The sequence below is a fragment of the Bos javanicus genome, chromosome X (assembly GCF_032452875.1).
Source record: "Bos javanicus breed banteng chromosome X, ARS-OSU_banteng_1.0, whole genome shotgun sequence".
NCBI classification, from domain to species: domain Eukaryota; kingdom Metazoa; phylum Chordata; class Mammalia; order Artiodactyla; family Bovidae; genus Bos; species Bos javanicus.
In genome coordinates this window covers 92,800,152-92,929,627 of record NC_083897.1, presented here as the reverse complement: position 1 = coordinate 92,929,627, position 129,476 = coordinate 92,800,152, and the positions used below count along the sequence as shown (strand labels likewise).

General features: G+C 42.2%; 3 protein-coding genes across 9 annotated transcripts; all 3 read right to left on the bottom strand.

Moving 5' to 3' along the window:
• Positions 1-9,467: 9,467 nt before the first annotated feature.
• Positions 9,468-70,440, bottom strand: LOC133243374 (palmitoyltransferase ZDHHC3-like). 4 transcript variants are annotated; one of them, XR_009735060.1, is made up of 4 exons: positions 70,182-70,440; positions 69,995-70,068; positions 39,251-39,346; positions 26,089-36,112 (listed from the first exon to the last, which is right to left on the bottom strand). XR_009735060.1 is itself a non-coding variant. In XM_061410203.1 (3 exons), the coding sequence occupies exon 3, from the start codon at positions 12,374-12,376 to the stop codon at positions 11,594-11,596; it is 783 nt and encodes a 260-aa protein (XP_061266187.1). In that variant the 5' UTR covers positions 12,377-39,346; positions 69,995-70,068; positions 70,182-70,440; the 3' UTR covers positions 9,468-11,593. The 4 variants fall into 4 exon arrangements, 1 of the variants encoding a protein (XP_061266187.1); XM_061410203.1 differs by having other exon boundaries at positions 9,468-39,346; XR_009735061.1 differs by lacking the exons at positions 26,089-36,112; positions 39,251-39,346 and adding an exon at positions 44,691-49,081 and having other exon boundaries at positions 70,182-70,438.
• A 4,995-nt stretch (positions 70,441-75,435) lies between these two features.
• TSPYL2 (TSPY like 2) lies at positions 75,436-82,470 on the bottom strand. Its single transcript, XM_061410172.1, has 7 exons — positions 81,506-82,470; positions 80,175-80,252; positions 79,938-80,049; positions 79,712-79,857; positions 79,492-79,589; positions 78,420-79,159; positions 75,436-76,123 (listed from the first exon to the last, which is right to left on the bottom strand). The coding sequence occupies exons 1-7, from the start codon at positions 82,313-82,315 to the stop codon at positions 75,984-75,986; spliced, it is 2,124 nt and encodes a 707-aa protein (XP_061266156.1). The 5' UTR covers positions 82,316-82,470; the 3' UTR covers positions 75,436-75,983.
• A 1,122-nt stretch (positions 82,471-83,592) lies between these two features.
• On the bottom strand, positions 83,593-107,844 carry GPR173 (G protein-coupled receptor 173). 4 transcript variants are annotated; one of them, XM_061410175.1, is made up of 3 exons: positions 107,086-107,844; positions 106,436-106,523; positions 83,593-88,103 (listed from the first exon to the last, which is right to left on the bottom strand). In XM_061410175.1, the coding sequence occupies exon 3, from the start codon at positions 87,469-87,471 to the stop codon at positions 86,350-86,352; it is 1,122 nt and encodes a 373-aa protein (XP_061266159.1). In that variant the 5' UTR covers positions 87,472-88,103; positions 106,436-106,523; positions 107,086-107,844; the 3' UTR covers positions 83,593-86,349. The 4 variants fall into 4 exon arrangements, with proteins under 4 accessions (XP_061266159.1, XP_061266161.1, XP_061266158.1 ...); XM_061410177.1 differs by having other exon boundaries at positions 83,593-87,568; XM_061410174.1 differs by lacking the exon at positions 106,436-106,523 and having other exon boundaries at positions 83,593-87,568; positions 107,086-107,242; positions 107,458-107,844.
• Positions 107,845-129,476: the final 21,632 nt, after the last annotated feature.

Sequence of the window (129,476 nt, the reverse complement as noted above, 5' to 3'; positions counted from 1 at the left end):
AAGGGGCTCACCAGTTTCTAGACAGCCTTTCCCATCTTGGCACTGCCCTGCCTCATCCCTCAGTGATATGCATCCCGTGAGCTCTGCGGGAGAGGTGCTAGCCCCCATCCTGTGAGACCCAGCTCAAATATGACCTCTTCCAGAGAGCTTGCTCTGGGTGCAGATGTGTCTCCTTTTTCAGACTCACCTATAAAGGAGTGACTGCCCTGGGGAATTCCAGATGAGTGGCAGATGGGGAGAAAGAGCACTGGGGAAGCACAATATCTTCACCTCGAAGTCATTTTCTTCTGAAGAGACATCATTTTGGAGACAGATGCAGGTTCCTAGGGGCTGCCAAATCCCTCAGAATGGCTCCTGAGTCCGCAGTAACAGGGATGGGAAGAGACATCACTTCTACTAAGGACTTTCCAACCCCTTCCCCCTCCCTAGTGCCCCCACTGTGCTTTAGGTGGTGCTTGAAACACTCTTCCCACCCCCAAGTCCCCTGTACTGGGAGTTCCTAGAGGGAAGGCAAGGCCCAAGCCTAAGGCCTCTGCTCCCACTTTCAGTCAGGGATCAGAAGAAGAGGGAGACAGGAACAGCGGTTGGAGTCTCATTCTGTTCTCTGCAGTGCATAAAGCTCCTTGGTAAGGGTGTTACTCGACAGGAGTGGGGCCTGGGGTCTGAGGTCCATGATCACTGAGAGTCTGAAGGGATAGACACTGACCATGCGTCCCAGAAGCCCTGAAATTGTGATGATGGGAAAAGAGGGATTTGGAGACAGAAATGCATTCCCTGCCTCTGGGGCACCCACCTTCCAGGAAAGGGAAGGGAAGAGCCTCTTGTGAACTCCTTTCTGGGTGCCAAGCTACATGTGAGATATTTCACGAAGTCTTTGTCATATACACAGGAAACAGACCCCACAAAGAGTGTATCTAGCTCAGGTAGTATCAGCTGGGATTCCCACTAAATCTCTGAACCTACAGCTTGTGTTACATGAGAGCAGGGATCCAAAGTAATCAGCCTGCCCCTGGGAAACAGTTCATAGCTGGGGTTCAGTGTTGCTGTCTACTGTTGGCAGGTGGGACTTCAGCAGTGCTATAGCCAGATTGTCTTTGGTAGGTAGAAGTCCACATGCTGAACTTGTACATAACCTGCATGCCTTCCCGTATTGGTTACGTATTACTGCATATGTGTGCTAAGTCACTTCAGTTGTGTCTCTTTGTGACCCCATGGTCTGTAGCCCTCCAGGCTCCTCTGTCCATGGGATTCTTCAGGCAAGAATACTGGCATGGGTTGCCATGCCCTTCTCCAGGGTATCTTCCCAACCCAGGGATCAAACCCGTGTCTTTTATGTCTCCTGCATTGGCAGGCGGGTTCTTTACCACTGAGCCACCAGGGAAACCCCTATGCAGCAGCATTACTGCAAATTACTTCAAAAACAGTGGCTTAAAACAACATGTTAGGATCAACATACATACACTACCATGTGTAATTTAGATAGCTGGTGAGAAGTTGCTATATAACATGGGGAACCCAGCCTGGAGCTCTGTGATGACCTAGAGGTGTGGGACAGGGGCAGGGGAGGGGAGGGAGGCTCAAGAGGCAGGGGATATATGTATAATTATGGCTGATTCACATTGCTGCATGGTAGAAACCAACACAACATTGTAAAAAATAAATTTTAAAAAAATGCTGAAGAGAAAACCTAAATAAAACAATGACATTTATCTCAGTTCCTGTAGATCAGAAATCTGGGCACAACTTAGCTGGGTTTTTATTTCAGAATCTCTCACAGGCTACAATCAAGGTGTCAGATGGGGCTGCAGTCATCCCAAGGCTTGACTGGGGAAGGATCTGCTTCCAAGCTCAATGTGTGGCTGTTGGCAGGACTTAGTTCCTTGTGGGCTATTAGACTAAGTGCTTCAGTTTCTTGCCGACTGTTGGTGGAAGCCATCCTCAAATTCCTTGCTGTATGGACTTTCCCACAGACCAACTCACAACATGGCTGCTTATTTCAACAGGGTGATCAAGTGAGATGAGACAGGAGCGTGAGGGGACATGGGGAGAAAATTGCACACGCAAGATAGAAGTCACAGTCTTTACAACCTAGTCTCAGAAGTGACATCCTACCACTTTTACAATATTCCACTCACTAGAAGTAAGTCATTAGGTCCAGGCCACACTCTCAGGGAGGGGGTTATACAAGGATATAAATACCAGGAGGTGGGGATCATTGGCAGCCACCTTGGAGACTACTACTGTTTGTCCTCAGGCCCCTATGATATATGTCCCTTCCACATGCAAAATACATTTACCCCCTCCCAAGGTCTGTAAAAGTCTCATTTCATTAGAACATTGTCTGAAAGTCCAGAATCTCATCTAAATCAGGTCCAAGTGTGAAGGGTTCCTTTGGTGTATTCCTTAAGTATGGCTCCTTAAGTACTATTCCCCCCACCCCCACTACCGGTAGATCTGTGAAATTTAGAGACAAGTTATATCTGTCTCCAACACACCCCAACATACAATGGTGGAACAGACACAGGATATTGGCTACAGACATTCCATTTCAAAAAGGGGAAATGGGAGACACAAAGGAGTCACTGGTCTATAGCAACTGTGAAATCCCACTGGGCACATGGAAGTTCCTGGATTAGGTTTCAAGGCCTGGAGATAATTATCTAGGGTTTCTGGGCTCTGCTTGGCTCTGCTTTCTGGGCTCTTGGTCCCACCCTCTGTGCCTTCCTTCCTTTTTCACGAAAGGTAGCACATATTCGCAGGTGAGTAGTTTCCCCAGTCTGCTTCCTGCCAGTAAAATGTTGGGGGTCCAAATGGTTTCTTTTCATTTTGTATTGTGCCTGTAATCAGTTGCCACTGAGAAATGATTCCAATAGTGGGGCTTGGTGTACCCTTGCTGTCAGTAGGTTGGGTGCTCAACAGTTGCTATAGCCAGACTGGCCTTGGTGAAAGTCTATATTGTAGAGCTTGTGTCTAAATTCCATGCATGCCACCATGGCCATTTTGTTCAGGAGTTCATTGGATAAGAAACTGAGGTTGGCTGGCATCCACAGGACAGGACATCTTAGCCATCTGATTGAGATCTTCCTCAACAGTTGATTCTCTCTGCTGCTCATTTATGTGGGAATATGAATACCTTCACACCCATTCCAAAAGGGACATCCATATGCCTCTTCCCCAGACCTCCCCCTTGAACAATATTTCAATCTTGTTCTAAGTCCTGGACCACCTAGCCAAGTCATTACTAACTACTCACGAATCAGTGGATATCTAAACCTCTGACCATTTGTGTGACCAGTCACTGAAAAGTTCCCTTCCCATTGTCCCCAGGATCAACGCTAAGTGGAGCTATAACACTGCAGCTAGCCATGTCCAGCTGGTGCCAAAATACTATGCAAAACAATCTGTGAACCAAGCTTAACTATTGTGCCCCTGAGTCACCTGGTCACAGGGAACACCCCATGAGACTCAGGTGTGAGAAAGGGATGGCAGTGCAGCCAGTGGGAGTATGAGCCACCTGCTCAGACAGCTTACTTTTTTTTCCCTTTTAATTGGAAGCTAATTACTTTATACATTCACATGAATCATCCATGGGTGTACATGTGCTCCCCATCCTGAATCCGCTTCCCACCTCCCTCCCTATCCCATCCCTCAGGGTCATCCCAGTGCACCCTGTCCCATGCATCAAACCTGGACTGGTGATCTATTTCACTTATGATAATATACATGTTTCAATGCTATTCTCTCAAATCATCTCACCCTTGCCCTCTCCCACAGAGTCCAAAAGTCTGTTCTTTACATCTGTGTCTCTTACGCTGTCTCGCATATAACGTCATTGTTACCATCTTTCTAAATCCCATATATATGCGTTAATATACTGTATTGGTGTATTTCTTTCTGGCTTACTTTGCTGTGTATAATAGGCTCCAGTTTCATCCACCTCGTTAGAACTGATTAAAATGCATCTTTTTTAATAGCTGAGTAATACTCCATTGTGTATATGTACCACAGCTTTCTTATCCATTCATCTGCAGATGGACATCTAGGTTGCTTCCATGTCCTGGCTATTATAAACAGTGCTGCGATGAACATTGGGGTGCACGTGTCTCTTTCAATTCTGGTTTCCTTGGTGTATATGCCCAGCAGTGGGATTGCTGAGTCATATGGCAGTTCTATTTCCAGTTTTTTATGGAATCTCCACACTGTTCTCCATAGTGGCCGTTCTAGTTTGCATTCCCACCAACAGTGTAAGAGGGTTCCCTTTTCTTTTCACCCTCTCCAGAATTTATTGTTTGTAGACTTTTTGATAGCAGCCATTCTGACTGGCGTGAGATGGTACCTCATTGTGGTTTTGATTTGCATTTCTCTGATAATGAGTGATGTTGAGCATCTTTTCATGTGTTTGTTAGCCATCTGTATGTCTTCTTTGGAGAAATGTCTGTTTAGTTCTTTGGCCCATTTTTTGATTGGGTCGCTTATTTTTCTGGAATTGAGCTGCAGGAGTTGCTTGTATATTTTTGAGATTAATTGTATCTTGCTTGTATATATATTTTTTAAATGTTTTTATTTATTTATTTTTTATTTTTTGATCGTATATTTTTGAGATTAATGACTGGTGGACCGTCATGATAGTCTAGGTCATGGGGATTAATTCAGAACCAGTATCTATTATATTTCAAAAGGTCTGGGTATTTCCCTGTCCCCAAGGCACAATTATGTTGGCTACAGGTTCCTGTGGGAAAAGCAAGGAGGGAGAGTTCACAATACACCCTTGTGAAAAGTGTAGCAAGTATTACTTCAAGTAGACCCTCCCCTTCATTCAAAGGGCTCCAGTCTATGAACTATGGGGAGAGGCTGGGACTCTACATTTTGGGGACTAGATCAAGCCTCCATTTGCTAGACTAGATTTTTTTTTGTTGCGTGAATCAAGTAGGACCTTATTAGGCTGTCCATCTATTTGGCCCCAGGGTAACCACGTTTAATTAGCCACCATTACACATCCCCACAGGTCAAATCACCATTCTGATTTCTGCTATGGTTCCGCTGTCCATTATAGGGATCAGAACAGACTTGTTTCTAAAGGTGATCCTATCAACCCCATTGAAATCAGGGGGCCCATCTCTTATCATGAACCCAAATTACAGGGGAAAAAACACTACAATGTTTTTAAGGAGGCTGGTGCTTACTTGTTTTAGTTAAAGTAAAGTTAGCTTCTGAGACAGAAAAAAAATCTGTGAAATTTAAGACAATAACATTCACTTCTTGCTTCTGCAATCTTCCAAAACAACCATTAATAGCTGGACTGACTTTTTCTAAGTGGTGATTCAGGGTCCTAGGCATCTTCTGTGAAGATGATCTGCCACCTTCAAATGTGGTCACCATTGTACTATTGTCATCTCCATCGCAGCCAAATAAAAGAAGGTGAGACCATGTGGGAGGTTTTAATGAGCTAGGCCTAGACTGTAGTGTACAGCACTTCTGCTCACATTCCATTAGCTAGAACTCAGACAGCGGTCACATTCAACTGCAAGGGATGCTGGAAGATATAATCTGAATTTGTCCCAAAAAGGAAGAATAAAAACACGCCTAGTGACCACCTAGCTAGTCTCTGCCATCTAATAATGCATGTCTTGAAGCCTTTGTGAAAGGAGTGTCCACATAATTAGGGGGTGAGTTAAGTGGGTTATACAGAATGAATTGATTCCAGCACTCTGATTTCTTTTTATTTTGAAAATTTTTACTGCATTTGGTTTCCATGTGGAAGCACTGGCAGAACTGAAAAGAGGCAGCATGTTCCACTTACTTTTCTGAAAGATCACATAGCTAGATGAAATCTCTCCCCACCCAGGGCTGATTTAATAAACCTCACCCCAAACCCACCCCAAGCAAAAGATTAAAACAAAGGTTTGTGGTGATCATTTAAAAAACAATACCACGTGTGAGATGGTCAGCATCTGGATTTCTGTGACCTACATTTGATGTGTGCTCCTCTTCCTCTCACCTGCGTCCAACCCCCCGCACTCCCCCCTCCCCGTCTTCAGGCCCTTCCTCCTTCAACTAAGACTCAACACACAAGTGTGCAAGTGGAAACACTACTCAGTCTCAGTACTACAGGCTTAGATGTCTGCCAATTCCAGGGGATGGACGGTCATCTCTCAACTTTGTAATGTTGCCCTTGCATCACGGTCAGCTAACGCAGGTCCACTGTCTCTCAGGTTGAAATACAGACAAGATATGGGTACGTACACATTTATGGGTCTAAAATACCAGAAAGTAAACCCACTGCGAAAATTTACAAAATGAGGAAGAGGGGCGTCGACGGGTTGGGGGCAGCTGTGGCTGTTTCACTTAGGCAGTAACACTGCTGAATGGACACTGTGCTAGGAGAGGGAGGGAGGTTGGGTGCTCAGTCAGTAAGCAGAAGAAACAAAGGAAACAGAGCTTGCCTGAAGCTACGTCATTTTCTTCTTGTGATTGTGTAAGGCATTTTAAATGGGAAAAACTTCTTTCCTTCGCATTCTTCCAAATAATTATTTGGAATATAACTTGTGATTCAGAATACAAATAAGACCCCTTTCATCTCCACCCCCCACCTCCAAAATCATTCTACACACCCAGGGCCCATAGAGTACAAGGCAGGCGATTGATTTCACGAATCAGGAGGCATTATGCTCACATGGGGCATGAGGCCACTGTGTCAAGGACACTTTTTAGGGCTTCAGCCCTGATCCCGGCCCTCTCAGAGTACAAGGGTAAGAATCCATCTTCAGTGAGGATTTAAGTCCCAGATCCTCAGAAAAGTTCAATCTTCCAAGACTGAACCAGGAAGAAATAGAAATTATGAACAACCCAATTACAAGCACTGAAATAGGAACTGTGATTAAAAAAAATCTCCTCCCAAAAAACAAAAGCCCAGGTCCAGATGGCTTCACAGGTGAATTCTATCTAACATTTAGATAAGAGCTAATGTCTATCCATCTAAAACTCTTTCAAAAAATTGCAGAGGAAGGAACCCTTCCTAACTCATTCTATGAGGCCACCATCACCCTGATACCAAAGCCAGACAAAGACAACACACAAAAAAGAAAACTACAGGCCAATATCACTGATGAACATAGATGCAAAAATCCTGAACAGAATTCTAGCAAACAGAATTCAATAAAGCATTAAAAAGCTCATACACCATGATCAAGTTGGGTTTATTCCTGGGATGCAAGGACTCTTCAATATACAGAAATCAATTAATGTGATACACCACATTTACAAATTGAAAGATAAAAACCATACGATGCTCTCAATAGATGCAGAAAAAGCCTTTGACAAAATTCAGCACCCATTTATGATTAAAACTCTTCAAAAAATGGGCACAGAAGGAACCTACCTCAACATAGTAAAGGCCATATATGATGAGCCTAGAGCAAACATTATGCTCAATGATGAAAAACTGCAAGCATTCCCCCTAAGATCAGGAACAAGACAAGGGTGTCCACTCTCACGACTATCATTCAACATAGTTTTGGAAGTCCTAGCTACAGCAATCAGAGAAGAAAAATAAAAGGAATCCAGATAGGAAAAGAAGAAGTCAAGCTCTCACTGTTTGCAGATGACATGATACTATACATAGAAAACCCTAAAGGTACTATCAGAAAATTATTAGAGCTTATTTAGCAAAGTTGCAAGATACAAAATCAATACACAGAAATCACTTGCATTCCTATATACTAATAATGAAAAATCAGAAAAATAAATTAAGGAATAAATCCTGAATTCACCATTGCAACAAAAAGAATAAAATATCTAGGAATAAACCTACCTAAGGAGATAAAAGACCTGTATACAGAAAATCATAAGACACTGATGAAAGATATCAAAGATGACATAACAGATGGAGAGATATTCCATGTTCCTGGGTAGGAAGAATCAATATTGTGAAAATGACTATACTACCAAATGCGATCTACAGATTCAATGAGATTCCTATCAAATTACCAATGGCATTTTTCACAGAACTAGAACAAAAAAAATCACAATTCATATGGAAACACAAAAGACCTAGAATACCCAAACCAGTCCTGAGAAAGAAAAATGGAGCTGAAGGAATCAAACTTCCTGACTTCAGATTATACTACAAAGCTACAGTCATCAAGACACTAAGCTACTGGCACAAAAACAGAAATATAGACCAATGGAACAAGATAGAAGGCCCAGAAATAAACTCATGCACCTATGGGTACCTTATTTTTGACAAAGGAGGCAAGAATATACAATGGGGCAAAGACAGCCTCTTCAATGGTGCTGGGAAAACTGAACAGCTACATGTAAAAGAATGAAATTAGAACACTTACTAACACCGTACACAAAAATAAACTCAAAATGGATTAAAGACCTAAATGTAAGATCAAAAACTATAAAACTCTTAGAGGAAAACATAGGCAGAACACTTGATGACATGAATCAAAGCAAGATCCTGTATGACCCACCTTCTAAAGTAATGGAAATAAAAACAAAAGTAAATAAGTGGGACCTAATTAAACTTAAAAGCTTTTGCAAAGGAAACTATAAACAAGGTGAAAAGACAACCCTCAGAATGGGAGAAAATAATAGCAAATGAAACAACTGACAAAGGATTAATTTCCAAAATATACAAGCAACTCATACAAAATTCGAGAAAAACAAACAACCCAATCAAAAAGTGGGCAGAAGATCTAAACAGACGTTTCTCCAAAGAAGACATACAGATGGCTAACAAACACATGAAAAGATGCTCAACATCGTTCATTATTAGAGAAATGCAAATCAAAACTACAATGAGATATCACCTCACACTGGTCAGAATGGCCATCATCAAAAAGTCTACAAAAAATAAATGCTGGAGAGGGTGTGGAAAAAAGGGAATGCTCTTACACTGTTGGTGGGAATGTAAATTCATACAGCCACTATGTATGATGGTACTTAGATTTCTTAAAAAAGCAGGAATAAAACCACCATATGACCCAGCACTATGTGACTCCTAGACATATACCCTGAAGAAACCAAAATTGAAAAAGACACTTGTACCCCAATGTTCACTACAGCACTATTTATAATAGCTAGAACATGGAAGCAACCTAGATGTTCATCAACAGATGAATGGATAAAGAAGTTGTGGTACTTCTGAGTAATATTACTCAGCCATAAAAAGGAACACATTTCAGTCAGTTCTAATGAGGCAGATGAACCTAGAGCCTATTATACAGAGTGAAGTAAGTCAGAAACAGAAAGATAAATATCATATACTAACGCATATATATGGAATCTAGAAAGATGGTATGGGAGAATTTATTTTCAGGGCAGCAGTGGAGAAACAGACATAGAGAACAGACTTATGGACACGGGGAGAGGGGAGGAGAGAGTGACATGTATGGAGAGGGTAAGATGGAAACTTAAATTACCAAATGTAAAATAGATAGCCAATGTGAATTTGCTGTATGTCTCTGGGAACTCAAACAGGGGCTCTGTATCAACCTAGAGGGGTGGGATGGGGAGAGAGATGGGAGGGAGGTTCAAGAGGGAGGGGACATATGCATACCTATGGCTGATTCATGTTGAGGTTTGACAGAAAACAACAAAATTCTGTAAAACAATTATCCTTCACTTAATAAATAAATTTTAAAAATCTCCTATTAAAAACTATTTATTTAAATTAGAGGATAACTACTTTACAATATTGTGATGCTTTTTGCCATACATCAATATGAATCAGCCATAGGCATACATGTGTCCGCTCCCTCTGAAGCCCCCTCCCATCTCCTTCTCCAGTCTATCTCTCCAGGTTGTCACAGAGCACCGGCTTTGGGTGCCCTGCATCATACATCAAACTCTCACTGGCTATCTATTCTAGATATGGTAATGTATATATTTCAATGCTATTCTCTCAAATCATCCCACCCTCTCCTTCTCTGACTGATCCCAAAAGTCTGTTCTTTGTGTCTGTGTCTCCTTTGCTGCCCTGCATGTAAGATTGTCAGTACCATCTTTCTAGATTCCACATATATGTGTTAATATACAGTACCTGTCTTTTTCTTTGCCTTACTCTCTACAATATTACACTGTATAATAGGCTATAATAGGTTCATCTACCTCATTAGAACTGACTCAAATGGCTTCCTTTTTATAGCTGAGTAATATTCCATTGTGTGTATGTAAGGAAACTATAAGCAAGGTGAAGAAACAACCTTCACAATGGGGGAAACTAATAGCAAATGAAACAACTGACAAAGAATTAATTTCCAAAATACATAAGCAGCTCAAGTAGTTCAATACCAGAAAAACAAACAACCCAATCAAAAAGTGGGCAGAAGATCTAAACAAACATTTCTCCAAAGAAGACATAGAGATGGCTAATAAACAAATGAAAAGATGCTCAATATAGCTCATTACTGCTGCTGCTAAGTTGCTTCAGTCGTGTCCAACTCTGTGCGACCCCATAGACGGAAGCCCACCAGGCTCTTTCAACCCTGGGATTCTCCAGGCAAGAACACTGGAGTGGATTGCCATTTCCTTCCCCAATGCAGGAAAGTGAAAAGTGAAAGTGAAGTCACTCAGTCGCCACCAGGCTCCTCCGTCCATGGGATTTTCCAGGCAAGAGTACTGGAATGAATTGCCATTGCCGTCTCCGAGCCCATTACTACAGAAATGCAAATCAAAATCACAATGAGGTATCATCATCTCACACCAGTCAGAATGGCCATCATCAAAAAGTATACAAACAATAAATGCTGGAAAGGGTGTGGAAAATAGGGAACCCTCTTACTTTGTTGGTGGGAATGCAAATGGATACAACCACTATGGAGAAGAGTATGGAGATTCCTTTAAAACTAGGAATAAAACTACCATATGACCCAGCAATCCCACTACTGGGCATATACCCCGAGGAAACCAGAATTGAAAAAGACACCTGTACCCCAATGTTCATTGCAGCAATATTTACAATAGCTAGGACACAGAAGCAACCTGGATGTCCACCAGCAGATGAATGGGTAACAAATGATTTTAAAAAGTAAAAAAGAGGGCTCCCCTGGTGACTCAGTGGTAAAGACTCCACCTGCCAATGCAGGAGACAAGGGTCCGATCCCTAGTACGGGAAGATCCCACATGCCATGAAGCAACTAAGCCCATGTGCCACAACTGTTGAGTCTCTGCTCTGGAGCCAGTTAGCCGAAACTAGGCCGGCATGCCCTAGAGCCCGTGGTCTGCAACAACAGAAGCCACTGCAACGAGAAGCTGCAGTACAACTACAGAGTAGCCCCGCTCACAGCAACTAGAGAAAAGCCTGCATGCAGCAATGAAGACCCAGCCCAGCCCAGCCAAAAATAAATAAAACTATTATATTTTTTAAAAGGAAAAAGAAAAGCAGAAAGGATGATCTTTTAAAAACAAAACACGGAGGCTTTTTTTTTTTCTGCAATGTTCTGCCATTTTACTTGAGACATTAAACAAAAAATGTCTTATTTAGAGTTGTTGTGTTGGTTTTTCGGTTTGGACATTCTTAAGACCCAATCCAAGGGTAGTGCTGGGATGTGGTTTGTGTCTGAGTGGCAATGCTGGTCAGGGTCTTTCAGATCACATGCTGGTACCCGTCTGCCTTCCCTTGGTTTGGCATGACAAAGGGGCTGGCCCAGCCTAGAGAGAAGCGGTGGCCAAAAACGGCTTTCAGGTTCACCCATATTGTTTTCTTGGCCCATCTTCTGTCTTCCTTTTTCAGTTGTTCTATTCCCGTCTCATCTGTGCAGATGGAGAGCATCTGGATCCGGAACATGGCCGATGTGAAAATGAGGAAGAGCAGCGCCTCCAAGCCGAGGAAGATGAGGAGGGTCATCGTGGTGGGCGAGAAGGAGCTGCAGTCTTCTTCAAAGCAATGCAGGAAGTGGAATCCCACCAAGATGAGGGCGTGCAAAGAAATGAGAGCTACGTACATTGTAAACAGGACGAAGTATTTCTGGTTCTTCTCGCCGACACAGTTGTTGATCCAGGGACAATGGTGGTCCATCTTCCGAATGCACCGCTTACAAATCCTGCAGTGGTGGGCTCGGTCGGGCTTGATGCTGCAGCATTTGGGACAGCTGTACAGCACCTGCCCAGACGTCAGCTGTAAACTCTCGATGAATTCTTTAGTGGCATTTCCCTTGGGCACAGCCCCAGGGTCGGTCAACATGGCCCGGCAGTGGGAAGCCAGGGCCAAGAAGACCAGCACGCTGAACACGATTCCGTTGATGGCGCTGTACATGTAGTCCCCAGATGGAATCAGCATGACGAAGAGGACCACGAACTCCGCATATAAGACCAGAAACCAGGTGACAATGGCAAAGACAATGCCACAGCCATCGCGGATGAACCACATGGCGCCCGTCGGATAGGGGTGAGAAGGTGGGACGCACTTTTCTGACTGGAAGCACTCTGGTTTCCGCTCAAAGTCTCAGAAGCGGAGGGCGGGGATAAACATCCTAAGCTATTCTGTCCATACTGGCCTTGTGAAGCCCCAGTCAGTTCCTCAGTCCCAGACTCCTGGTGGGGCTCCCGTTGCCGCCACCGTCGTCGCTCCTCAGGCAGCCTCCACCGGTGACCCGACCTCAGGCTGCGGCGATGGCTCCCCGGCAGGAGGCGCCGCAGCTTCCGGGATTCGGCCGGACGCGAGGCGGCGCGCCCATCAAGCGCCCCTCAGTGGGGTGGCGGCGGCTGCAGGAGCCGGCGCCGCCCACCATTCTTACTGACCTAAACCTTTGGAAGTCAGTTATGTTCACCAGTTACCATCGATGTCACTAACATTTGGATTCCTCCCTCTACACTGTACAGTTGTACAATTAACATAGGCTACTGTTGGGCTTCCCTGGTGGCTCAGACGGTAAAGTGTCTGCCTGCAGTGCGGGAGACCCGAGTTCGATCCCTGGGTTGGGAAGATCCCCTGGCGAAGGAAATAGCAACCCACTCCAGTACTCTTGCCTGGAAAATTCCATGGGCTGAGGAGCCTGGTGGGTTACAGTCCATGGGGTCGCAAAGAGTCAGACATGACTGAGCGACTTCACTTCACTGTTGAGTCCAGGCTTTCCCTGGTGTGGTGGCTCAGATGGTAAAGAAGCTGCCCGCAATGCAGGAGACCCAGGTTCAATCCCTGGGTCAGGAAGATTCTCTGGAGAAGGGAATGGCGACCCACTCCAGTATTCTTGCCTGGAGAATTCCATAGGCAGAGAAGCCTGGTGGGCCCCAGTCCACAGGGTCAAAAAGAGTCAGACACGACTGAGCGACTAACACATTTGAGTCCAGGTTTCAGTCAGTAGGACTAATCTTAGAAATACTGCTAGCTGCTTTAGCTAACACAGTACATACATCCAGGAATGCTAAGTGCACCCATACTGAAAAGTCTGGCCCTACCAAAACCAAAGATATCACAAGAAAATTACAGACCAATATCCCTATAAATACAGATGCAAAAATCCTCAACAAAATACTAGCAAACAGAATCCAACAGCATATTGAAAGGATTATACAGAATGATCTAGTGGGATTTGTTCCAGGAATGCAAGAGTGGTTCAACATCAGAAAATCAATCAGGGTTATAGATACATCACATTAATACAACAAGGAAAAAATAACCTACATGATCATCTCAACTGATACAGAAAGGGCATTTCAGATGCAGAAAAGGCCTAGATCTAATAAATTCAGCAAAGCTTTAAGGAACAAGATCAACACATAAAAATCAGTTGTGTTTTGAAATTAAGAGCAATTTCATTTACAATACCATCTAAAAGATATCTGTAGGGGACTTTCTTGGTGGTCCAGTGGCTAAGACTGCACTCTCAATGCTGGAGGCCTGGGTTCGATGTCTGGTCAGGGAACTAGATCCCACATGCCACAACTAGAGATGCCACATGCCACAATGAAGGTTGATTTTTTTTTTTTTTTTGCTGGGTAGAATGCGGGATCTTAGTTCCCTGACCAGGAATTGAACTCAAACCCCCTGCATTAGAAGCTTGGAGTCTTAACCACTTGACTGTCAGGGAAGTCCCCAGATCGGAAGATTTTATATTAACATGTTACTAATACACAAAGCAACCTACAGATTCAACAAAATCCCTATCAAAATTCCAACAGCCTTTTTGCAGAAATGTGGAGATGCCAATCCTCAAATTCATATGGAATTTCAAGGGGCCTTGAATAGTCAAAACAATCTTGAAAAAGACAAATCAAATGGCCAAGTGGTTTTTGACGAGAGTGCCAAGTCCATTCAGTGGAGTAAGGATAGTCTCTTCAACAAAGGGTGCTGATGCAACTGGATTTTTATATGCAAAAGAACGATGTTGGGCCCCTACCTCATACCTATACTATTAATTCAAAATGGATCAACAACCTAAATACAAGAGCTAAAACCACAAAACTCTTAGAAGAAAACACAGGGGTAAATCTTCATGACCTTGGATTTGGCAACAGGTTCTTTTTTAAAATTTATTTTTAGTTGGAGGCTAATTGCTTTACAATGTTGTGTCGGTTTCTGCTGTACAACGTGAATCAGTCGTAAGTATACATATATCCCCTCCCTCTTGAACCTCCCCCTCCCCCCAGTCCCACCTCTCTAGGTCATCACAGAGCATGAGCCCTGAAAATATTATTCTAAGGGAAATAATCCAAACATAAAAGGACAAATATTGTTAAGATTCCACTTATATGAAATATCTAGAACTGGCAAATGTATAGGGACAGAAAGTAGGTTAAAGGTTACCAGGAACTAGGGGCAGAGTGGAATGGGCGTTATTGCTTAATGGGTGCAGAACTTCTGTTTGGGATGGTTAAAAAAAAAAAGTTTGGGAATTCAATAATGGTGATGGTCACACAACATTTTGAATGTAATTAACACCACCTAACTGTATACTAGAAAGTGGTTAAAATGGCAAATTAAAAAAAGTTTTTATTTTAATTGGAGGCTAATTACTTTACAATATTGTGGTGGTTTTTGCCATACATTCACATGAATCAGCCATGGGTGTACAGGTGTTCCCCATCCAGACCCTCCCTCCCACCTCCCTCCCCATCCCATCTCTCAGGGTCATCCCAGTGCACCAGCCCTGAGCACCCTGCCTCATGCATCAAACCTGGACTGGCGATCTGTTTCACATATGATAATACACATGTTTCAATGCTATTCTCTCAAATCATCTCACCCTCGCCTTCTCCCACAGAGTCCAAAAGTCTGTTCTTTACATCTGTGTCTCTTTTGCTGTCTCGCATATAGGATCATCATTACCATCTTTCTAAATTCCATATATATGCATTAATATACTATATTGGTCTTTTTCTTTCTGTCTTACTTCACTCTGTATAATAGGCTCCAGTTTCATCCACCTCATTAGAACTGATTCAAATGCATTTTTTTTAATAGCTGAGTAATATTCCATTGTGTATATGTACCACAGCTTTCTTATCCATTCGTCTGCCAATGGACATCTAGGTTGCTTCCATGTCCTGGCTATTGTAAACAGTGCTGCGATGAACATTGGGGTACACATGTCTCTTTCAATTCTGGTTTCCTCGGTGTGTCTGCCTAGCAGTGGGATTACTGGGTCGTATGGCAGTTCTATTTCCAGTTTTTTAAGGAATCTCCACACTGTTCTCCAGAGAAGGCAATGGCACCCCATTCCAGTACTCTTGCCTGGAAAATCCCATGGATGGAGGAGCCTGGTAGGCTGCAGTCCATGGGGTCACGAAGAGTTGGACACAACTAAGCAACTTCCCTTTCACTTTTCACTTCCATGCATTGGAGAAGGAAATGGCAACCCACTCCAGTGTTCTTGCCTGGAGAATCCCAGGGACGTGGGAGCCTGGTGGGCTGCCGTCTATGGGGTCGCACAGAGTCGGACACGACTGAAGTGATTTGGCGGCAGCAGCAGCAGCACACTGTTTTCCATAGTGGCTGTACTAGTTTGCATTCCCACCAACAGTGTAAGAGGGTTCCCTTTTCTCCACACCCTCTCCAGCATTTATTGTTTGTAGACTTGTTGACAGCAGCCATTCCGACTGGCGTGAGATGATACCTCATTGTGGTTTTGATTTGCATTTCTCTGATAATGAGTGATGTTGAGCATCTTTTCATGTGTTTGTTAGCCATTTGTATATTTCTTTGGAGAAAGGTCTGTTTAGTTCTTTGGCCCATAAAATGGCAAATTTTATGTTATATGTATTTTACCACAACTAAAAATGTTTGGCCCAATCTAAAATTGTATTTATTTCCCTATGATCTATCATGCATAGAATCAATTCTCACATATATTACTGGGGTTTCTGCAAACATAAATTAGGCTTTCTTCTCACAGGTCTGACATACAGGAGTCTGAATCCAGTAATGGGGCTGGAGGCGCCAAAAGGTGATATGAATGGATCTTGAGAAAGATGAGCCAAATCGTTGGGGGATCCCCAAGTCACTCAGGTCCAGTCCCATTAGACTGTGGAGGAAGGGCTGCTTCTGCCACCAAGGGAGACTCAGTGCAAGCTGGTGTTTAGGTATCGCTCAGGTTAATACAAATCAACTTTGATGCACCAATTTCAATTCCCAAGGTCCCATTCTTCTGGCAACCAGAAGTCTTTAGGTTTCACATAAGAGACCTGGAGATCTGGTGAATTCAGCCTGCGGTGTAATTCAACAACCTGCGGTATTTGGCTTTATGACTGATTTCAGGCTACATCAGTCTGGTGACTAGAAGAGATACAGAGGTTTCTTGTTTGTTTTCTAATATAGGCTCTATTTTTCAGAGAAACTTTTAGGTTCAGGCCCTGTTGTCTGTCCCATGTCAGTACCACCCGTACTGTCACTTTTCAATTTTTGCCAATCTGAGAAGCATAGTATCTCATATGGTTTAAATTGGCATTTCCCTGAAAACTAATGAAATTGAGCACCTTTTCGTGGCCACTTACTGGCTATTGGATATTCTCCTGTGAAGTGTTCATTCAAATCTTTCAAATATTTTTTAATTAAAAAAATTTATTGGCCATGGCTTGTGGGATGTTAAGTTTCCCAACCAGGGATCGGATCTGGGCCCTTGGCAGTGAAAGTATGGAGTCCTGTCAACTGGACTGCCAGGGAATTCCCTGTCGAATATTTTTCTATTGATTATAGATCTTTTGTTGAACTGTAAGATTTCATTTTGTAATCTGGATATGAAATCTTTGATGGTTTTAAATGATGAAAATATATCTTTTCCCATTCTGTAATTTACCTTTGCACAGTTTATGGTATTTCTAGGTGAAAATAAGTGAAAGTCGTTCAATTGTATCCGACTCTTTGCAACCCCATGGGCTATACAGTCCATGGACTTCTCCAGGTCAGAATATTGGAGTGGGTAGCCTTTCCCTTCTCCAGGGGATCTTCCCAACCCAGGCATCGAACCCAGGTCTCCAGCATTGCAGGCAGATTCTTTACCAGCTGAGCCACAAGGGAAGCCTAGGTGAAAATAAGTTATTATTTTTAATGTAGTCCATTTTATCAATCCCTTCATCATTAGTAATTTTGGTGTCTTGTTTTAAGAAATGTTTTACTATCCCAAAGTCAAAAATATATTCTCCTATGTTATCTTCTTTGCTTTTCACATTTAGGTTTATAACTATCTGTGAATTATTGATGTTTTAGATATGTGAGGTAAACATTCCAATTTAGGTGTTTTTGTTTGTTTGCTTGTTTTCCTATTTGGACACCCAATTGGTTCAACATAAAATTGCCCTGGTACTTCTGTTCTCCAGTGCTACATTTTGTTAAATCACATACATGGGTCTTTTTCTGAGCGGTTTGTTCCACTAGGCTAGTGGAACTATGGGGCTTCCCCAGTGGTCAGTGGTAAAGAATCCACCTGCCAATGCGGGAGATGCAGGAAATGCAGTTTCGATCCCTGGATCAAGAAAATCTCCTGGAGGAGGAAATGGCAGCCCACTTCAGTATTCTTGTCTGGGAAATAGCATGGACAGAGGAGTTTGCTGGGTTACCATCCATGGGGTCACAAGAGTTGGACATGACTGAAGCTACTTAGCATACATGCACGGCAATACTATGGTCGGAATTACTGTAACTTTATTTTAAAAATCTGGTCATCTGATAGAATAAAACTTCTCTATTGTTCTTCAGGAGTAATGTATATTTTTGGCCTTTTTCATTTCTATATACATTTTGGAAGTAGTCAAATTCCACAAAACAATGACTACCCATTAAGGCTTTATTTGGATTTATATTGCATCTGTAAATCAATTTGAAGAGAACCAACATCCTTGTAATATTGAGTCCATCAGCCTGTGAATACGGTATATCACTTCATTTGTTTACATCTTCTTTAATCTCTCTTTAAAAAGTTACAGTTTTCTCCACAAAGCACTTGCTGCTGCTGCTGCTGCTAAGTTGCTTCAGTCGTGTCCGACTCTGTGCAACCCCAGAGATGGCAGCCCACCAGGCTCTGCCGTCCCCGGGATTCTCCAGGCAGTAACACTGGAGTGGGTTGCAACCCACAAAGCATTTACATGTCCTTTTAAGACATATTTCTAAATATTTGATTTTTAAATGGCATTTAAGTGTTAATTAAAACATTTTATTTTCTAACTGCATCTGCTTATATGCAGAAGTACAATTGATGTTTGTAAAGTGATTTGATATTCAGTAAACTTTAATCCTGGGATATTTACCTCCATTCTTTAAGTATTTTCTCCTCTCATTTTTTTATTTTTACTCTTTTTCTGAGACCACTATCAAGGCTTTTCTATTTTCCATTTCTCTTAGTTTTTTAACTTAATATTTTCTACATTTTTATTCTTCTGCTTTCTGAAAGAATTCTTCAATGTAATCTCCCAATTCCCTTATTCATTCTTCATCTGTATTCAACCTATTTTACTCCTCTATTGTGTTCTCTATTTCAACTTTATATATTCTTCATAGCTTAATATTTCCACTTTTCTGTAGCCTGAGGGAAAAGGTAAGGGAAGATCCCAGAGAAGGTGGTGATTAGCTGTCTGGAGTGATGAGTTAGGAGGTGCCTGATTATAAAGAGAGAGAGGAGAATCAACCTGAGGGTGCAGCAGTAGCTAAGCCTAGAGACCAGACAGCAGGGCCCTGCTGTCCTGCTGGGAATGGCTGGAACAATGAGTTTGGAGTAGGGTGGGAGGGAGATGACGTGGGAAACTGCAGGGCTTTAACTTCACAGGGCCTTGGTCACTGAGAGCCTTCACTTGTGAGCCCTGCAGCCTATGGCGACTTCCAGAAAGATGGCAGCTTCAAGACAGGGTTGGAGGACACCCAAACTTTTGAGGTGAAGAGAGTCCTCTCCACTTCATGCTCTGGTTCCAGCACCTGCCAGCTCTGGTTCCCTTGACCAGAGAATGGACCCGGAAAAGGCACCCTAGAGAACCTATGATTATATCTGGATTTTGTGGGATGTTGGGGTTGAAGGTAGAGAGAGGGAAGTGGTCCAAATAAGGATAGGAGTAGAGGGAGGCAGCCACAATAAAGGCGGGAGTCTGTGGGTGAGAAAAAGATGGTGGGGGAGGTGCCAAGAGTCTACTTTGGAACAGGGCATAATCTGGAAGGATTTACGAGCTAAGGCTAGTGAGGGAGGGGCCTGGGCTTGGAGGTGCCCAAAGGCCATGGCCATCATTTCTCCAAAGTCACTGAAGGTCATACATATCTCTCTCCCTGGCCTGGCTGCCCCAGTGCCTCCTTCCTAGTGGTTCCTGGCACTCAGGTCTCAGGCTCTTCTAAAGTTCTTCCATGCTTCTTTGAGGAGAGGGTACCCCATGTTTTATCCTCATGATCTGCTCCAGATAGGTAGTGCAGGGCCTTGACAAGAGTGAAACCTCCTGGATGATAGCTTCTATGGTGCCTCCTTCCCCTGAGAGGGCCCCACATAGAATCCTTTCAGGAGATTTTGGACAGTGGAGTGTCCCTGGAGTTTTCTGATAAAAGGTTATATAGCTTTGGGGAGGGAAAGATAGCTTGTGGACATATAACAGGGATGAGTGTAAGTGTGTGGAAAGCACAGGAGTTGCATCCTAAGGGTCAGTAGGGAGACATGAATGTGACTCCACCACCATGGCCTTGATCCACAGGGAGATTTTGAAAAGAAGAGGGTGCTGAGGACCAGAGTTAGGGAAGTCTGTTCAGACAGGTCAAGAAATCAGAGAGAGAGGCATCTGTGAGTGCCCCATGGTACAGAGTATAGAATCCCTGGTTGACATCCAGGTTTCCTGCAGGATTGGGATCACTTGTATAGACCACACAGAAGGGAAACCTTTGGAGAGGACTTCAGATGCAAACAGGTCTACAAAGAATATGAAAAGGAAAGCAAGCCATAAGGCTAACAGGCTCATGAACAAATGCTCAAACTAAGCAGCCATCAGATAAATAGAAATTAAAACAAAACTAAAGGGGCTTCCCTGGAGGTCCAGTGGAGCTCTGTGCTTCCACTGCAGGGGGCTCAGGTTCGATCCCTGGTTGGGGAACTAAGATCCTACATGCTGCATGGCCCAAAACAACAACAAAGACTAACAAAGATATATTGTTACACCTATTAGACTGATGAAAAAAATTTTAAAGCTGAATAAGACCAAGTGTTGGTGTGTGTGTGTGAAGCTATAAGTTCAGTTCAGTTCAGTCGCTCAGTCGTGTCTGACTCTTTGCAACCCCATGAACTGCAGCACGCCAGGCCTCCCTGTTCATCACCAAACCAAACCCATGTCCATTGAGTTGGTGATGCCATCCAACCATCTTATCCTCTGTCGTCCCCTTCTCCTCCTGCCCTCAATCTTTCCCAGCATCAGGGTCTTTTGAAATGAGTCAGCTCTTTGCATCAGGTGGCCAAAGTATTTCAGCTTCAACATCAAACCTTCCAATGAACACCCAGGACTGATCTCCTTTAGGATGGACTGGTTGGATCTCCTTGCAGTCCAAGGGACTCTCAAGAGTCTTCTCCAACACCACAGTTCAAAAGCATCAATTCTTCAGCGCTCAGCTTTCTTTATAGTCCAACTCTCCCATCCATACATGACCACTAGAAAAACCATAGCCTTGACCAGACGGACCTTTGTTGACAAAGTAATGTCTCTGCTTTTTAATATGCTGTTTTAGGTTGGTCATAACTTTCCTTCCAAGCAGTAAGCGTCTTTTAATTTCATGGCTGAAATCACCATCTGCAGTGATTTTGGAACCCAGAAAAACAAAGTCAGCCACCGTTTCTCCATCTATTTGCCATGAAGTGATGGCACCGGATGCCATGATCTTAGTTTTCTGAATGTTGAGCTTTAAGCCAACTTTTTCACTCTCCTCTTTCACTTTCATCAAGAGGCTCTTTAATTCTTCTTCACTTTCTGCCATAAGGGTGGTGTCATCTGCATATCTGAGCTTATTGATATTTCTCCTGGCAATCTTGATGCCAGCTTGTGCTTCCTCCAGCTCAGCGTTTCTCATGATGTACTCTGCATAGAAGTTAAATAAGCAGGGTGACAATATCCAGTCTTGACATACTCCTTTTCCTATTTGGAACCAGTCTGTTGTTCCATGTCCAGTTCTAACTGTTGCTTCCTGACCTGCATATAGGTTTCTCAAGAGGCAGGTCAGGTGGTCTGGTATTCCCATCTCTTTGAGAATTTTCCACAGTTTATTGTGATCCACACAGTCAAAGGCTTTGGCATAGTCAATAAAGCAGAAATAGATGTTTTTCTGGAACTCTCTTGCTTTTTCGATGATCCTTGTAAATGGCTGATAGGAGTGAAGATGGAGCAGCCCTTTTGGAGGACTCCAGTCAAGAACAAACACTATGCAATCCCATGCCTTGACATACATCTCAAAGAAATTCTCTCAAATGTGCATGAGGAAACATATTGAAGGGTGCTCATCACCTCAAAATCTGTGATGGCAAAGAATCAGAAGCAATCTGGGTGTCCACTCTTGCTGAGTAGATAGGAAAAATAAGGATTTTGTACACCACAGTGCTGTAAAGCAGCTGAGGTTGCTTTATGTCTTACATGTAAGAATATGTCTTACAATACATTGCTGCCATTACTTATTATAGACCAGAGTGGAACAAACCCAAATGTCTACAACAGATGAATGGATAAATAAAATGTGGTATATCCATACAATGGAATATTGTTTGCAATAGAAATAGGTGATGTACAGACCCATGCTAAAACACGGACAAACCTTGAAAACATTATGCTAAATGAGAGGAACCAGAAACAAAAGATACATGTTGTACGATTCCATTTATGTGAAATGTCCAGACTAGGAAGTCTATAGAAACAGAAAGTAGATTAGCCGTTGCCTACATGCTAAGTTGCTTCAATCGTGTCTGACTTTTTATGACCCTATGAATTGTAGCCCTCCAGGCTCCTCTGTCCATGGGATTCTCCAGGCAAGAATACTGAAGTGGGTTGCCATTTCCTCCTCCAGGGGATCTTCCCGACCCAGGGATCGAACCCACCTCTCTTATGTCTCCTGAATTGGCAGGTGGATTCTTTACCACTAGGGCCACTGGGAAAGCCCTAGCTATTGCCTAGGGAGGTGGCAGATGGAGGTTGAAGGGAAATGGGAAATGACAGCTAACAGGTACAGATTTTCCTTTTGCGGGTGATGAAAATATCAAAAGCTTAAATGGTGATGATGGTCTAACAACTCTGAATATGCTAAAAGACACTGAATTGTACAGTTAAATGGGTGAGTTGTGTGATATGTGAATTGTATTTCAGTAATGGTGTTATACTTAGTATGTATATTTTAGACAATTATATCTCAATAAAGCTGATATATAGATATATTGCTGATATATAAAGCATCTATCTATTTATTTGGACTTCCCCGGTGGCTCAGTGGTAAAGAATCGGCCTGCAGTGCAGGAGACGTGGGTTCAATCTTGGGTCGGGAAGATCCCCTGGAGAAGGAAATGGCAACCCACTCTAGTAACCTGCCAGGAAAATCCCATGGACAGAGGAACCTGGGGGCTACAGTCCATAGGGTCGCAAAGAACTGGACATGACTGAGCAACTGAACATGCACACATCTATATATTTATCTATCTATAATCTATCTAAACATATTAGAGACATGGATGATTTCAGGGCTGGGACCAGAGAGTTAAGATGGGCTTAAAATGAAAGGAACATGTCAAAAGCACACAAAAGCCAACTTAAAGGATCTCCCAATGTCCAAATCTGGGACAATTTGATCAACAAAATAAATAAAGAGTGTAATGAATCATAATCCACAAAATAAAATAAGAACTCATGAGTCCCTACAGATGTAAACAAATGAATGAATGAATGAACTAGCCTCTGTCCATGGGTTTCTCTAGGCAAGAATACTAGAGTGGGTTGCCATTTCCTCCTCCAGGGGATCTTCCCCACACAGGGATCAAGCCTGAGTCTCCTGTCTCCCTGCATTGCAGGTGAATTCTTTACCACTAGAGCCACCTGGGAAGCCCAATAAATAGGGGAGAAAGCAAAATCTTTAATACAAGAGAAGTCTAATAACGTTTAAAAAGTGTGGAAGGAACAGTTGAAATAGAAAAAATCACTATCTGGAAACACTACAGTAACAACTGTTTCAGGCATGAATAATTAGTGGATGCTAAAATTAGTGAGTGAAACCTTGGTGAAACACAGAATATTTGTGAAGATATTTTGAGTGTCTCGTCACAAGTTAGTTATTAATTACAAAGGTGAAAATAGCAATCTTACAGTGGAAGACACCACCTTAATCAAGTGATAAAAGTTAATATCACCAATAATATGATATACGAACATCCCATACCCCCTGTCATGATGGACTGGGAAGGCTGCATCACTTCTGAGGTCCTTACCAAAAATGCATACATTTAATCTAATCTAATCTAATCCTAAATCTAATCATGCAAGAACATCAGGAAAACCCAACTGAGGGACATTCTATAAACTGACCAGTACTCTTCAAAAGTGTCAATGTCATGAAAGATTGGGACAGATCGAGGAACTATGGTAATTTAGAGGAGACCAGAGAGACATAATAATGATAACTAATTGTATTGAGGGATCCGAGAACAGAAAAAGGATATTAGGTGAAAAACTGGTAAAATCTGAATAAAGTTCAAGGTGAAATTTGAATAGATTAATAGTATTGTATCAGTGTTGATTTCCAGGTTTTGATAGTTGTACTGTGATCATGTAAAATGATAACATTGGGGAAGGTGGGTGAAGAGTATATGAGAATTATTTGTATTGGGTCTGTAACATTTATAAGTCTGAAATTATAAAACAAAAAGTTTAAAAAATTAAAAGCACATATTGCTGTGTGAACAGGAAACAGAATGAAATATACAACATAACACCCTTAGATATATTACAAACACATGCACACACAACAATATATTTTACCAGGACAAACAAAAGGCTGCTGCTGCTGCTGCTGCTAAGTCGCTTCAGTGGTGTCCGACTCTGTGCGACCCCATAGATGGCAGCCAACCAGGCTCCCCGTCCCTGGGATTCTCCAGGCAAGAACACTGGAATGGGTTGCCATTTCCTTCTCCAATGCATAAAAGGCTGCCGCTGCTGCTGCTGCTGCTGCTAAGTCGCTTCAGTCGTGTCCGACTCTCCGAAACCCCATGGACTGCAGCCCACCAGGCTCCTCTGCCCATGGGATCCTCCAGGCAAGAGCACTGGAGTGGTTGCCATTGCCCTCTCCGAACAAAAGGCTATATAACATTAAATATTAGCTTGATTCCCTGAGAATGGTGACTACAAAAAGAAAAAGAAATCAACCAATTCATCAGGAAAGGGAACTTAACTTGGACCCTAGAAGTTTTTCTGGAGGGGGCGGGATTGGATTTAGACCTTGCAGGATGGATGGAGAGACTTGGGAGAGGTAAGGGGTGGTCTGAAACCGTGATAGTGGCAAAATGTGGAAGACAGAGCTAGATGGGATTTGGAGGCCTGCTTTGAGCGAAAGGGCATAGTCCAAAGGGGCTGGGAGTTGCAGCTGGCTAGAGGGACTCAAGCTCTGGAGATGCCTTGAGGGCCAGCCTCCTCTCTGGCCATTTCATCCCCTCAACTACTGCCGGGACGTGCCACAGGGATTGAGCCCTTTCCTGCCCTTTACCTGGTATTCAGGCCTCATTCTCTTCTAAAGATCTCCCTGCTAGCATATCTCTGTCCTCAGGATGTTGGCATACACTGTGTTGCCTCATGATCAGGTCCAGACTGGAGTGTAGGTGAAAGTCCAGGCCTTTTCCCCAGACTGGGGCTTAGCGACAGGCTTGATCAGGGGCTGGTGCCTCCATTACTTCCTGATTCCCCCTAACTGTAGACCTCAGTGGTCCCAGCTGGGCCTGTCCTACTGTATGGTCACCTGTTCAGCCTGTAGCTTGACCTGGGATAGCCCTGACATCGACCCCTCTATACAACCAACCACTGCAGATGAATAGCTGAGGCCGAGTAGTGAAGGAGAATTACACAGCTCAAAATAGCCTGGAGTTAAATCTCCCCTCCGGGTCCTCCCCACCATTCTATGCAAAAAAAAAAAAAACTCTTCCACCTGAAGAAAAAAATGGAGGTTAAGGTTGATTATGCCCAGCTCCCAGAGAGTCCCAGCCTCTGGCCGATCTCTAGAATTCCTTGCCCCAGCTGTTTGCTGCTGCTGCAGTCGTGTCCGACTCTGTGCAACCCCATTGACGGCAGCCCATCAGGCTCCCCCATCCCTGGGATTCTCCAAGCAAGAACACTGGAGTGGGTTGCCATTTCCTTCTCCAATGCATGAAAGTGAAAAGTGAAAGTGAAGTCGCTCAGTCATGTCCGACTCTTAGTGACCCTATGGACTGCAGCCCACCAGGTTCCTCCGTCCATGGGATTTTCCAGGCAAGAGTATTGGAGTGGGGTGCCATTGCCTTCCCTGGCCCCAGCCGTTTAAGAGATAACTAATCTGAACAACCTTGGAGAAGAACAGGCCCCCTTAAGACAGTAGATTTCCACATATATGCCTATATATACTTACTCTTTTCTTGGGTTAGGGCAGCAGCTCACTAATCTGACTGCTGCCCTGTCTTGCCTCATTAAAGGTGATCTGTTCTGTAAAGTGCCGGTCTCATTCTTTTTCCAAACCTGGCGTTCTCTAACTCCCTTACCCTACACGCAGGGAGCAGAAAGGGGCCCAGAAGGAGCAGGTACATTGGGTACTCAGAGGGGAGGAACCACCCACCCAGAGGCCACTGAACTGCTTGGGTGCAAATCCTGCCTCCATGGATTACTGGCTGTGTAAATTGTGGCAAATAACTTAATCTCTTATAGTCTAGATCCCATATCTTTCTAATGAAGGAGAACAGTAGAATAATAATACCTACCACAGAGGGTTATTGTGAGAACTAAAAAGATTATATGTATTTAGTAGTTAAATAAGATAATTAAAATAAGATTATGTATTTAGTATGGCTTCCCTGGTGGCTCAGTAAAGAATCTGCCTGCAATGCAGGAGACTGGTGTTCCATCTCTGGGTTGGGAAGATCCCCTGGAGAAGGGAATGGCTACCCACTCCAGCATTCTTGCCTGGAGAATTCCATGGGCAGAGGAAGCTGGCGGGCCACAAAGAGTAAGACATGACTGAATGACTTTCACTTCTTTTCCTGTATTTAGTGTTCGGCATAAATCAAGTCCTCAGTAACTGTTAGCTGCCATTATTATCATTAGATGTTCTCAGTCCTGGTGCTTGGGCTCCCAGAGCTGGAGCAAGACTATAGCTCAGAGGAAACATCACCTTGGCTGTGGCTCCGATTCGGAGGAGGTATGGGGGTGTGGAGAAAGGGGTGGGAAGAGGGCTTGGTGAAAACATGTGCTACTTTGGTTTTTTGTTTTGTTTTTTTTCGGTTGTGCTGCACGTCATGTGTGGTCTTAGTTCCCCGACCAGAGATAGAAGGGATCAAATTGGTTCCTCCCCCGACCTCTGTGCAGCGGAAATGCTGGGTCTTAACCTCTGGACCGCCAGGGAGGTCCCTCTATTTATTTTATATAGTTGTGACAAAAATAAACTATACAGTATTAGAGGAGATAGTAAATCTTTCATTTGTATAAATAAACTATTTTCACATTTTAATGACACATTCGATCATCTTTTTTGGAATATACATTTTACATAAGGTTTTATGCTGGAAATGGCTACACACAATTCCTGATCAGGACTTCTCATAATCTCTTCAAAATCTGATTGTGGCTATTAATGAGAACTTTTTTTTTCTCAAGTAGGCGGTGGTAAATGGAAAGGAAAAATTTATGAGTTTTTCTCACCATTAGCCAGAATTTCTATTTCATTCTTGAAATCATTTAAATCCAGTTGAACATTTTAATGGTTTTTAAATGATGATTCTTTCCTGAAGTTATTCACATTATTCTACTCCATTAAAATTTTTGTCTTTATGATTCAAATTACATTACCAAGGGAATAACTTTTAACCTCACTTTTCCAAAGCTCCAAAAACTTTCCAGAGTTTTTGCTTGAACCCCCCAAACTCTGCCAGTTCACATTAACCTCTTTTCACATGATCCTTACAAATTTCTATAAACTATATTCAGGGACCAAAAAATTCAGCTAATCTCTCCACAAATCTGTCAGGTACCAATTGACCATGGAAAAAAACTTTCAATTTTTATTGTGGCTCACAAACTTTTGAAAATATTCTTCTTCTGACTCAGCTCACACACACTTATGAAACAACAGAGAAGAATGTTCTGAGCCCTTGTCTTTATACAAAGTTGAAAACAGGAAAGAGGTTAGTACCTTGTATTTCATTTCACCATACTGATAGTACCATTTCCCATGGAAATCAGATCAAAAGGCAAACTCTTACAGATGAAGGCTCCTCTGTACAAAACAATATATTACTTAAATCTCAGCTTTTCAGGGCATCTTCCTGTCACCATGGCCTCACTCACTACACAGACTTGTTTCAAAATGTTCATAAAAATGCAATGCATGATCCTGGATTGAGTCCTTTTGCTATAAATTTTAGGCTATTATTAAGATAACTGGTGAAATCTGGATGGGATCTGAGAATTAGGTGATAGTGATGGATCAACATTAATTTCATGACATTGATGGGTGAATTGTGGTTATGTAGGAAAATATCCTTGTTTGTAGAAAAGCACATTGAAATATTCAGAAGTGATGGGTCACTAGGTCTGCAATTTGCTCTCAAATGGTTCGGGAAAAAAATTCTCTGTACTGTTCTTGCAACTTGTCTTTGTGATTGCTCCAAAATAAAAAGTAATTCATGAAATATTTGTTGGAATAGTTTAACACAGAATCATCTGTTTTGTATTGTTGCTTCTCTCAAACATTTTGTATACAAATCAGACATTTAAGCTGAGGAATGAGGGCTTCTTGGGCATTCAAATCCAAATGTGAGATGATCCTCATGAAGTAAGGCTTCCCTGCTGGCTCAGTGGTTAAGAATCCGCCTACAATGCAGGAGACCTGGGTTCGATCCCTGGGTCAGGAAGATCCCTTGGAGAAGGAAATGGCAAACCACTCCAGTATTCTTGCCTGGAAAATTCCGAGGAGAGAGGAGCCTGGTGGGCTACAATCCAACAGGTCACAAAGACTTGGACATGACTGAACGACTAACACTCATGATGTAAACACCATTCATGGACGTGGAGCTGGTTTTGGAGATATGATGACATTGCATCTTTACCCCAAAAGTCCATTATGATATTGTGATGGTTAATTTTTTTTTCTATTTATTTATTTTTGGCTGTGCTGCATGGCTTGCAGGATCTTAATTCCCCTCATCAGTGAAAGTGCCCAGTTCTAATCACTGGACCTCCAGAGTATTACCTTGTGATGGTTAATTTTATGTGTAAATCTTACTGGGCCATAGGGTGCCTAGATATTTGTACATTGTTCCAGGTGTGTATGTGAGAGTGTTTCTGGATGAGATTAACATTTAAATTAGCAGACTGAAAAAAGCAGATTGCACTCTCTGAGTGGGCTGCACTCTCTGATTGAGTGGGCCTCATCCAATCTGTAGAAGGCCTGAATAGAACAAAAAGGCTGACCCTCCCCCCCCCCCCGCAAGATAAAAAAGAATCCTTCCTCCCTAACTGTCTTCTAACTGGGACAGCAGCTGTTCCCTGCCTTTAGACTCAAAGAAAACAATGGCTCTTCCTGGGTCAGTTGGCATTTGGGCTGGAACTACACCATTGATTCTCCTGAGTCTCCTACTTGCCAACTCATCCTGCAGATCTTGGGGCTTGTTAGCCTCCATAGTTTTATGAGCCAATTCTTTCTAAAAAAATCTCTTTATCTATATATACACATCCTACTGCTTCTGTTTCTCTGCAGAGCCCTAATCCTGATTTTGATAATGAAAGCAGTCTAAAGGAACAGAATTTTAAGAATGAATTTCTGAATTGGTTCTGGGGTTTCTTGAATTGGCTTTGTAATCTGATTAGCGTTTTGAGACTGGTGGCTACTTCCCTGGTGTCTCAGATGGTAAAGAATCTGCCTGCAATGCGGGAGACTGGGGTTCAATCCTTTGATCAGGAAGATCCCCTGGAGAAGGAAATGGCAACACACTCCAGTATTCTTGCCTGGAGAATCCCATGGACAGAGGAGCTTGGTGGGCTACAGTCCATGGGGCTGCAAAGACTTGGACACGACTGAGTGACTAACACACACAATGACCATCCCAGTAGTAAAGAAAGCACTGATAGTCCATGAACTGCTCATAGAGACACACAAACTATTACCAGTGGATACTCCTAATCAACTACTCATAAGAAGCAAGGATCTATATATTTTTGAACATTTTTCTTAAATTAATGAATATAATGAGATTGTCTGGTTGCTTCTAAGGCTGATCTACAAAGTGGGGAAAGTAAAGAAGGAGCTCAAGAATTTGAAATTCCAGCACAAGAGGCACATAAATGACCTGGCAGGCTCTAGGTGTACCCTGGAGGTCCTCATCTCCTGTAGTTCCAGGACTGAGATGGCTGAAAATCAAACCCAGATTCTCACCCTGCAGCTGGTTGAATTTCAACACAAGTTGAACTCCTGGTCTTACAAGGTGTCCCCTATTAAAGTGAGAGAGAACTGATTGGTAAGGAATAAGATCCTGAAAGTTGGAATGGTGAGGCCAGGTCTCCTACAGGAACACTGCCAAGAGTTCATACTGTTAATCTTTCTCTCAGCCTCCACAAAAGGACCTAGAGCTTTTACTAGGGTAACTGTGCATTGAGTAACAGGGAATAATCAGATCTCTGGGGGGACTACCGGACACTGACTCTGAACGGACATTATTTCTAGAAGAGCACTGTGGCCCACCAGTCAGAGTATGGGCTTATGGAGGTCAGGGGATCAATGTAGTTTTAGCTCAGATCTGTCTCACAGTGGGCTGCATGGGTTCCCAAACCCATCTTATGGTTCTTTCCCCAGTCACAGAATGCATACTTGCAGTAGATCTACTCAGCAGCTGCCAGACTCTTTCCATTGTTTCCCTGATCTGTGAAGTGAGGGCGATGCTGGTGGGAAATGCCAAGAGGAAGCCACTAGAACTGCCTCTACCTGGGAAAATAATAAACTAAATGCAGTACTGCATTCCTGAGGGATTGCAGAGATTAGTGTCACCATCAAGGCTTTAAAAGATGAAGGGGTAGTGATTCCCATCCCATCCACATTCAGCTTTCCTATTTGGCCTGTGCAGAAGACAGATGGATCTTGGAGAATGACAGCAGATTGTTGCAAGCTTGAGTGAGTGGTAGTCGCTCAGCTGTGTCTGACTCTTTGTGACGCTATGGACTGTAGCCTGCCAGGCTCCTCTGTCCATGGAATTCTCCAGGCAAGAAAACTGGAGTGGGCTGCCATTTCCTTGCAAGCTTAACCAGGTGGTAACTTGGGTTGTAGCTGCTGTACCAATGTGGTTTCATTGTTTGAGCAAATTAACATATCCCCTGGTTCCTGATATGCAGTTATTCACATAGCAAATCATAATATTTAAGTCATGGGATGTCAAAGAGAAGAGGAGACATCATACAAGGACTTTACCTCCTCTTCTGGGGAAGGGGTTAATTCATTTTTGCTGTACACAGGACGGCTGTATCATGTTAAGTAGAAGGATAACCTTTGTATTATCTTCATTTGGAATATGCTAAGTCATTTCAGTCGTGTCCGACTCTGTGCGACCCCACAGACGACAGCCCAACAGGCTCCCCCGTCCCTGGGATTCTCCAGGCAAGAACACTGGAGTGGGTTGCCATTTCCTTCTCCAATGCATGAAAGTGAAAAGTGAAAGGGAAGTCGCTCAGTCGTGTCTGACCCTCAGCGACCCCATGGACTGCAGCCCTCCAGGCTCCTCCATCCATGGGATTTTCCAGGCAAGAGTACTGGAGTGGGGTGCCATTAAGGAGATGACTATGAGTGTCAAGTTGACAGGGGGTAAACTTGTGATGGTTAATTCTATATGTCAACTTGACTGGGTTACAGACTGCCAGCTATTTGGCCAAACATTATCTTGGGTGTTCCTGTGAGGGTCCTTTGGGATGAGAGTAACATGTGAATTGGTAAACTGAGTAAAGCAGATTGCCCTCCCCAATGCGTGTGGGCCCCATCCAATCTGCTGAAGGCCTGAATAGAACAAAAAGTCAGACTTTCCCCAGAATAAGGGAGAATTCTTTATGCCTGATTGTCTTTGAACTGGAACATCAAGCTTTTTTCTGCTTTTCAATTTAAAATGAAACACTGGCTCTTCCTGCTTGCCCACTCACCCTACAGATCTTGGGGCTTGTCAGCCTCCATAACTGTGTGACCTAATTCCTTAGGTCTATTGCTTTTGTTTCTCTAGAGAACCCTAACACAGATTTGGAAACAAATATTTTTTTATAAATTAAATCTATTTATATGTAAGGTTCTCAAATTTGATATTTAATATTAGGATGCATTAAGAATACTTAAAATGAACTTCACGAACACTTAAAAATCTACATATGGTAAATGAAATATTAATTTCTGGTTAATTTGATAACGAAAATTCTAAAAATTCTAAATATTCAAAATAAATAGTATACTCACATAATGAATATATTCTGAATAACAGTGTTTTTAAAGTGGTGTGCGTGCTAAGTTGCTTCAGTCATGTCCGACTATTGGCGACCCCATGGACTGTAGCCCGTCAGGCTCCTCTGCCCATGGGATTCTCCAGGCAAGAATACTGGAGTGGGTTGCCATTTCCTCCTCGAGGGGATCTTCCCAAACCAGGGATCGAACCCGCATCTCTTCTGTCTCTTGGCAGGTGGGTTCTTTACCATTAGCACCACCTGGGAAGCCCTTTAAAGTGGCAAAGGCCTATAATCAGCCCATTCTGACTTAATTATATGATACCATTATTACGTTTTCATATTTTTCTAAAAGTAGAAGATAACTCAGCATAAAATTCCATAAAAAATCAGCATATGGTTCACTGTTAAATGCATATTTCATTTGGCAAAGTACTGCCAGACAGCCCTTCAGCATGGCTACCGAAATCTACACTCCCAGGAGCCATGCAGGTGGGTTTGTAGGTCCTTACAGCTTCATCAGCACTGGGCATTATCCTGTTTTCTAATTTTGTCAGTCTCATAAATGTAAAGTCAGATCTCACTGTTATGTTAACTTCTCAGATTTCCAATATCTTGAATACCTTGTCATATACGCTCTTGGCTTTTCAAATTTCTTCTTCGGTAAACTGTCTATACTGTGCTTTGCTCAACTAGTGGTGGTGTTTTTTTTTGTTGATTCACAGAAAGTCCTTGGATGTTCTAGATATTAAATCCTTTGTTGATTTAAACATTGCAAATATCTTCTCCCAATCTGTAGATTATCTTTTACCTTTTTCCCGTGTCTTTCATCAAGCACAAATCCTTTAATTTGATGTAATCAAATCAATCAACTCTTTACCATATGAATTATAGTCTTGCACTTTTATCTAATAAGTCATTCCAAGCCCCTAGGTCACAAAGATATCCTCCTATAATTCCTCTTATTAACATTAGAGTTTTATCTTTCACATTTAGGTCCTCTATCTAGAGTCCATTTTTTGTATGTGGTATGAGGTAGGGGTCTGTTTTTATTTTTCTCCAAGTCATGAGTCAGGTTTTTAAACACCTTCAAAAAAGAAACTGTCCTTTCTCCATTGACCTGTTATACGCTAGGTTCCTTTATATCCACAGGTCTGCATTTATACTGTTCTATTGGTCTACTTTTCCATTTTTGTGCTAATGCCACAGTTTATATTACTGAATTCAAAGAAACAAGAAAGAAACAATGGTAAGGCAGAAATAAATGCCATAGAGAACAACAGACAATGTCTTTGAAAAGATTCATAAGGGAGACAAATCTCTGACAAAGAGTAATAAAAAAAAAGGGAGTGGGGGAAGAAAATTACAAAAACAAGATGTAGAATGAAATTCTTTTAAAAGAAGAATGATGAATGATATGGCAATGAATTTGAAAACCTGGATGAATAGGATACATTCCAAGAAAAATGTAACATGTTAAAATAGACACAAAAGTGAGGTCTTGAATAGGCCAGTGAGTATAAAGGAAACCAAAGTGGTAGTCAATGAACTCTCCTTCACCACTACTTGATTTCGTGGGTAAATTATAGCAAACTTTCAAATTTCTGATCTTATGCACAATAACAAAAGAGTGAAACTTATCCATTTAATTTTTTGAGCTTAGTGCAACCTAGATTGAAAAACTAGGTAAGAATCCATGAAAAGAAAATTCTAGGGCTGTTTCATTTATGAAATGAAAATCCCCAACAAAATGTTAGCTAACAGACATTAACAGTGTATTCAAAAATATAGATTATTACCAGATAGAGTTTATCCCAGGAACATCAAACATTACCATATAAATGGTCTAAAGGACAAAAGCCTTTAGATTTTTCTGCATCAATTGAATTAACCATAAGATTAGTTCAATTGATGCAGAAAATCATTTGATATATTCCTTTTATGTTGTAGTTAGTGCATTATCTTGATTTTTAAGAACTGTGTAGATGGGTTCCATTAGTAGCAAATTTCATTTCAGGAAAGTAGAAGGTACATTGGGTCTGATGAGTTGAGACTTCCTGCTCTCAGATGACATTGAGGCATATTGAGGACTAACGGAACAGTCTAGTTTCCTTACAGATGCTGGGGCCTGGGAAGGGACAGTCTACGTTATTAGTTGTTGATGGTGGGTGAAGGCAGTTTTGGGGAACTGGAGTGTTCTGAAACAAGAGAAACAAAGAGATGCTCAATCTCAAATGAGTCTGAGATAGATTCATGGAGAAAATGAGGTGGGTTCAGAACTCTGAGATGAAAGGGGTGACATATTCATTAAAGTGGTGTGGGTTCAGAACGTGGTGGCAGACCTGTTGGCTCTTAGGAATAAACTGCCTTTCTTACCGGGAGGACAAAGCTATTGCATACATTCTGAGTTGGTATTAAGATGCCATGTTTGAGTGGAGAGTAAAATGGTGGCTCAGACGGTAAAGCATCTGCCTGCAGTGCAGGAGACCCGGGTTCGATCCCTGGGTTGGGAAGATCCCCTGGAGAAGGAAATGGTAACCCACTCCAGTACTCTTGCCTGGAAAATTCTGTGGACTGAGGAGCCTGGTAGGCTACAGTCCATGGGGTCACAAAGAGTCGGACACAACTGAGCGACTTCACTCACTCACTCACTGTACAGCACAGGCAACTACACTCATTATCCTATGATAAACCATAATGGAAAAGAATATTTTTAAAAGAATATATATATATAGATGAGATGGTTGGATAGCATCACTGATTCAATGAACATGAACTTGGGCAAACTCCAGGAGATGGTGAGGGTGAGGGACAGGGAAGCCTGGTGTGCTGCAGTCCATGGGGTCTTGAGGAGTTGGACACACCTGGTGGCTGAACAACATACATATATGTATCTGAATCACTTTGTTGTACAGCAGAAATAACACAACACTGAAAGTCAACTATAATTTTTAAAGATGCCATGAGCCTGGATTGGTGAGGGTGGGCTTGGGGAGAATGGATACATGTATATCTATGGCTGAGTCCCTTCGCTGTTCACCTGGAACTACCACAACATTGTTAACTGGCTATACCCCAATACAAAATAAAAAGTTCAAAAAAAAAAAATAAGATGCCATGTTTGAGGAGAACATTGATGACAGGCTCTTTGGGACAGAAAGGTAACTATATGCTGTGTAATTTTTACAAAAAAAATATTTGACCGCATTGAGTCTTACTTGCAGCATGCAAGGCCTTCTGTGGGGTGCACGCACTCTCTAGTTGCGGTTGGCAGGCCCAGTAGCTGCAGCTCGCGGGCTTACTTGGTCCCCGGCATGTGGAATTTTCCCAGACCAGGGATTCCACTCGTGTCCCCTGCACTGGCAGGTGGATTCTTATCCACTGTACCACTAGAGAAGTCTGCAAGGAATATTTCCAGTTGATATGTTAGTAGACACACAGGTTAAGGCAGGAAGGCACATAACACAGTAATAGGGAGCCATTTCATAAGATTCGGGATAATTGGCTTTATCTCAATTTCAGTTCCAGTAAACAAGTTTAACGAGCAAACTGAGCATGGGGAGATTAGGTGGAACAGGTGGCCTTAATATTGAGGGGGAAATGCGTATTTGCCCATCAGTGGAGATGGGGATGCTAGGATTGGGAGCCAAAATGAGATATTGTGGCCAGAAGTGAGCTGAGTAGACTCGGTGTTACCCTCATGATTCTTCTCCAGGCTGAGGATGGCTGAGGTTTACACAAGCATTCATTTTCCCAACTGCCGGGTTTTGTTTCTTGTTTTTAAAACTATAGAGGCAATTTCTTTTCTCTCTTTTGCTCTTATAAGAACATGACTATAATCTCTTGCTTTCTCCACTGGTTTTTTTTGTTTTATTGTGAAATGGGCTGATGCACCAAGTGTTGCATTGGAATCCTTCAGGAACACTGGGCAGGAGTCCACAAATCAAACCTTGGAGAGATGACCACTCAGAGGGGCCTTCAAAATCTTCCGCCTTGGGAAACCTTCTGTAGCAACCCTTTATTATAATAATCTTCATGTGATTTGACTTTGCACCTGTTGATTTTGAAAAGATATGTAAGGCCCAGCTGCTTTATCATATTCAATATTAAGGGGCAGAAGGTAAAGGAAACTGTCATTATCTTTGACCACTAGACTGGATGTCTTTTTATTTACTTATTCATGCATCCCATTTTCTCTTCATTCTCCATTTACGTTTCTAACCCTCTGCCTCCATAGGCAGATATTCTAATTTGTTTATTGTGATTCTCTTTGATTCTATGTGTTCTGTCAGGTGTAAATGTTATTGGGGTTGAAAACTGTGCTTCTTCAAAAATTTTAACTGCATTCAACATATAGAAAAGTTTCTAAAACTTATTTATACTGTTTGTTGTGTTGTTTAGTTGCTAAGTCATGTCCGACTCTTTGCAACCCCATGGACTGTAGTCCGCCAGGCTCCTCTGTCCATAAGGTTTTCCAGGCAAGTGTTCTGGAGTGGGTTGCCATTTCCCCTTCCAGGTGATATTCCTGACTCAGGGATCAAACCTGTGTCTCCTGCACTGGCAGGTGTATCCTTTACCACTGAGCCACCAGGGAAGCCATTGTACAGTTTAAGGAAGAGTAATAAAATATCCAAGATTCAGAACTGGAACTTTACAGTATTTTAGAAGCTGCTTTGTATCTTCCTTCCCCCAAGGAAACCATTATTTTGACCTTTATGTTCTCATTCTCTTGCTTTCCTTGAAAGTTTTGCCCTAGACAATAATATTGTTTTGTTTTGAAAATGGGTGTGGCCAGCACACACCTAGCTGGTTACTAAAGCTGCTGTTGGGTGAAGATGCCCGAAAGCGGGTAAGCTGAACAGAGTCTCTTGGTCATAGTCTGGCTTCAGCTTCCCTAAGAGTTTATGAGAGCTAAGTCTGGGAAGGTCAGAGGGTAAGGTCACATGTGAGTTCAGGGAAACACACATGGCTCACCACAGTCAGGGTACCAGCAGGCTGCTGTGCAGACCAGAAAAATTAGTTTGGTAACAATTTGGTAAAACATATTGTCTGGTAACAATATGTTTGACAGGAAGTGGGCCCCTCTAACTTTTCTACTTCTCATCTCCCTGTGACCTGCCCCAACTTCCCAGCATGGGCAAGAGTAGGAGACAGCAGATAATTTCTGTTCGGTGGCATGTATGTCCACATCTGATTGAGGCTGTGCAGTGCTTGGAGGGAGGATGTGCAGGAGCTTCAGCAACATGTGGTCAAATTAGCACAGAAAAACTACAGATACTCTGAGGCAGGTTCCCCTAGGCATTCTGTCCCCAGGTTAACAGAGGACAGGTGGGGCTGTTTCCTCCTTAGTGAAGAGCAGATGCTAAAGGATGAACACCACAGAGAGTAGGTAAACTAAGACAAAGGAATACGTGCTTTCTGTTTATTTCTTCCTTTTCCCCTTGCTTGTTTTATTTATTCCCTATTATCCACACCCCCGTTCCATGCCAAATCCTGCCTCACAGGCATCTCTTTGAATGTGTTTAACTTATATCCTTTTAAGGGGCTTCCCTGGTGGCTGAGATGATAAGAATCTGCTTGCAATGCAGGAGACCGAGGTTCGATCCTGGGATTGGGAAGATCCCCTGGAGAAGGGAATGGCAACTCACTCCAGTATTCTTGCCTGGAGAATTCTAAGGATAGAGGAGCCTATCGGGGCACAGTCCATGGGGTCGCAAAGAATTGGACATGACTGAGCAATTAACACATACCACATACATATATATACCCTTTTGAGTTCTTTTAAGATGTATATTTGGTATATATGTGCATGTATTTGTAACTTATGAGAATAGTGTTTTGTTTTACAGCTTATTATTTTTCATCCAGTGCTACTGTAGATCACCCGTATTGCTCTGTGTATGTCTAACTCACCGATCTAACTGCTGAAAGGCCAACTATGGAGTGTATCCCCTGGTGACAGCCAGAACGACCCCAACTCCCCACTGTTGCAAATCACACTATAACAAATATTCTCCTGCCTGACCTGTTATGGATCTGTGTGAGAATTTCTTCAGGTGGCACATGAAGATATTGACTGGATTATGTATTGCCACATTCATCTCTGGGATGGCTGCCCAAGTCCCTTCTATCATTAGAAGTGCATGAGGGTCCTTAACCTCACATCCCTATTACAGGACATGGCATGATTGTTGTTCAGTTGCCAAGTTGTGTCTGACTATGCGACCCCATGGACTGCAATGTGCCAGGCTTCCCTGTCCTTCACTATCTCCCTGAGTTTGCTCAAGCTCGTGTCCATCGAGTCAGTGATGCCATCCAACCACCTTACCCTCTGTTGCCCCCTTCTCCTCTTGCCCTCAATCTTTCCCAGCATTAGGGTCTTTTCCAGTGAATCAGCTCTTCACATCAGGTGGCCAAAATACTGGAGCTTCAGCTTCAGCATCAGTCCTTCCAATGAATATCTAGGGTTGATTTCCTTTAGGATTGACTGGTTTGATCTTCTTGCTGTCCAAGGGACTCTCAAGAGTCTTCTCTAGCACCACAGTTGGCATGACTGAGCTTTCTAAAATTTGGCCATCTATGAGATCTAACGGAGAAGGCAATGGCACCCCACTCCAGTACTCTTGCCTGGAAAATCCCATGGATGGAGGAGCCTGGAAGGCTGCAGTCCATGGGGTCGCTGAGGGTCGGACACGACTGAGCGACTGCACTTTCACTTTTCACTTTCATGCACTGGAGAAGGAAATGGCAACCCACTCCAGTGTTCTTGCCTGGAGAACCCCAGGGATGGGGAAGCCTGTTGGGCTGCCATCTATGGGGTCGCACAGAGTCAGACACGACTGAAGTGACTTAGTAGTAGTAGTAGCATGAGATCTAAAGTGAAATCTCCTAATTTCATTTTGTAGTTTTTTTATAACCAATGCATTTGCATATCTTTTCTTATGCCTGTTAGTTTTTTCAGTTTTCTACTTCAGCAAGTCGCTTGTTTGTATCCTGTGGAGGCCCCTCTACTGTTTTTCCTATGGTGGCTCTATCGACAGGACTGATCCTGTAGAAAGGCTGGACCCTAACCAAAGCTTCTGTACTCTGTTTCAGGTTCTGCAGTGCCTTTATATTTCTATATGAATTTAACTAAAAAAATTTTTTTTTAATTTTATTGGCTGCATGGTATGCAAGATCTTAGTTCCCTTACCAGGGATCAAATCTGTGCCCCCTGCAGTGGGAAGTCTTAATCATGGGCCACCAGGGAAGTCCCTCCATACGAATTTTAAGATCACCTTGTCCAATTCTGCAAAAAAAAAAAAAGCCTGCTAAGACTTTTATAGGGATTATGTTGAATGTACAAATTGGTTTGGGAAGAATAGACATCTTAACAATTCTTAGTTTTCTGACCCATGAACAAGGTGTATCTTTCCATTTAATTTGGTCTTCTTTCAGCAATATAGGTATACAGGTCTTTCTGTCAGATACATTCCTAATTCATACTTCTAGATGTTACTATGCTGAAATTTTAAAAATTTCTATGTCCAATTGTTCATTGCTATATACAGTTGCTATATATAATTGTTTTGTGTATATTGATCTTGTATCTTGCAACTTGGGGAATTATTAGTTCTAGTAGTTTGTTGTTTGGTAGATTCAATTGGATTTTCTACAAAGAGTTACATCTTCTATAAAAAATAAAGTTTTATATAACTATAAAAATATAGTTTAACTCCTTTCCCATCTGAATGTCTTGCCTTTTTTTCCTCTCTCTTTTCTTTTCTTATCTGATTGCACTGGCAAGAACCTCCAGTACAATGCTGAACAGAAGCGATGAAACCAGACATCCTTGTGTTGTCTCTGATGTTGGAGGGTAAAACTTTCAGTCCTTCACCACTAAACGTAGTGTCAGCTGTGGATTTTTTGTAAATGCTCCATGTCAGGTTGAGGGGTTCCCTTACATTCCTAGTTTTTTCTTTTTAAATCAGGAATGGATATTGGATTTTGTCAAATGTTTTTCTGCATTTATTGCAATAATCATACGGGATTTGGAGGGGGATTGTTAACATGATGAATTGCAATGACTGATTTTCTAATGTTAAGTCAGTCCTGCATTCCTGAGACAAACTCCACTTGGTTATCTTTCAAAATATATTGTTGGATTTGATTGGATAAAATCTTGTTTACAATTTTTGCATTTCTTGAACTTTCACTTTTGACACTTTCCTAAAATATGCCTCCCCACTAAGCACTTACTTTCAGTATGACTCACTCCTCCTGTTCATATCCTCTAGATTCTGTCTGAGATAGTTACTAAGGCTGGGAATTTCCCTAAACTCAGAGGGGGCCCAGAAGAATTTAGAACAAAGACTGAAAGCATTTCTGATGTGGTCAGTCCTACCTCTGAGAGTGTGATTCAACTCCTGACAGTAAACTTGCTTTCCAACAGACTCATGTCCTCAACCTGAAGAGCCATCACACCCTTTAAAAAGCCTCTCAGTACCTGACAGCTTAGTTCCAAAAGAGAATTATTAAGTGCTTAGGAAATCCCTTACCCTAGATTGCCTCCCCTGGTGGCTCAAACAGTAAGGAAGCTGCCTGCAATGCAGGAGACCCGGGCTAGATACCTAGGTCAGGAAGATCCCCTGGAGAACAGGATGGCAACGTACTCCAATATTCTTGCCTGGAGAATTCCATGGACAGAGGAATCTGGCGGGCTATAGACCATGGGGTCGCAAAGAGTCAGACACAACTGAGCGACTAACACTTACTTACTTATCCTAGATTAAGCCTCACTATCAGTGATCCCCCATTTGGTATTGTTCTGGTCCAATGAGGAAATAGCCAATGTGGGTCATCTCTCAAGAGGGGTTTACCCTTCCTGTTTTCCCATTGAAGAATCCTAAACCATTCTGACTGCCTAATGAACTTGATATCCCACAGCCTAAAGTACCCAAATAACCCCTCTAAATTCCCAAATTTGTGTTTTTTGAGAATGGTTTTCATTTCTAAGAACGCTTACTACCTGCCAGTCTCTAAACACATTAGATACATTTACTCATTTAATACCCTCAATAACTATGTGAAGTAAGTACTATTAGTATCCACATTTTTATAGAAGATAAAACTAAAGAATATAGAGGTTAAATGACTTGTCCAGCTATGAAATGGCAGATCTAGGATTTGAAGCCAGGCAGTCTGGAATACTGCACCACCATGCTATCAAGTGACAAATGTGGCACTGACGCATGCTTCACAGTAATGGAGCCCCTCCCTCAATATCATATAAACTCCAAGTCTTCAGAATATGTTATGTTTTTGGTATCTGTGATGCCTCTGGCCACATCTGGTAGCCAGTAAGTTTCTCCCTGATACCCAAATACACATACTTAGAAACAAAAACTATGCAAGGAAAAGAACACTTTTTTTGAAAGACACTATTATTTAATGTCCTCAGAGTGACAAGAAAAAAATACTGCATTCATGAAGCAAGATCAAGAAGCTATACAAAGAAACATTCAAAGAACAACAACGATGAAAAGCCCTTAGAGTTAAGCAACAATCAAAGAAAGATCTTCAAAACAGCCAGAGAAAAAGAACACCTGAAAAAAAAAGGCAAACTGACAGCAGACTTCTCAACAGCAACAGTGGAAACCAGAAGACAGTGCCACAGTATTTTATAAGTGTTAAGAGAAAAAGAGGTAATTCAGAATTGGGGACCCAGCAAAACCTATCTTTCAAGAAGAATAAAATATAATAAAGGCATTTACAGATAAATACGGATTCAGACAGCTTCCTGTTAAGAGATCTGCACTCAAGGATCTAAAGTATTTATTTCAAGAAGGAAACTTATCCCCAAAAAGGAGGTCTGAGGTTTAAGAAGGAGGGTGAGCAAATAAAATAGTAAATAATTATTTAAACACTGACTGCACAAAATAATATTGTTAATGTCCATCTAGTATACATGTTAATATCTTCCTTAGAAAAGAAAGAACTAAAATAGTAGACAAACATAACATGTAAATTGGGAGACATTAGTATTTGATAAAATCCTCGTATTGTTTGGGGTGGGGGATTATGATACTATTTAGACTTTACACTGAATATTTATGGTAAATTTTCTAGACTAACCACTAGAAAATCTCTGGAGGGACTAATCAAGAAAGAGAGAAAAGGCACAAAATAAATAATATGAACAACATAAAAGATAAAGCAGAAATTATACAACAAGAGGATACAATTAATTTGAGAACTTAGATGAACTGGACCAACTAATTTATTTACTGGATGAGCCCTCTAATAACTTTGACCAGACAAATATGGTAGATGACCAAAGGTGCAAAAATCCTAAAGAATTTATTAGCAAAACAAATCTAGGATGAGTAAAAAAAGATTTAACATAAGATGAAAATGTTGGGTTCATTCCAGAAATGCAAGAGCCAATTAACATTAGAAAGCTCCTGTAACAAGGCAGCCCTGTGGCTCTGAGGGTCCAGCTCAGTCCTCTTTGTTAGCCTCAGAGAGAGGGGGAAGCTAAAGGTAGGTCCCCTGGGGAGGGGGGAGTCTCTTGAGAGGGCAGGCTGGGGAGGGGTCCGAGGCTTGTGAAGGCTCCCACCTCGCATATATACCCTGTTACAAGAACATACTCTGAGGTAGGTGCAGTAACTTCATTTTACTAAGGCTTTTAAAAAGGTTAGGAAACTTGACCAAGGTCCCAGTGTTTGTAAGTAGTTGAGCTATAATCCAAATCCAGGTTGGTCTGGATCTTCAGCTCATGTTCTTAACCACTAGGCCATTCTCCCTTTAATACCGGTGTTCAGTAAATGGTGGTCAGGTGCCAAGTACCTCACATATGCTTTAATACCCACAACTATTCAAGGTGGGTATTCAACTCATTTTACTGATGAGTAAACTGACACTTAAAGAGAGGACAGGTGACATGGCTAAGGTCACACAACCAAGATATCGGGGCTCCATACTTTGAAACTGGGCTTGCCAGACTCTACAACTAACTTGTTCTAGATTATTAGAGGTATGAATTAATCCTAGAGGAGGTTAACCCTAACGTCCGAGAACAAGATAGGCAGGCCCTGTCCATTCCCTAAAAGATGAACAGTCTTTATGTCATGGTTGATATCAGGAGTCATAAAAACTCCTCTCCACGAGATCTCTATACAAGTTGTTGAGGGAGACTCCATAACCTCCAGGACAGTGGGAATGACCCCAACCCCAGGGGAGGTACAAAGGAAGCAGGTAATATAAACACTATCATCTATTTAAGGAATACAGGAACGTTGGAAGCTGGTATGGACAAGTTTGAGGACAGTCGTGTCCAACCAACTTTTCATTACTTTGCTGGAGTTTACAGATTAGCATGTCAGAGGAGGTCACAAACTCCTCATGTCAGAATTTTGGTCTCCTAGAATGATCTCACAGAAAAAAAGGTGAACACTGAATGCAATTAGACTGGTGTACAGCACATTGTTTCCCATCTTTGGGCCTTTGCATGCTGTACCTTTTGCCTGGACTGCCTTCCTCTCCTCTTGCTAGTCATCTAGAAGATTCCTACTCATCTTTTTTAGAGTCAGTTCACGTACCACCTCTTCCAAGAAGCCTTCCTTGGTACCCTGAGCTGGGTTGTGTGTTTGATAGGGGCTCTCACAGTCTCTTGTATCGTCACAATTACTGCACTGACCACTGCTCTGAGTTGACGGTTCTGTGTCTGAGAACACGCCTGTTCATCTCTGTGTCCTCAGTGTGGGACAGGAGGCCTGATACATACTAGGTGTCCAGTCAACTTTGCTGCAGTGAACTTATAACTAGTTGGCTGGTTAAAACCAGTGTGACAATGATTAATGAACTGATGTTGGCCCAGAGAGGGTGTCTCTAGGGGCATGCCACAGGGACCTGTGTGTATTGACAGCATTCTGATGAAATCAGTGGGTTACAAAAAGCCAGGGGAGTAGGCCACACATTAAACAGAATTAGTATCTAAACAGTCATGGGTAGACAGAAACACTGGAGCCATGCTGGCCCACAAGGGGGTTAGGGGAAAAGCCAGGATTAAAACCTCACAACCTGTTGTAGCCTTTACAATGGAAAAAAATTTTCTGAACTGAAACTTACCTCCCTGAAGTGTCCACCATTATGACAGCACTTACTATGTTCCAGGCTTTATACCAGCTGCTGTACCACCACCCCCAACCTAAATACTACAGAAAAAGTCTAATGGGGGTGATCTGCTTGGCCTGGGGACCAAGAAACAGTTTCTCACAGGCTGGAGAAAGGAGGATCCTAGCTGGGACCAAAAGGCCTAATGAGAGCAGCGGCTTTGGTTTTCACCAAGTAAACAGGTAGGCATGACAACACAGCAGTCTGAGGGCTGTTTGAGAAAGAGGCTGGTTCACCTTCAAGAGCCCAGGGTACAGAGCCAGTCATAAAGATGGGGTCTTGTTACTACCCTATCAACTCTGAACCTGCTTCTCAAAAGAATCCAGAAGCTATCCTCACTGCTTTTTTACAGCCCCTATCCTTCTGAACAATGACACTCGAGCTCCTCTGCATGGCACGAAAGGCCTTCATGCCTAGTTGAGTTCTCAATGCGTTTCTCCCTCTATCCTCCACATTAACTCATTCATTAATTCACTCAGTTTATTCCAAAAATATTTATTGAGTGTCTATTAAATATGACTATACACTGTTCTTAGCACTAGAGAGACAACTATGGACAAAACAAGAGTCCTTGCTTTGTGAAGTTTACAGTCTATTGTGGAGAGACAAACACTGATCACAGTAAATAAATACAATATATCAGGTGGTCATCAGTGATTTGTAGAAAAATATAACATAGAGAAGGATAAGGGTATAGAAAGTGCTGGTGAATGGGGCTATTTTAGATATGTCAGTCAGGGAATGCTTCTCTAGGGAGGTGACATTTGAGCATACTGGAAGTGACTGGGTAAGTCATCAGATTATCTGGGAAGAAGCATATTCTAGATGTGAGACTAGCAAGTATAAAGGGTCTGAAGTTGGGAGGGCGGGGGTATCTGACATGCTTAAGGAACACAATGTGGTTGGAGAACAGTGAGTAACGGGGAGAGTGGAAGATCAGAGAGGTGATGGGAACCAGGTTGTGTAAAGACTTTTGGGCCATGGTGAGGGCTTTGGCTTTTACTCTAAGGGAGCTGGGAGCTATGGGAGAAATTTGAGCAAAGGAGGGACATGATCTGATATGAAATTTAAAAGAATATCAGAGAAGAACTAGTAATGGTATTAGAACACTGGGCAAAAGAAAAAAAAATCCAGTTACTAAGAAAACAAAAAGGCATACAACAGAGGATATGTAATCCAACTGTACTATGTAGTTGGATGTGAACAATATTTATAACACCATACTTAGAGAGACAATGATTACTGGTTGAATAATAATTGTATAAAATGTTTAAAGAAATAATAAATGCAATCACAAACATGAGCAAGCAACAAGAGATTAGGGATGACTGGGAAGATTAGAAAGTGAAATACATGAAGTTTGTATAAGTGAAAAAACATAATTCTTGAAATAAAAAACTCAGTGGACAGATTAAACAGCAGATCAGACACAGTTGAAGAGAGAATCAATAAGCTGAAAGACATAGCTGAAGAAATTGCCTAGAATGAAGTTCAGGAAGACAAGATAATAGAAAACATCAATGAGACATTATGAGATATGGAAGATAGAATGAGGAGGTCCAAAATATGACCAACTGAATTCTGAGAAAGAAAATATAGAAAGAATGGAAGACAGGCAATATTTGAAGAGACAATGGCTGAGAATTTCCCAGAAATTATGAAAAACATAAACCCAGAGGCATGAAGAACATCTCCAAAGTATAATACTAAAAAAGAAATACATATGTAAACACTGATAGAATGAAACTGCAGAATCCCCTGAATAACCACCCCCCAAGAAAAGAGAAAAAATAGCAATTAGACAGATAGTGGACTTCTAATATTACCTATAACAAACTATGTTTTAAGAATGAGAATAAACAAATTCACATATAATAAAGACTAGGAGAATTTAACACCAACAGACATGTACTGTAAGAGCAGTTAAACACTGTAATCATAATGAAGGAAAATGATCCCAGAATGATGTCTGAGATGCAAGAATGTACGCATGTAAATCCAAACACATACTATCTAGGTAAAATATACTAATGATGTTATATTAGTGAGGTTAGGGGAGAAAAAGGAACAAACAAACATACTCAAAAAAATAACATGTAGTTACGACAGGAATAACTAGAGTTGAAGGCTTCAAAGGTTCCTGAATTCTTCAAGAGGGAGGTTAAAATACTGTTCAACTTTAAACCTTGTAAGTTAAACATGTATGGTAAAATTTCAAGGATAACCACAGAAAGAATGGGAAAAAAATTGGCAAATTCCAAAGAGTAGGAAGGAAAAAATTAATCAAAAAAGCAAACAAACAAATTTCAAAACTATAAAAGCAGGCAAAAAAAAAGAGAAAAATGAAGCATCAAAAGGCTGGTAGTAGGAAATAGAGGTTAAAAAGTATGGTGGTAGAAACAAGTCAAAATATATCACAATAAATGTAAACAGACTAAAGTCATCATTAAAAAAGAGATCATTAGATTAGACTTTTTAAAAGGTCCAACTATATGCTATTCCCAAGAGATATAATTACAGTATAAAGGCATGAAAATGTTGAAGAGTAAAAGGATGGAAAATTATATAACACACAAATCCTAACAAGAAGAAAAATTTGTGTTGCTATATTAATGCAAGATAAAACAGACAGGAAGAATGCATCATCAGGAATAGAGAGGGTCATTACATGCTTACCAGGAATATATAACAATTCTTAATTTGAATATTCCTAATAAAATACTCTCAAAAATAAAGGGAAAAGAACTACAAGGAGAAATAAACAAATCACCATCATAACTGCATATTAATATACCTTACAATTATTGGTATATTATTATCCAAAATTCAGTTTATATATAGAAAATGTGAACAATACAATGAACAAATTTGATAACAGACTTATATAGAACTCTGTATTCAACAATTAGAGAACATACAGTCTTATAAAGCACATAGGAGACATTCAAAAATATTGATCACTAATAAGCCATAAAACAAGTCTCAATAAATATCAGTTTTTAATCACACAGATCACATCCTCTGACTATAATGCAATTAAGACAGACTTCAGTAACACAGAGATAAATTTTAAAATCTCCAAATATTTAGAAACACACTTCTATATAACTCGCAAGTCAAAGAAGTAACCATGATGGAAATGCTGAAGTACTTGGAACCAAACAGTAACAAAATATGACATGTTTGAACCTGTAGAAAAGCAGTAGTTAGAAGGAAAGTTATGTCCTTAAATGTGCAAATAAGAAAACAAGAAAGGCTGAAAATTAATGAGCTCAGTGTCAAATTTAAGAAATTAGAAAAATAACAACAAAATAAATCCAAAAAATGTGGAAGGAAGGAGATCAAAAAAGATAAGAGCAGAAATTAAAGAAATAGAAAACAAAGACAAAATAGAGAGAAGCAACAAAGCCAAAAGCTGGTTCTTTGAAAAGACTAATAAAATAGACAAACCTCTGGTGAGATTGATCAAGAAAAAAAGTGAGAAGGCACAAATTACCAATATTAGCAATGAAAAAGGAGACATAACTACAGATTGTATACAGCAGAAAATAAAAAAATAAGGAAACTTTATGCCAGTAAACTTGAGAAGGCAGACAAAATGGACCAATTCCCAGAAAACTATAACTTAGCAGAATTGATTCAAGACGAAAAAGAAATCCTGACTAGTCCTGTATTAAATGAAGCAATAGATACAACTCTTTCTACTAAAAAACAAACACAAGAACAAAAAATAACAGGAGACAATTTCCCAGTTGATAAGTGGATGACAGGTAGGTGAAAAAATACTAATCCCCTTAGACCTGGAGTGTCCACACAGGACCTAAGGCAGTGGAGACCCTAGGCAGGCCACTTCTCTCTATGGGCAGCCTCCTGTTGAGATCCTTAGAGGGTGGCCCTTAGTGAAATGGGGTCTGACAAATCCCTTTGCAGTCCCTAAAGGTGGTGAGCATGAATGACTAACATCCAGCACTCAGTTATAGCACTGTGCTAAGCGGGGCCAATGAGGAGCTCTAAGACTTGGACAGCCTCTTCAGTAGCCAGCTTCTGTAGTCTTCTGCTCACTGAGGACAAGGGGCCCGTGGAGCTGCTGGAGAAGTCTGTGTTCCAGTTGCCAAGAAATACCACACACGACCCAAGTTGTGACTGGATGGGGTGGGGCTGGGTGCAGGGAGGCCAAGCAGAGGCTTCTGGAGAATGTAGCTCCAAGGAGAAGCCCTGAAACTGTCTTCACGATATCAGATACTTCTATCCGTTTGCAGCTGATGAGCCCTTTTAATGGTGTCCAAGCTAGCTGCAGGGTGATGGTTCTAACAATGATGCATGTTCTGCAAATAAGAGCTTCATCATTATTTTGAAACAGTTAATACAAAAGAGTTCAATTGGATCTGAAATCTAATCACATTATCACAAGAAATTTTTAAAAATATATTTGTCAGTGAAACAAAAGCTGTTAGATATCATTTCACTTGTTAAACATTTTTAAACAACTTAGAAGTTGGTTTTAAATACTTTATCACCTAATTGTACAAAAAAAGATTTTTACTGATGGTGACTGTTAAGAATTTGAAGAATACTTTATTAAAAAGTCTTGATCAGGATTTGTGTGTAGCCATTTCAAGCATAAAACTTGATATAAAATAAACATGTTAAGGAAGCAAATTTCAAGTTTTAAATTAAAAATTTTGAAAATATTTAAAGTTTAATATTCACTCAATATTAAAAATGAAAACATCAGACCAAGGTGGTTTCACAGGAGAATTCTACCAAACAGATCATTCCAATAGCATCTTCCAGAATATTGTAAACGAGGGAACACTGACTCATTCTATGATGCAAGCAGGACTTGATGCCAAAAGCAAATAAAAACAGCCTGAGAAAGGAAAATCAAAGACTGGTTTAACTCATGAACACAGATACAGAAATCCTAAACAAAATATTAACAAACTGAATCTAGTATCATATAAAAAGGAAAAGATCATAACCAAGTTGTATTTGCACCAGAAATGCAAATGTAGTCTAACATGTGGAAAATCTATAAATGTCATTTATCACATCATCAGATTATTGGAGGGGAAAAATATAATCATCCTAAGAAACAGAAAATGTATTAGATAAAGAATACAATACCCTTTCATGATTTAAAAACAATAAGAAAAACTTCTTATCATAGATGAATAGTATGCTGCTGCTGCTGCTGCTAAGTCGCTTCAGTCGTGTTCAACTCTGTGCGACCCCATAGACGGCAGACCACCAGGCTCCCCCGTCCCTGGGATTTTCCAAGCAAGAGTACTGGAGTGGGGTGCCATTTCCTTCTCCAATGCATGAAAGTGAAAAGTGGAAGTGAAGTCGCACAGTCATGTACGACTCTTCGCGACCCCATGGACTGCAGCCTACCAGGCTCCTCCGTCCATGGGATTTTCCAAGCAAGAGTACTGGAGTGGGGTGCCATTGCCTTCTCCAAGATGAACAGTATAGAAGTTGTTTAATCTGATAAAACCTGTAGGAATCTACAGCAAATATCATTCTTACTATGGAAAAGTCAGTGTTGTTTCCTCTAAAATATCCAACAAGTTAAGAAAGCCCACGACCATCTTTTCTATTTGCCATTGTACTGGCGGTCCTGGGCATCTCAGTAACACACAAAAAATAAAAGCATGAAGATTGGAAAGGAAAAAACAAAACTGTCATTATTAATAGCTGATATGGCAGTCAACATAGAAAACACAAAAGAATTATATAGACATCTCAAAAGGAAGCAGGGCTCTTTGAGAAATGGTCAATTCTGGGGTTGGGGTTGGGGCAGGAAGATAAAAGACAAGTAGAGAGTATTTTGTAGAGCTGGCAAATAAGGAAGTACTTAAAAACAAAAGGATGGGGGCCATGTCAAAGGAACACAGAAGCCAAACTAAGAGCCTCCAGTAGCTAAAGCTGGAACAATATGAGCCACAGGACAAATAACAGTATTGGATTTATAACTCAAATTATTAAACAAATATATATCAGTTCATACTGACATAAGCAAGCAACTGAATAAATAAGTAAGCAAACAAATAAAGGAGAAGAAATAAATCTTTTTTATAGAAGAATTCCAGATACTATATGTAATTACACCCCCTTCCAGAGGTGGAGCTTTATTCCCTTCTCCTTGATGGTGAGCTAAATTCTTTCAAAGAAAAGACAGTGAAAAGGGAAAAAAATAGCAGCTTTATAGTGGAGAAATCTGGCAAACACTACCTTAACTAAGTGGTGAAAGTCAACCTCATCAGGGATGTCATAGGGATATCACATACTCCTGATATGATGCGATGGAAATGGCACTTGAACTCCGTGGTATTCTTTCCAAGACCAACCCCAGTCTAATTATGAGGAAAACTTCAGACAAATCCAAATTGAGGGACATTCTATAGTACATCTCAAAACTGTTAAGGTTATAAAAAACAAGGAGACTAAGAAACTATCATAGACCAGAAGACACAAAAGAGACATGACAACTTAAATGCATTGTGGTATTTGGAATTGGATCCTAGAACAGAAAAAGGACAATAGTGAGAAGACTATATAAAGTCTGAAGTTTAGTTAATAGTCATATACCAATGTTGTTTTCTTAGTTTTGATAAGCATATCACGGTGAAGAGTATACAGGAACTCTCCATACTGTTTCTTTATTTACTTTTCTATAAATAAAATTCTTCCAAAATTAAAAGTTTGCTAAAGGTAATGAAAGTTTAGCAAGATGAATGGCTATAACAACAATATAAAAAATCAACTTCATTTCTATACACCTGCAAAAGAGATAAAACATATTAAATAACACAATCTCATTTATAGCAGCAGATTAGAAATGAGATTTATAAACAGATCTCATCTATAAAAGTCATAAATAACAAGGAAAAAAACTAATACAAAATATGCAAAAACCTATGTAGAAAATTATAAAGCTCTACTAAGACATTCAACAATTTATTTAAAATGAAAGGATATATCATGTGTAGAGCCAGGAAGAGTCACCATGATAAACACAGCAATTTTCTTCAAACTGATCTATAGATTTACTCCAATTCCAATGTTTTTGTAGAACATGACAAGCTCATTCTGAAATGTGTTTGAAATAACAAAGGGCCAAGAATATATACTACTACTAAAGAAAAATAGGATGGGAAAATTTTGTTCCATTAAATACCAAGACTCTTTATGAAGCTAAATAATTAAAGGTAGTGTAGTACTGATTCAGGGGCAAAAAGTCGGCCAATATCAGGGATCCCAGAAAAAGACCTACACAAATATGAAACTTGGATGCATGACAGAAGTGGCACTTCAGATCATATCCATGGGGGCAATAACACAACTGGCTTTCTGCCCTATGACTCGTATCACACAAAAATCGATTCCAGTTAGATTGAGGACTTAAAAGTGAAAGGTAAACCTTTAACTTTTTATTAGAAGAAAATAAAGAATATCTTTATGACCACAGGTTAGGGAAGACAATACACAAAAAGAACTGGCTACAGAGAAAAAGTTGAATTGTTTAACTCACTTAAAATTAGGAATTTCTACTCATGCAAAGACACCATAAAGAAAAAAAACAAGGCCACAAACTGAGAGAAGATATTCAAAACATGTAACTGACAAATGATGAGTAGTATCCATGGAATTCTCCAGGCCAGAATACTGGAGTGGGTAGCCTTTCCCTTCTCCAGGGGATCTTCCCAACCCAGGGATTGAACCCAGGTCTCCTGCATTGCAGGTGGATTCTTTACCAGCTGAGCCACAAGGGAAGCCCAAGAATACTGGAGTGGGTAGCCTATCCCTTCTCCAGCGGATCTTCCCAACCCACGGATCTAACCGGGATCTCCTGCATTGCAGGTGGATTCTTTACCAGCTGAGCTATGAGGGAAGCTAAATAGCTAAGACTTTTCTGTTATTCAATAAAAATGATAAAAATATCCATTTTTAAAATGGGCAAAAGATATTAACAGTCGTTGCACAGATGAAACATGTATGACCAATAAACATGAAAAAGTGCTCTACCACATTAGTAATTTGAAAAATGCTAATTATGTCCACAAAGACTCACTATAATGACAAAAATTTAAAAGTGGGACAATATCAAGTATTGATAGGGTGTGTGTGAATGAATGGGACCTCTTATAAATTGCTGAAAGGTGTGTAAATTGGTAATAACAGTTTAAAATACATTTTGGCATAATCTTGTCAAGATGAATGTTTATAGGTCTTATTAACCAGAAATTCCATACATAGGTATATGTCTTGGAAAAGTGAGTGTGCAAGTGTACCAGGAGACATGTACAACAATGTTCATACTAGCACTTTCTATAAGAGCAAAAGCTAGAAATGATCCAAATGCCCCTCAACATGTAAATGGATGAATAGTTTGTTTTGGGGTTACCCAGTGAAATATTATACAGCACTGAGAATGAACAAGTTACAGCTACATGCAAAACAGGTGAATCTTGGAAATGCAATAGTGAGGGAAAAAAGTAAGTCACAGAAGACCACACATAGTATGATACTAGTTTTTTATGGATCTCACAGCCAAGCCAAATAAACAACATATTGGTTACACATCTCCAAAAATATGAATAAAAAATAAAAAAGAGGGAGATGGTAGGGAGGTTCAAAAGGAAGGGGATATATGTATACCTATGGCTGATTCATGTTGAGGTTTGACAGAAAACAATAAAATTCTGTAAAACAATTATCCTTCAATAAAAAATAAATTAAAAAAAATAAAGAGCAAGGGAATGTTAAATATAAGACTTAGGAGAATGGTAATTTCTGGCAGAGGGTGGGAAATGGGACAGAAAATGACACAGGGATAAATGCTATCATTAATGTTGTTCTTGGGTGGAGGTAGAGTTCCTGGGTTTTCATTATTATTGTTATCTTTATAATTCATGTACATAATGTATATATTCTTTTATTATATGTCTAAGATATTTTATAAGAACAAACACAGAATGGGAAAAGAGTAGGAAGAAATGAGTAGGAAGAATGATTTCTCTTTTGAAGAGTTTTGTTGTTAGAGAAATAGAAAAATAAATTCATATTTACAAGGGGATGTGGGACAAAGAGAGTTTTACATTTTTTAAAGATGGGAGCAACAGGAGATCGATGTAATGGCAGTGAGGACACTGATAAGCCAGCTATTCCTCTTAAACAATGAAAATATGGGCAAACCAATCAGTTCAAAACTCTGGCAATTAACAAGGGCATAAAATGAAGTGAAAATAATTGATCCAAAAGAAACAACTAAATGATGGCAAGATAGCAGGTTCTGTGTAACATTTTTGTGTGTGTGACACTTTAATTTGTGACTATTTCTATGCCCCCTTCCTCTCCAGCTAAGTGGTTCAGTACGCAAAGGTGAATAAATTTCAGAAAACATAGATGCCTTGGGCGGGAATTTAAAAGGAAATCATGGAGAATGAGACAACTATAGAGAACTTTGAAAAGCTCTGACATATTCCAGGGAATCTAAAGAACTGTCCACAAGAAAGCCAGGAAAGGAGAGGGCCGAAGTCATGACTTCTGGCTGACTGTGAGGCTCTGTGTAAACAGAAAGTGAGAACTCAGGTTACCTTGCAATCTGGCTGAAATTTGAAGGCATGCCTTCTCACACAGATCTCCTTGGCAGAGGGTGGAAGATATACAGACAAGACATTTAAGGAAATCTGACCAATCACTGGCTGACCACCAAATTATACTTACCAGGTGTGACCCCTAGGAATCCAGGTTTAAAAATAAAAACAATAATAATTTAAAAAAAGCCAGCAGAGAACTCAGAGGCCACATAATGCAGGGAATATACAATCCACAGAATTAGTCAAGAAAAGTTGCCAAATGAATGACAACAAGAAAAATAACAACAACCACACAACACATGTGCACACACGCGCACACACACACCGGAACAATAAACCTTGAGGGTGGAAGAGTTTGATACTAGAATTTTTAGAGTAGAATATCTAAAATGTCCAATTGTTGACAAGAAATTAGGAGACATACAAAGAAACAGCACAGTATGTTATATATACAGGGAAAAATGCAGCCAAAAGAACATGTCCCTGAGGGGGCCAATGTTTGGGACTAAATAGACAAAGACTTTAAATAAACTATTATAAATATTTTTTGAAGAACTAAAGGAAACCATATCTAAAGAAGGAAAGTGTGAGAAGACTGTCTCACCAAATAGAGAATATCAATAAAGAGATAGAAATCATTTAAAAAATCAAATAGAAAATCTGGACTTGAGGAGCTTCCCTGGTGACTTCAGTGTAAAGAATCTTCCTGCCAATTCATGAGACACAGTTAGATCCCTAGTCCGGGAAGATCCGACATGCCACGTGGCAACTAGGCCCATTTGCTACAACTGCTGAGCCTGTGCTCTAGAGCCAGTTCCCTGAAACAAGAAAAACCACTGCAACGAGAAGCCCGTGTACTGCAACTAGAGAAAGCAAAGAGTAGCCCCCACTTGCTGCTAGAGAACACCCACACACAGCAACGAAGATCCAGCACAGCCAAAAAAAAAAAAATATACATAAATAATTTTTTTTAAAAGAAAAAAAGTCTGGAGTTGAAAGGTATAGTAACTGAAATAAAAATTTCACTTAGAGGGGCTCAACAATACATTGAGCTGGCAGAAGAGGGAAAGGATAACTGATAGGTCAAATAGAGATTATCCATTTTTGAAAAGCAGAAAGAAAAAAGAATGGAAAAAAAAGAAACAACGTCACACACCTGTGGGACACCATCAAGTGTACCAGCATACACATAGTGGGAGTCTTGGAAGGAAAAGAGGATGAGAAAGGGGCCAAAACATCACAAATTTGAAAGATACCAATCTATATGTTCAAGAAGCTCAAGTAGAATAAACTTGAAGAGATCCACACTTAGACACATACAGAAACTGATGAAAGTCAAAGACAAGAGAATCTTGAATGTAGCAAGAGAAAAATGACTTAATGTATATAAGGGATACTCAATAAGATTAATAGCTGATTTATCATTAGCAACCATGGATGCCAGAAGACAGTATAATGACATCTTCAAAATGTTGAAAGAAACAGATGGAGAATTCTTTATCTAGCTAAACTGTCCATCAAACATGAAAAAAAGTTATAAACAAAAACTGAAAGAATTTGTTACTAGTAGACTTATCCTACAAGAAATACTAATTTAAAGCTGAAATGAAAGCACACTAAATGTTAATTTGAAGGTAACTACACAGGTATTATGACAGAAAGTATTTTTGTTTGTAACACTTTTATTTTCCTATCTGTTTTAAAAGACAACTACAAAAGACAAAGACAACTACATAGACCAATAATAATAAAACTGTGTTGGCAGGCTTATAGTGTATAAAGAGGTAATTTGTTCGATAATGATACTATGAAGGAGGGAAGAGGAAACAGAGGTATACTGCTGCTGCTGCTAAGTCACTTCAGTCGTGTCCGACTCTGTGTGACCCCATAGACAGCAGCCCACCAGGCTCCCCCGTCCCTGGGATTCTCCAGGCAGGAACACTGGAGTGGGTTGCCATTTCCTTCTCCAATGCATGAAAGTGAAAAGTGAAAGTGAAGTCACTCAGTCATGTCCGACTCTACCAGGCTCTCTGTCCATGGGATTTTCCAGGCAAGAGTACTGGAGTGGGATGCCATTGCCTTCTCCGAGAGGTAAACTAGAGCAAAGCTTTTACATACGAATGAAATTAAGTTAGAATTAACCCAAAGTAGATTGTTTCAAGTTAAGACGTAATCCTCAGGGCAACAACTAAGAACTTAACTCAAAAATAAATAGTTAACAAGGAAATTAAAAATTTATAATAGAAAATATCTACTAGATACATAAGAAGAGAGGCACTGAAGAACAAGGGAACAGAAAAGACATAAGACATACACAAAGCAAGTATCAATCCTTCACACTCTTCTAAAAAACAGGAGGAAACACTTCCCAATTCATTTTATACAACCTGTATTATCCTGACACCAAAATCAAACAAAAACAAGAAAATTACAGACCAATATCCCTTATGAATACAGATGTAAAAATCCTCAACCAAACACTAGCAAACCAAGTTCAGTTACATATAAAAAGTGTTAAATAAAATGACCAATTAGGATTTATTTCAGGAATGCAAAGTTAAGTTTACTACCTGAAAATTAATCAATGTAATGTAACATATTAGTAGGACAAACATAAACTCCACAGGAACATCTCAGTAGATGCAGAAAAAGCATTTGACAAAATCCAACATCCATTTGGATCATTTACAGAATGATCTCTGTTCATTTCCTAGGCAAACCATTCAATATCACGGCAATCCAAGTCTATGCTCCGACCAATAATGCTGAAGAAGCTGAAGTTGAACGGTTCTATGAAGACATACAAGACCTTTTAGAACTAACACCCAAAAAAAGATGTCCTTTTCATTATAGGGGACTGGAATGCAAAAGGAGGAAGTCAGGAAACACCTGGAGTAACAGGCAAATTTGGCCTTGGAGTACGGAATGAAGCAGGGCAAAGACTAATAGAGTTCTGCCAAGAGAACACACTGGTCATAGCAAACACCCTGTTCCAACAACACAAGAGAAGACTCTACACATGGACATCACCAGATGGGCACACTGAAATCAGACTGATTATATTCTTTGCAGCCAAAGACGGAGAAAATCTATACAGTCAGCAAAAACAAGACCAGGAGCTGACTGTGGCTCAGATCATGAACTCCTTATTGCCAAATTCAGACTTGAAGAAAGTGGGGAAAACCACTAGACCATTCAGGTATGATCTAAATCAAATCCCTTATGATTATACAGTGAATGTGACAAATAGATTTAAGGGCCTAGATCTGATAGATAGAGTGCCTGATGAACTATGGATGACGGTTTGTGACACTGTACAGGAGACAGGGATCAAGACCATCCCCAGGGAAAAGGAATGCAAAAAAGCAAAATGGCTGTCTGAGGAGGCCTTACAAATAGCTGTGAAAAGAAGAGAAGCAAAAAGCAAAGGAGAAAAGGAAAGATATACCCATTTTAATGCAGAGTTCCAAAGTATAGCAAGGAGAGATAAGAAAGCCTTTCTCAGCTATCAATGCAAAGAAATAGAGGAAAACAATAGAATGGGAAAGACTAGAGATCTCTTCAAGAAAATTAGAGATACCAAGGGAACATTTCATGCAAAGATGGGCTCAATAAAGGACAGAAATGGTATGGACCTAACAGAAGCAGAAGATATTAAGAAGAGTAGGCAAGAATACAGAAGAACTGTACAAAAAAGATCTTCATGACCCAGTTAATTGCGATGGTGTGATCACTCACCTAGAGCCAGACATCCTGGAATGTGAAGTCAAGTGGGCCTTAGGAAGCATCACTACGAACAAAGCTAGTGGAGGTGATGGAATTCCAGTTGAGCTATTTCAAATCCTAAAAGATGATGCTGTGAAAGTGCTGCACTCAATGTGCCAGCAAATTTGGAAGACTCAGCAGTGGCCACAGGACTGGAAAAGGTCAGTTTCATTCCAATCCCAAAGAAAGGCAATGCCAAAGAATGCTCAAACTGCCGCACAATTGCACTCATCTCACACGCTAGTAAAGTAATGCTCAAAGTTCTCCAAGCCAGGCTTCAGCAATACGTGAACCGTGAACTTCCAGATGTTCAAGCTGGTTTTAGAAAAGGCAGAGGAACCAGAGATCAAATTGTCAACATCTGATGGATATTCGAAAAAGCAAGAGAATTCCAGAAAAACATCTATTTCTGCTTTATTGACTATGCCAAAGCCTTTGACTGTGTGGATCACAATAAAATGTGGAAAATTCTGGAAGAGATGGGAATACCAGACCACCTGACCTGCCTCTTGAGAAACTTGTATTCAGGTCAGGAAGCAACAGTTAGAAGTGGACATGGAACAACAGACTGGTTCCAAATAGGAAAAGGAGTACGTCAAGGCTGTATATCGTCACCCTGCTTATTTAACTTCTATGCAGAATACATCATGAGAAACGCTGGGCTGGAGGAAGCACAAGCTGGAATCAAGACTGCCAGGAGAAATATCAATAAGCTCAGATATGCAGATGACACCACCCTTATGGCAGAAAGTGAAGAAGAATTAAAGAGCCTCTTGATGAAAAGTGAAAGAGGACAGTGAAAAAGTTGGCTTAAAGCTCAACATTCAGAAAACTAAGATCATGGCATCCAGTGCCATCACTTCATGGGAAATAGATGGGGAAACAGTGGAAACAGTGTCAGACTTTATTTTTGGGGGCTCCAAAATCACTGCAGATGGTGATTTCAGCCATGAAATTAAAAGACACTTACTCCTTGGAAGGAAAGTTATGACCAACCTAGACAGCATATTAAAAAGCAGAGACATTACTTCGCCAACAAAGGTCCATCTAGTCAAGGCTATGGTTCTTCTAGTGGTCATGTATGGATGTGAGAGTTGGACTATAAAGAAAGCTGAGCACCGAAGAATTGATGCTTTTGAACTGTGGTGTTGGAGAAGACTCTTGAGAGTCCCTTGGACTGCAAGGAGATCCAACCAGTCCATTCTAAAGGAGATCAGTCCTGGGTGTTCATTGGAAGGTTTGATGTTGAAGCTGAAACTCCAATACTTTGGCCACCTGATGCAAAGAGCTGACTCATTTGAAAAGACCCTGTTGCTGGGAAAGATTGAGGGCAGGAGGAGAAAGGGATGACAGAGGATGAGACGGTTGGATGGCATCACCAACTCAATGGACATGAGTTCAGGTAGGCTCTGGGAGTTGGTGTTGGACAGGGAGGCCTGGTGTGTTGTGGTTCATGGGGTCACAAAGAGTCAGACACAACTGAGCGACTGAACTGAACTGAACATCCATTTCTGGCAAAAAAAAAAAAAAAAAACTTAGGGAACTAGGAGTAGAAGAGAATTTCCTCAACTGCTAACAACACGCTTATTGGAGAAATACTCAGTACTTTCCCCCTAAGATCAGGAATAAGATAAGGATGTCTGCTCTTGTTGTTTCTAGTCAATACTATAACTCTAGCCAGGGTAATTGGTCAAGAAAAAATAAATACAAGGCAACCAGATGGGAAAATAAAAGTAAAACTACCTCTATTTGTAGATGACATGATCTTATACACAGAAACTCCTAAGGAATCCAGTAAAAAAAAAAAAAAAAAAACTATTTGAACTAATAAACAAGTTCAGAAATGTGACTAGATAGAAATCAATAAACAAATCAATTGTATTTTACACACTAGCACTAAACAATCAGCAAGTCAAAGTAAGAAAACAACCCCATTTATAATAGTAGCAAAAAGAATAAAATATCTAGGATAAGTTTAACAAAATAAGTGCAAGACTTGCACACTGAAAATACAAAACACTTTTGAAAGAAAGAAGGCATGGACTGGATGACTTAATATTGTTAAATGGCAATACTTCCCCAATTAATATACAGATTCAACACAATCTCTATAAAAATTTTGGCTGATTCTCTGCAGGAATTGACAAGATGATTCTAAAATTCATATGGAAATGCAAAGGACTTCACCAAAACAATCCTGAAAAAGAAGAACAAAGTTGGAGGACTCCCATTTCCTGATTTCAAAATTGACTACATAGCTAATTTAATCAAAGCAGTGTGGTCTGGCATAGTGACAAACATGTAATTCAATGGAATAGAATTGAGAGTTCAAAAATGAACCTTTACATTTATGATTTATGGGCAACTGATTTTTCCCAAGGTCGTCAAGACAATCCAATGAGGGAAAGAATACTCTTTTCAACAACAGGTGCTGGGACAACTAGATGTCCACAAGTAGAAGAACGACATTTGGACTCCTACCTCACAGCAAGCACAAAACTTAATTCAAAATGGATCACTGGCTTAAATTTAAGAGCTAAAACCATGCAATTCCTAGAAGAAAACAAAGGAATAAATCTTTGTGACCTTGGTTTAAGGAATGATTTCTTGTATACAACACAAAAAGCTCAAGTAAGAAAAGAAAAAACCAGATAAACTGAACTTCATCAAAATTAAAAGCTTTTGTCAATCAAAGGACACCACCAAGAAAGTGAAAAAATAGCCCACAGAATGGGAGGAAAGATTTGCAATTCATGTATCTGACAAGAGACATATTTAAAATATGTAAAGAAGTCTTACAATCCAACAATAAAAAGATAAATCATCTAATTTTAAAAGGGCTAATGATTTAAGTAGACATTTCTCCAAAAACGATGTACAAATAGTCAATTTACAAATAGTCAATAAACACACGAAAAGATGTTCAACAGCATTAATTATTAGGGAAATGTAAATAAAAACCACAATGAGACACCACTTCATACTCATTGCTGCTAAGCTACTAAGTCGCTTCAGTCGTGTCCGACTCTGTGCAACCCCATAGACGGCAGCCCACCAGGCTCCCCCGTCCCTGGGATTCTCCAGGCAAGAACACTGGAGTGGGTTGCCATTTCCTTCTCCAATGCATGAAAGTGAAAAGTGAAAGTAAAGTCGCTCAGTCGTGTCCGACTCTTAGCGACACCATGGACTGCAGCCTACCAGGCTCCTCCATCCATGGGATTTTCCAGGCAAGAGTACTGGAGTGGGGTGCCATTGCCTTCTCCATCATACTCATTAGGATGGCTATAATAAAAAAGACAGACAATAAAATAAAAAGTGTTGAGGATATGAAGAAATTGAACCCTTAAACCCTTAAACATTGCCTCAAGGCATGTAGGATCTTAGTTTCCTGACCAGGGACAGAACTCATGCCCCTTTCAGTGGAATAACAGCGTTTTGACCACTGGACTACCAGGGAAGTCTAGTGCAGCCACTTTTGTGAACAGTTTTGACAGTCTCTCAAAAAGTTAAACACAGAGCTGCCATATGACCAAGCAGTCCCACTCCTGGGTATCTACCCGAGAAAAGAAAACATATTCTAAGTGAAAGAAGCCACTCACAAGGGCCAATATACTGTATGATCCCATTTATATGAGATGTCTAGACGAGACAAATCAATAGAAACAGAAAGTAGATTAGTGGCTGCCTAGGGTTGGGGGGAGGGGGAGTCGTGGGGAGTAACTGCTAATGAGTATGAAGCTTCTTTTTGGAGGGAATAAAAATGTTCTAAAATTGATTGTGGTGATGGCTAAACAATGCTGTGAATATACTAAAGACCACCGAATAGTACCCTTTAAAAGGGTGAGTTTTATGGTATGTGAAATATATCTCAATAAAGCTGTAACAAAGAGATGGAAGCAATAACAGGATGTCTGTGTGCTAGTGGGAATAATCTTGTAGAGAGGGGGAAATTGAGGCAGGAGAGAGGGAGAAATTGCTGAAGCAATATCCTCATGTAGGTAAGAGGATAGGATCTAGTGCCAAACTGGAAGAACAGGATTTTGATGACAGTATGGACAATTTTTCCATAATAACAAAAACAAGGCAGAGTATGTGAGTACAGATGCTGTTTGGTATTTGGCTGTAGTAATGGGAATCTGTGGAGGTTTTCTTCTGATGGTTTAAAATTTTCAATCAAGTGGGCAGCCTGAGCCTAGGATGGGAGAGGAGGTGTTGGAGATTTGAGGAGAGAGAAGGCATGAAATAGTCATCTAGAAGGGTAGGACAGTGAATGGTCTAGGGAAGTACAGTGGAGCTGGCAGAGTTGGATTTAAGCAGGCCTGGTGTTTTGCCTGATAAGTATGCTATAGTGACAGGCAGCAAGGAAAGTGACAGTGTATGCAAGGGGATGATTATTTTGATGGACCACGGAATCTAAGCTGATTAAAGGAAGGACATGGGAACCTGGAGAAAGTAAAGGGCAGAGAAAACGTTCAATCCCAGTGGCATTGAAGGGCTGTTGGAACTGGGGTGCCGGAAGGAGTGAGCTAGAACGATAATTACTGGTTGGAGAGCAGGATACCTGAAACAGATTATGGAGGTGATGCAGTCACAGGTAACTGATAAGACGGGGAAGACTATCAGGGTGCATGCCTGAGGTGTGGCTGAAGGCAAGAATACCATAGAAAAACAGACTACAGAACTGAGACAAGAACATTGGAAGGGTCATCTGTGAGGATATTAAAGTCACCAAGAAGTAGGACTGGAGTAGTGTTACAGACAGTAACAGTGTAGCTAAATTTTTCTAGGAATGGGGCATGAGGCATGAGGCAGATACGTGTGTATGTCTGTACCTGACTATAACAGACAGACAGGTGATGGTATAGTTTGATGACCTGAGATTTAAAACAAAGTGGTTGATACTCATATAATCTTAATGTAACTCTCCATAAATTACTCATTAATTACAAAGGAAAGAGTACAATGGAGAAACCTGGAGACATCAACTTTAACAAAGTCAATGTGAACAAAACCAGTATTGATAAACTGACATCATGTGCCTCCTGATACAAAGCACTGAAGGCACATCTCTTCTGTGGCATCCTTGCCAAAATTATATATAATCACAAGGAAATATCAGACAAACCCAAATTTTATAAAATCACTGCCTAGGACTCTCCAAAAGTATCAAAGGCATGAAAGACCAAGAAAGACTAAAGAACTGTACCAGATTAAAAGTGTCTAAGGAGAGAGTACCATTCAAGATGGAGAAGTAGAAGGATGTGCGCTCATTTTCTCCTGAGAGCACCAAAATCACAACTAGTTGTGATTTTGTTGAACAAACATCGATAGGAGGATGCTTGCTGTTGTTTAGTCAGTCACTAAGTCATATCCTACTTTTTGCGACCCCATGGACTATAGTCCACTAGGCTCGTCTGTCCATAGGATTTCCCAGGCAAGAATACTAGAGTGGGTTTCTATTTACTTCTCCAGGGGATCTTCTTGACCCAGGGATTGAACTTGGGTCTCCTGCATTGCAGGCAGTTTCTTTACCACTGAGCCACCAGGGAAACCCAAGAAGGATTCTGGAACACACCAAAAAAGTTACCCCATTTCCAAAGACAAAGGAGAAGCTGCAACAAGACAGTAGGAGGGTTGCAATCATGATAAAATCAAAGCCCACATCTATTTCTCCCACAAACTAGAGAAAAATAATACCAAAGATGTTCTCCCACTGTTGTGGAGGTTTTGAGCCACAGGTCAGACTTCCCAGCCTGGGAAGCCAGCATAGGAACTAGGAATCTCCAGGGAATCTGACTTTTAAGGCCAGCAGGATTTGATTATAAGACTTCCACAGGACTGGGAGAAACAGAGACTCCACTCTTGGAGGGCAAAAACAAAATCTTGCGTGTACCAGGACCCACAAGAAGAAAAGCAGTGACCCCACAGGAAACTGAACCAGACCTACCTGCTCGTATGGGAGGGTCTCCTGCAGAGGCATGGGTCAGCAGTGGCTCATCACAGAGATGCGGGCCCTGGCAGCAGTAGTCCTGCACCTTGGCCTAGACCCATGGAGCTTGTAGACTCCAGGGCTGGGTTACCTCAAGCCAAACAACTAACAGGGAGGAAGCGTAGCCCCACCCATCAGTAGACAACTGGATTAAAGTTTTACTGAGCATGGCCCTGCCCACCAGAGCAAGATTCAGGTTTTCCCACTGCCAGTCCCTCCCATCAGGAAGCTTATACAAGCCTCTTAGTCTTATCCACCAGAAGGCAGACAGAAGAATCAAGAACTATAATCCCACAGCTGCTGGAACAAAAACCAACCACATCACAGAAAGTTAATCAGGATGAAAAAGCAGAAATTTATGTCAAAGGGATGAGATAAAACCCCAGAAAAACTAAATGAATTGGAGATAGGCACCTTCCAGATAAAGAATTCAGAATAATGATGGAAAAGATGCAAGAAATGTTTACCAAAGATCTACGGGAACTAAAGAACAAACACAGATGAATAATACACTAGAAGGAATCAATAGCAGAATAACTGAGGCAGAAGAATGGATAAATGACCTGGAGGACAAAATACTGGAAGTCATGGCCACAGAACACAATCTAGAAAAAAGAAGGAAAAGAAATGAAGACAGCCTAAGAGACCTCCAGGACAACATTAAATACACCAACATTCTCATTATAGGGGTCCAGAAGGAAAAGAAAGAAAGGATCTGGGAAAATATTTGAAGAGATAATAGCTGAAAATGTCCCTAACACGGGAAAGGAAATAGTCAACCAAGTCCAGGAAGCACAGAGTCCCAAGCAGGATAAACCCAAGGAGGAAAACACCGAGACACACAATAAACGGACAAAAATTAAAGACAAAGATAAAATTTTAAAAGCAACAAGGGAAAAAGAATAAATAACATAAAAGGGAACTCTCAAGGTTATCAGCTGATTTCTCAACAGAAACTCTACCAGCCAGAATGGAATGGCATGATATATTTAAAGTGATAAAAGGGAAGAAACTACAACCAAGAACACTCTACCCGCAAGACTCTTTGTTCAGATTTAATGGAGAAATTAAATGCTTTCCAGTTAAGTAAAAGTTAAGAGAATCCAGCACCACCAAACCAGCTTTATAACACACGCTAAAGGAACTTCTCTAGGCAGGAAACACAAGAGAAGGAAAAGACCCACAAAAAACAAACTCAAAACAATTATGAAAATGGTAATAGGATCATACATATCAACAATTTCCTTAAATGTAAATGGATTAAATGCACCAAACAAAAAAAAAAAGAAGAAAAGAATAAATGCACCAAACAAAAGACACAGGCTGGCTGGGTGGATGAAAACACATGTGCACATATGCACTTCCACTTACCACATCCTTCTACTTAATCCCCCAAATTGTATGTGATATTTTATATTGTTAGGTTTATCATGTTCCCATTATGGCTAGCAATTGTAATTATCTTTTACTTTTTGTCCATTGATTGTGAAAACTGATAAACATCTTTTACTATTGTGATTATATAACTATTATTCATTTAAAACCATTGTATCATGAAAGTGAAGTCACTCAGTTGTGTCCGACTGTTTGCGACCCCATGGACTGTAGCCTATCAGGCTCCTCCGTCCATGGGATTTTCCAGGCAAAAGTGCTGGAGTGGATTGCCATTTCCTTCTCCAGGGGATCTTCCCGACCCAGGAATCGAACCCAGGTCTCCCGCATTGCAGGCAGACGCTTTACCGTCTGAGCCACCAGGGAAGCTGTAACTATTATTCATTCAAAACCATTGTATCATGATTGGTCAACAGAAATAATAGAATCCTATATCATAAAACTACCATTTAATAGAAAAACCTGCAATCAATTTTTAAAATCCAAATGCATATCAGAATTATCCTGGAATTGTATGAAAAACACAAATGCTGAGGTTTTGCTTTTTTCTCCAAAGCTTAACTCCAGATGTGTTTCTAATAAGCAAACATGTTTACAAACAATTGGACTATATGATGATCTTTTACTTTTATCTAGCTTGTTTCACTTTTTCTATTTCATATCCAGTGCTCGCATTTCATTTAGTTTGTTTTTCCAGTTTCTCAGTCTCGTTTTTTGTTGTTCTTTCTCAAGCCTTTGTAAGTGTAGAAAAGCTTTTGTATACATATATAGTATGTATAATACAATGTAGTATGTGTAATATATATATTTTAGAAAACTTACAACTTTTTGCATAGCCAAAGAAATCATGACATTTTGATTCCACTTGTTTGACTAAGTATGAATAGAATGCTAGATTTTTAATTTATATTCACTCAAAACTTTGATATTGTTCCATTTATTCTGGCATCTAGTATTACTGCTAAAAGTCTAGAAAGCTTATTACCTTAGTGATTTTTTTTTAAAAAAAAGTTGAATGAGGCCTGAAATTTCTAATCCAATTCTGAGAATATAAAAAAATACTATGTTGTAAAAAAAAATCCAGTAAATTAACATATGATACAGTATTATAGATTTTATTCAAATTTCACAAAATTTTATGTTAGTGTCCATTATTTGTTTTCATACCTTAGTCAAGATTCTATATAGTATTTAGTTGCATTGAGCAGCTTCAGCTGCATACAACAAATTCTGATAAATTCTCTTTTCATTTTTATTTTTATATTTTCTAATTTTTCTTGTTATGGCTTATTAGATACACTCATAATTTAAAAGTAGACATTTAATTTCCAAATATATGTTTTTTTAAAGAATCTTTGATATTAGCTTCTCATTTAAATACTTTCTTCTCTGCAATCACCCTCTGTTTTTTCAGTGTTTTAACTTCACTGAGGTTTCCAACAGCTAAGTTAAAGGTCTCTCTTGGTAAATGTCACATTGCACTTGAAAATATGTGGGTTGAAAATATGTGGGTTATTTTTGAATATCTTTTGATATTGATTTCTAACATAATTCCACAGTGATAAGAGAACAGACTTTACATGATTTCAATACTTTCAGACCATGAAGTTTTTGCACCTTGTTTTCTGTCCCTGGATATGTTCCAGTGTCACTCAGTTGGTAAAGAATCTGCCTGCAATGCAGGAGACCCAGGTTCAATCCCCAGGTTGTATATGTTCCAGTGTCTCCTGGTTTAGTCTATGGGAACTTGAGTAGAATTTGTATCCTGCTGTTGTGTGAAAATTGTATAAATCTTAATTATGTTGAATTGGTTCATAGTACTTTTCAGGTCTACTATATCCTTATACTTTTCTGTTTATTCATTCCATTAATTTTTGAGAGTTTGATATTGAAACTCCAACTAAAAATATTAATTTATCTACTTAAAGTAATTGTACTTACTATATAGTGGAACTATATGTAAATTTGCTCTGTATTTTTCAAGTCTCCTGTAAATGTGTTATCATACTTTCATAATTTAAAAAAGAAAAAAGTACATAATGATGTATTATTGGAGATAACCTAAATAAGTACATGTTTGATTGAAGAAATAATTGCATTGACACATGCTATATAATAAAAATTTTCATGTATTCTCATGGACAAACTATATTTATAGAAATGTGCAATATATATGTTGGGCTTTCCTTCTCTACAGGTTTGTAAACTGAAATTTTAAAAAAATGTATAGTTGATTTACAATATTGTGTTAGTTTAAGGTGTATAGCATAGGGATTCGATTTTCTGTTTTTGTTTTATGTATTTTTTTTTTTGCAAATTATATTCCGCTATAGGTTATGAGAAGATATTGGGTATAATCCCATGTTATACAATAAATTTTTGTTGCTTATCTAAAAAAAAGTGCCTAAGGTGATATGACAGCTAAACACAATGTGGAATCCTGAATCTGACCCTAGAATAGAAAAATTATAGTAGTGGAAAAAATGATGAAATTCAAATAGGTTCTATACTTTCATTAAGAGTATTGTACCATTGTTCATTTCCTAATTTTGATAATTGAAATGTAGTTATATAATTTCTTAACATTTGGGGAATCTAAGTGAAGGATATATGGGGATTCTTTGTATTGTTTTTATAACTTTTAAAAAGTCTGAAATTATTTAAAAATAAGAAGGTTTTAATTCTAAAAAAAATAGAATGCTTAAGGAGGAGGGAGAAAAAATGTCTGGAAAGGACATATAGAGTGAGGACACCTACTCTCATGTCCTAATCTCCTGGCAAGAGGGGTATGAGGGTGCTGCTGGGGGAACAGAGTGCTCAGGGAAAAGCCAAATTTCTGTTCAAGTAGTTGTTCTCAGTGAGGGACTGAACAGACAGGCAAGGGGTGTTTTGGGAGCATTTTTGACTGTCACAATAATTGGAGATTACTTGTGACATTCAGTGGGCACTGACCAGGGATGCTCAGCATTCTGCAATGCACAAAACAGCTCCACATGGCTAACAATCATAACGCATCCCATACAACTTTAGAATGTTCCATCAGACAATCACATAGGTGAAAAACCTGTTCGTTCATTCATTCATTCAATAAACATTTATTGAGAGACTACTATGTCCAAGCATTGTTTCAGGTAATAGGGATACATCAGGACACAAAACAAACCAACCATGTCTGCCCTTCTGGAGTTTACAATTGAGTGGGAGAGTCAGACAATAAACAACAAACATAATAAAGATGTAAATTATGTTATGTAAGAGGGTGAGAAGCACTATGGAAAAAACAGAGCAGGGTACGTGCTAGGGGAGTGCTACAATTTTAAATATGAAGGTCAGGGTAGGCCTCATTGAGAAAGTGACATCTGAGTAGAGGCCTGAAGGAGGTGAGGGCATGAGCTTTGTGGATATTGGAGGGGGGCGCATTCTAAGTACAAGGGATGGCCCAGTTCAACCTCCTGAGGTGGATGTGTGCCTAATATGTTCAAGTAGCCTAGAGGAGGTCAGGATGGGTGAAAGAGAGGGAGTAAGTGGGGAGAGTCATAGGAGATAAGATCAGAGAGCTTGTGGGAGCCAGATCATGGATTTTAATATATAATGACTTTTCCAGTAATTCAACAACCATATAAATTGAGGGAAGATTGCACTTTGTTTTGTTTAGAACCTTATGAAGAACTACTCATCATCTAGGAAAATCACATCACCCTATCCATGGTTTCTGAGTCACAGTGTAGCTGTCACACTCCCAGGTACAAGGATTATATGTTCAAGACCACTCCATTATGTTCAAGACCACTCCATTATGTCTTCTGGTGGAATTATATCCCAGCCTTTACATATTGAAATATATATTTTAAAAGAAAAAAAGATAACGAAATATATATTGCTTTATTATAAATTATTTTTCCTTTACTTCTCCCTTATATCCAATTAGGACACTATATTGGTTTTGAGGGGAATTATGTGTGTAGACAGATTCTATTATCTATGCACTTCAGTTCAGAACAGTGAAGGAAATATTTCAAAATGTACATTATAAAAATGGAGTGCTATGTCCAAAAGGTATGCGAACCACTAAGGCAAGGCAAAAAAACCAACAGGACTATTCAGACACTAGGGTGAGAGTGAAGGGGATTTTGCTGATGACGGAAGGTGAGTTCCAGACACCTGGTCAACTCTGGGGCTGTAATGAGAAGACCCCTGGTCTCTGGTTTTCTTGTAGTAACTAACATGATACAGGATAGGAACCTGACTCACTTTTTCATCTAAGCTGCTCCCCACCCTACGGGGGTAGGTCTCACGTGTTTAACACAGTAGCTGGGGAACAAAGAGGGTTGTCTCCTCAATGAGGCCAGAAGCAGCCTAAGGCCAGGCTCCGTTTTTTTTACCCACAGAACAGACAAGTGCCCCAGACTAAGCTGATAGGCACTCTTAGGCCAAGCTCATTGCTATAAACAATGTACCTCTAACCTGCTTCGGGATGGGAAAGAGGCAGAAAGAGGAAAAGCAATAACAGAGAAAGAAACATTCACAAAGAAGAACCAATTGGGGTGGGGGGAGGGTCAGAGACAGGAAAAAATAAAGGCAAAGGCCAAGAGAGACTATATTCTTTTCAATCATAACAGTTATTATTTATTGACACTTTTCTAGGGGCCAGTAGCAGGGCAAAGTGAGGCACATGTATTGTCTCAGGAGAATATTAGACTCCCATTTGACAGATGAGAAAACTGAGGCCCAGCTGGATGGGGCTCGAGGTTTTACAGCTAGTTTTTACTGGCTGGATCAGGATTCAGCCTTGTAGGTCTGAGTGGTCTCCTATGTCTCAGAGAGGGAGCCAGACAGAAAGGTAAAGGCAGACAGAAAGGTGGGGATAGACACAGAGGAAGGGGGAGTGGAGTGGGCAGAGAGAGACGGAGACTTTCAGACAAGCAAGCAGACAATCACGTGAGCTGCAGACCTGCAAAGTACACCGTTTACCAAGAGACAGAAATGAGGGGAGCGCGGAGGGCGGGCATGGGGGTGGGCTCCGCAGGGTACTCACCTGGTTGCTGTCTGGGGCCGCAGGAGCACTCGCCTTCCTTTTGCTACCCGCACGATCCTCCGCAACCTGGTGACCTAGGGTTGAGAGGCCGCCGGGATAAAAGCTCGCCCAGGTCCAACCTCTCACGCGCTCCGGCTGGGCATCTTTCCCCCCGCGTCCCCTACCCCCAGTCTTTACAGAGTCTCACCGGGAACCTCGGGCCGTCGGTGCCGCCACTGCCTCGCGCAAGCAGATTCCAGGTGCCGGCAACTGGATCTCGCGAATGCACCGGATGCGTCCCTCCCGCCTGCCAGAGCGCTAGGGGTGGTCTCAGGCCGCCACTGCTACCGACGGCTCCAGGATCCTATTGGAGGAGTGCCGTCCTGTCTTCCCTGGGATTGGCTGGAGGTGGAAACACTTTATTTTTACCGCCCCCCACCCCCAGCTAGGATCCAAGCCCAAGAAAACCCGCCCCTCTGGGGGTCTTTGATTGGTTTATGAGACAAGCCCATTCTTTAATAGGATTGGCCAGGAGTACGATCGTCATCGCTCTTTGCCAGTCGGTTCGACACATCTTTGGGCGGTTGGTTGGGAGCACGCAGGCGCGAAGCCCAAAGTGAGGCCTGGCGCGAGTCACTGGAAATCTGAGATACGCAGCTTTTTGACGTTTTATTCTCCGTAAACCACCGCTCCGCTAACCTGCAGGCATTTCTGAGCCAGGTTTTTCTCGCTCAAAGTGAAAGTAGTTCCCAGTTTTATCCCTGGAGGATAAGGTGGTTATAGGCGTCTGGCCAGTCATCCACCAGCCCCCGCTACTTGCTGATTAAGACATTGGTCAAGAGACAACCTCATTCAGAGCCTCAGCTTAACCATCTGTGAAATGGGAAGATAATTTTTAAAATCTTACCTGAAAATGCCATCCATTCAATAGGCGATTCAATGAGAGAACATAAATTAGTTGCCTGGAGCATAAATAATTAAGGTCTCCCGTCCCAATTCTTGCCTTTGCCGTTGTTTCAGATTTAGGGAACTTTGGCTCACAGAGGCAAACTGATTGACTTAAGGTCACACAGCAGTACGACCCAGAGTAAAACCCCCGGCTTCTGTCCTCCAGACGAAAAGGGTTTAAGAAGGAAGGAGATACAGGAAGGCCCTTCCTATTATTAGGGTTTCTTAATTTGGGTTCACAAACCTCACTCCAGTCCAGCTGGGACAGGGTTTAGAGTGGTTCCTAAATTTGGATGGGGGAAAATTTTTTTTTCCCACTCTCCTGTGATTGAAATTTAGCATCTTTTCAGCAAAGAATGTAACTCACCATAGTAGTAATAGTACCTGTGACTCCATCACTAATAGAAATCACAGAGATTTTCATGTCATATTATAGATGTTGCACATTTCTTGAAGTATATAATCTCATCTCTATCTCAAAAGCATATTTGTCATTAGACTGTCCATTAGATCTTGTGATTGAATGGGTTAATGAGCAAAAACACATATTTGTTTTTCCATATTTTAATAACAATATTTAAATATACTCAATATTTTATGGCTCTAATTATTTTATTTTATGCATTCAAAAGATATTGTTTTCTGAGAAAAGATGCATAGGCTTCACCAGATCACCAAGCAGATCCATAGCACCCAAAAATGGTTATGAACACTTGTTTCAACTTTGTGCTCCAGGGGGACAAAAACTTGGTCTATTCATGTTCCCTTGCTGTATTCTTATCACTGAGTTTCTATCAGGCACACAGCATGTGCTCAATAAATGTTTATGGAATGAAAAATAGGATGCTTCCCTAACCATCCTCCACATTCCCAACCACGGGAGCCACTGATGGCCTTTTTGGTCACCAAAGAAGGAGGGATCTAGTTTCCTGAATTTAGTTTTGTCCCTGCCAATCTACTTTTAGTCACAGAAGTGGGTGGCACTTTAAAGGTCTGGTCCTAGGAAGTCCTGGGAACCTCACCCTCAGGAAGTTGCTCCAGGCTTCAGGGGAGTAGGGTGAGTTGTGATGGATATAAAGACAAGTAGCTTCAGCATGGGAACAAGCCCTGGGGCACATTGGATCTACAGTTCCTCACTCTCCTCCTGGTTTCTGTTTGGGGTCCCAGCAGATGGACCTGTCTTCATTGGTCTTCAGCAAAGACTATATTCTGGAGTTGGATGTGACCTTAAGGGCTTCTAGAACAGTCCTCCCTTTTGGAGGACCAGACTGGGCAGAACTGAAGCCACACCACACACTGAGGAGTGAGGGCATAGGGAAAAGATGTCACCCTAGACAAAGAACATTTTCTTCTCCCATGCCTCAGTCCAGGACATGAGCATCCTGGCCAAGTATATTAGAATTAATATACTAATATATTAATAATTAATAGTATATTAATAGAATTAATATATTATAGTAATACTAATATACTACAGTATATTAATATACTATTAGAATTAATATACTAATTAACATAATTAGGACCAATAATTGGGTCCTAACAGTGTCTCTGAAGTCAGAGGCCGTTTCTGACAGGGTGAGTAAAGAGGAGCCAGGATGAGAGGCTAGGAATTTAATTTAGCAAACTTCAGAGGTTTGCTTTAAGACTAGACTCCATTTGGGATCTTAGGCTGGTTGCTTCTCCTGGGCTGATCCCCCAGCACAATTAGTCTGTCTGTAGATGGGAAAACTGAGACCCTCTAGAGAGGGTGAGGGAGTCACATTGTGTGCCAGAGTAGACTCAGGCAAGGATACCCAGGCTATCTTTCTCCAGGTCCTTTGCCCCTGCTGCTTTCCCCTCCCCTCCACTTCATCACATGCTCATTAGGACTGACTCCAGATACTGCACATAGGTGTTTCTTTCCTTTGCCCAAGATGCCTTGACTCAGCATCCTGTACTCTCAGCTTTGGCCCTGGGGCAAGATGTTCCCCTTTCTGGGCCAGAGTCTCCTCTACCCACTTCTGATAGTGTGGTCCCAGGTTAGAACCAGAGGCATCCAAGCTTCCATGCTTTCCCCAAAACATTTATCACAATCTGGAGTATATCCAAGATCTAGTATTCTAACCATTTCACAGGAGGTCCCACAGCAACCTGGCAGTCATCTCTGACTTCTCTCAATCCCTCTTTTTCTATACTTAGAGCCTGTTGATTCTAGCATCTTAAAAGCACTCATAGAATACACACATTTTTTGTGCAGGAGAATTCCAATTAATTTATGTAGATACTTCCCCATCAAGAAGTTGGAGGATAACTCCCCACTCCCTAAGCACGGGCTATGCTTAGTGGCTTCCTTCCAGAGAATACAGTATGGAAGGTGGGGGAATGGAATGACTTTACAGTGGAAAAACCTGACATACACTACCTCAGCCAGGTGGTCAAGTTAACATCAACAGTGATAACACATATTGATAGCATGTACCTTTGATATGATACAAAGAGACTGGTACTTTATTTCTATGATCCTCCTTTCCCAAACCCATAACTCCTGTCTAATCATGAGGAAAATACTAGACAAATCCCAATTGAGGGACATCCTGCAAAATACCTGACTAGTATTCCTCAAATGTTGATGACTCCAAGTCATCAAAAATGAGAAAAATCTGAGAAACTGTCACAGCCAAGAGGAGCCTATGGAGACATGATGACTAAATGTAATGTGTCCTAGATGGCATCCTGGAACAGAAAAAGAAAATTTAGTGAAAACTAAGGAAATATGGACTTTTGTTAATAATGTTTTGATATTTGTTCATTAATTGTGACAGACATATCGTACAAATGTAAGATGTTAACAATAGGGGGAACTGGTAAGGTATACTGGTAGGGTATAGGGACACTCTCTGTATTATCTTTGCAATGATTTTGTAAATCTAAAACTTCCAAAAGATAATATTTTAAAAATCTCCCGTATCCTTCCCCATCACGCCATTCTCACCTTAGGTATAGCATCAACTTCCTCACTGCTCTCCCTCCCTCAAATCAATGCTCCTGCTAGCCAGCAGAGGGCATGATGTAAAACACAAATCAAACCTTCTGAAGCCTTCCCCAAAATAAGAGCTGCTGTTGCTGCTAAGTCACTTCAGTAGTGTCCAACTCTGTGTGACCCCATAGACGGCAGCCACCAGGCTCCCCGTCCCTGGGATTCTCCAGGCAAGAATACTGGAGTGGATTTCCATTTCCTTCTCCAACGCATGAAAGTGAAAAGTTAAAGTGAAGTCTCTCAGTCGTGTCCGACTCTTAGCGACCCCATGGACTGCAGCCTACTAGGCTCCTCCCATCCATGGGATTTTCCAGACAAAGTACTGGAGTGGGGTGCCATAAGTTCGGGAGGTATATGGCAGAAGACATACCCAGATGTCTGGGATCTCTGCGTAAGTTATTATGATTCATAAAGAATCTGGGAGGTTTCTGTGGTGTTCGTGGGAATAAATTTTCTGTATCCAAAACGTAAAGCCATTGGGCCTTTCCTTAGATATCTCCCAGATAAAGCCTGTCTTTCAGACGTCCGACTCCTGACCGTTCCCGCCCTGCCCCCACTGCTGCTGCTGTTAAGTCGCATCAGTTGTGTCCGACTCTGCGCGACCCCAGAGACGGCAGCCCACAAGGCTCCCCCGTCTCTGGGATTCTCCAGGCAAGAACATAGCTACATAGTAATTTTCCTTTTCTCTTCCTTTGAAAAGTAGTTAAAGTGTTAGTCGCTCAGTCGTGTCCGACCTTTTCCGACTCCATGGACTGTAGCCCGCCAGGCTCCTCTGTCCATGGAATTCTCCAAGTAAGAATATTGGAGTGGGTAGCCATTCCCTTCTCCAGGGGATCTTTCCCACCCAGGGATCCAACCTGGTCTCCCGCATAGCAGGCAGATTTTTTACCGACTGAGCCACCAGAAAGCCCTGCTTTTCTCTGTATGCAAACTCCCCAGCCAGGGCTCTCTTTTCTTGCCTTCTCTCCCAGGTACAGCCCCAGAGATCATGCACCTTCTTCCTGAGAGAGCACTTATGCATTACTGGATTAAATCCTAACTGATATCATTTTTATTTCACTACATGCGAATGAAAAAAATGGATTCCTCTAGCTCCCCCTCTCCCAGCTCATACTAGGCCCGAGGAAAGGTTTGACGCACGATAAATAAAAAGATCACTGAATAAAATGTTCCAGAGCGCAGGGCGTTTCTGTGCGCATGCGCGGAGGGGAAGGCGTGGGAAGCTGTTAGCTACCTGCCTGGGTCTACTGCGGCCTCCGGGAGAGGGAGGGGCTCCCTCAGCCTCGCCCTGCCATTGGTCAGGATGGTCCGCATTGACCTGACGCAACATCTCTGCGGTTGGGAGGAGCTCGCCCCTAGCCAGGCACCCCCACCCCCAGCAACTACCATCTTCCTGGCCCCTGCATAGACGAGGCGCCTACTTGCGGGCCTGTGGGAACGGAGACTGGCTGCTGGGGACCGCGCACCGAGTGGGACAAAAGACTCGAAACAGCACTTTGAATTTGCTCACACTTTTATTAGGATTACCAGGGTCCAGAGGGAACGAGGCGGGACTTCTGGGGGAGGGGGACAGGAATACCGCAATGGCGAAGCGGCCTTGCATAGACACCGAGGCGGGCTAGCGGGCGCAGCTGGGAAAGGCGAGGGGTGGAGGAAAAGAGAGAGACTTGGGAGAACAGGGTGGCAGCAGAGCCCCCCAAGGCCACAGCAGCCCTCCCCGCTTCGGGATTAAGGGTGTCCACTCCACACAGCACGAGGAGGGGGATAGAGGGGCCCTGACCAAAGCATCACAATAATACATTTAGCAGCACACAGAAGCCTGCGGGGGAGGAGGGCTAAAAGGAAGGGGGAAGCCCCCATTCCCTCCCCCCAAAATAAGAATTTCTCAATTACTAAACCATAAAAATAAACTTTAAACCCGTGTACGAAGTCAATCACCCCCCAGAAGTGCAATGCGGGGCCGCTCGGCCCTAGCTGATAGGGAGGGCAAATGGGGCAGGGGGAGAAGGAAATAGAGAAGCAGCCCCTGAAGGGGTAAGACGTTTATCCCATTTGGCCCCTCTTTCCAGGGATGGCCCAAGGGTTTTGGACCTGAAGCACCTTCTCCATGTCGGAGTCTTCTGAGTCTTCTCCTGAGTCGTCTTCGATTCCTTCCTCGTTGCTGTTCTCACCTTGCTCACTGCCTGCACAGGACAGAGAATCAAGGAAGGGAAAATGGAAGAGGGTGGTTAGATGGACGGGTAGATATCACTCTTCACAGGGAACAGAGCCCACAGTCAGGTTTTGGGGGGCCTGGGATCACTCATCAAGCACCTCTGCTTGGAACAAGCAGCCAAGTATGTGTGTGAGAGTAAGGGGCAGTGGGAGGAAAGCAGGAAGGCAGGGTGGGCTGCCCCTGTCCTAATTGACACATCTCTGAAAGTAGCTTTTTCTCCCAGTGTATGCAATGTGTGTGTCTCTTCCTGAGCTCTGACTTCAGCTGAATAAACCTTCTATTCATCCAGAGGCTGCTCCCTCTTTTTCCCTGGTGTGATTCAAATAGGCCTGTCTTCTTTGGCCCAATTCCCCACCCCTGCTCCCACACTAGGGTTGTGCAGATAACTCTGCCTCCCCTTTTCTGAAAGGAGATGCCACTGAGTAGGAGGGGATGAGGCCGGCAATTCCCTCAGTTTCCCTACCTAAAAATATGTCTAGATTAAATCTACTCACTTATTCAACTCCTCCTTTCTTGGTGCCCTCAATGGAAGTTTGCCAGGGATACCATGGCCAAAACTCCCAGGAGTGGCTGGTCCTCCTGCTCCTTCTACCTCCCCCACGGGGCTGCCTCTCCTCTATTTGCCTGCCTACAGCCAAGCTCAAACATACCCCTTGCCTGCCTTCTGCCATCTACTTCTTAGCCAAGGTTTGATTTTATTACCTTAACCCCTGCTCATCCCTTCCCCTTCCTATTGTGGTCTGGTTCTACCCCTACCTAGCCACTGAAACTACTCTTCCCAAGGTCACAGATGATCTATTCAGCTGCTAATACAACGAACACATCCCGGCCCTCATTTTACTTGTCCTTTCAGGACCACTGGACACTGCTGACAATTCCTTCCTTCTCAGAATGTTCCATGACCTACTTCTCCTCCTAACTCTACCCTCTCAGAGTCTCAGTTTCCCCATCTATAAAAGGAGGATAATAGTACCTACTTCTTAAGAGTTGCTGTGAGAATTAAATTACTTAAAGCAAGAAAAGCCTTAGTACAGTGTCTGGCACATAGTAAACACTTCATTAATGTTAATTGGACCCAATTAACATTAACTGGCCCCAGAATCCAGATATAGGATTCTGCCCTGGCTTGTTACCTACCTCCTTTCTTTACAATTTCTGACTTCCCAGACATACCACTAACCACCTGCCTCTCAGACACCTGTACCTGTGTCCAACAAGCCCTTCCAACTCCATGTTCTTCTCTGCATCCCACCAATCATACTGCCATGCCATTCCCCATCTCATGAAATGGTGCTTCCTTTGGCCAGTCATCCAGGCCAGAACCAAACATGGCAGTTACCTTAAATACTGCTTTCTCCCTCAACCCTCCATGTGCAACCCTTCCTCAGCATTTCCCAAAATGCTTTTTTTGGTGGACAGTGAACAATGGCTTCTGTGATCAATGTTTGGGAAATGCTGACTTCCACAATGTTTAAATAGGTTTCTTAGAGTAGGATTTATCAGAGCCTTTCAGGTGCCAATGTACATGTGACTCTACATAAGGACATTATTGTATGCAGTATTTCCCCAATATATTTGACCACTGAACCTTTTGGTGAAGGGTCTTTAGAAGACAACTTGGTAAACCCTGACAAACAGACTATGCATTTTCAGCCTTCTAGGTTCTTTTTCATGTGATCCCTTCCACCAAGAATGCCCCATAATGCTCCTTAATGTGAAGGCAGCCTCCAATTCAAATGTTACTTTCTTTCTCTAGTTCTCCCCTTCCTAATTCTTGGAGATACGATTAGCTCCTCCCTCCTCTGGGATCACTGAGCACACTGTTCACTTCACCCCCAGCTCCCCAAGCAAGCCTGGGAGTTCCCAGAAGGCCAGGGCTGGGTACAGAGTGTGCTGAATTACAATGTGTTTGCCACTTGTTTCCCTCTGTGTGTGAACCTGTCTTAATTTACCACCCACTACCTCCTATCTTTTCTCTCTGCTTCATTTGTCTTGTGCTCTGTTACAACCTATCTGCCTATCACCAAGAACTGAAATTTGTTTCTTTGGTTTTGTTATGTTTGTAAATTAAATATTTCCTGGCCTTGCTTAATTTAAAAACTTACTGAGAATGTTTTTTTCTTTTCTCCACAAGAGCAGATTGTGCTCATGCCTTGATACTCTGACCCTGGCTGGATTTTCTCTGACAGAAGAGAAAGGAGGTAAGACAAAAGATGAGGGTTCAAAGAAAAAAACAAAACATAAAAGGTAAGGGTCCCGCTCACCTTCCTCACTGCCCTCCTCCTCTTCCTCCACTGACGATTCTTCTTCAGAGATGTTCTCTACTTCATCCTCATAGTCATCCTGGTCGGTATTGTTATGGTGATCCTTGTCAGGGTCTTCAAGGTAATTCTCGTAGTCTTCAATGTCTCGGTCGTCATCATCACTGCCTTCATTGTCACCTTCGTTGCCATCATCATCACTACCTTCGTTGTCACCTTCATTGCCATCATTATCTTCAATATCACTGCCATCATTGTCTCCTTCATTGTCACTGTCACTGCTGTCCTGGTTGTTGCCATTGCTCCTTTGGTTGCCATCTTTGGGGTTCTCATCACCATTGGGGTTCTCATCAGCATTCTCATCGTTGTCATCAGGGTTCTCTTCGTTCTCATCAGTGTTGTCATCTTCAGGGTTCTCACTATTGTCATTGGTACTCTCCTTGTCATCAGCACTCTCATTGTTATCAGTGGTTTCGTTGTCATTGGGGCTTTCATTGTTGTCGGTGGTCTCATTGTGGCCAGGGCACTCGCTGTCACAGAGGCTCTCACTGATGTCAGTTATCTCGTTGTCAGTGGTCTCGAAGCAGTCAGTAGTCTCCATGAAGTCAGAGATCTTGACGTCATGAATGGTCTCATTGTCGGTGATACCATCACTGTCTGAGGTCTCTCCAATAATGTCTTCCATGATGTGATAGTCATCAGAGTCATCCATGATCACCACTTCATATTCATCCTTGTTTTTACTGTGGGGAAGTCTGGGGTTGAGTATAGGGTTGGTGGGAGGTGATGTACCCAGAGCAGACAAACACTGAAAGGTGGTAACAGGGGAGGCAATAGGCTACAAGGGTTCCCAGGGATGAGGCTAGGTGGGGAGAGTCCCATTTCTGCCCCTGAGAGCATAACCTCAGCCAATCACACCCCATTTCTAGGCAATATGTTTTACCCACTTGTAAAACATATTGGATTGGATCATCTCAAAGGTCCCTGTTGGCTCTATGAATACTGTGTGACACTAGCTTAGTCTTTGCCCCACCCTTAACAAACCACCTCTCAGCCATCAACCCTCTGCCATCACCTTTCTTCTTTTTCTTGCTTCTTTCTGCTTGTTCTGTAGCCCCCTTCTCCCATCATGTAGTAACGCACAGGGTTAACCCACAGGTCATTCTTGATAATCTGTTGAAAGAGACAGGGGAAGAGAGCTATGAGCACAAGTCCCAGAGGCTACTCCCAATCCCCCAGGCACCTAAGGGTAAGCCTAGCAAGGTTTTCCCTGGTAATGCCAGGAGGGGCCCCACCTCAGCAATCCTGTCAGCCTCTGGGAGGCTATGGTTTGAGAACCAGCTGAAGAAGCTGTGATTGGCGTCCTGGTTCCCGTGCCTGTGGGCCCGAGGTTCCTGGCCCCGGTGCCAGCGAATTGGGGTGGAGTGAGACACCAGTCGGCCTGGGGAAAAAGGAGGCTATAGAGAGGGCACTGGACAAGGTTAGATGGAGGGATGAATTTGCTCTGGGGCTACCTCTTACCTGAGCGGTTGCGCTGGAACTCCTTGACAATCACCATATTTGTGAAGTAGGGGTTTGTCTGGAAGTATAGCTTCATTTTGTAGCCCATGGAGATATGTCTGAGATCCTGTACCTGCTCAGGGTGGGGGTAATGGTGGAATTCCCACCACACTGTGGCCCCTCCCACCCAATCCCCCCTCACCTCCAAGGACCAGATTCCTTGCCCAGTCCTAGTAGAAAAGATCTCTTTGGCCTGACCTGCAGGTTGGTCAAGTAGCGGAAAATGTCTTCATCGCGTTGGTTGATCAAGATTGAAATTTTGGGGTGGTTGAGGAACTGATGGAGGGAGCAGTTTAGGTCAAGGAGTGACTGTTCAATGAGAAGGAGGGAAGGAAGGCCAGGCAGGGCTATGCAGGGCAGAACAAAAGAGAGGCTGGAGCAGAATTCCTTTTGTGCTCATGTGATGTATGTGGAGCAAGTAGGTCATGCAACAAGACCCATACTTTTATTCCCATGATACCATGTGGTGAGAGCCTGTGTTTAAAAATATCAAACCTCTATATTAGGTGGCCCTGCCATGGTTCATATCTGCTGTGTGTTTGGGTGCTGGGAGTCTATACCCAAGTGATGTTGTGTCTCTGAGTGTTCACAAAAGACATTGTGTGTCTGGGGGTTAAAGGCCCACATCCAAATGATACTATATCTGGTTGCTGATGGCCTGTTGTCACATGATGTTATATATTTGGGTGTTATGGGTATGTGTCCACATAATGTTGTGTGTCTGTCTGAGAGCTCGTGTCCAGGTGATGGTGTGGTCTGGGTACTGAGGACCTGTGGCCACATAATACTGTGCCTGGGTACTGGGGGCCTGTGATCATGTGATGTGTATGTATGACAGTGTCAAGTGTCTGTGTCCATGTAATTCTATTAGGATGTTAAACCCATGTGTTTCTAACATGTTACATGGTTCCCCAGAGATCAGCTTATCACCAACAGTGAATTATTATTATTTCCTTCATTTAACTTCTTAATCTCTATTCCTAGATACCCCTTTTCCTGATTCTTCAGGGCTCTGGCCCCCTCCTCTCCAGCCAGGATTGGGGTCTCACTAGAATCTAAGTAGAAACCTAGGCATGCACAGCCATGTGTGACTTGGGTACCCTTTCTGGGCCAATTCTCTGCTGTATGCCCTTCCCCTCCCTCTTCACTGTCTCTGAGTCAGTTTATCTTCCATGTCCCCCTCTCCCCACTCCTCCTTTTACCATCTCTGATCCAATTTTTCTGCTGTGTGTCTCTGTCCTCCCCCTTTCACTGTCTGTGATCCATTTTCTTTTAATGCTATGCTCCTTCTCTTTCCCTTTCCCATATGTGGTCCAGTTTTAATGGCCCCCCCTCCCCCTTCACCATCCCCAGTTCAGCTTCTCTGATGTTTTGCCACACTCCTTCCATCCCTTCTCCACCAGACTTCCTCATTCTTCCAACAGGGGCCCGCCCCCACACCCTTTCACCCAGTCTGTCCCTCCTCCCACCGCCCCCCACCCAATTCTGGTCATGGGCTCCTGGCCCATGAGTATAGATGACAAGGATACTGCTTTGACCCAGAAGCCTGGGATATTCTGGATGATAAGATCTCTGCGCTCCAGGAAGGGTCTCCGCATCTGGATGAACTTGCGCTTGAGACGGAGGAAGGCCTTGCCAGCCTTGATATTCACCGCCTCCAGGTCTAGCTGAATGTTTTCCAGAGCCTGCAGGATGCACTCTATCTTCTCAGCATTCTTCTCTGGGCTTTCCCTCTTCACCTTCCTGGGCTTCCTCTTCCTCCTCCTCCTCCTCTTCCTCACGCTTTCCTTTTCATCCTCGTCGTCATCTTCCACGATGATGACGGTCTCTTCTCTCCCTCTTGGACCGGCTAACCTCTGGTACCCCCGCCCCCCTGCGCTACAGGTTTCTAGGGCCTTCTCTCCTGCAAAGCTGCTGGGCTCCGTCACCTGGAAGTCAATCTCCAGGCTTTCCCCAGAAACCTCTGAGGGAGAGAGCGTTTCTAGGCTCTCCGCGAGAGGGGGCGACTCCCCGTACCCTGACTCGACTGCGGGCTCCCAGCCGGGACCCCCAGCCCCCAGGGTGAAGTACGCGCGGATACCCCCCTCCTCGAGAATGACATAAGGCGGAGGCGGGGGCAGAGCGGGGCCCAGTCCCACCCCCCTCATGTCAGCCAGCACCTGTGCCGCCTCGGTTTCCTCCTGGAGCCTCGGGCGCTGCTGAGGTGGAGGCAGGGGCAGGCGCAGGAGAGGAGGAGGAGGAGGAGGTGGCGGCGGCGGCAGCAGCAGCTCGCTCTGAGGGGGCTCAGAGCCACTAAGGCGGCGGGCCTTGGCCGGAGGCCCTTCATCTGCGCGGTCCATGGTGACCGCGTTCGCACAGCTCGGCCCTTCGCGCTCGGCCGGGCCGCCGCTGCTCGTCACACCTGAAGCGAAAATGCCGAGCTTCACGCGACCAGCTCCGCTCTCAGCCTCGCTGTGGCGCTCCCTCCCACAGCTCCTGCCGTACTCCCTCCGCGCCAATCGTCAGGCCCCGCCCCCTCATGACGCCAGGGTCCGTCCCGCCTCGCCATTGGCTGCCGGCCGTCGCGGCAGCCCTTGCGCCCCCTAGCCCCCCGCCTGCTCGCGCGCAATCTGCTTGCCAACACCGCACCTCATCACTTTCCCATTGGCTTCCCTCAGGCCCGCCAATCACCCGGCTGACTCCCTCAGCGACCGTCCGGACTGTGCAGGGCGATTGGCCGCGGGGAGATCTGAGGGGAAGAAGCCCCTTTCCCTCAGCCTCCAATGTTTTATCCAATAGGAAAAGTACCAGTGGTTCTGAAGACCCAAACGCAAAACAAAAAACAAGCGCAAGCAGTGAGCAGGATGTGCTCAGATAGACTGGAGAGCCTCGCTGTCATTCTCTCCCTCCTCCCCCCTCCCCGTCAGCAACTACGCACTTCTTAAATCTGCCCCTTCCCCTCAGCCCTGCTTTCGCCACTGCAGCGGCGAAATCGGAGGCGGCAAACTCGGGGCTCGGGTGGCCCTGAAGGAGCTTGGGGTTTAGAAATCGAAGGTCTTTTGGGGCCAGGTTTTGACGTGGCGTTTCCCATTTCTGCAAAATGGCTCTAGCAATAATAATCACACCACAAAACTAACTTCCTCTGCGTCATGAAAATTATTGTGATTCTTTCTAGGACTTTCTATTTCTTCATCAACTCCATACTTCTTTCCACCCTTTCCTCTCAATTTCCTCAGTGTATGCTGCTTTTGATTGTATTTTAGATTTTGGGCGGGAGGAGGGGCAAGTGGATGGTCTCTCATGAGGCACAGTGGTGGGGTTCTGACTTCCGTCTGGGATTCGTGTCACAGGTCTGCTTCTCACTTTGAAACCCTGACAAAATCACTGCCTTTTTCTGAACTTGTTTCCTCTCCTCTAAATCAGGTGTCACTAAAAAGACATTTAGAAAACTGCCCATTGCAGTCTTGTGGTAGCAGAGAATTGGAGACACCTACAGACACATCATCCAGGAGAATGAATAAGAAAAATGTAACATATGTATAAGATGGACTACTAGAATGAATTAGGTGTAAACACGGCAACATGGCTGGATATCTCAAAAAACAGAATGTTGAGTGAAGAAAGAAACGGAACAAGATTTATAGTACAATACTGTTTATGTAAATTAAAACATAACAATACCATACATTTTCCACATATACACATATATGTAAATAAAACATATGAATGGTGGATTGGAAAAACACACGTTAAATACACAAGAGTGGGGTGCCTATGTGGGAGGGGGGATGGTATTAGGGATGGGTGATGAAGTGGACAAAACAAAACAAAAAAGAATATAAGGGCTTCATATGGACCAATGATGACACAGTGTGCCAAGAACTGAGGAATATGGTCAACTCAATTCTGTGCATCTCATAGAGTAAAGTAATTGAGCGTCCAGGGAACAGGCTGGCTGGGGAGACTCCCAGGCTTGTTTGTTTGTTTTTTTCCCCATGACATCCATCCCTCTGAATTTAATCAAAGCTTACCAAAATCCCAGCTGTATACAGTGGATCCTTCTGAAGGGCTCCTATCCCAGACCGAGCAGTCCCTCCATAAGCTATTACTTTGTGTATATGTGTGGGGGGCATTACCTAACCCAACAGTTCCCCCAAGTTTGATCCCCAATTACCAGTCCCCATTCTCCATGGTGGTCCAGTTTCAGGAACACCTTATCTGGGTTTTTGAGAGGAGACTCATACAGGAGTTGGGAGTGGTACCTGGGGGCTCCAGACTTTTGGAAGAGATGGGATTCTCAAGTATCCTGTCCTCCATGTTCAGAGCCTGGGCCAGGGGAGGAAGATCTTTTGAGATGGGAGTCTACGCTCTTGCTACATCCATACATATCATTTTCAAATTCCATCTCTCTGACCACTCTACTTCCTGCTGCAGGCACATACTGTTTTTTCTTCTCTCAATTAGGTGCATATGTGCACATGTGTGCTCACATGCACTGTATATGTCTCCACATACAGGCATTTGCTCACATGTGTGCCCCAGGCCAGAGTGCGCCCCAACAAAGTCACACAGACACACTGTCTCACTTGACCATACCCCCCTACATATGGTCATTGCAGATAGGGCACACACCCACCCACACACAGAGACAGAAAGAGAAAACATCCAATATAGCATTGTTCATTTCAGTTTTCCATTTACAAAATCCAATGGTGAATCCAGGCAGTTAGAAAAAAGAAATAGAGGAAAATCCTCCTGAATGTACCCTATCTACCCCCACCCCACTCCCTGGGAAAGGCACCCCCATCACTATCACTGAGAGAACAGGTACCCCCCCTGTATACCAGTCTCTCAGCCACTCTGGCCTGCCTTTCCAGGGCCACTGCATAACCAGGCTCATTAATGTCTCTCCTGCCTAGAGTGCCTTCTCCATTCCTCTTGCTTAAGTCAAGGCTTGCCCAGTTCCGGAGCTGTCTTAGGGTAGGGAGGGAGTGTAGGACAAGGGCTTCTATAGGGGAGAGAAAGGGGGTGAAAAAATACAGATCTCCCCCTCTCCCAGGAGATGAGAAGGGGACAGAGAACTTGGGAAAGACCAGGCAAAGAATGCCAGTTTGGCTCACCAGTCCATAAGACTTGATGTGAACCCAGAGTGGGCTCTGCTCTGGGAAGGAGGCTTTGGATCTCCCACCTGGGGAATCTGGCTGCATTCTGCTCCACTTGGGGTGGAAGTAATGGTGGAGGGAAGAAGAGGGGAAGGGCTGTTCAGAGCAAGTAAGTCGGGGGCTAAGGGCCCAGAAGGCCAAGGGTTACCACAGAGGGACTTGAGGCCCCTGAGGCTTTAAGGGACAAAAAGAGGCCAGAGAGGAATGGACTCAAGTCCACAGTGCCTTGGAGCTTATACCACTATGACTTACCAAGGAGAGTAGCATGAACTCAGGAGACAATTCTGGGGTTCAACTCTGCTCTGTCCCCAGGCTTTGGGATTCAGCCATTCTGGGGAGTTTGACTTTCTCCCTACACTTCCCTGGAGGGGTGCTGCTCCTGCCTTTATGGCACCCACATCGACTTCAGTGGAGTTGGAGTGGATTTCCATCCTCAGGAAGAGCTGAAGGATGGTGATCCTGGAGGCAGCTTGAGAGAATGCAGCCAAGCTGAGGTCTCTTCAGCTCGAGGCATATTGCTAGCATCCTGCTCTTCACCTAACCTGGGCCCATCCCAGAGGCCCTTCTCCCTCCCCTCCTTGTTTCTCAAACAGATGCTCAAGAAACAATTGGGAAGTCTGGACACGGTAGGGATGGATAAAAGACTGGCCTTGGGACCAGGGTTAGCCTAAAACAACATTGCACACAACATAGCAATTAAACCTTGCTCCCTGGGGACCGAACACCCACTTTGGTCCCTCTCGTCAGCAGATCAATTTCATCCAGACCTTGCTAAAGGACTTGGAAGGAGAGGGTGCGTGGGAGCAGAGGGGACAACAAGAGCTCTAGAAGTCTATTTTACAGGACAAATTTCCCCCTTCTGGACAATGTCAGAGGAGAGACATTAGAGCAAGAAAGCCTGTCTCCTCAGCTATGAGTAGGAAAACCTGCATTTTCAGTTTTTTTTTTTTTTTTTCTGAATTGTCACTTCTGAGAGGAGAGACACTGTAGAAGTGGAGAAGGAGGAGGTGGAGACAGGCCCCATAGGACTAGAAATGCATCTTTCCCAGTCCCCACCCAGTCCCTAGCCCTGGGGAGGTGTTGGCAAAGGTGCCTAGATTCCAGGTTGTTCCAGGGTCTGGGGCTGGAGCTCAGAAAGAAAGGCTCCCGTATGGAGCCCTACCTCTTCCCTTCTGTTGGCTCCATCGTGGTGGCCACGACCTTCTCCCTGCCTGTCTGCCTACCAGCCTGCTTCACATCACACAGTAGGGTTCTCTAGGAGCTGGGGCACCTCCTGTGCCCCAGCAGGGGGCGTGAGTCCTCAGGCACTTCTTGAGGTCCTTGTTGAGCAGGAAGCAGACGATTGGGTTGACGGCAGCCTGGGCGAAGCTCATCCAAACAGCAGTGGCCAGGTAACGGTGCGGCACCGCGCAGGCTTTCACAAACACTCGCCAGTAGCAGGCCACGATGTAGGGTGACCAGAGGAGCAGGAAGAGCAGTGTGATCGCGTAGAACATACGGCCCAGCTGCTTTTCACCCTTGACCTCGTCCATGCCCAGCAGCCGCCGGCTGGCTGCATGCCCATTCTGCCGGATACCCAGTAGGGTTGGTGGCATGGGCCCTCGGCCAAAGCCAGCGATCCAATTGGCAGCAGCCTGGCCAGTGGCCCCAGGGCCATGGAATGTCCAGTTCTGACTGATGGCTGGCACCATCTGCACAGGCTTCATCTTGCGGTGACGATACTCGAAGAGGAGCAGCTTGCCATAGACAGCATGTGTGGCTGCCATGAGCACAGCCAACATAAGCATGAAGCCCAGCGTGTCATTGGCCTTGAAATAGCGATGCTCAAAGATACACTGGTCCTCCTCACGGATGAACTTGTAGGTGCCCACGTCGAAGACAGGTGGGAAGGCCATGGCCACAGACAGGGTCCAGGCCATGCAGATGACAGCTGCGCATGTCCAGAGTGTCATGCGCTTGGCATAGAAGCGGTGGTGGGCGATGGCCATGTAGCGTGTGACGCTGATGCAGAACAGCATGAAGGCCGCATGGAAGCAAAAGAGCACAGCCATAAAGGCCACAATCTTGCAGCTGAGCGCACTGAAGGTCCATGAGGAGCCGTGGCGCACAGAAGCCAGCACAAAGGGGAAGCAGACGGCAGAGCGTATGCCGTCAGCCAGGCACAGGTCCAGCAGAAAGTAGTAAGGAGCCTTGTGCAGGGCACGGTCCTTGAGCACCAGCAGGGACAAGATGGCGTTGCCCGCCAGGCTCACGCACATGATCAGTCCCAGCAGCACCAGCTTCACGTAAGCCACTGCTGATGGTGGAGACAGTGCACCGCTCACCTCCTCAGGCTCTCCAGTGGTGTTTGCCATACTGAGGGGCAGGGGCTGCTCCCAACCCTATGGGGTCAGCCAGTCCAGTACTCGATGGGCCCCAGGGGACTCCATCAGTTGTTCTGCTGGGCTGCACCTGCAAATGAGGATAATGGGGGAGACACAGACACAGATAGAGGTATGAGGGCAGGAGAGAGTGTGAAAACACACACACAGGGGCAGAGAGAGTGAGGAAGGACAGAACAAAGAGAAAATGGACACCAATTGAGACAGAAATGGAGGGGATGAGAAAGAGTTAGAAAAGATAGGGAGACAGACAGAACCAGAGAGACAAGAAGAGGGGGAAAGAAGGAGAGAGTAGGGAGGGAGAGAGAGAAATACAAGAAAAAGAAACAGTGAGAAACAGATGAAAAGGAAAGGTGAGGAAGAAAGAGAAAGGGCAGTGTTAGTGTGTCTATGCGGCCTCCCCTCTTACTCCCAGCTGGTGTCAGGCCCTGCCCCTGGCCCACTGCTGCTCCTCCTCCCTCCTTGCTGCGTGAGGGGTGCTTCATCTCTCTGGATGTCCTCGGTTACCTCTTTCCTCCATTGGTGGGTCTGTGGGATGGGGATGTGGGTGCAGCTCTTCTCTCCCTTTGTAAAGCCCAAAGGTTGTGTTCTTCAAACTTTTAAAACTGCCACCCATAAGAAATACATTTTACATCACAACCTGATACACATATACACATGTGTACATAGAGCTGAATACAAAGTTTCACAAAACAGTACAGATTATATATGCAATGTACCTCATTAGCTTTTATTCTATTTCACAGTGTTTTTTTTCTTTTTGGTTAACATTAGTAGCCACTCATTAAATAGGTTTCTTTATTCATAATGAATGTGTTTAGCACACTCATGGAACAGAGGGAAGATCAGTGTGGTTGGAAAAGGGCAGGCAAGTAAGACAGTAGAAAGTGAATTCACAGAGGGGTCTGGGGCCAGATTGTGCAGGGCTGTGAGCCACGACAAAGACTTAGGTTTTTACTTTAAATGAAGTGGAAAGTATGTGTGAACATAAAGATATAGGTATGCTTGTATGTACTCATTTCTTGAAAAACTATTTATTGAGCATCTACTGTGTGCCAGGCACTGGTGACACAGATGTGAAATAAACAGACAAAGGTCTCTGCTCTTGTGAAGTTGACATTCTAAATAATAAAGAAGATACACAGGTGAAATATAGTAGGTCAGATGATGATAAGTTCCTAAATTTAAGGAGGGAAGGGGGATAGGAAGTGCCAGGGGTGGAGGAAGTACAGTTTTGTTTATTTATTTTTGGAGGTACAGTTTTAAATGAGGTGGACAGGGAAAGCTTCATGGAAGAGGTGTCATCTGAGCAAAAAAAATGGGGGAGGTGAGTGAGCCATGTGGATATCTGGGAGAAGAGAATTCTAGGCAGAGGGAATAGCCAGAACAAAGGCTCTGAGGTGAGACTGCACGCAGTACATTTGAGGAAGAGTAAGGAGGTAGGTGGAATGGAATGAGCAAGGGGAAAGTGGTAGGAGGAGAGCTCAGCAAGGTGGTAAGGTCAGATCATATAGGTCACACTGAGGACTCTGACTTTTAATCTGAGTGAGATGGGTGCCCTGGGAGAGTTTTGCACAGAGATAAGATGTGATATGACTCAGGATTGAATGGGATCCTGCTTGCTGTGGTGAGGAGCATAGACCATGTGAGGCGAAGGTTGAAGTAGGGATACTACTTAGGAGGCTCCTGTAGTAATCTAGGTAAGAAAACAGCACCCTTGTGCCCCCCTGCCCTGCTTTATTTCTCTTCCTGGAATTTTTCTCTTTTGATGCACTACATAATTTACCTTTTTTTATAGTTGTTTTAATTTATTTATTTATATTGTCATATAGTTGATATAAGTATTATATAAGTTACAGACAGTGATTCACAGTTTTAAAGATTATACTTCATTTATGGTTATTATAAAATATTCACTTTAAAATTTTGATTTATTGCCTGCCCTTCCCTATTAGAAGGAAAGCTCCAGGGTAGGGATTATCAACTCACAAATTCTAGAAGAGCAGTGCAGAGCCCACCGTAGGCTCTCAGTCAAAAGCTGTCAAATCAATTGGTTGAGGGACTAGTGGGGGGCTAGTGGCTCAGGGAGGGCCACCTGGAGGCATCCATGTAGGATTTGCTGAGAAAGCAGTCTGGGCAGTGTATGAATGGGAGGGCACAGGAAAGCTTGGGGGTAAGTAGGAGAGCTCCTGGTGTATGAGGGCTGGGTGGGGGATGTAGGGTGTGATAGGATAGCAGGGCAGGTTTCCCAGGAAAGGCAGTAAAGCAGAAGCCAGAGAAGCTCAGAACTCCTGCTGGGGCTGGGATGGGATTAAGGTTGGAAGAGGTGGGGCTTGAGTGGATGTCTTTCTACCCCCTCCCTCCCTGGAAAATGGCTCCCCTTTGCACTGTGTCTCAGTTCAATCCAACTGAGCCTGCCACAGCCACCTGGGGCCAAGCTTTTCTCATGGTACCCCAAAGTCTCAGAGCCAGTGCCAGTGTACTGAGAGAAGGTGCTAGGGCAGAGGCTTGAGAGAAGTGGAGTTGGTGGGCCCCTTCAGCCCCTCAAGGCCTCACAGCTCCCACACATCTGTGGACCAGCTGATAGCTGGGTGTGTGTAAACATGCACACACACACACACACACACTCCTTAGCCTTGAGGAGTGGCAGGGGGAAGTGATAGAGACAGAGATTGAATGTAAGACAGAGTCAGAGAGACACACAAGTGACAGAGAAAGAGAGGAGCAGAAGGAGAGAGATGGAGACATAGGAATGTGGCAGGGAGGGGTGGGAGAAATAAACAGAGAAAGGAGAGAGGTTTACATAGAGAAGAGGAGACAAAAAGAGGAAGAAGAGAGGAAGTAAAAAAAAAAACCAGACAGACACACACAGAGAAACAGAGACAGCGCAAGAGACCAACACGGGAGAAATATAGAGACAGAAAGAGGAAAATAAAGAGATGAGAGTGGGAGAGAGAGACAGAGAGAAAAAATAGAGACAGAGAGGGAGGGAGGGAGGAGACAGAGACAAAGAGTAAGGACAGGGATAATGCCAGGAAAGGGAGAAAGATGTAGAGAAATAAAGGGACAGGGATGGGGAGTGAGAGGCAGATATAGAAAGGTGATGGAGATAGAGAGAGGCAGAAATAAAGATGGATACAGACAGAGGGAGACACAGAGACAAACTAAGACCAAGAAAGTGGATAATGTGTAGCTCAGAGTCTCAGTGAAAACAAAAACAAACACTAAAATGAACAAACAAAACAAAAAACCATAAAACAATACCAGCAAACAAACAAAACCCTGGTGTTGCCTGGAAAGCTGGGGTGATAATATAAAAAGTGAGGAGAGGGTTCTGAGCACGGGCAGCCACGGCTTGGGACCATCCGACACTAAGGATGCATGTGCATATGCGTAACACATACACACCCGCTTGTGCCCAGATGCCCTTAGACAGAGATACACAGACACCAACACACACCCAGAATCACATAGGCTACTTCTATAGAGACCAATGGACAGCAACCAGCTCACATATAGGGGCACTGGTGTGCATGCGAGGTGTGCATACACACACACACACACACACACACACAGTATATTGTGTATGCTGCCTCATTCACATGGCACAGTGTACCCCTGCTTAAACACCCGCGCTTTGTTCTCAGTAAAGGTATTACTGCCCCCTAGGGGAAATTTTGGAAATTTATAGGTGCATTTTTTGGTTGCCACAGCGCTGGGTGTGTCCTTCTAACATTTTTGGAGTCCTTCGTGAGGATGTTGGCTGTCCAGAGACCTGTAGGGCAATTCTACACAGTCAACATATGTCTCACATCCCACAGAATTTTGGACTTGGCATGAACTGAACCTAGACACTAACTCTATTTCACTGATAAACACAGTTGTTTCTTTGATTTAATGCATCCTGAATTATCCAGGAATGTGGCTATCACGTTAAGTCTAGAGACTATGCTTTGTTTTGTGGAGCACTTTCCTTGCGTAGTTCACTATTTAGGAAACTCTCATTCCTAGGCCTTTGCCTGTCATTTTCCTGCACTTTGTACAAAGGGCAGCTTCTGATTCTTCCCCTTCTCTAAATCCATGTTTACCTGTTATGTTACAAGCCTTTAATTCACTGAATCTCTTAGGGAGCGTCATGTCCAAGCATTTCTGTATTGAAATACAAATTATTTTCTTATAAATCACTTTTATTTCTTATTTATTAGAGTTAATACAATGTGGATATGGTATAATATACTATATGTCTTCTTTTGAAATTATATATGCAGAGAGGTTATATTATCTAAGAACTTACTGTCCAGATGGTAAAGGGGTGTTACAAAATATCTTACATAAAAGAGGGTGTTGTGTACAGGAGGGCTAAGAATTGCTCATGTGCACAGACACACTCAGACACACACGCATATACACATACATGTGCAGTGGCCCACAAACCCATTAATTACAACTCCCCTAACACACACACAAACTCTTAAATCCTGAGAGATACACACACGTAGACCTACTCATTGTCACTCACACTCAGGCTCATATATACCCTTTGTCCCAGTGTACCTGATTATTCAAATCCTCTCATGTATTCAAACTCTTGCAACACAGGTATGAAAACAGTGGCATATCTGTATTATCACATATACAATCATGGTTACACACGTTAACACTCAGTGACATACACCAGCATGCTCACATGCACTTGAACCCTGACACACACACATATATATACACACAAACACACATATGTATGTGTATACAGACAGACTGCCCCTCAGATACCAACAGAAAAATAGACTAGTTAAAAACTACTCACATATACACACATGTATATACTCTAACACACAGAGACCAACTGATCCAAGATGTCTCACACAGATTAGTTACACTCACCAACACAGATGTGTATACCCTAGCACAGGTACACACAGTTGCCCATTCATGTACATTATGCAGAGAAGTAGACCAGCTCCAATGAACACACACACACACACACACATACACACCCCTTAGCAAAATGCAAGCACAAGCAAACACAAAGAGAAAAGCCAGATATAGTATATACAGATACACTCTCACACACAGATGTCTATACACACACAATCTTGCTCACAACTCAGATACACTTACTTGACATATACATCCTGCAACAGGTATATATCAAGAGACAAACCTGTGCAAGTGCACAGAGCAGCCAACTCTGGAACATACAGGCAGAAACATTAGCAGAGCTGCCCTGGGCTGGAGCAAGATGGGGCTCACGGGGACCCTGTGAGAAGGGAGGTTGTAAATGTCTGGACTGCTTCCTGTAGGAACATCCCAGATAGTTGGATTATTACTTTGATTGCCACTTTTTGTTCATAATCAGTAAGACTTTTTGCTTTTGCTCATACGTGTACAATGTTTGTTTTTCTTTTAATTTTATCTCATTCTTATTTTGGGGCATTTTTTTTCCTACAAATATAGAAGGGCTATATGATTGTAGCTGTTATTACTATTACATAGTATCGTGTGCTCAGTTGCTCAATTGTGTCCGACTCTTTGCAACCCCATGGACTGTAGCCCACCAGGCTCCTCTGTCCATGGGATTTTCCAGGCCAGAATACTGGAGAAGGTTGCCATTTCCGCTTTCAGGGAATCTTCCTGACCCAGGGATTGAAACTGCGTCTCTTGCGTCTCCTGCATTGGCAGGTGGATTCTTTACCACTGTGCCACCTGGGAAGCCCTATATAGTATTAGTGAAGTGAAGTCGCTCAGTCGTGTCCAACTCTTTGCGACCCCATGGACAGTAGCTTGCACCAGGCTCCTCTGTCCATGGGATTTTCTAGGCAAGAGTACTAGAGTAGGTTGCCGTTTCCTTCTCCATATATAGTATTAGGTGTTCCTAAAGAGAATATACCTATTTTGTTAATTTCCTTGATTATTGCTTCTTTATTTTAAAAAAATGTTCTCTTCTAGAACATTTCAAACAGAAATGTAGAAGAATCCTGTAACGAACCTCTGTGCACCCACTGCCCAGCTTCACGAACAGTCAACTCATAGGGTCTTGTTTCACCTATAACCTCATCCAGTTCTCCCACTTTCAGAGTATTCTGAAGCTTGTATATTATGCCATTTCATCCATAAGAATTTCAGTAATTATTTCTAAAAGATAAGAACTCTTTAAAAAGTATTAGAACATTTTTATTATTTCTTTGCTTATTTATTGATTTATTTGCTACTGGCTTTTAATATTTAAAATTTGGCAAATCTGATTCTTGGCAGGATTTCATAATTGATTTCACAATTAATTTTTATCTTTTATTAGGTAAAAAATTTGTCAATAAACAAGTGCAGCCTGACTACAGTTGAATTGATTCATTAAAGAGAACTCTAAGCCTTTCTGAGTAATTGGCCTCTAATTAAAATAAATTAATTTAAAAAAAGAGAGAGAGAAACAAATTCCACCAAAAAAATATATATAGAAGACCTAGAACTTGATTTTTTGGGGAAAAAAAATCAATTTGCAGAAGTCACAAAGGTCTGCTGACCCCTTCAATACTTCATATTCAAGTAGATTTAATTTTTAAGATATTTCTTTCCTCATCAAATTGGATTTTTTGATCAAAGCTGGAAAATCAGGAGACTCATGAGACAAACGCAGTAGTCTTCCCTCCAAAATAATCCAGGATATTCCTAATATAAACAATTTAATGAGGATTGTCTCAGACTTGAGTTCAGCTGCCCAATTAGCCCTCTTTTCCTCAGCCTAAGCATGGAAAAGTTATCAAAAGAAACTTTCCCAGTAGGCTATGTTGGTTAACAGACCACAAAACAATCTATCACACAGAGAAAGATATGGACCTGTTGAAGCATCTAGAAGAGCAAATTAAGAAACTGGGCTCTTTTTTGAGATGAGTTAGAACATTCTTAGATGGAGCTCAACCAGCTAGTAACAAGGTTATGCAATTAACCAGTAAAGCTAAGATGCCTGCCCAGTAGAATCTTATATGTTAGCAGACTGCTGGGAAATTGTCCACACATTTGAGACCAAATAGAAAAGGGGACACTTTCAATGATTTCTGCTAGGAGACACACTGATGACAGGTCAAGGGATATCAAGATAACACTAACTCAGAAGATCACTGAATCAAAGGAGTTTTCATTTTATATTGATGTATCTTAGGATGTTGATTAACTGTGCTTGGTTTATAGTACTGGTCAGAAAGCCTTAAGAGAAATGCCAGAAGAACCAAAAAAACTAAGGTTGAAGTATTCAAAGTGATAGATAAATATTTTGAAATATTGTGGAAACTCTGCACAAGTCTGTGGACTGATGCTGCTGTTGTGATGGCAGGAAGTTTACAGCTGGAATTTGTTCTGAAAATGCTGAGAGTCATCCATGCTGCTGCTGCTGCTGCTAAGTCACTTCAGTCATGTCCGACTCTGTGTGACCCCAGAGACGGCAGCCCACCAGGCTCCCCCATCCCTGGGATTCTCCAGGCAAGAACACTGGAGTGGGTTGCCATTTCTTTCTCCAATGCATGAAAGTGAAAAGTGAAAGGGAAGTTGCTCAGTCGTGTCCGACTCTTAGCGACCCCATGGACTGCAGCCTTCCAGGCTCCTCCATCCATGGGATTTTCCAGGCAAGAGTACTGGAGTGGGGTGCCACTGCCTTCTCCGAGAGTCATCCATGGAGGAGCCTTAACCTATAAAAGTTTGCCCAAAGGTCTAACTTCTACTGTAAATGATGCCAGGTGAATTTAATTAGATCCAAGGCATTACCCACCCACTTATCAAGCTTTCTCTGAAGCACTGGAATCAGTATATGTTTCTCTATTGTTTTAAACCTAAGTGTGTAGGATATTATAAAGGAGCTATTAGCTAAAAGAAAAATTTCAGCATTCATTTGTGAATGATTCTCCCTTTGCAGATTTGATGCTTACTGGCTTCAACACATGGCTCTTCGAGCACGTGAATAAAATATATCAAAAATTTTCAACACTCAAAGATACATGAAAGTATATTGACAAGGTTTATGTATTTGAAGCCAAACTTCACCTTGGAAGAAGTCAAATGAAGTATGGTTCCTTGGGTGATGCTTATGTAACTAATGCTTAGATGTAACTAAGATTCTAAGGTAATACTAAAGAAAACTTATTATGAATAGAACAAGGTCTACTTAGGGGAAAACTTCATTATTTTTAAATACTCAAAATGAAAATTTTCTGTTAGATGTAACTAATGCTTAGATGTAACTAAGGTTACATCTTAGTTACATGTAACTAAGGTTACATCTAACTAATGCTTAGATGTAAGGTTACATTCAGTTCAGTTCAGTTCAGTTCAGTCACTCAGTAGTGTCCGACTCTTTGCGACCCCATGAATCGCAGCACGCCAGGCCTCCCTGTCCATCATCAACTCCCGGAGTTCACTGAAACGCACGTCCATCGAGTCAGTGATGCCATCCAGCCATCTCATCCTCTGTCGTCCCCTTCTCTCCTCCTGCCCCTAATCCAACCCAGCATCAGAGTCTTTTCCAATGAGTCAACTCTTCGCATGAGGTGGCCAAAGTACTGGAGTTTCAGCTTTAGCATCATTCCTTCCAAAGAAATCCCAGGGCTGATCTCCTTCATTAGATGTAACTATGGTTCTAAGGTAATACTAAAGAAAACTTATTATGAATAGAACAAGGTCTACTTAGGGGAAAACTTCATTATTTTTAAATACTCAAAATGAAAATTTTCTGTTGGATTCAAAATTCATGACTATTTGTTACAAGAAATTTCAACATCACATTTGATTGAAAGAAAACAAAGAGGGGTTAGATTTCAAGAAGGATCTCACCTTTGAAGCACAAAATTCAAAGGCTAAGAATTATTGATTATTGATGAGAAAAGTTTTAATCAATTAAAAAATACCCTCTATTTGCTACCACTTACTTATACAAACGGTTTCCTCTTGACAGTGATTACTAAGAGACAGAAGAGGTTGTGTAGCTATTCCCAACATAAAACCTGGGTCTGCCTAGCCATGGCAAGAATGAGTGAGTTATAAAGGGGAGGTGAAAAAGGGAAGCGTGCCCAAGCAGTTGTTCCATTTTTTAAGAAAGGTTGGTATGGTGTGAAAGCACCAGACATATTCAACATAAACTGCGCCTGATGCTTCAGAGAAACCAAAATGATACCTGATGACCCCAAAACTCATGCTTTTAAGTGAGCTTTCCGAACCATGCTGCTACATTTCATACATTCAAGCTAATTACGAGGGCATTAGGGCAAACTATGCCTAAACAACCTCCACGGAATGGGTCTCACCTTTTGACATCAAGAAGAGGCAGGCCACAATGGAAATTTATATCCGTGTCAAAAGTACCAATGGTTAGTTGCTTCATTTGTTTTGTTTGGGTTTTTACCAAGAAATACAATAATGATATAAATTATCTATGCTCAGCACTAAGTGATTTACCAAATCATGATGAAAATGACCATAAAATAAATCAAGACAGTCCTGACTGAAGATGCAGAAGTGGGCATGAATGTTGACCATTACAGATTTGCACGAGTGAATTAAAAAGTTATGTTTACAGAAGTGAGCTCAAGTGTGCCATGAAAACAATTGGAAAAGATTTCATTGGAAAGTTGCATACAGGGACTTCCTCGGAGGTACAGTGGTTGAGAATTTGACTGCCAATGCAGAGGACACAGGTTTGATCTCTTGTCTGGGAAGATTCCATGTGCCATGGGGCAACTAAGCCTGTGTGCCAAAACTACTGAGCCCACGCTCCACAACTACTGAGGCCCACATGCCCTAGAGCCTGTGCTCCACAACGAGAGAAGACACCACAAGAGAAACCCACGCATCGCGATGAAGAGTAGCCCCACTCAATGCGACTAGAGAAAGCCCATGCACAGCGACAAAGACCCAGTGCAGACAAAAATGAATAAATAAATAATTTTAAAAACTGCATACAAATCCAATACTAAATAACTTCTAAAACTTGGCATTTTAATTTCCTTATCACAATTTTCATAACATAAATAAAATGTAAGGAATTTCTTTTCCCCAAATCCCAGTACCCCGAAATCCTCTTAAAGTTTACTACAGTGTGCCATACAAATATTTCACCTCTGTGTGCTTGACACATTCACAGCTAGTCATATTGCATAGATACTTGCATACGCAAACAGATACACAGCACACAGGCACAGGTGTACATGGAGATTCAAATATGCACTCACATCCAGACTTACTGCATCTGATAAGTGCAATCAGATGCTCACACACGTACCTCTTTTCCTACACAGAAAGAGTTAGGCATGTGTGTAGGTGCCCACCTACCAGCAAATCATGCAAAGATTTATATAACACACATATAATCACCCTTCTATAGAAATACAGCCTTAGGCACTGATACATTTGCCATTCATATGGGCACGTGCAGACACACACACCTACAGACCAAATCGTATGGACTTATATGCTTTCAGACACAGTCACACATGCACGGATGTAAGATCTGACATTCACACACAGGGTACATCCTGCTCACATCCTACAGATCCAAGCCCTTCCCCACCCCAGGCTCTTACACTAAGAGATTTGAACCTACTATCTTATATAAATCCTACCCCGGTACACATACATATATACACAGTACAGACTTGCTCACACACACAGACAGATGGCTCAGGCTCATTGCTACATACACAGAGGCAGGTAGGCATGTGGAGCAATGCAGACTCATGTATACACACACACATAGCCACTGCTGCTTATAAACATAAACAGACACACTGATTCACACCTACACATGCATTCACATGACGCAGAACACATATCTTAGTACATGACCATAAGGCATAAATCCTCTTCACACATTCACATCGACCCACATCATCACATATAAACCTGAATACCAACCTTCTTACATTTACAGACACTCACAACATGCATACATTTACACTCTGACCACTAAAAATCCCATTTACAGATAAAAATACACTGTGTACTACCACAGATACAGGTATATGCACTCACACACTCAGATGTGTGTATGCTAGGAAACATACACACAGGGCCAAACCCCCTCCATCAACCTCCCAGAACCATGCTTCCATTCTCATACACTCATGGTTTTATACACACACTGGGACACATATAAGTACAAACCCACTTTTATGTACAAACACACTCTCACATACAGCCAGGATGAGCAAATACATGTGGATACTGATAATGGCCAATATGCACACAGAAACTACCCCGTTCACACTTGCAGATGGGCACATGTGACAATTTTAGTACTGGGTAACACCATATAAGGTGCCAAACACAGTCCAAAGCAGTTTTTGAATATTAACTCATCCAATTCTCATCCTATGAAATAGGTAGTATTATTACCCTACTTTACAGATAAGAAATTAGGGCATAGTTGAGGTTAGGTGACTTTCCCAAAGCCACACAGCTAATAAAGGCAGAACTAGGATGCAAACTCAGAGCCTGGCTTGAAACCTTACAGATTCAACTTACTCACATGTAGAAACACACTCACCTCATACACATATACAGATACACACTACTCTATCACAAGCACATGTACACACAAGCCGTCTACTCAGGCTCAGGAACAGTCATATACATACACATACATAAACACTCCATACATATACACAAACATACATATGTCTGTATACACATATACAGACAACCCAGCAGAGGTGTATTTTGCCCCAGGAAAGACATACACATTCATACACATTCCCCAAATCATGCACCCCACCAAGACACGCCCACACTATCAAACACACACATATACCACCAACACACTGTCTAGATAAATCCACATCACATACAGATGTACCCACATCCATAGATACACTCCCTACCCAGATATAATAAACTGTGGAAAATTCTGAAAGAGATGGGAACACCAGACCACCTGATCTGCCTCCTGAGAAATCTGTATGCAGGTCAGGAAGCAACAGTTAGAACTGGACATGGAACAACAGACGGGTTCCAAATAGGAAAAGGAGTATGTCAAGGCTGTATATTGTCACCATGCTTATTTAACTTACATGCAGAGTACATCATGAGAAACGCTGGGCTGGATGAAGCACAAGCTGGAATCAAGATTGCAGGGAGAAATATCAATAACCTCAGATATGCAGATGATACCACCCTTATGGCAGAAAGTGAAGAAGAACTAAAGAGCCTCTTGATGAAAGTGAAAGAAGAGAGTGAAAAAGTTGGCTTAAAATGCAATATTCAGAAAGCCAAAATCATGGCATCCAGTCCCATCACTTCATGGCAAATAGATGGAAAAACAGTGGAAACAGTGGCAGACTTTATTTTTTTGGGCTCCAAAATCACTGCAAATGGTGACTGCAGGCATGAAATTAAAAGATGCTTACTGCTTGGAAGGAAAGTTATGACCAACCTAGACAGCATATTAAAAAGCAGAGATGTTACTTTGCCAATAAAGGTCCGTCTAGTCAAGGCTATAGTTTTTCCAGTAGTCATGTATGGATGTGAGAGTTGGACTATAAACAAAGCTGAGTGCTGAAGAATTGATGCTTTCAAACTGTGGTGTTGGAGAAGACTCTTGTGAGTCCCTTGGACTGCAAAGAGATCCAACCAGTCCATCCTAAAGGAAATCAGTCCTGAATATTCATTGGAAGGACTGATGTTGAAGCTGAAACTCCAATACTTTGGCCACCTGATGTGAAGAGCTGACTTATTTGAAAAGACCCTGATGCTGGGAAAGATTGAAGGTGAGAGAAAAGGGGATGACAGAGGATGAGATGGCTGGATGGCATCACCAACTCAATGGGCATGAGTTTGAGTAAACTGGGAGTTGGTGATGGACAGGGAGGCCTGGCGTGCTGCAGTCCGTGGGGTTGCAAAGAGTCGGACACAACTGAGTGACTGAACTGAACTGAACCCAAACACTCTCACACACTATCCACATATATTCACATGCACACACATCACTCAGATATATTTTATCTCTCTCCCATACACCATCCAGAGAAAACCTCATACATCCTACTTAGATATACCCACTCCCACATGCCCCACCCCAAGTGGGTACACTATTCTTTTTCTCACACACTATTTAGATGCACCCAGTCTCACACACACACAATACTAACACACTATCTCACACACACACCATCTAGATACACCTCATACATATATATCTCAAATACACCTACATTCAGAGGCACTCCACCTAGATACAGCCACACTTACACAAATTCCCAACTCAGTATACCCACACTCTCACATACAACATTCAGATACACCCAAACTCACATTTCCAATCTAGAGCCCCGATACCCAACCCAGGCACACCTACAGTCTCTTTCACATGTGGTATTAAGACACACCCACAATGATACACACACCATTCAAAAATACTATACTTACACACACCTCACCCAGATACACTCACCTAACTCAAATACATCCAAATGCACATAATCCAGAGACACCCTACACATAATCCAGAGACACCCACTCACACACAAATCCTATCCATATACATCCACACTTCTCTGTCTCTCTCTCACACACATAAACACACAGAGCCCCACTCATACAGCCCCAGCTAGATACATCCTCTCATATGTATACACAATATCCAGATTCATCCCCTGTGGACCACTAAGACACATTCACACCCACATGCATCATCTAGGTATGCTCCACTACCATCTAGAAACATCTGCAAATTCACACACACACAGCCACCCAAGTATATCCAACTTTCACACATACTGTCCAGGTGCACTTCCCCAGACACTCTACTGACCAGATACACCCAATGTTCTTATCCTCTCCACACCACCCAGATGCACCCACATTCCAAACTCACACTTCCTACCCAACAGTGTCCCCCAAACACTCTCTTCTACATACCTCATCCGATTATACACATACTAACATACATACTCAAGTATATATACACCCAGATACACAATCAAAGCTGTAACAACACACCATCCAGATATACCTTAATACACTACCCAAATACACCTCTGCTCTCACCCACCCACCATCCAGATACATTCACATTCAAACACACTCCATCCACACAGTTTCACCAACAGCCCATATGTACCACACTCTCTCACACATCATCCAGATATACCCACTGACACACTTACATTCACTCCCTGACCCAATCAAACCCAAACACTTCTACCCCATCCAGATACACCTACCCACTCCTTCTACTGGACACATTCATGCTCTCACACTCCCATCACACTCAGAAACACCTACACACTCTCTTACATACACACACACACACACACACACACACATAATCTAGCTCCCCCTCTCTTAATCACCATCATCAAGAATACCTACCTGCCACACACACCATGAGAATAAACCCATGCTCTCTCACATACACCACACACATCTCACTCACATATACCCCTCACAGCATCCATAGATACTCCCAATTATATACACACTCACACTTCACCCTCACCCAGATGTGCCCAAGTTCTCTCTCTCACACACACACACACACACACACACACCCCATATTGATATACTCCATACACACTTCCAGTGCCTAGATATACTTGCGCTCTCACCCACCTACACACCATCCAAATTTGCCCACACTTGAATGCCCTAGTCCAATACACCCATACTCCCTCATACACTTACTCTACTCAGAAACACTCACACTCCCTCTTATGTGTACACATAACATAGATAGGTCCATAATGTAAAACATACATCTAGATAGCCCCTCACTCTCTCTTGCACCACCCAGATACACTCATACCCACATATCCCTAAAATATATACATTCTCATGTATCTTCCCACATAGCTACACCCAGAGTGTCACTCATATCATCCTCCACCCAATAGGCCAATGGTCTCATAGTGCCTCACAAATGCATCATTCACATATACCCACATCCACACTCATCACTCTCAAATACACTCAAATGTCTCACATACAAACCCTACCCAGAAACACCCAGGGTCTCTCTTACATACACACAAACTAGATCCTTCTCTCTCTCTCATCAAATGTAGAACCTCTTCCACACACACTCACTCTACCTGAATGTGCCTTCCTTTTTCACTTATACATACACATTTAGATCTAGAATTCTCCCTGGATAGCACAATTTGGGTGCTGTGTGTAAAAACCATTTGCCAACCTTTGATACCACACAATGCCATTTTGTTCTGTGCCTTTGGTGGTGGCAGGAAGAATGGGAAAAGAGGTCTTTGTGTTTCAAGAAATCCTTTTCTAAAGGGGTCACAGGCCCCGTTCCCTAGTAGGACATCAGTCATTATTGGTTTCACTTCCTGAGTGTGAATGATAACAGGAATTATCCCGAGATCCATACAAAAGCCCCACACATGGTCAAGGCCAGAGAAACCCCAGAAGGTGGTCATGGATTGCTGAAGTGTTATGGCTTCTATTCTCTAGGATTTCTACACAATTAAAGCCAGACATGATCTAGCAGGGTACCACTGACCTTCAGACATGCACATAAATACATGTTGGGGTACACAGAGCATAATGCAGACTCACAAGTATCCTCCCTTGTCTTCCCCTTCAATGATCAGACCTGTCTGCACAAGCCCAAGGCCAAATCTCTTTCCCTGAGACATGCACGTGAACAAATACCTACACTCATCCCTACACATAGGTACTCCCATGACAGTGAACACTCATGCTGCACTTGGTCCCGCATATGCACATCCACTTATCCTCAAACACAGACATATAGGCATAGCATACATTCACATGACATAATGCCCACGAAGGACATACATTCACTCACAAACACAGGTGTATACACAGGCAAATTATGCATATGTCCACAGACAGGCAAAGACTCTGTATCATATCCAATAAGACAATGAACAAACATGATACACAGAAGTGAGCTCCCAAATATATACATGTACAGTCCCAGACATTACCACATAAGCATAGTTACACATACTCACACAAAGATGTACTCACACACACAAACACCCAGATGTGCACATGCTTATAATTTAGATGGTGTACTCATACATGGCATTCTAACACACACAGACATACACACAACTGGGCATGTACACCTATAAGCATATTCACATGAACTTAGGCTTGTACATCATTCCTCCATGCAAGAAATCAGACATGAAGACACAAATTACTTACAAAACACGCTCACTCACAATTATACACACCATGTATGTACGTTGACACATGTTCATACACCCACATGAGAAACTACGCAAACAAGAGTCATGCACATGTGGAAGAATAGTCACATATTCTCACAAACTTGTACACCTGCACAAGAAGAATTGCTAACACCCATCACAGACACGCTCATGCAAAGACATCCTCACACACACACACACTCAAATGCACTTACAGGTCAAGAGGGGTGTGTATATATACTCACTTATACTGTTCTACAACATACACTCCAAAACAAACAATGGTAAACACAAATACACATATACAAATAATTAAGAACTGTACAAACTGGTACAGTTTGGACACCTGTACATTCAGACAGACACACACATGGGCATATTTACACACACATACACTTAGATGTGTGTGAATACACAGACAAATATATAGACATGTTCACTCAAGTGCACACACAGCTAATATTCACACATACTAGAATACACACATACATTCAGTCACTCACAGGCATTTCCACACTCACACATTCAAACTCACTCAGAAATTCAAACAAAATACATAATGAGACGTGTGCATCCAATAATTATGAGTAGTTGCTCATGCAAACCACACTCAGAAATGCACTTACACACAAGTGTACCCACAAACACAAGTAGACGTATACATGAATGTAGCCATTTACCTATGCACACAGCCTTTTGTGCATATATTTAAAGGTGTACAGCCCTCAGCCATACATTCAAATGTGCACACATAGGCAAACCCAAAAGATAGACTTTCATGCACAAAACATGTGCACTCACATACTCTCCCCTTCCCACACAATTAATTCTTTTTATACTAGTGTGACCATCTACACTAACATTTTCCTAATCAGATGTGGACCCAACGGTCTGTCTACAGACAATATGTTTTCAAACATGTACACACAGACATAGACATAATTCAAAATGTTGGAGAATCCATAAAGACATTCACATACAGGCCTACTCATACAAATACATGACAGGCACACCTATGCAGAAGCGTGTTCACACACACATACCCTCCCATACATGCATGGACACACACACACACAAGCCCGTTCACTTAGAAATACACCATTTAGATGCACCTATACTCATATGCACACATGGGTACACACAAATGTACACAATCAGATATACCCAGGAAATCACCTAATAGGATATGCACACCTAGGCATTCTGAAACCCTCATACTCATACACATACAATCAGACATGTACATTCAAAGACAAATGGATACCACATACATATAACAAAGCCAGATATTCAACAGGCCTATTGGCTCAGAGAAACAACACCCTCACTCAGGCTTAGGATCAAATATGCCCATTTGCTCACCCAGACAGATATGCAAAGTCATACCCACTCCCTTGTACAAATATGATCCTACTCAGACACCAGCACACTTGCACACCATCATGTGACTACACATTCATAGTGCCCATGAGCAGGTGCACACACAGAGCCATATGTTTCCAGTTGCACATATGTACCCATGTTTAGGCCTAGATGCCTCTGGACCACGTGTGGGAGTCTCTCCCTTCTGTACCAAGTGCTTCTTTAGAAAAGTCTACTCTGTACCCCAGAATGCCACCCCTCCCTGCCCCCACAGATGAGGTCTTCTGGGCCTCAGTGTTTCCCCTCCCTCTACTCCTCCCCTGGCTTTGACAACTGTCCTCCAGCAACTGACCCCTCAAGCAGTGGTCCACCACATCTCCACATTCAGAAACCAACAGTGGACCCAACTGTCCTTCCAGCCCAAGCTCTATGTTGGGAACTCCCTGGGACCTGTCCCCCAGAGCTCTGGCTGCTACATGGGCCACACCCGAAGCCCTGTGATCTCAGAAGCTTCAGCCTTGTCACCAAGCCCTGCCAGCCACCAAGCCAAACTCTTGCCAAGTTTCCCCTCAACAGGGAGATGCATACATCACCAGGGTCAGCAATGCTGCAGGCTACAAGCCAGACCTCTGCTAGCTCATGGGGGCTCAAGCCTCTATATGTGTGTGCACAGACAGGGGCAAGTGTAGGGAAGGATCCTGGAGGAGGGTGGGGGCAGGAGGCTCTGCCTACAGCCACCACATATTCCTCCTTAGACCAACAGTCACAACACAGAATTGCTCCTGTCTCCCTCCCTTCCATGCCCCTCCCCCATTTACCTACCTGCTGCCCACCCCCTAGATCTCAGCAAAGACCCTGGAGAAGAGGGGCCAGTCCTTCCTCCAAATAAGTAATGACAATATTAACCATGAACAATCACCAACAATATTGACCATGAGCTTTGCTGACATTGCTTCAGGGTCACTTCTACAAACATCCTTTACTTACATGCACCAACTCATTTTGTCACTACACACACCCATGAAGGAAGGGTTACCAGTCTCTTTGACAGATGAGAAAACTGAGGTTCAGTAAGTTTCACTTTCACTATAAGTTGCAGAGCCAGTAGTTGAGGGAGGTCTCCCTGGAGAATCCATGTTCTCCCTGTACCAGGCTTTCTTGCCTCTTCAGGCAGAGGGATGACTGGCCAACAGCATGCAAGGCCACAATATCTGGGGAGTCCCAGACACAATGTGGATGTCTGAAACAGACTGAGAGCCTTGGATTAAGGCTAGGGCTCACACTGTGGAGGCAACCATGTCGTGCCTGCCCCTGCAGGGTGTTGCGTGGCATGGTCCTTGCCTCCCCCCTCTCATGGCATCAGGCAGTCTAGGGCCTGGAAGTGCTTCTCACCCCCACCTCACCTTCCTTTTAGCCCTACAGTGGCTTCCAACCCCTAGCTGGAAATCACAGCAGTATCCTCCGTAGTGAGTGAGCAAAAGTCTTTGCTACCTGTGGGGAGAGACAGGGGAAGGAAGGAAAGAAGAAAGCAAGGAGTGGGGGGTGGTCTGGGTTGGGAGCAGCTTCTCTACCCACCTGCCAGCTCATACACATGGGCAGACACACATACACAGACACACGCTGCATGCCAGCCAAGGAACCTGGCTGAGAGTGGAGAAGGGAGAGGAGGAAGCTGCAGGAGGCTGAGCCTGCCCAGGGTGCAGGCATTGTGAGGGGAGCACAGTCAGGCTCCAGACATGCCTTCCACAGATAGCACACAAGGAAATACTAACACAGCCTCGTGCTCAAACGCACCCATAATTATAAAAATAGACCCTGTACAGGGAAACAGGTGGTGGTTCCCTTCCTCACGGGACATTTGGGATCGAGGAAGATAGGGAGGGCTAGAGGACTCTCCAGGCTTGGGTGCCCAAGTAGTCCTTGTGATGGAGCAGAAAGAGAGACAGACAGAGTCAGAGAAAGAGAGCATGGCAGTGATAGAGACTCTGGAATATGTGTGGGGGGACATAAGTCCCAGCCCCCCATCCTCGATGGAGGGATGCTGACTACTTACCTAGGCTCTCTCAGCAGGACTGTCTTGAAATCCAGGGAGGATGCTCAAGCTGTCTCACTCAGGATAAATCACAGCCCAGGCCACATTGTGGGACCCTCAGTGATCTGGCAGCCAGTGACACTCCTGCTTCTGTTGCCGTGGATACAGCCGGGCTGGTCTAAATCGAAGACATTAGGGGAAGCAGGCACTGGAGGGGTGCACTGGGCAGGGCTGGGGGTGATGGGGAACACCAGGTGGGCAGCACAGAGCCTTGAGGTGCCCAGCTAGCTGGCAGGTGGGGGTCCCGGCAGGTGTTTCCCCAACTACACACTCCCTCCCCCATCTTCGTGCCTCCGCCAAGCTGCGAGGGGGGCCAACACTGGCCCCTGCTACCTGTCTGCCTGTCTGCCCGCCTGGCTGCTGGTCTCCCCCTTCCCCCTTCCTGTCTGCTTGCTGGCCGCGCCTTTTGTCCTCAGAAGACACGGTCCCTGCGGGGCCTCTGCCAAGCCTCTAGCAGATGCTCAGGGTCCTGGGCTCCTCCCTGGAAGCACCCGGGCCATGGCCTGGGAGAGCCCCAGGTTGGGGGAGCTCTCATCCAGGCTCAGCCCGCTCCCCAGGCCTTCAGGGATGGGGAAGAGGTGCAGGTCCACAGCCAGAGGCAGCAGCAGAGGTGGAGTTGAGAAGGGGATGGACGCCAGAAAGAGGGGGTGGGGTGGAGAGAGAGGCTGGCCTGATAGCTGTGTCCTGGGTTTTAGATCCGGGTTGAGGAGGGTGGCTCAGAGCATCCGAGGGGGGTCCTGATGCAAAACAGGGGCACTATGAGCCTGCCGGAGGGACCCTCCAGGCTTGGGAACCACCCCAGTTCACACAAATGTAGGTCCCAAGATGCTGGGGACTCCCAACGTGGATAGGGCATTGGCGGGGAGCTCAGGGCACTAAGCTGGACCCCATCCGGCCTGTCCGTCCCCCCTCTCCTCGATTTGCACGGTCCCTGCCTCAGGGGCGGGCGGAGGAGGGAGGGAGGCAGGGAGGGAGAGGGAGGGAAGGAGGGAGGCAGAACAGGCAGGGAGACTCCCAGCCGCCAGCCTGGTCCTCCCTGGGGTGGGGCAGGGAGGGAGGGCTGGCGAGTCCGGGGAGCAGCCGGCTGGCTGGCTGGCCGACTGGGTGGGGATGGCTGGCGAGGTGGCTGTGCTGCCAGGACAATAGCTGGCTGGGGAATTCAGACTCTAGTTTTTCTGAGATGCTGAAGAGAGGCACGCATGGAGGTGTGGAGAGGTACCTAAGAGGCCGCTCAGAGAGCAACTCACACGGGCTACAAAGTTCAGGGGAAGCAGGGGTAGGAGGGATCTGTGGTTGGGGTCAGGGCAGAAAGGTCTGTGGAAGTTTCTCAAAAGCTTTCATATGGGAGGGATGCTTAAAGCTCTGAGAGGTAGGACAGACAATCTCATTTAGAATGGGCATTTTATGAATGGGTTCTATGGGCATTTTTCCAAGAAGGCCTGCAGGTGGGCAGGTGTGTGTGTGGGGGCGGGGCTGGGACCGCTGCCCATCTCTGAGCAATCCTTCTCAGGACATCATCTCCTGTGCCACCCCTACTTTCTCTGGGTCAGTAGACAGACACGAACCCATGACAGCAGAATGGGACGGGTGAGGAGGAAGCCTTATAGGCAGAGGTTCGAAGGCAAGGAAAAAAATATTTCTGTCCTGAATAGATTAAATTGAGACCACATGATGCTATAGTGGTTCCCCTAATTTATAGCATTTAAGAATTCAAGTTCTCTTCATATACGCAATTTTCTTCTATTTCTCTTCTTCCCTCATTCACTGGTTCACTCGGTTATTAAACATGGCTGTATGCTAGGTTCAGGGTGCTTGTGTGTGCTCAGTTGTGTCCAACTCTTTGCAACCCCATGGACTGTAATCCGCCAGTCTCCTCTGTCCATGGCGCTCTCCAGGCAAGAATATCAGAATGGGTTCAGGTGAATCAGATTTACTCTCTGCCCTTAGGAAATCCCTGCTCCATTACCAAGTTGTGGTCCTGCAATCCACCTGCATCTAAAACCTCTGCTGCTGCTGCTGCTGCTGCTGCTAAGTCGCTTCAGTCGTGTCCGACTCTGTGCGACCCCATAGACGGCAGCCCACCAGGCTCCCCCGTCCCTGGGATTCTCCAGGCAAGAACACTGGAGTGGGTTGCCATTTCCTTCTCCACTAAAACCTCAAAGAGTTTGTGAAATGTGGACCCTCAGGTATACCTCCCCAAAATACTAATTTAGGAGGTTTGAAATGAAGCTCCAACATCTGTATTTTGACATGGCCCTCAGGTGGTTATTGTTATGTTTGGGCATCATGTTTTGGGGAGGGAAGAAAACCTATGAGTCAAATATCAAGTCACAATGGAAATTAGAAAATATTTTGAACTGACTGATAATGAAAATATTATATCTGAAATTCTGTGGGATGCTGCTAAGGCTATGCTTAGAGAGAAATTTATAGCCTTAAACATATATATACTTTAAAAGGCTGAAAATCCATCTCATGGTATGTTTACCAAAAGGCATATACCATAATGTGCATTTCATAAAGGCACTATTTTTAATAGTTCAAATTCGAAACAACCTAAATGTCATTAAGAATGATAAATAAATTGTCTTATGTTCACACAATTCAATACTACACATTGATGGGAAGAAATGCCCCACAACCACATACCAATATGGATGGTGTGTGTATGTGTGAGTGCTCACGCTCAGTCATGTCCAACTCTTGGATTGTAATCTGCCAGGCTCCTCTGTTCATGGAATTTTCCAGGCTAGAATACTGGAGTGAGTTGCCATTTCCTACTCCAGGGGATCTTCCTAACCCAGGGATTGAACCCGCATCTCTTGTGTCTCCTGTATTGGCAGGAAGATTCTTTACCACTGAGCCACCTGGGAAGCCCACAACAATATGGATAGATTCTGCAAACATTATACTGAGGAGAATAAACCAGACACAAAGAGCATATGCTCTTTTGGTCCTATTTATATAAAGTTCTCGGAGAAGGCGATGGCACCCCACTCCAGTACTGTTGCCTGGAAAATCCCATGGACGGAGGAGCCTGGTGGGCTGCAGTCCATGGGGTTGCGAAGAGTCGGACGCAACTGAGCAACTTCCCTTTCACTTTTCACTTTCATGCATTGGAGAAGGAAATGGCAACCCACTCCAGTGTTCTTGCCAGGAGAATCCCAGGGATGGGGGAGCCTGGTGGGCTGCCGTCTATGGGGTCGTACAGAGTCGGACACGACTGAAGTGACTTAGCAGCAGCAGCAGCAGCAGCAGCAAAGTTCTAAAACAGGTGAAACTCATCTATGGTGATAGAAGTCAGAATCTTGATTGCCTTTGGGCTCTGAGTAGGAAGCCCAAGGAGACTTGTAGGTACTGAGAAGATTCTATTTCTTGATTTCCCTGTTGATTACATGGATGGTTACTTAGTAACAATTCATTGAGAGCTGTATATTTATGCCTCTAGTACTTTTCTTTATGTGTGTTATATAACTAAAACTAGCAGTCAGGATGTTTCATCATAATGGGAGGCAAAGGTGGGAATTGGGAGCTGTGGGAGAGGGGCAGTGTGGGGAGGAGTGGTTGATACCCAGAATGAGTGTGGAAGAAGTAGAAGTGAATTGGAAGAAGTTTGAGAGCCAACACAGTGTGGTGGCTAAGAGCACTGACTCTGGTTCCAGGCTGCTGGGGTTTGAATCTGTGCCTCTTACCTTCCTTGCACCTCAAGTTCCTTATCTGTTGAATGAGGTAGTAATAGTGCTTACAAAATAGGGTTGTGAAGATAAATGAGATACTATTTGTAGAGTGTTCATAATAAAGTCAAGACATAAAATCATTAATAGTACCATGCACATCTTGATTAAATTAAAATGGTGCCCAGGTGAGTGAAAAAGCCTGTACAAAGGCTTGAGGGTTCCAGAAGGCAAGATGCATTTGAAGCATGGCAGAAGCAATTTGTTGTGGCCTAGGTGAAGGATGGTCCTCCAGCACAGGCCAGATCCTGAATGCCAGACTAAGGCTCTTAGACTTTTTTGAACACAGAGATATTGACCTGGGCTCCTGCTATGTTGATTTGCCATCGTTGACCTCCAAGTCATACCTTCTAAGGCTCTCAGGAGAAAGGATTGTTCTATTGAGGTCATGGGAGATGGCAAGGAACCATGATGAGGAAAGAAGGGTTTGTAAAGAAGGGTGGGAGAGGTCAGCTGGACTTAAGTCTGACACCCTACACTCGACCCTGAAGTAACTTTCCTCCCTTAGCAATGGGGAGAAAAAGCTCTCCAAAAAAGGCATGTCCCCTATGAGATAAGCACCAACATCCAACAGGCAGAGCTGCAGTGGGAGAAGGCAGGAGAAACTGTGTCATATACTTCTAGCCACAGTCCTCCATTTTTAATCAACTCCAGCATTCCAGGAATGGGAGAACCCTGGCTGCCTTCTGCCTGTGCCCTTCTGTTTATACTCCCTGAGCAGGGGAGGAAATAAGCACATTTTCGAGGATTTTAAAAGTTCCTCATTTCCTCCCATTCCTTTCTCTGGAATAACAGTACTCCACTTCCAGGTGGGCAAAAGCACCTTAGCGGGTTGCTGTGGCCTGCTTAACAAGTCCAGGTTACCTTGAATTGGGAGAAAGAGTGCTATGTTTTACCATTCAATTGTGATTTTTAAAATTTAACATTTTAAAGTGTGAAATGTAATATACAGATAGAAATGTGCATTAGATGTATTAACAAATAGTTATAAAGTGAACACTCATGTAACTTATCACTGCTCAGCTCAAGAAATAGAACATTAACAATATCTGAAAGCTCCTGTTGTTGTTGTTTAGTCACTAAGTTGTGTCTGACTCTTTGTGACCCTGTGGACTGTAGTATGCCAGGCATTCTGTCCTTCATTATCTCCCAGAGTTTGTTCAAACTCCTGTCCAATGAGTAGGTGATGCCATCCAACCATTTCATCCTCTGTCACCCCCTTCTCCTCCTGCCCTCAATCTTTCCCAGCACCAGGGTCTTTTGCAATGAGTCAGCTCTTCAAGTGTCCCAAGTATTGGAGCTTCAGCTTCAGCATCAGTCCTTCCAATAAATTTTGGGTTGATTTTCCTTAGGATTGACTCGATGGACATGAGTTTGAGCAAGCTCTGGGAGTTGGTCATGGACAGGGAAGCCTGGCGTGCTGCAGTCCATGGGGTCGCAAAGAGTCAGACATGACTGAGTGACTGAACTGAACTAATCCCAGGGTTAATGGTGACCTCCAAGAGGGCTTATGCCAGGGGGGACCTTCCAGGACTGCTGCTGCCAGTGCCCCTCTCCCTGTGGTGAGCCTTTGCCAACCCACGCCAACAGGAGACCCTCCAACACTAGCACGGAGTTTTGGTTCAGTCTTCTGTGTGGTCACTGCTCCTTTTCTCTGGGTCTTGGTGCATGCAAGATTTTGTTTGTGCCCTGCAAGAGTGGAGTCCTTCATTATCTTGTTCCCCCAGTCCTGTGGAAGTCCTATAATCAAATCCTGCTGGCCTTCAAGGTCAGATTCCCTGAAGAGTCCCAGTCTCTTTGTCGAATCCCCAGGCTGGGAAGCCTGATGTGGCATTCAGAATCTTCACAACAGTGGGAGAACTTTGGTATTACTGTTCTCTAGTTTGTGGGTCACCTACCCGGTGGGTATGGGATTTGATTTTATCATGATTGTGTCCCTCCTACTGTCTCACTGCAGCTTCTTCTTTGTCTTTGGATGTGTGGTATCTTTTTTGGTGGGTTCCAGCATTCTCCTGTTGATGGTTGTTCAGCAGCTAATTGTGATTTTGGTGGTCTCATAGGATGAGATAAGCACACGTCCTTCTGCTCCGCCATCTTGAATCAGCAGCCTACTCCTTTCCCAATTTTGAACCAGTCCGTTGTTCCATGTCTGGTTCTAACTGTTGCTTCTTGACTGGCATACAGGTTGCTTAGGAAACAGGCAAGGTAGTCTGGTATTCCCATTTCTCTAAGAATTTTCCACAGCCTTTTAAAAAAATAATAAATCACATACTTGTCATAAAGAATGTTCTACTTGGTGTCTAAACAATTGGGAATGATTTGGTACATTTCGCACCCATGTTTAACTCTCCTAGTCACTGAACCTAAACAAGTCTTTTACCCCTGGCTTGAATAAAAATACTTCTTTCCAACTTATTCTAGAATTTTTCTTAGGGCCCACTTTCATTTTCTCAACAAACTTTATCTTTTTGGTTATGAACATTTCAAACACAGAGAGCAGTAGCATAAACACACATGCGATCATGATTGGATAATGAATAATATTCTACCATATATGTTTAATCTATTCCATTTTTTTCTTTTGTTGGAGTACTTAAAAGCAAATCTCAGACACTGAATTGTACCCATATATACTTCAGTATGCATTTCTAAAAAAGGAGATCATTTAATAAACCACTATTCCATTATTACACTTAAGCATAGCAATAATTCCTTGGACTGTCTAACAATAAGCAAGCCCACAATTATCCAATTGTCTTTATAATCAAATGTCTTTTTACAGTAGACTTGTTCTATTCAGAGCACAGTGCACTGTTTCATATGGCTCTTTAGTGTCCCTTAATCTGGAGCACTTTGCCCCTTAATCTCTCTTTGCACTTTTTGTGTCATGCCCTTGACTTAATGCAGTTGTGCTGTAGCACAACAAAAGGATCCCCAGGCTTTTTGGCACCAGAGACCAGTTTTGTGGAAGACAATTTTTTCATGGACTGCAAGGGGGTGGAGGTTTTAGGATGATTTAAATGCATTACATTTATTGTGCACTTTATTTCTAATCTAATGTTGCCGCTAATCTGACAGGAGGTACGAGCCACAGCCTGGAGGTTGGGAATCACTCCTGTAGAAGGACTCATCTTCTGAATTTGTCTTTTTGCTCCCTTGTGGCATCATTTAACATGTTATCTACTTCCCATTATTCCTGGAGATGGTCTTAGCTCTGAGGACTCTATTGCATTCAGGTTATTAAGAACACTTCATAGGTGGTGCTGTGAGATTCCTATTCCATACCAGGAGGCATATAATATATGGTGGTTTTGCTTTTAATGATGTTAAGATTTATCAGTGAGTTAAGGTGGTAATAGCCTGATACCTCCCTAGGAAATTTCCCCATCAACCTTTCATTTAATGATTTCATCTATTTTATATTTCATCTATTGCTCTTCCCAGGTGATGCAGTGGTTAAGAATCCACCATGCAGGAGATGCAAGAGACGCAAGAGATATGGGTTCATTCCCTGGGTCAGGAAGATCCCCTGGAGTAGGAAATGGCAATTCACTCCAATATTCTTGTCTGGAGAATCCCATGGACAGAGGAGCCTGGAGGGCTACAGTCCATGGGGGTGAAAAGGGTCGGACATGACTGAGCACACACATTGATGATAGTTGCCTGGTTCAGTTATTTTATTAAGATTTTCAGAGTGGCCATTTTTCTAAAATTCTATCACTTTTCTATATTTATTAACTGGCATTTTTATATAAGTGAAAAGTATCCTTTATTAACTCAGGCTATTGGATTGCACAAAATACAGCTAATACAGGAAAGATAACATAAAGATGTAATTCTGTCATTAAGGAATACTAATTTTAGAGCAAGGAGTTAATGCCCTATTGGATCACACTGATATTTCCAATTCAGAATGAATATTCCAAGGTGTTTATGCAATTTTAAAAACTTGCACTTCAAAAGTGGCACTTTCATACGGAAGATCTTGGTTCCTAACAACATTAGGCGATGGCACCCCACTCCAGTACTCTTGCCTAGAAAATCCCGTGGACGGAGGAGGCTGGTAGGCTGCGGTTCATGAGGTCGCTAGAGTCGGACACAACTGAGCGACTTCACTTTCACTTTTCACTTTCATGCATTGGAGAAGGAAATGGCAACCTACTCCAGTGTTCTTGCCTGGAGAATCCCAGGGACGAGGAATCCTGGTGGGCTGCCGTCTCTGGGGTTGCACAGAGTCGGACACGATTGATGCGACTTAGCAGCAGCAGCAGCAACAACATTTATATAATGGCTTCTTTGCAGTAAAGTAACAAAACCAGTATTTCTACCAGCAATTAGACTCCTGAAAGAAGTCTAAACTTTCTTAGCAGCTCTATATGTCCTTGGAATGTATTCCATTAAGGGCATGCATTCAAAACACGGTGTTCCAAAGTTGTTGGAAATAATATATTGTCTTTGGAAGCTATGTCAGGAATGTGATATAGTGAGATTTTTTCAGTTCCATTTGTTTTCAATTTTTAGGGATTAAATTTTAATCAAATTTCAATTTTTGAATATGTAAAACATTTTTATGTTTTCAATATATAGTCTAAACTATATAACTTCCATCCTGTCCCTGCACCTTGTTATGCCATGCCCATCATAGGTCACTTTTTAAAAATGAGTTTTTGGTTTATCCTTGCAGTGTTTCTCTTTGAAAATATAAGTATTAATATCTACCTATATGCTTATATATGTATATTTACATATACTTATATATAATACTTTGCATTCCCCACTTTCTTATGCAAAGATAGTGATTGGATATGCTGTTTTACACCTTATGCAAGTTTCTGCTGGGTGCTTGTTATAGTCTCAGCACAGTGCTGAGGTACTCAGGCAAGAGTGATCCCACCATGTTCTAGTGTGTTTTTTTCAGTATTACAGTTAATTAGACCTGCTGCTCTTATCTCTGTCTCTCAAGAGACAGTGCTCCTGGGTGCTGTCTCAGTGCTACTTATTTATGTCCCAGTATCTTGCAGCAAGCACTGACAGTGACAAACTCATGTCCCTCAGCATGTCAAAAGAATAAACATATTTTTAATTATACAAGTGATGCATGGGAACATGCACACTGTGAGACAAACAACACAGAAGTATATGGAATAACAAGCCATGGTTTTCCCTCACACTCACATCCCACTGTACTTGGCTGAAACAATTATTCCTATGGTGGCTGCCAAATGGTGATTTTCTAATTCTATTATTATTCCTTTTACATTTGTTAGTTCATATTCTACAATAAGGAAGAGCTCTCTCTCTTTTCCTTCCTTTATTCCTTCTTTGTTCATTCATTTAGTGCTGTCATTTGGATTTGTGAATTCTTATTTTATTCAGTGCGTTATAAACTGCTACATTCATTATTTATTTTGATGCCCAAATTGTCCCAGAATTTGACAAGGAGAGTCCTTTCAAGCTTGCTTTTGTGTCCTTTTGATATGTCCATTATCCTTTGAACATTCCAGGCTCATCTTATACTTGTTCTGCCCCAGCTCTGGAATCAGCCATTTCCTCAATAAACTAGTTTTGGTTCCTTTTGGAAGAGATTTCAAAATATGGGCATGACGTGTGCCCATTGTTGTAACTAAGAGTCATTGCTTACAGTCCATCTCAGTGGACAGAGCTGGTGTGTATGTATATATTCCTAAACACACATACACACATTATCTACCATCTATGTATCAACCATATATCTATATCTATCTATCTATGAAATCTCTGTATCGTCTTAAAATCATTAATTCATACTGGCACTCCAATTCTAATCTCAAACCACAAGATTCATTCTAGTTGTACCCCCTTTCCATATTTCTAACTCCTTTCTTGTACAGTGAGAAATCTGGTTCTCAATATCCACAATATTTTTACTTATTTGTTCAATCCTAGGATATGCATATAATTGTTTTAGAACTGCCAAGTCACTACTGTGAAAAATAAAGCTGCTAACTAGTGCTTAATATATGTTTACATTTTTTTTTATTTCCCCCCTTTGGTGGAGTTTTGTTATTCATTTGAAATAGACTTATTTGTTTCTGTTTGTATTTCATTTTGTTTCTCCCTTTTCTTTGTTGATTAAGTAGAACATCAACATAATTTTTAAAAATTGAAGTACAGTCAATTTATAATGTATTAGTTCAGGTGTATGCAAAGTGATTCAGTTATACATATGTACATATACCTGTTATTTTTCAGATTCTTTTCTATTAAAGGGTCTCTTGATGAGAGAGAAAGAGGAGAATGAAAAAGCTGGCTTAAAACTCAATATTCAAAAAAACTAAGATCATGACATCTGGTCTCATCACTTCATGGCAAATAAATGGGGAAATAGTGGAAACAGTGACAGATTTTATTTTTTGGGCTCCAGAATCACTGTGGATGGTGACTGCAGCCATGAGATTAAAAGACACTTGCCCTTGGAAGGAAAGCTATGACAAACCTAGACATCATGTTAAAAATCAGAGACATCGCTTTGCCAACAAAGATCAGTCTAGTCAAAGCTATGGTTTTTCCAGTAGCCATGTACAGATGTAAGAGTTGGACCATAAACAAGGCTGAGTGCCAAAGAATTGATGCTTTCAAATTGTGGTACTGGAGAAGACTCTTGAGAGTCCCTTGGACAGCAAGGAAATCAAATCACTCAATCCTTAAGGAAATCAACCCTGAGTATTCATTGGAAGGGCTGATGCTGAAGCTGAAGGTCTAATACTTTGGCCACCTGATGTGAAGAGCTGACTCATTGGAAAAGACTCTAATGCTGGGAAAGATTGAGGGCAGGAGGAGAAGGGGGCAACAGAGGATGAGATGGTTGGATGTCACCGACTCAATGGCTGTGAGTTTGAGCAAACCCCAGGAGATGGTAAAGGACAGGGAAGCCTGGTGTGCTGCAGTCCATGGGGTCGCTCTGAGTCGGACACAACTTAGTGGCTGAACAACAGCAACATATTGAATACAATTCCCTGTACTATATGGTAGGTCATTGTTGTTTATCTATTTTCTATATAATACTGTGTATCTATTTTTTGTAAATAAGTTCATTTGTGTCATTTAAAAAATTATACGTATAAGTGATATCACATGATATTTGTCTTTCTGTGTCTGACTTACTTTGGGCTACCCAGGTGGCTCAGTGGTAAAGAATGTACTCCCAATGCAGGATACGCAGGACACATGAGTTCGATTCTTGGTTCAGGAAGATCCCCTGGAGGAGGAAGTGGCAACCCACTCCAGTATTCTTGCCTGGAGAATCCTGTGGACAGAGGAGGCTGGCAGGCTACAGTCCATGGGGTTGCAAAGAGCCGAACACAACTGAATGACTGAGCTCACATGCATGGCTGACTTACTCTACTTAGTATGATTATCTCTAGGTTCATCAGTGTTGCTGCAAATGGCATTTTTAATTCTTTTTTATGACTGAGTACTATTCTGTTTTATATGTTTACCACTTCTTCTTTGTCCATTCATCTGTCTATGGACATTTAGGTTGCTTCCATTTCTGAACTATTGCAAATTGTGCTGCTATGAACATTGGGGTGCATTTTTGAATTAGATTTTTCATTTCTTCTAGATATATGCCCAGGAATGGGATTGCAGAATTATATGGTATTATAGTTATATTTTTAGTTTTTTAAGGAGCCTCCATACTATTCTCTATAGTAGCTGCAACAGTTTACAGACCCATCAACAGTGTAGAAAGGTAACGTAGTTTTTAAAGTCAAAGCCATAAACAACTTATGCCCAGAGGTGTCACTCTCCTATCTCATGTACCCCATTCCATCCTCCCATCCTTTTCATCCTATTCCTGTTCATCCCATGTAGGTAATAAATCCCACTAGCTTCTGATTTACACTTACTATGTTTCTTTTTTGCACAAATGAACAGTGTATTTTTTTCATTTCTGCTTCTTTCTTACATAAAAGCTAGCATTTCTATAGATACTCCATTGCACTTTGTTTTTATTTTGTGCTATTTGCTTTACAAAATATATCCTGAAAATGTATGCACTTACAGAACTATTTTAATGATAAAGTATATTACCCAAACAGAAAAGTTCAGAAAACATATGTCCACTTTTTAAGAATATTTATAATTCAAACACCAGTGTAAACACCACACAGGTTAAGAAACAGAACATTGTACACCCTAGAAGTTCACTGGGTGACTTTTACCAATCATAGCTCCCCCCCCCACCCTGAATCTTATGCAATTTACTTCCTTGCTTTTCATTATGGTTAATCATCTTAGTTTAGTTTTGTTTTTTATTCAAGTATAACAATATACCAAAGTGCACAAAAATGATGGACAACTTGATGAGTTTTCACAAACATGCCTGAGTCAAGAAACAGATCATGACTAGCACCCTAGTCACTTCTACCTCAGAATAGTGACTATTTTGATTTCTAAGGGCATGGTTTGGTTTTTCTCTTTATATAAATTGAAAAATAATACAGTATATGCTTCTTTTATTTAATTATGCTTGGGCAATTTCTCCATTCTGTTGACTGAACAAGAGTTCATTTTCTATGAGTGAATGGCATCCCACTATATGAATATGTCAAATTTTCAGAAATATATTTCACTGGTATTGTTGGAAACTTGAGTTGTACACATATAGATTATAAAAGAGCAGGGGAAATAACCTGAAGATCATAGCCCTGAGGGTGAGACATAAGCTTTCCACAAGAGTTATACATGTGGGGTTATGGATAGATGGACTTTGATATGTTGAGGAACGTTTTGAATGATGAGAAGATATAATGAGCTTAAGAGGAAATGGGGGGAGCAGGGAGGGAGAGAGAGATTCCAGGCAGGAAGGATCTAGGAGCTCGTACCATTTGGGGAAGGCTGGGTCAGACGGCACTGCATTAAAGGTGGAGGGGAGAAATGAGGTAATAGGTAGGTTGGTGAGGCAAAGAACATGTCACAAAAATCCTAGGGTGCTGGATTAAGATGAGATTTTATCTCTCAGGGGACTGGGATGCTGCTACTGAAAATGTTTTTCTCTTCTCCTCCTTAGTTTCCTCCTTTATTTTTTAAGCAGGGGCGTTACATGGTCAATTTTTGCACTTTAGAAGGATTCTGCCAGCCGTGGGCAGGAAAGATGGATTGGAGGGTTAAGGACAGGAAACAGGGAGACCTGTGAGGAAGTCACAGCAACATTCATGGAGTGATACACACTGGTGGTTATCCTTGAAAGCCCTTGAGTCAGGCTTCCAAATTTTCTCCAAACCAGTTCTCTCTTATCTCCAGTCTCTTACATCCAACTTTCTACACAACATCCCCACTTAGACGTCTAATAGGCACTCTCAAACTCAACACAACCAAAACTGAATTCCTGACCTTACCTCTAAAACTAGCTCCTCCTGCAATCTTTCTCTTATGTTGGCAATTTCATCCTTCTGGTTCCTCAGACCTCATTCTTAGAGTTTTTCTTCACTGCTCCCTCTCTTTCACATTCCACATCCTAAAGTCTACTATTTGTACTTCCTAGATTTCATATAAATGGAATCATACAATATGTATTCCTTTTATTTTTTGTTTTTGGTCTGGCTTCTTTCACTCAGCATAATTAGTTTTGGATTCCTCCTTGCAGTTGTGTGTGTGTCGATAGATCATTCCTTTTAGTGCTGAGTAGTATTCTATTGTATTTATATACCACAATTTCTTTATCCATTCACCCAGTGACGGATATTTGATTTGTTTCCAGTTTTTGTCTATTATAAATAAAGCTGCTATGAATATTTGTGCACATGTCTTTGTATGGACATATGACTGTGTGGATCACAGTAAACTGTGGAAAATTCTGAAAGAGATGGGAATACCAGACCACCTGACCTGCCTCTTGAGAAACCTGTATGCAGGTCAGGAAGCAACAGTTAGAACTGGACATGGAACAACAGACTGGTTCCAAATAGGATAAGGAGTACATCAAGGCTGTATATTGTCACTCTGCTTATTTAACTTAAATGCAGAGTACATCATGAGAAACGCTGGGCTGGAAGAAGTACAAGCTGGAATCAAGGTTTCTGGGAGAAATATCAATAACCTCAGATATGCAGATGACACCACCCTTATGGCAGAAAGTGAAGAGGAACTAAAAAGCCTCTTGATGAAAGTGAAAGAGGAGAGTGAAAACGTGGGCTTAAAGCTCAACATTCAGAAAACGAAGATCATGGCATCTGGTCCCATCATTTCACGGGAAATAGATGGGGAAATAGTGGAAACAGTGTCAGACTTTATTTTTGGGGGCTCCAAAATCACTGCAGATGGTGATTGCAGCCATGAAATTAAAAGACGCTTACTCCTTGGAAGGAAAGTTATGACCAACCTAGATAGCATAGTAAAAAGCAGAGACATTACTTTGCCAATAAAGGTCCGTCTAGTCAAGGCTATGGTTTTTCCAAGGCTATGTATGGATGTGAGAGTTGGACTGTGAAGAAAGCTGAGTGCCGAAGAATTGATGCTTTTGAACTGTGGTGTTGGAGCAGACTCTTGAGAGTCCCTTGGACTGCAAGGAGATCCAACCAGTCCATCCTAAAGGAGATCAGTCCTGGGTGTTCATTGGAAGGACTGATGCTGAAGCTGAAACTCCAATACTTTGGCCACCTCATGAGAAGAGTTGACTCATTGGAAAAGACCCTGATGCTGGGAGGGACTGGGGGCAGGAGGAGAAGGGGACGACAGAGGATGAGATGGCTGGATGGCATCACCAACTTGATGGACGTGAGTTTGGTAAACTCCAGGAGTTGGTGATGGACAGGGAGGCCTGGTGTGCTGCGATTCATGGGGTTGCAAAGAGTCGGACACGACTGAGCAACTGAACTGAACTGAATGCTTTCTTTTACCTTGGGTAAATATATAGGAATCGGAAGTTTAGATTGTATAGAAAGTGTATGTTTAACTTTGTAAGAAACTGCTAAACTGTTCCAAAGTAGCCGTAGCATTCCATTTTTCTTTAATGAAGTATCTGCTCAGATCTTTTGCCCATTTAAAAAACTGGTTTGTTTGAGTGATTATTATTGAGTTTACAGAGTTCTTTACATATTCAGGGTACAAGTCCTTTATTAGATACATACTTTGCAAAAATCTTCCTTTCAGTCTGTGGCGTGCCTTTTTATTTTCACAATAGTCTCTCTTTTGAATAAAAATGTCTAGTTTTGATAAAGTCCAAGTTATCAATGTTTTTATATCCATGGTTTTTGAGTCCTAGTTAGGAAATATTGCCAACCCAAAGGTGACTAAGATTTCCTTTTAAGCTTTCTTTAATGTATTTTTGTAGGTTTCAGTTTTACATTTAGGTCTATGATCCAACTTGCATTCGTTTTGTATATGTTGTGAGGTAATGGTCAAAGTTCAATTTTTTGCATATGGCTATTCAGATATTGAAAATATTATTCTTTCTCTCACTGAATTGAATTTATACCTTTGTTGAAAATCAACAACATATATGTATGAGCCTAGTTCTTGACTCTCTTCTTTTTCACTGCTCTTTACTCCAGTACCACACTGGTGTTGATTATTAAAACTTGAAATCAGGTAGTGTAAGTCCTCTAACTTTATTCTTTTAAAAAATTTTTTGGCTATTCTAGGTCCTTTGTACTTCCATATAAATTTTAGAATTGGCTTGTCAATTTACACATCTTAGGAATGTTGAATCATCTAGTCTATGAACACAGGGTATTTTTCTGTTTATTTAGATCTTTTATTGCTCTTAGTAATATTTTGTAATTTTCAGTGTACAGGCCTTGTACTTCTTTTGTCAAATTTACTCCTTAGTATCTTATATATTGTGATGCTATTATAAATGGTATTTTAATTTCAAATTCCAATCATTAATTGTTAGCATATAGAAATGCACTTGATTTTGAATACTGACCTTTTATCCTGCAACTTGCTAAACTGTTTTGTAGTCTTTTAGTATATTTCTTAGGATTTTCTATAGACGATAATGTTATATGCGAAAGGGTAGATTTATTTCTTTCTTTACAATGTGGGTATATTTTATTTTTTTCTTACCACGCTGCCAGGGCTAGAACCTCTATTACAATGTTGAATAGAAGTGAGGTCAGATATTCTTGCCTTCATGCTGATCTCAATGAGAAAGCATGAAGTCTTTCCTCTGCACAGTATGATGTTAGCTGTAGGTTTCCTGAAGATGCACAACATCATTAATTATAAGGGAAATGCAAATCAAAACCACAAGAAGCTATCACCTCACACCTGTTAGGACATCAATTATTTAAAAAATACAACAGGTGAGGTTGTGGAAAAAGGGGAACACTTGTACACTGCTGATGGGAATGTAAACTGGTGCAGCCACTGCGGAAGAGTATGGACGTTCCTCAATAAATTAAAAATAGAACTACTATATGATCTAGCAATCCTACTTTTGGGTATGTACCCAAAGGAAATGAAATCACTTTCTCAAAGAGTTAATCTGTATGCCCATGTTCATTGCAGCATTGTTCACAATAGCCAAGGTATGGAAACAACCTAAGCGTCTATCAACAGATAGATGGACAAAGAAAGTGGTGTGTGTGTGTGCACATACACAATGAAATACTATTCAGCCTTAAAAAAGAAGGAAATTCTGCCATTTTTTGACAACATAGGTGAACTTGGAAGGCATTATGCATGTATCACTTACATGTGGGATCTAAAAAAAAAGTTGAACTCAGAAAGAAAGTAGAATGGTGATTTCCTGGGGTTACAGGGTGGGAAAAATAGGGAAAGGCTGATAAAAGGGTATAAACGTTCAGTTATAAGATGAATAAGGTCTGAGGATCTAATGTATAGCATGGTGACTATAGTTGATAATACCGTATTATATACTTTAAATTTGCTGAGAGTTGAACTTAAATGTTCTTACCACAAGAAAACAAACAAACAAACAAACAACCCAAACGAAACAAGTTAATATGTGAATCAATGGATGTAATGGTGGGAATACTTTCATAATGTACATGTATTAAATTATCATGTTCTACACTTTAAATATGTCACAATTTCATTTGTTAATTATACCTCAATAAAGCTGAAAATTTTTCTGTTCCCCCCTTTTGATTTCTTCTTTGACACAACATTTAAGTCTTATGGACTCTGTGGGAGAGGGAGAGGGTGGGAAGATTTGGGAGAATGGCATTGAAACATGTGAAACGTCATGTATGAAACGAGATGCCAGTCCAGGTTCAATGCACGATGCTGGATGCTTGGGGCTGGTGCACTGGGACGACCCAGAGGGATGGTGTGGGGAGGGAGGAGGGAGGAGGGTTCAGGATGGGGAACACATGTATACTAATTCAATAATTTTCTATTAAAAAAAATAAATAAATAAAAAATAAATGTTTTATTTAAATGTTCATTTTTGTTCCTAGAATTTTCACTTTATACTCCATGCTCAATGTATTATTGAAATAAACTTCAATTTATTATTTATATTATTGATGATACTAAAAATAAGAAAAAAAAAGAAAAAAAAAGAAAAAACATTTAAAAGTGTTATTATGTTTCAAAATATTTGCATATTTTTCAAATACCTTTATAATTTTATCCCTAATTTAATTCCATTGTGTTAAGAGAAAATGCTTTGTCCGATTTGAATCTCAAGTTTATGGAGATTTGTTTTATGGTCCAGAGAATATGGTTGTATTAGTTTCCTGAGGCTGCCATAATGAATCACCACAAACTTGATGGCTTAAAACAACAGAAATTTATTCTCTCACATTCTGGAGGGCAGAGGTCTGAAATCAAGGTGTAGGCAGGTTTGGTTTCTTTTGTAGACTTTGAGGGAGAATATGTTCCATGCCTTCCCTCACCAGCTTCTGCTAGCTGCTGGCCATCCTTGGCAGGTAGATGCATCACTAATCTCTGCCTCTGTGTTCACATTGTCTTCTTCTCTGTGCTGCAAATCTCCCTCTGCTTTTCTTTTACAAGGATACCTGAGGTTGGATTTAAGGTTTACCATGAATTTAGCATGATCTCATCTTGAGATGGGAGAAGGCAATGGCACCCCACTCCAGTACTCTTGCCTGGAAAATCCCATGGACGGAGGAGCCTGGTAGGCTGCAGTCCATGGGTCGCTAGGAGTCGGACACGACTGAGCGACTTCACTTTCACTTTTCACTTTCATGTATTGGAGAAGGAAATGGCAACCCACTCCAGTGTTCTTGCCGGGAGAATCCCAGGGACGGGGAGCCTGGTCGGCTGCCGTCTATGGAGTCACACAGAGTCGGACACGACTGAAGCGACTCAGCAGCAGCAGCAGCATCTTGAGATCTTTAACTTAACTACATCTTCAAAATTTCTCTTTTCAAATAAGGTCACATTCATGCATTTTGGAGGTTAGGACTTGCACATATCTTTTGGGAGGCCATTATTAAACCTAATGGGGCTTCCTTGGTGGCTCAGACAGTAAAGAATCTGCCTGCAATGCTGGAGACCCGGGCTCAATCCCTGGGTCAGGAAGATCCCCTTGAGAATGAAATGGCTACCCACTCCAGTATTCTTGCCTGGAAAATTCCATGGACAGAAGAGCCTGGTGGGCTACAGTCCAGGGGTCCCAAAAGAGTTGGGCATGACTGAGTGAGTAACATTTTCAGTTTTTTCACTATTTTTTAAAATTTAAATTTATTTATTTTAATTGGAGGCTAATTACTTTACAATATTGTATTGGTTTTGCCATACATCAGCATGAATCCGCCATGGGTGTACACGTGTTCCCCATCCTGAACCCCCCCCCATCTCCCTCCCCGTACCATCCCTCTGGGTCATCCCAGTGCACCAGCCCCAAGCATCCTATATCCTGCATCAAACCTGGACTGGCGATTCATTTCTTATATGATAGTATACATGTTTCAATGCCATTCTCCCAAATCATTCCACCCTCTCCCTCTCCCAGAGTCCAAAAGACTGTTCTATACATCTGTGTCTCTTTTGCTGTCTCGCATACAGGGTTATCATTACCATCTTTCTAAATTCCATATATATGTGTTAGTATACTGTATTGGTGTTTTTCTTTCTGGCTTACTTCACTCTGTATAATAGGCTCCAGTTTCATCCACCTCATTAGAACTGATTCAAATGTATTCTTTTCAATGGCTGAGTAATACTCCATTGTGTATATGTACCACAGCTTTCTTATCCATTCATCTGCTGATGGACATCTAGGCTGCTTCCATGTCCTGGCTATTATAAACAGTGCTTCGATGAACATTGGGGTACACGTGTCTCTTTCAGTTCTGGTTTCCTCAGTGTGTATGCCCAGCAGTGGGATTGCTGGGTCATAAGGTAGTTAGTTCTATTTCCAGTTTTTTAAGGAATCTCCACACTGTTCTCCATAGTGGCTGTACTAGCTTGCATTCCCACCAACAGTGTAAGAGGGTTCCCTTTTCTCCACACCCTCTCCAGCATTATTGCTTGTAGACTTTTGGATCGCAGCCATTCTGACTAGTGCAGCGGCCTATCTTGATAACTGTTCTGTGTGCTTTTGAAAAGAATATCTATTCTGTTGTTGGATGGTGAGAGTGAAAGTGAAAGTCACTCAGTCATGTCCAACTCTTACTGGAGTGGGTAACCTACCTTTCCTTTCTCCAGGGGATCTTCCCAACCCAGGGATCAAACCCAGGCCTCCTGCACTGCAGGCAGATTCTTTACCAGCTGAACCACAAGGGAAGCCCTGTTGGATGGTATGTCCTATAAATATCAGTTAGGTAAATTTGGTTGATAGTGTTTTTCAATCACATTCTGATTATTTTTTGTCTACTTTTTCTATACATTACAAGAGGGATGTTATGAATTCTTCAACTGTAATTATGAATTTTTCTATTTTGCCTTTTATTTCTATCTGTTTTTAGTACATGTATATTGAAACTCTGTTATTAGGTGCATAAATGTTCAGAATTGCTACATCCTGCTAATGAATTGACCCTTTTATTATTATAAAATGGCCCTTTTCATCCCTGGTAACACCCTTTGCTCTGAAATATTTTTCTACCTTTTCTGATATTAATATAGCCACTCAGCTTTCTTTATATTAATATTTACATGGGATATCTTTTCTCATCTTTTCTCTTTAAAAAACCACTTCATTGAGGTACAATTTACATTCCATAATATACGCTCATTTTAGGTGTACATTTTGATGCATTTTGATCAGTATATATACTCATATAACAATCATCACAAGATATAAAACATTTCTGTCACTCCCCAAAATCTTATCATGTCCTTTGAAAAATAACAGCTTTATTGAGATTTAATTCACATGCCATATAATTTATCCTTTTAAAGATACAATTAAAATTTAAAACTATATTCATAGAATTAATGCAATAATCACCACACTTTTTGAACATTTTCATCACCCCTCCAAAGGGGAAAAACTTTATGCATATTAGCAATCACTCCCCTCTCCCCTCTATCCCACCCTTAAGCAATCACTAATCTACTTTCCATCTGTATCTATTGGCCTGTTTCAGGATTCATATAAATTAAACTGTACAATATGTGATCTTTTGTCACTGGCCTCTTTCACTTAGGATAACGTTTTCAGACTCATCCATGTTGTAGCATATATCAATACCTCATCTCTTTTTATTGCTGAATAATATTCCATTGTATGGATATACCACACATTCTCATTCATCAGTTGATAGACATTACAGTTGTTGCCACTTTGGGATTACTATGAATAATGCTCCTTTGAATATTTGTTTACAAATTTTTAAAGACTTTTTATTTTATATTGGAGTATAGAAGGCAATGGCACCCTACTCCAGTACTCTTGCCTGGAAAATCCCATGGACAGAGAAGCCTGGTAGGCTACAGTCCATGGGGTCGCTAAAAGTCGGGCACGACTGAATGACTTCACTTTCACTTTTCACTTTCATGCATTGGAGAAGGAAGTGGCAACCCACTCCAGTGTTCTTGCCTGGAGAATCCCAGGGACGGGGGAGCCTGGTGGGCTGCCGTCTATGGGGTCGTACAGAGTCGGACACGACTGAAGCGACGCAGCAGCATAGACAGTTAACAATATTGTGATAGTTTCCAGTGGACAGCAAAGGGACTGAGTCATACATATACACGTATCCATTCTCCCCCAAACTCTCCTTCCAGGCTGCCACATAACATTGAACAGCATTCCCTGTGCTGTACAGTAGGTCCTTGTTGGTTATCCATTTTAAATACAGAAGTGTGATTGTAAAAATTTTTGTGTAGACATTTGTTTTCAATTCTCTTGGGTGTATACTTAGGAGCAGAATTGCAGGGTCATATGGTAACTGTATATAAGATAATCTTTGAGGAATTGTCAGATTGTTTCCTAAAGCACCTGTACTATTTTACATTTTCAGCAGTGTGTCCCACCCTCCACATCTTCATCAACACATATTATTATCTGTCTTTTGTAGTTAAGCCATTTTACTGGGTGTGAAGTGATCATGCATGTGATTTTGATTGTATTTCCCTGATGACTAATGACGTGGAGCATCCTTTCGTGGGCTTGTTGTTGTTGTCTAGTTGCTGTTTTGTTCAACTTTTTGGTGACCCTATGGACTGTAGCCCACTAGGCTCCTCTGTCCTGGGGCCATGTGCTTACTGGTCATTATATATTTTCTTTGGAGAATAATCTATTCATATGTATGCCCATTTAAAAATTAGGTTATTTGCCTTTTATTTATTGAACTGTAAGGATTCTCTCTACAATCTAGATATCAGGTATGTAATTTACAAGTAAAGGTCTCCCATTCTATGAGTTGTTTTTTGTTTTTTATTTTCTAATAATGTCACTTGCAGCATAAAGGCTTTTCATTTTGATGAAGTCCAGTTTATTCACTATGTTTCAGGTTCACTAGGCTTTTCTTCCAAAATGTCTACTTTGCTATTAATTTCATCCAGTGTAATTTTTCTCAAGGCATGTGTTATTCATCTCTAGAAGTTCAATTTGGGTCTTTTAAAGATTATTTCATGTCCCCTATTGGCATACTTGATTTCGCTCTATCTTCTTCAATATCTAGAATAATTTTATAATAGCTGTTTTAATCTCCTTATCAGGTAACTTTATCACCTGTGTTATTTCTGAGTCTGTATTTTATTGATTGATTTTTTTTTCATTATTGATTACATATTCTGCTTCTGTGCATGCCTAATAACTTTATTGTAGCCAGATTATGAATTTTATCATCTTGGGTTCTGATTTTTTATAATAGCAATAGTAATAATTCCTTGAAGTAATTTTGAGTTTCATCCTGGGACACATTTGAATTACTTGGAAATAGGTTTATCCTTTTGAGGCTTACTCTCAAGCATTATTAAGATGAGACCAGAACAGTTTTTAGTCTAGGGTGAATTTTGCTGACCACTGGGAAAATACCTAGCTGAGAAATTTACCCGATACCCTGAATATTTGAGGTTTTGTCACCTCTGGCAGGTGAGAAGACAGACTATTTCCATCCCTCTGAGAGCTCTGAAGTTCTCTACCCACTACTTTTTGGTGGTTATTTTTCCATCCAGAATAGAGCAGGAGACTCCAAACGGAACTCTCTGCAAATCTCCAGAGTGCTCTCTCACTGCAGTCCTCCCCTGTCC

Coding starts and splice junctions, on each gene's coding strand:
- TSPYL2 (XM_061410172.1), bottom strand. CDS start 82,315: ATGGACCGCGCAGATGAAGGGCCTCCGGCCAAGGCCCGCCGCCTTAGT. Junction 80,253..81,505: donor CAGGCTTCTGGGTCAAAGCA/GTATCCTTGTCA, acceptor TCCCTCCATCAG/TTCCTCAACCACCCCAAAAT. Junction 76,124..78,419: donor GGAGGAGGGCAGTGAGGAAG/GTGAGCGGGACC, acceptor TGTCCTGTGCAG/GCAGTGAGCAAGGTGAGAAC.
- LOC133243374 (XM_061410203.1), bottom strand. CDS start 12,376: ATGTGGTTCATCCGCGATGGCTGTGGCATTGTCTTTGCCATTGTCACC.
- GPR173 (XM_061410175.1), bottom strand. CDS start 87,471: ATGGCAAACACCACTGGAGAGCCTGAGGAGGTGAGCGGTGCACTGTCT.